This window comes from Parus major, chromosome 8, assembly GCF_001522545.3.
Source record: "Parus major isolate Abel chromosome 8, Parus_major1.1, whole genome shotgun sequence".
Classification (NCBI taxonomy): Eukaryota; Metazoa; Chordata; class Aves; order Passeriformes; family Paridae; genus Parus; species Parus major.
In genome coordinates this window covers 8,663,878-8,808,056 of record NC_031777.1, presented here as the reverse complement: position 1 = coordinate 8,808,056, position 144,179 = coordinate 8,663,878, and the positions used below count along the sequence as shown (strand labels likewise).

Sequence of the window (144,179 nt, the reverse complement as noted above, 5' to 3'; positions counted from 1 at the left end):
GAGATATCACTATAGTGTTTACATTTTTAACTGCATATAAATATAATATGATGCATTCTATGTAAACTGTATTTTCAAAATCATTCTGCTTCTAGATAATTATGTTTTCTGTAAACACTTAATTTTCATTTCACATATACTTATTTCTGCATTGTAGAAATCACAGTGATGTGAATGTTTAGAGAAATCTGCTTTCTTCAACGAATGTGTTACTCTAAAAAAAGAGAATTTTTTTTTTACTTTTATGTGTGATCTGAGAAGGGACATGGAAATTCATCTTCTTCGTAAGCAAAAATATTATTCCTCGTGTTGTTTACCTCAGTTGTGTTCACTGACAATTTTTACAACACTTTTCACATCATCTAACCCATATGGAAGAGTGCATCCTGAATCCAGTGCTGATTTTTACAGGATGATGGAGTGGTTTCCTGTTAAACATTTAGGATAGGTGAATTTTTATTTCAGGTATTGTCATGTTTTAAACCCAGCACCACACAGCTGCTCATTCTACTGCAGCGAAAACCAGCCCAGGTATGAGAGATGGGATCAAAATATGCATGACAAATTGCTGTTTTATGGTCAGTCTTTAAAGTTGTGTAGAACTTTTCTCAGTAGATGGAGGTTATGTGATTAGAGCAAATCCACTGAGGTGCAGATGGCAGCTTTGGATGGTCTTCCTTTGCAAGACTGCCCTTGAATGGGACACGTTTAGGAGAGGATTTGGCTATGAAGTGCTGCAGAGCCATCTGCATCTCTAAATAACTTTTCTATACTCAAAATGCATAATTTCTTTTGTTCAGGATTTTCATTGCCTTCTGCCTTCTTTGCCTTGCACTAAGATCTAGCACATAATTTGGGGTTTTGTTTCTGGCTTAATTTGTTAGTTACACAGAGATTTACTTCTTCCCTGCCTCTTTAGGGTGAATTACTCTGCTCTGTAAACAGATTTGAGATTGTGAGCATCCATTATTCAGATAGGTGATGTCAGTATTCAGAGCTCGTTTTCTGACTGCAGTTAGGGGTCAGGAGGCTGCAATAAAACTGCAGTAGAAGTTAGATAAAGCTTGTTTCTTGGCTGTGCTCCGATGGGCTGTAAACTGTGTCTCATCTGGCTCTGCTCAGGAGGGACCGCTCAGCTCTGCTGGCGGTGCTGGGCTGGCTCGCACTGCCTGTGTGCTTTTCAAGTCAGACAAGCTGATAGTGCCAGGCTGTGGACAAATTGCTTAGGGCACATATTCAGTATTTACATAACTGCTGTCTCATTATTGTTATGAAGTGCAGGGCTAACAATATGTGTGCAATTGAAGGTGACGTTTTGTGACGCTAATGGGATAGAACTATGATCTCTTTGCGGACTTGACTCTCGTCAACTTAGCAGGAAGCCCAAGGTTTGAAAAAAACAGGTGAAACCCAGATTTCAGAAAAGTCACAGAAAGTTAGTGTTAGCGCCAAACTGTTAAAAGGACAGGTGAACACAATCTTAGTGTAGACAGTACAATTTAAAAACTACTGAATCAAATTCAAATGAAAAGTGTTTAAGTAATCTCTTTTTAAATTTGCATTTGTTTACATATGCGAGTTTAACTAAACCAGAAGAGAAAATTAAACAGAAAATTGGAGAATAAAACTTAAATTTCATTTTTTTATGACTTTCTTTAAAAAAAAAGTGGTCAAAACTTATTTGTGTGTCTACATCTGAAGATAAATTTGTGAGACATCTTCATTACAGTTTGCACTTTAAAATTTTATTTTCTCTTACATTTTATTCCATAGAAGTATCAGTTCTAAAGAGCTTTATGCAACTTTCAATACAAGAATATATTGATGGATTGGTTAGCACTCAGATTTGTAGAATATGTTAATTAATTTTTAATTACATACATTTACTACAGTAGGTTTTGTTTTTTTTTTCTATTGGTATAATATCACTGTTTCTCAAAGAAGGAAAACTTAAAAAATAAAAACATTTGAAACTCCCTTGTAATGATACTTCATTTTGAGGAATCAGATTTTTGTTTTCAAAGTTTTCAGGAAGTTCAGCTTCAGCTGAGGGTATGAAATGTTGGCATGGCTGTCTGTAGATGAGTTGAATGTTGTACATTCTGTTTTCTTGATTGTAATCCCTGAAGTGTCACTACATAACTCAATGAACATTAAACTTGGTCATTTGCTGTGATTCCTTTTATTATTTCTATAAATTGTTTAAATCAGGTTGTGACAGAGAATGCTCAGCTGTGGAAAGAGTCACTGTTAAAGACACCTCAAGACAAGGTGATACATAAACATTGTTGACAAGAATTGAAGTGACAAAATACCATGTTAAAGAAAGCATTTATGGTTCATGCAATATCCTTAATTCCCCAGAAGTGGTTAAATTTCACCTTATATGTGTTTTGTTCTTCCTTCCCTGACAGTTCAGGGAGCTAGACCAAAGAAGTGAAATATGAGTTCTTTGTGCTTTAGGTTGCTCTTTGCCATTCTTAATAGAGATGGGGTCATAATGATCATGATTGTCTCTCCTCTCTAAGCAAGCACTGCTTTCAGTTGTACCATCATTCCTGAGAGTCTGGCTGTCTCAAAATTGCTTGTAAAAATTAACTGGAATGGGTGAAAGTACCTGATATTAGTCTAAAGAGTTCATGCTTCTTCACCTCATTTTGAAAATTTGGAATACCTTTTCCAATGATCCCGTTAGTTTTCAGAAATGTTCCAGGAGTGTATTTTAGCTTTCATTAGCCAGTGGAATAATTCTAGCCAGGCCTTGGTTATTGGGTTACAATATGGGTTATTGTAACACTTGAGGAGTTTTGCCAGCTCCTGTTAAAAGTCTGTAATGTTATGTCAGTATAGTCCTTCCTGAAGAAACATGGTCAAACTCTGTTTGAAGCTGGAGTATTCTTGTCAAAGTGAATGTCTTGCATGGGGTCAGTAGCAGCTCACTGTACTGGAGGATTCAAGTGACTGATGTACTCTAAAACTTTCTCAGGGATCATGGACCTAATCTTTGTTGTTCAGCTGAAGCACCTTTGGGAAGTAGTATTGACTACTTCATCAAGTAGAATTTAACGTGCTCCTTTGTGGCCAGTTTAGTCCTTGGTGGTCATACAGAAGTCAGTAGCTCTCACTTGCCTTTTTTCTGCACAGGAATATACAGTTGTGACATAACCCTTAGACTTTTCTTTTTCCTTGGTATGGTACCTTCTCGAGTCTATGTCATTGTTGTGTTTGAAAGTTTGCCCGGAGGGATCATCATGCTTGAATGCAATTAATACATTCTTCTTTCCTTTGAATTAGTGTTTTCCTTTTTATACTTTCAAGAAGTGTGTTAACTTATCATCGTTTTAGTTTCTCTTTGTGCCTCAATTGGAATAAAAACTTTATGTGGTGAAAACATAAGGTTTTACAAAGGAAACAGGAAACAAGCAATATGATATTCCTGGGTTTGTTTCTTATCTTCACATTCCTTGTCTCTCTGGAGAATTAATTGAATAAGTAATTCTCTAAGTACATTTCTTATTCCAATAATGAAGAGGGTTGCAACATGCACAATGTTGAATGCATGTTTGATTGTGTTAATTTGAATTTCTCTTTCAGGAAATTCAAGATCTTATCAGCAGTGGATGCACACAGTGAAGGTATAAACTTGGTTAAGTAATTATACTGGCCACCCTGTCCTTTAGGTCTCCATCCTTTTCCTTACCTCTGTGTAATGGTAAAAGTTTGTTCATTTGTGAGAAAGATGTAGGTACATTCTGTAAGAAATAGCAAGTATATGCAAAAATTTTTGAGTTTTTTTCTTGAAGAATTAAAAAAAAATTCCATACAGAAAACAAATGCCAAAATGCATAAGATTTTTATGTCTGTATACTCAAATATTTCACTGCTTTCTGTATCATGTTATATTCCATAACTCTGAATTAGGTGTGATAATTTGATATGAAGATTATAATTTCTGGTAAATAGAAATTTTATTAATATGGATTTATGCAATTTGTCTAGCAGAAAACTCTTGATATAACCTTGTTATTCTTCAGCATTAGTAAAATATATTATTTTAGATAAGGAGAATTCTTGTGTGATTAAATGAGATAGTTCTTCCTGTTAGGTCAAAGTATTTTTTAGTTGCATAATAAATATTATAGGAACACATGAAAAATAGCCTAACTTCTGAATTGATTTTGAAATGGTAACAGTGAATGAAGACTGAAAATCCATCATTCTGTTGGAGTGCCTTGATAAATGTGTCAGCTGCGGAATGACGTACAGTAACCCTTGTGTAGCTGCAGACAGCAGGTTGCAGAGGAAACACAGCTGTGCTTGCTCTTACCCATTTCAAAGGAAGGTTGTTACTTCTTCACAGCACAGTGTTTATTTTCCTTGCTGTTGTCGTAAGGTTTGCCTTGTGTTAAAATGCTACTAAAATACATTTTTTGTGTATTTCAGAAAGGCAGTGCACTGATCAACACAGCAATGACCAAAGCCACTCCGGCTGTGAAAACAGCATATAAATTTGTAAGATCATTTATTTCAAATAAATAATACATAAAAATACTGCAATTTCCGACAACCTCTCATTCTCCCTGAATGCTGAAAAACCTGAGCTTTTTATGAATAAATAGCAAAAAAGTACTTCAGCCTGTAGGAAGTTTTAGGTTTCTTTGTTTTCTCATATAGGACTAGGATTTAGAGTTGATTCAGTCTTCTAGATAGCTTGTACATAAAAATAGACTTTATCAAAGTGCCAATGCTGGTTTTCTTTCAGTCCTAATACACACTGGAAGCTTGTTTGAATACCATTTAGGTATTTGATACACAGCTGTAATTTCATTTCAGCAGTAAGTGCTGCACTATTGAGATTTGGTAAAGCATCAGTAATTTGTGCAGCAAATCATCTGCTCCTTTTTAAAAATGATAGTGGAATACTCATGTTTAACTGGGTTTAATGCTTATACTTTTCATCTTAAAAGATCTTGTTTTTCAAAGACTGCCTACCCCATGAAACATGCGAGATTATACTGTACTATGCTGTATGGTAAAACAGCAGTAGAAAAAAGTGAACTGAGAAGTATTTTAAAGTTGCTTTTATAATATATGGGAAAAGACTTTTGGCTTCTTTTTTGCTTTTTCAAATGTTCACTAGCTGGATACGTTATAAATAGTCCTGAATAAGTCAGTAAATCAGTCTGTGCTAGAGTATTTTAAGTAGTTTTCAAACTGAATTTTTAATTTTACATCACTTGAAAAACACAGCAGGTGTGTAGAGAAACAGGTAAATTAAATATATTTCATATTAATGGATTCATTTATAATTTAAAAATTGGTTCATCTGTAAATTATTCTTCATTAGCACTATCTTAGACCGTGGTTCAGCCTTCAATTTTGACGATTATGCTCTTGATAGTAAAGGTACCTCAAAGTGGACTTTGTGTATGCCAGGAAACTACAGTAAACTTATGATGATGTTTATGTATATGGTATCCATACTTCTCCCCCATTTAATTTCTTATATTGTTGTCCTTTATGGACCCTCCTATAGAGGACTGAAATATGCATTTCTTAATTGCCACATAACTGATTGGAAGCTTTGACTAATGTCATTGTTACCATCCCTCAGAATTAGAACAAAGCACTCCAAAATTCATCCAAAAGCTGTGAGCAGGATCTGGAAAGTTTAAAGAGGCTTTCAGGTTAGCATCTGGTACATGACACCCCACTGTGCTGTTACTGAGCTTATGGATCTATGATTTAAGGATCAAAAAGGCTCTATGACCTCTTGATTCAAGTGATTTTTTTTTTTTTTCTGAATTGACATGTACAAAAAAACCACCAAAAAATAGGTGGTTTTCAGACATTTATGCCCTTGAATGCATTTTAAAATTCCTATTTTCAGGACAACCTTGAAAACTTTTGTAGTTTTTTCCCATATTTGTGTAGGAAAGACAACTTCTCTTCTGTTAGAGTTTTTAGTGTTATACCCTCATCTTTTATTTTGTTTTTTTCTCTCTGCTTCTCTCTCTCATTTTTTTTCTAGCCTAACAACATGGTATTCTGTATTGATAATTCCTTTCTGTATTGAAGAATATTCTTGGCTGTTTTCTATGCAACAGTGATTCTTGTCTGCCTCTTTTAATGCATACAGAATTCTCTCCTAAATGGCAGTACTTTGCTGTTTAGCAACACTGGGCAAAATCTTCATCTGCATATGAAATCACTTAATTTCTCTTAAGGTTGATGTTGCCCTGCAAGTTGCCAGACTGGAACACTGTAGCAGTCATCTTAAAAATCTTAACATATTTTCAACATGCTTTATTGCTAAAATACCCTTGCAAATATAAAAGAACGTTTCAAAATAAAGGAGTGATGTATATTACCATTCTTAGCTTGTCTGTAATAATAATGAAGAATTTTTGAGTATGTATGTTTTCACAGCACTGGCTGCATGTACTGAAAAAAAACCCTTAAATTTGTGAAGAAGAGATGAGTATAAAAAATACAGTGGCAGTGCATGTTTGAAATTTGTGATAAAGGTTATTGCCCTTCTCTCTATCACCATGTGTTTTAAAAAAAGGCAAAATAAGTATGGCATCATAAGGCATGTTCTGTGACTACAGCCAGTGTCTTGCAGAGCAATTTAAGTCTTTTCATTTCTCCAGGCAAAAAACCAGGCGAGGCAAGGAATAAAAGAAGTGAAGAGTAAGTTAAAACACAAGGTATGTAGTACACTTTATTTACTTTCTTACACTGCTTCCTGTATCAGTTTGAAGCTTATACTTTACAAATCACATGAGATTTGTGTTTTTAATGACTTTTGAAATATGCTTAGCCCTTTGTTCAACAATACCTTTTTCATAACAAGCCCTCTGGCAACTATCTGTCATTCTATGCATCCACTGAATAATCTCTTTATTGTTTGCATATTTTATCATAGAACAACAGAGGTCTTCAAAGATACATTAAGAGGATGTATGTTTTCATAAAATTGATTGCTTTGATATCACAATCAAAGCCTGTGCTTCAAGCTGAGAATTTGAGAAGGGAGAGTCTTGCAGTACAGTCTGTTTCAGGAGGTGCAGTTGTCCAGTTTTAGTTCCGTAAAATAAACGAGCAATAGCAGTGTTTCAAGATGAATGAATAGTTTAACTTTGCAAAAGCAACCTCACAAACAATCAGAAAAGATGGTTTAGGAATTTTGGAGTTGCTTTTCCCATTTGGAATTTTGCTTCCATGTAAGATTTTTCTGTACAGAGAAGGAACCATTTTTTGGATACCTATTATGCTATTTTAAGAAAAAATTCAAAAGCATTTGAACAATTCAACTTTTAAATGACCATGTTGATAATCCAGCATTTTAAAAAGCTAAATTTGATTTTCTTACTACAGATGGTATTTTCATGACAGTAATAGATTGTGGCAAGATAATTTTGAATGCATTCTGCATGCATAATATGGAGGGTATGTTTGCAGATAATGATTATAAATAAAAGAATTTAAATCTGTTTTGTTGCATAGGAAAGTGAGGAAGAGTATGGAACTTGTAGTGCTGGTGCAGTACAGACTGTTCCTGTCTACACATCACATTATGACAAAAGAACAAGCTCAGAAAAACGAAGACTGGCACAGGTAAGACACCTGAAACTTCTGTTTGTATTCACATACATATATTTTTTGCTGCTTACAGTAGTGGGTTTGTGAATCTGTTTCTGAGATTATTTTCCTGTCTGTGTTTGGATATGGTGATTAAAAGGCTGTGTTTATAGAAGTACTGCTGCCCTACTTGTATGAAGAAAAAAATGCTACTTGTGTTTCATCCCTGTTGAGAAGGAAAAGAACGAGAACTCTATGTATGGATCTGAAATTTAATTCTTAAGTGCTTAATTCTTAAGAAAGGCTTCTCACAAAAATACATTCTGGTCTATTTATATATCTGTATTAAGCTATCTCTTTTCTTTTAAGGCATATTACCTCTGTGGTAATAATAAATTATTCTAATAAATTATTTTGGCAGTCACATGGCCTTTAACCTTGCTCAGATAGTTACGATTTATTATTTTGTTAATAAGTCAGCTAGTTAATGCAGTGCCAATGCCTTGGCTTTTGTTATCTAATCCTTTCTAGTCTAAAATTGAAGTAACAGGTGTAGTGTCTTAACATTGGCAAGTGTTTTAATGTTTTTTGATTAATTTTGACAGTTTTATTTCAAAAATATCAACAGAGTAGTTTTTCTAATGCTTTTTTTCCCCTGCAAATATTTACCTGCATATTTCTAATATGTGGGTATTTATTTTTACATTATATTGTTATTGCATGGTTTTAATATATGTGGATTTTTAATTCCTGTGTCTTTCTAATATGAGAATTAAGTATATAAATTCAGTCCAACTGATCTAACAGCGTTTAGTTTTTGCTCTAGATACTGCAATAATGAAATTCTGGTTTGTGTATTTAATCAGTTTGATCTTGAATTAATTTTATCAGTAGTGAATACAAGGTTTCTGAAATACAACATAGAACTGATGCAGATGATTGCTAAATGATGGTGAAATTGTACATTAGTATTAAGTCATAATTTTTAGTAGGGTTATAAATAATACAAAGACTTTCTGATCACTGATACGGTGGTGCTGCCTATTGTTATGTACAGGACTAGAGCAATACAAAGGAATATAATTCACCTTGGTATAATTAAAGATTTCTTTTGAAGGCATATGTTCAAATAGAACAGTTGAACTTTTCTATGATTTTGTGTTTGTGCAGCTGTACAGTGCTAAATCCTGTAATCATTGCTGTTTCTACCAGTTGTCCTTTTGCTTTGCAAACAAGGCAGAAGTGCAGATGTGTGCCTGGCTTTGTTTCCATGCATCCACACATGTGTGTTAATGGATGTGTATGTGTATGGACATACATACACTTAATTATCTGGAGTGTATTTACCAACAAAGCTGGGAACTGAGAGCCTCACAGTTTTGCCCTGCTTCAGACCAAAGGCATCTTCTCCCCAGCTCTTATCCCAAATGTCACGTGAATCCAGTGGGTAGGAAGAAGGAGTACATGGGGATTGCCCTCCAAGAACTCCTTCACCCCTCACTCATGCTGTTCTCATTTTCCTTCTCCTCAAAAGCAAACAAACCAAAGGACTTGTGAAAAATAAGTCTGCTGTTGCTACTCTTGTTTTTATTTTTGGTCTTGGTGTTTGAATAAGATAACATAAATTCTTTATTAATAAGTGGTGATTTTAAAGTTTACATCCAAATAAAAATATATATTTGTATTCACACTGCATGTGTGTATGAGAGAGACCGTGTTTGATCTAGTACTGAATCTGCTATTTAAAATAAATTAAATTCAGAGTGCTGTTATTGTCAGGTTTAATCCTTTTTCTGGTAGTCTTTATCCTGCAAATGAGACTCTGCACCCTGATTTCTAAAATTGCCTTCACCAGTGGCTGTATCAGTATAAGGTTAGTGCTAATGTGGAACTGGGGCAATTTGATACATAGTTCAATTAATGACAAGATACTGATTAAATTGTTACATTGGTGTACTGAAATTCCCACCCCAAACCTAGATAAACTATACGAAGAGAGAGTGATTGCTTTTAATGGTCATCTGGCTTCCAAAATAGAGGCACCTCTGCACTTTATTACTATCTCTTCCATACTGAAACATTTGGAAAATTGCAAATATAAAGAATTTGGTGTCATATTTTATGTTATATTAGAAGTATGCATTGAGCTTTTCCTTCTCCACTTCTTGGAAACAGTTAAATACTAAGTGTTAGCTGAGATGCTGTAAAACATACTTTGAAAAGTTATGTAAGATATGAAAGTTTGCTTTTCTGAGAAAGATAATTTTAATAATTCGTTCATAACAGGATTTGGGGGTCTGAGAGGACATTTCCTTTACAATAGGAAGTGAATCTACTTTTACCCCGACAAACAGGAGTTTGTATATGGGTCTGCTAATTAGTATGGTTATTTCCTGTTTTGTTGATGAGGCTTTAATAAATGTCAAGGGTATAGCCATGAAGATCTCCCAATTAGGCTTTGCGTTTGTAAAACCCAACCCCTTTGCTTTTGTGTGAGGATGACAGTTCCAACTGCAGCCTCAGCCTAACAGGGCTCAAGGGAAAGGATACTTCTCTGGTTTTATTGAAAACACAGCCAGTTTGCCCAGGGAGAATACCAGCACTGGTCACAGTGCAGAGCCATTTTTAACAATGAATATTTACTAAGCATTATCACTGCTGTCATAGTAGCTTTATTGTATTTTTTCTTTTCCAGATTTGCAATAGAATTAAGATAAATCAGCAGTAAATAAAAAAAATAAAAGTATATAGCATCTAAAATAGCTGTCAAAACCTAACCAGAGGATAAATAATTAAATGTGCTATTGCAAACTGAAGTGCTTGGCTTGCCCTCCTATAATTTGCATTTTGAAAGTGTTTCCTAAAAGGAGCTGAGGGGAGTGTACTGGTACATGCCTGTGTGAGCGCGCGTGTGCGCACGATTAATCTGTGGCCAAGACGAGCCGTTCCCTCTCTGCAGTATTCATCTCAGCTTGCTCCTGCTCAGGTTTGCTGTTCTAGGCTCTTCAGACGTGTGCAAGCTTAGCTATATTGCAAGTCAACATTAACAGATGGATTGCCCTAAGCAAGGGAAAGCCACAACAACAAAATCTAGTGAAAGTGGAGGATTGAAGCTTTTTATTGTTAAGCCTTATTAAAATCTTGGCATGTGCACTGCTGTTAACTGTTTCATGCCTAGAGCTAATAATATGTCTTGGGTATGTTTCATCTCTTACATTAATTAGGAATGTAGAAGATACAAGAAATCACCAGCTGCAATTTGTGAAGTAAAAATTAATGCAAGCATGAGATTGTTTAGGCTCTGTTTGCAGTATCTTGTGAATGTTACAGCTGAGTTCCTTTAACTATTTATGAACAACATACAGCAGTGCATGCTTTAGACTATGGAGGATTCAGTTTTTGCATAATCTGTTTTAATTCTGTGCTATTTTATGCTCCCAGGTAATGCAGATTTCTGGGTACACAGGGACCTAAATGCAGTAGAAGCTCTGTAGAATTGTTACAAATTAATATATAATTAAAAAGAGAGCATGTTTGTGATGATCCTGGTTAGAATGCCAGGAAGATCTATTTGATTTCAAGAATATGATCTTTGTAATTTTACTGTTATGTCAGGTGTTGGGGTAGTTTATTGAAAATGGACCATGTCAGGATATCAACAGTCATAATGTATTTAATGGCAAATAAAACACTCTGGAAGATTAGCAGAATACCAAATAAGAACTACCAGTTCCCTTTGCAGTTAGTAATTTAGCAATGCCCCCTTGTCTCTCAGTAAATGTATGTTCTACCTGTACCTTTAGGCACCTACTACTTTCCATCTGTAATGGAAATAGGAATGTGGATTCTAAGGGAGGATTTACCAATCCCTGTGTCGCAGCACTGTTTTAAATGTTCCTGTATTGAAGATACCAAGTGAACTACTCACCATGACTTTGCAGAATCCAAATACAGTGTCTAAGAAAACTTTCAAAACACTTTTAATAAAAACCAAATTAGACTAAACTTTTTTCTTGATGTTCTCAAGCAGAAGAGATTTTTGCGGTTTTTTTTTTTCTTCCTTTTTTCTTAAAAACATACTGCAAATGGAGATTCTTCACTTTTATTGAAGTATGTCCTAGAGACTATACAGTATGTAATTCAGCTTGCAGTAGGTGTGCTTGGCATCTGTTCAACAAAGACAGCAGTGTCAGGCAGGAAGATGTATTCAGAATAACCTTACCTTCAGGAGTGCCCCATTTATCAATATCCCTACAATGGCCAGTAAAATAAATGACATAATCATTAGCTAAAAAGGACTTCTAGTCACTGATTACCCTCCTAACCTGAAAAAGCTGGTGAGAGTGGAATATTCTGAAGACTTTTTTTTTTCCCAGGAAAATAAGAGAGGACCCTGTGCTAACAGTGCTGAATAAACATATTCTGTAGATGACTGATGATAAGATGACTGAATATCTTTTAGGAAATATATCCACAGTCAGCCCCGCAATGATTTCAGAAACATAAATCTGATTGAGCTCATTTACCTGTGTTTATATTAAGACAATATGCTTGAGATCACATTTATGCCTACCAACCACATATAACAGTGGTTCTGTTGCTGGAGGTTTCCTCTACCCTCATTGACTGAAATATTATAAATTGAAAGATGTCATAAATAGTACGAGGTAGTTTTTAATGTAAATCACATTTTGCTTCTGTAAAATACAGTTTTGAAATAAGCATTTGTTGATCAATAAATTCTGTTTCTTTAGCTAATGTGGTGTAATGTGAAAATATTGTAGATATCATTAACTTCCTTTAATTTGGAGAAAAATCTTTTGTCTTGTTGTGTCAAGTAAGATCTCTTCATTCTGCAAAACAGTCACATTTCCTTTTAATTAAAGATGAAAAAGCTAGGCAGCCAAAATTCAAATTGCAGATTACGAGAGTGCCCTCTTGTGGCCCCGCTTCCTTTCCAAAGTGGCAGAGCACACAGGGATCTGGTACAACGAAGACCTCTTGCACATCAAGGGGTCCTTCCTTCATTTGTGTTAAGTGAAATTGTCCCTGGATTTTGTGAAAATTAGGCATTTAGATTATTTCATGTATCATGCATGATACTATTTTCAGGAATAGGGAATGGAAGCTCCCAAGTAGAGCTATAATTACAAAATTGCTGAAACCCATCCCTGCTTCCCACTAAACAGTGACAGTGACTGTCCTCAGCAGGGTTGTGTTGTTTGTTCTGCACCCATAAACCAGTGTCAGCCTTGTGGCTGCTTGTTTTTGAGTTTTGCTGTAAAAATCACCTGAGAAATTTCTTCACTAATTACCATGATTCCAATTTAATTTTTTAAAAAAATAAAAATAGATGGCTTGAAAGTTGCTCTGGAATTTTTTGTTACCCTGTGGAATGCTTTGTTTTTCTGGGCAAAGTCATTAGCATATCTACCTCTGATTTATCTTACTGAAAGGAAAATTTATACAATCAAAAAGTTTACAGATGCTTTTCTGACTATTGTAGCCCACCTCTTTAAGTTTTTTAATAAATAGAAATGCAGCCTTCCAGAGGGTCTTTCGTCTGCAAAAAAAGTGAACCATACTGGTATGTCTAGCATTGTTTCCTTTTTCTGAAGGATCTCAGAGAACAATGCTGTCTTGCAAAGTATCTTCATACTGGGTGAACCTTTCCTGTCCTCAGTATTTAATTGAAATAACCAGATTAATTTTTTCATCAGGAGAATTTATTGACATCTTAATGTAGCAGTGGTATCTTTTACTTTGTTTTGCTGTGTAACTTCTGTCTTCCACTAGTCATAGTTTTGCTCCACTAAATCAGAGAGCCATCAGACAACAGAACCCGTGTCCCAGCTTCCATGCTGCTTTTGCCTTTTGGCTTGAAGGTTTGAAGAGCATCTAAAACTTCAGCTCTGATACTCTGTGTTCCCTAACGTTTTCTTCCTCTCTATATTCCTGTACCTAAGAAGGAACAACAACAACAACAAAAATTTAAAAAAAAATAAAGAAATAAAATTAAAGAAAAAAGTTTGTCTGATGGCAAAAGGAGGGAGAAGTAGAAGAAACAGGAAAATTTTTTCCTGCAGGGATCTCAGCATCTCTGAATACAAGAGTCCAGATTCAGTCTGTCTAATTTTAGATACTTCTGAAATGCTGAAGTTAGCAGCAGTGCTGCCTTAGGCTCTTTCTGCAGTAAGTAGAGAGAGGGGCATGACTGAAGGGCAGCTCAGCCCACCTAGAATCTTGATTACATCCTGATGATGCCTCTGTCTTGCCTGCTAATTTTCTAATTTGGGCCCTAAAATAGCCAAAATTAGTAACATCCAATTCCAAGTGCCAGCCAAATTCCACAGCACCTTGCAGAGAAAGACCTTACTTGTTGAGTGGAAGACTCCTACTGGTGTCAAACAGGAGGAGGGACTCCTCCTTGGTAATTCTTCTATTTGGAATCCCTAGACAGTGTAGAAATCTACTTGGAGTCAGTATTTCTAAGGCACAGTCTTTTTTTCCTTGCAAATGTGGTTAGTCTGTTTTCAAGCTTCATACGGAGCTTCATTCAAATAGGGCCTTCCACAGTCTGTTGGTCTGATGGACAGGGTTCGGTGCTGCTGAAGTCTGGAGGTGTAGGATGTTTGTGTTTACAATCACATCCACGTTGTACATTTTAACTTAAGTATTTTTGATAAGTTTTCCTCTGAGAAAGTCACACATGATCAGGAAATGGTTCTCTCAGCAGTGATTGTACCATGAGATAGTTCTGCTGATGTAAGGGTATGATACACATTTTACCCAAAAGATCAATTTTACCAGTAGTCTCTCTTTTATCTGCTTAGGAATTGTATCAAATAGATAGCATATTCCAGCCAAATTAACTGGATTTACAGCTGTCCTGGTTCAGTAAAGTCCCACACTGTGCACCTGAGTTACTTTCAGGTCTCTTGACTTTCTTGTTACCTCAAATCCATGTTCCCTTTTCTGGTTTTATTAATATCAACATTCATGTGGCTTTGGACACTTGAGTTTTTCTTTTCTAACACATTCACTCTTCCTGCTCTTCTGTCCACTGTGGCTCACTCAGCCCTCCATTCTATCATTTTCCTTCCATCTAATCATTGAGTGTACATTAGGACATTAATAACCATCAGAAAAGGGAAAATAAGTGATACATTTCTCCATTTTTGTAACTGCAAGTTTTGACTGGTGAATCTGATTCTTAAAATCATGCACCAAAAAAATGAGCTGCTGGCTTTAGTTGTTGCAAATGGCAGTGCAAATCTCCATGTCCTATTTTAAAAGATTAACACTTGTGCTTGTTGCCAATTAAAGTGGAGCCAGGCTGCCTTCGGATGGTGCACTCCTTGCAGCTAGAATGGTGTGTGGCACTGTGCCATGGTGCATCATCAGCTGAAAACGGGAGAGTTTGCTAAGAATAGCCTCAGTGCCATTGAGAAAAGCAGGATCTGGCTGTTGGGAGGTGGTCCCTCACTCTGGGCAGTGTGGGGTCTTCACACTGATTTAGGGGGCTTGGGCTTCCTGGGGAAAAAAGGATCAGCGATTCCTCAGGGAAAGTGGAAGGTTGCTTGTTGTTTTGGAGCAAAACATAGCTATTTTTGAAAAAATATTTTCAGAAGCATGATTAATTGTTAAAAAGGAAAAGCAGCATTACACGATTCTCAAATGATACCTGTGTTCAGGAGTGTGGCATGCATAAATGGTAGGGAGCTGAGAGCTTGTTCATTTTTCACCACAGTAATTCAGAACAAAAGTAATTACATTTGCTGTCCCTGACTAAGTATCTCAACAAATTTATCATCTGTACTTAAAATAAATCCTACCTCAGCATAGGTATTAGGGTTTCCTATAACTTTACAATAGTCACTGCAGATCTCTGTAGCATTAAAGTGTACTTGGAATTTCAAAGCACTGCTCCATACACATATTGCTGGTTGTGTCTATTTAATTTATATCCAGGACAGTTTTCTGATATCAGAGCACACTTGGTTAGAATGTGTACTTCTTTTCTGTCTCTGCTTTCCTTCTTCTTTCATCAGTCTCAGCTCTCAGGGAGTGTAATGAGGAGTACCTTCCTCTGAGTCATGGTTTCAGGTCACAGTGCTTAACCAGAAAGGAAGGCAACAAGTTGTGCTTTACTGGAAAGTCTGATTGAGAGATCTTTTGCTTCTCTACTGGATGGAGCCATAATTATGCCTGTGATTTGGTTGTAAAGGAGGATGGGTAAAATAAAATACTGAATCATAAATAACAGTGGGCTTGTATTTACTTTGCTTTCTGATCCTGAATTAATAATGTCTAAAATTTTAAGAAACAGGAAACAGTCCTTCATAGATTTAAACCATGGTATATATATATTATTTTTTTTGATACTTTATTTGTGTTGATGTATTGAGTAGCAGAGTAAATGTGAAATTGTATTGATGCTGTCATTTATCAAAAGATTATTTGTTTTTCACTTTGAGTGTAATTAATAGCAGCACACTTGTTAAACTTCCTGCCTTAGTATCAATCAATAAGCACTCATTACCAAAAGCTGAATGTCTGAAAGGTGTAGCATTATATAAAAAGCTGACATTTCAAAGATTGACTTTCATGCCCAATCAAGAATACAACCATCTTATATTTAAATCCTTTAGCATTCATGTATTTTGGCTTTTTTATTCCAAAGTAGTACATTTTGTGGGGCTACCAGCAAGCAGAAGAGAACAGTTTAAGGACTGATTCTCCCTTTATTTGGTTCTACAGTATTTATACTGTCAGCTCCTTTTCCTTTCTTCAGTGATTGGCATTGATTCAGGTCTGTATAGACCACTTGCAGAAGGAGATTTTGAAGCAGGGCAGCAACCAGAGACGATGGATAAGGTGAACACAAAAAGGATATATAACCTCACACCAGCTTGTGGAGACCATGAGCTTAAGTGTGCTCAGCTTTTACATTCCAAGCAAAATGAGAGATAAGAGATGCCATGTGCAGGAAGATGAGATAAATTTGAAACAGCAAAAGTTGAATCCCTGTTCCTGTTAAGATATAAAGTAAATAAATTAAGTAATAAATTTAATATATAAGCAGAACTGTTTGGAAGAAGCAAAACAACCAGGTACTTTAAAGAAGTTTATTCCTTTATTTTATAGAAAAAAATATGACAGCAGTCTATTAAGACTTTATAAAGTTCTAGTGCAGCAAGAAAAGACTGTTGCCATATCATTTCTTGTGGTAATAAATTTAAATGGTCTGTTTGTTATTAGAATGCTAATCAGGAAGGAAGCAGAAGTCTGTCCTTTTTTTTATAAAGGGGTATAAAAAAGGTTACACACTTCAAAATGCAGAAAAGACAGAAATTAAAAGCTTAAATAACTGCAAACAGCAGGGTACGTCAATAATGTAAGGACTGCTTAAATGACTCTGACAGCTTTTGCAGGTGCACATACTCTGTCACTTTGCCTAGTGGAGCATTGAAAAAGTTTTATGGCTCTTTTTGAAATTTATTAAGGTTTCTTTCTTTCTTTTTCTTTCTTTGCAAAATAGTCTGGACATACCCCTCCCTTGCAGTTGTTTTTATTACAGCTTCTAAAGGAAAGTCACCTATTCAAAAACATATGTTGCTGGTTGTCTCCGTGGTTAGCTCACAGAGTTGTAAATGCTGGAGAAGGTCGTTACTTACAGCCAGATATTTTCCTTTCCTTCCCTTCCCCCATATCTTTTTTTTTTTTTGTACATAAGTCCCATTTTATTTGGTTTAGTTGTTGAAAGCCTCCCTGTATAATTTTATAATATACTCCTAATCATTTAAATTGGTAAAAAAAATGTTTTTTCAAAAAATTTGGCCATCAGGAGCTAAGAGTTCTTGTTTTGGAAGGAGGTTTTAAGTTTATGAACTTGTCTGTTACATTCCTTTTTATGATTATTCGTGCTTTCCCTGACACACTTCCATATTACTGTTCATAGATGTTCTGAGGGGCCATTGCAATGCCTATGGTGTTTGCTGATTCTATTTCATTTTATTCAGCTCCTATTTCTCAAAGACACAACTTTTTTTACTTTTTTCCTCTATTTTTTTTCTTGAGGCTTGGTATCTGTCCTCTTTGAAATATTATTTATTTCAACAAATAAATTTCAGCAAGTGTTATCTTGTAGAATTTTATTCCATTGACAGAATTAATTCCTGTGCAGATGAACAAGTGTCAGTTTACATTTTGTTTTCTGCAACTTCTCAACATTTTGAAGAACCCTTTTCCCTACAAAATCTCATATTTACATTAGTAGGAGTAAATGTGATGGCAACATCTAATTTTGATGCAAATTTGAAGAAAATGAGAGAGGCAGACAGGATTTTGCCCTCTATGAGCCAATTCCAGGTTAGAGCTTGAATTACAATGAATGTCATGTCAGAATTTTTTTTTTTTTTTGGGAAGATGTTAATTTCCAGTGTTATCTAAACAAAATATTTTTATTTTCCCAGTGAAGATAAGTACTTAAAGCTGCAACTTTAAAACCAAAACCAGTGACTGTAGTTGTGACAGGGATCAGTAAGATAAGCAATCACCAGTATCAGTTAACAGAGTAATTCATTTTCTTTTAGTTACCAGCAGGAGAATTACTGCAACAGTGCATGGCAATGACACAAAGAACTCACAAAAATATGAAAAAGTTAGAAATAGTTTGTTTCTCTATAGTCCATCCTATACCTTTTACTCAAAATGAATCTTAATTAGGGTTGTTTGATGGGTTGTAATACTCTAATAATTATCTCACTTTCCATCAACTATTACTCGGTTTAACACATTAAGAACCATATGTTTCCTCTTTGAGGGCAAAGAACTGTGGAAAGTGTTATCAAAACTCACTGCTTTAATTAAATTCTCTCTTGTTGAACAAGAAGAAATGTCTCAGTCTCTAAAGAATGACTGCTGAGATGTTCCTCTAAATAATGGGGGGTGGGGAGTTGCAGAGAGCATCCTGATATTTGTAGAACATTGACAACATCTGTAATAGGTAACATACTGAAATCCTCACAGTACGAGATTTTCAAGCTCCTTGTAGTCTGAAATTAAGGCCATATTTCTTCCCATCAGGGGCTTGTTGCAGGTTTAAGCATTTGGTGAACTGCATGATGAGACGTAGGCAGTAGCACTTCTTACTTTTGAATGGTTTTCCTAAAAGTTAGCTAACACTGTTTTCCCTCTTTACAAATTGCATCCGTATGTCTTAATTATTAGTGGCTATCCAGGATTCATATTCTCTTCAGTGTATTGATCACCAGTATGGTTAAACTTCTTATATAAAAAGTTCTTAATACAAGTATAAGAGATGTATAGTCCTGATGACAGTAGTTTGTGAAGTACAAGGGACTAAAATTCCTGATTTAAATGTTCTGGTCAGGATAGAGACTTTTTTCTAATTATTGTGGAATTCTTTAGCCTATTTTTGTTAGCTAAATAATAATGTCATGTAATAGATAAGTCTTCTGTATAAAAATGTGTGAATTTACAGCTCACCAGCTTGTCCATGCAAAGTCCTCTTGGGGTGCTCTGAAGATGCACTGGGTTGGAATTTATTGTAATCCACTGTAAATTATCCTGCACAAAGACATAATTAGTCCAGAGTTTCTGATCTGGATATTATTTACTCTCTGCAATCCTGTACAGTACCATAACATAAACACAGATGTGTAAAGAGAATCCAAACTTCCTTTGTATTTGCTACTTCAAAAATCAGTTTTTTCTTCATGCTCAGTAGACCACATGAACCAAATCTTGGCAAGTATTTCTACCAGAAAGTACTAAACCACAGTGCTTTTTGTAATGTGCTTTTAAGAAAGGGTACCTTTCTTACCTACTTGAGTGATGCTTTTCCTCCAGTATTCAGTCTTCTGCTAGTCAATGCTTTGCATAAATAAGGCACTCCAGGCTTTGCATAAATAAGGAGGCCCTCCATAGGCCATGAAGAGAATGCTTGAGGACTTGGAACAACCTTTATAAGACTTGATCAATATGTGGTTTACCTCATCAAGTGCTCAGAAGCCCTAATGAGTAATTCAGCAGCTGGTCTCCTAATAAGTAATGCTGAAATAGAAAAAATAAACAAAATTATAATATTAATTGTCCTTCCTCTAGACTCGTTTCAACCAGCGCCTTAGTAACCAGGATTTTGCCTTGGATGAAGATGACGATGAAATTGAGAGAACAAGCAAGTAAGAAGCCTGTTTGGATGTGTTATATATGTATAGGAGAGGGGGTAACAAGTGTTATTCAGCAAAGTGGAATTCAAGTGACACAATTTTCTCCTGTCTAGCTCAATTCTTGATCTAGATGATGTCAAGTAGTTTAGGATTTAAATCTGCTTTAAAAAGAGGGACAAGCTATTATATCTTTTCATTATTTATAGTGTCCAGAAGAGCTTGACATAATCCTCAGTCTTCACAGTCTCCAGATAAAAAGACTAGCTATACAAAGAAAACAGCAAAATATTCCTCAACATGGTGGGCAGTGACTTCAGCTAATCTATTCCTTAAGGCTTGTGTTGTGGCCATGACAATGGGAGATTTTTTGAAGGGTCTGAAAGACAAATAATGCCTTGGAAGTTTTATATCAAGGTCTTTCTATATGAGAACTAAAGGAAAAGTTTAAGCTGAGAATTCAACTTCATTGAGGCATTTTCTGAATTGAGGAGTCGATTTTTGATAATGAACATCTGGATATAAACCAGAAAGGACACTGATCAAAATCAAGCAGTTTAAGCTGTGATATAGTAGGGTAGAGGGAGCTAATGAAGTGTTAAAAGGATATAATGAAAACAGTGAGCCATGGAAAACAGCCTTTGTAGCAGTACTGATAGACAGAGGTTGAAAAAGACCGTGGTAGAATGGGCGTGTGGGGTAAGGATATTGCAATGAGCAAGCAAGGAAATAAGAGATAAAAGCACCAGTTCTCCTTGCAGATAGACAGTACTTCAGTAGATCTGCCCATGTGAGGGGCATGCTCTGATAGAGAACCTATTGCAGTAGGAGAGTCTAGCTGCTAGAACAAAGTGTTTGGCTAGGCCAGGAGGCAGCTAATAGTAACTGCATCTCCATCAACACCATCTATCTGTGTTCAGGAAAATTCTTGAGTAGAAAGATATTCCAGGTTTATGTTCCCATTCAAAGGTCTTGAAATGCATTCTCCTATGTCCTTTCAGTGGTGACCTTAATAAAATGATTTATGTTCCTGTCTGATGGAAAAGTTTTGTTTTCAGGTTATCATCAGAAGACAGTGAAGAAGCTTCTGCTTACTTTTACGATAGTGATGGTTCTGGTGAAACTGGGATAACTCAGCATCAAGGAGAAATGGACTTGCTTGGAGAGATTCTGGACACACTAAGCACACACAGTTCAGATCAAGGAAAACTCTCAGGAGCAAAGAGCCTGGATTTCTTTAGATCAATGGATGACATTGACTACAAGACTGCGGTTAGTCTTCTGCTTTCATTTGAAAACCAATCCAAGTCCATTTACAGTGGAATCCTGCACTTGTGGAATAAACAGCACGCAGCTCAGACACTGTAGCACAGTCCTTAGAATTGCTGATGTGTCTTCCTAGAGCTATATAACAGCACACTCATGCTGGCCACTGCATGATGGTTTTTCACCTGCCAGGAAATTGTCCAGATTACTAAATCATCTTGGAACAGTATTTTTCCCTTAAACCACATAGAGAGCTGTGCACAGTGTAATAATTTACTTAATCAATAGTTTAATATTACATTTATATCATTTTTTTTCTGTTTAATCTGATATGCCTTGAGCTGGTTTAGGATTTTTTAATCTAGTTTAGAAGGCATTTTTAATTTTCACCTTGTAGACTTAGACTAATTAGTGATACAATGATGTTTCCTTCTTGATTTAAGTCATGAGATCCAGGTGGTAATTGCACCCAAAACACTGCTAGAATAGCACTCCAGAGTTTTCTAAGAGGGCTCCTTGTTCCTAGATTAGATAGAGTTGCACTAGTCCATTAGTGTAAACAGACTGCTTGCCTACAGTTTTAAAATCCTCACCAAGTGACTGCTGTGGTATCAGCCAAAAAACCTTAGTCTTTTTGAGTTCCTACAAATATCAGCTGTCCAACACTTACTTTTTGCTGAAAGGGATCCTATTGTAGAAGACTTGTTACTGGAGCAGCAAATACTGATGCAAATATTTATAAAGCTTGTAAAATCTGATATTAAGAGTGTCACACAGGGGTTAGATTAATAAAATGACCAATTTTGTTTGACAAAAAAACTTTAATATTGAAAGTTGGTATAATTAATTACTGATGCAAAGAGGAAATGCCATCTGGTTTTCGTTTTAGTTTTAGTCCTCCTCCCTCTCATATTATGGGTACAAACAAGAAAAGTGTGTCTTTGTTCACTGTCAAAACTGCTTGTACCAAGGCTGAATGGAGAGAGGAGACAAAAATCTCTTTGTGGTACCAGAGGCAGTCCTTAGGTTAAGAGACGATGTTCTGTGAAGAAATGTAAAAACACTTGGCCTTGCATTTCATCTGGGATGTTGTTTTGTAACACTGAGTCCCAAGGAGAATCTTGACTTAGGAACATGTGAAATGCCTTCCACAGTGCTTGTGTTTCAAAAATACCAGTGTAGAGATGTTTCTTGTGACACTAACTATGAACACGTTTCTTTCTTTCAGAACAAGTCAAATGCACCTAGTGAGGGCAACCTTACCCTGCTCTGCAGCAGTGCTAATGACCAGGCAGAGTGGAACCTTGGCCAGGATGATAGTGTCCTCCATGGGAAGCAGCTCCCCCCATCACCAAGGAAGCAAGTTTCTTCTGATGGCCAGAGAGAATCTCTTTCAAGGATAGAAGAAGAGAAGAGTAGAAAAACCTTTACTATTGACAAGATGGACACCACTAGTTTGACATCCCTATCTCCAGTACAACCAAGTGCCCAGTTTACTTCCCTGGAAAGTTTCAAAGCAGGCTTTTCTTCCTGTCAGTATGCAAAGTCTAATGAAACACTAAGCAATACCTCAGAAGATCAGCTCCCAGCAGGTCTTGCTCAACAGCCATCCATTCTGATCCCTTGGGAAAAAGGTGAAAAGGAAGGAGATGAAATTCCAGAAGAAGGCGGACTTCTTCAGGAAGTGGTGTCATTATGTAAACTGAATTCTGCTTTTCACTATGGTTTAAATATTTCAAAGGATAGCTTATCCAGTGGTAGCAGTGGAAATAAAACGTAAGAAAATTATGAGAAGAGAAACTTGACTCCCATCAGATGTTAAAGGGAGACTACTCAGGACTCTATGTAACTCCATATAACATGATAACCAAAAAGAATGGAAAGGAATAAGAGATCTTCTGTTATAAAAATAATTATCTTCAGTTGAATATGCATTTTCTGCCATTAGACATCCGCTTCTGTGTTTACTCAGTTCATTTGTTGGCTGTAGTTAGGTCCACAAAATGGAACTAAATATATGAATGCACTCTTAAATCAGGTACTAGTTAGTCTCTGTGTTAAAAATACAGCAAGTGTATGATGCTTCCTAGTGTTTCCTTCCTCTAAGCAGCAAGGGTGTTGCCTAAAGGTAGCCAGGTTTCGAAGGTACTATGTTAATTCCATTAGCATGAAATGAACCAAGCAATCTGATTTGTCTGAAATGTACAAATGTTAATATTTTTAATGAATAATAATTGCCTTAATCTTTTGACAAGGGGTTCTACTGTCTTAGAAGATGAATGCAAATCTACAAAACAGCAATAATGATTTTCCATGGCAGGAATTTGCTTCAGCAAAGGTCGGGGAGGGAAGGAGACCTTTTGCATTAAGGAATTTCTTGTGACTATAACTTGGAACTTACTCCAAACTAAAACTGTGGCTCTGTCTTCCAGACTTCAAAAAGGTAGCACGTGGTTTTCTCTCTTCTATAAAGTACATGAATTACTGAATTACAATGTGACATTTATTGACTTCTGTTTACAACTAAGACACTTTAAAGACACGTCATCCAGTTTCCCTAGGTAGACTAATTCACCTAAAAATTCTCAGAAAGGAAAGTGTAAGTGGAATTGATAATTTCTATTATTTTTTATTTTTTGCAGCTTAATAGTTGGAAAACTAATATGTGCCTAATTTGTAACACTAGAAAGCTAAATTTACAGATTCAGATTGAGACTGCATATATCCAACTCTCTTTTTAGCCAAGCTGGACAACCAAAAACTTCTTTCTAAATTCAGTGAAGGAGAATAAATGGTCCTGATGTATAACGTATTTAGAACAAGCATTTGTCCTCTTTCTGGCAGTGTTCCTTACAAATATTTGGATATTTAAAATTGACCATTTTTAATGCTCTATGGAGCAGCTCTTTCATTTTAAAAATGGTCTTCGTCTTTTCTTTTTCCACCTCACCATTGCATACCTTGTCTCCACAACAGTCAGGATAGAAAAGACAATTAATCCATTTCAGCAGATAGGAATCATCAACTTTGAGGGATATTTGTGGTAAAGTTGGTAGAAAAAGCACATAGGTATAGAATGAATCCTACCTGAGAAGAATGTTCTGCTGCTCTTCTAAGTCATGAAACCTTTTTCTTTCCCTCTTTGGCATGAATGATTTCTGATAATCTCAGCCTAGGCCTGAGTGGGAGCATTCCTGGGGTTGGTATTTGGATCATATTGTGCTTTAGTACCTTAATACTAGTTTGTAGCAGAGTTTCATATCAGTTGCCTCACTGAGATTTATTAATTTGTTTTCCTTCTAGCTGACACAGGGGTTTTTTTGGCTGTGTTCTTACAAGGCAGCTGACCTAAGGGAATTGTTCCATGGCATGGCAGAGGCACTGTTTGGAAGCTCACCAGAGAGGCTTGGTAGAGTGAGACCTGGGGTTTGTTACTGCAGTTTCATTTTGTTCCAGAATGAGAAGGGCTGGGCCAGTACTTGCCACTGAGAATGAGCCTCCAGAATTATTTTTTTTTAATCAATGCAACAAAGCTAAAAGGTTGTAAAAGTGCAAATCTTACAGAAATATCTGGGTCTGATCAAGCATGAACATTTTGGAGTGTATCTGCATTTCTGGAGAAGCTCAGTGTTCCAGAGTTAGCAGTTGTACATCCAGAGGTCTGGACTCCAGACTATTTGTTTATCCTTTGGTTTCCTCTTATGCATCAACATGGTATGTTCTGAATTTTTTAATAGCAAAAAAAATGTTACTTGGCAAAAAAATTGCACTATTAGAAATCAAAAGTATCATACAAATTATGAAAATATTCACTCTCAGCTTTCCAAATAGGTCAGGCCAGGTGGCTCATGTGCTGTTCAGATGACAAAGCTCCAAAGCAACATGATGGTTCCTTGTTTAAAGCTGGCATTAATGACTTGAGGGTATTCTTCTCCCTTGCTGGTACTAAACATTGCCCAAGCATAGTGCTGCAATTGTGTCTAAGAGAAGACAGGCAATACCCAGTTTTTTGTTCTTGTAGTACTTCTCACTCCTTCTCATTCATCTCCTTGCATTTTGTGATGAGAATTTAAAAGTTCTCCTTTTCTTTTCCTCTACAACTCACATGATGTTTCTATCCATGGTTCAGTCTAAGTTGCTTTGTTTTCTTCATTTATTAAAGGCAGGAAACAGTATCATGTTTCAAGGAGGAAAATAGGAAAAAAAAAAAACCGAAAAAAACCCCAAAAACCAGAAATTATGGCCATCATTACTTTCAAAACCATCAAACACCTAAGTCCAGGAATACTGCCAGAAAATGGTTTTCAAAAATGACTGTCTAGTACTGGCATCAATCTTACTGGCTTTACATGAGAGTTAGAAAAATAATCACATAGGTTGTCCCATCCTGAGTTTTGTGAAATAAATATAGAAGCCATGTGAGACTGACAGTATTCTGAAGTTTTTATAAGGATCAATAAAACTGAAAGTTTGAAGTGGATCAGCTGGAAGTTTGATCTTTCAAAACTGAGGCATTGTGGTAATAATTCAGTGCTTCATGGAGTGAAAATGGAGGCTGAAAAGAAGTAAACAGATTAAATAAAATATGGTAATATTCAACCTAGAATTATTTTCATTTCAGTCAAAATGTTTCTGTGCTTATGCTGCATTGTCTCCTTACTATTCACAAAGCCCATAGTTTGTTTAAAATTATTAAATAGTATTTTTTTTTGTTTTGAGCCTTGTATGGGTTCAGAAATAGCTTAGTCTTATAGATATGTTGATTTTAACTGTAGGTGCATTTTTAAATCTGGAATATACAGCATCTTTTCCACTTACTATCAGTGATCTTTTAAAAAGGCTAATATTTGTGCCTTATTTGAATAGCATTGCCACTTACCAAATACATAAGAGTCCAAATTGATATTTCTGGTTCAGTACTCTTGTTCTCTGTCCTTGTGATAATATAAAATTGTTTATTGGCTACATATGCAGTATTTTTAGTACCTCATTAGGTTCTATATTAAGATACATTTTCCAGGTCCAGTACTTTGCAAGTTTTATACTTGTATGCTTTTTATGTGGAAATCCTTCTAGTGTCTTTGAAAATCATCAACATTGATCACCAGCTACTGGTGAGAACTGAATTCTGCTCAGTCAGAGCTCCTGTGGTCTTCTTTAGAGGCATCTCTTCTTCAGGATCTCAAAAATCTTCCCATTTCTCCCGTTTAAGGGAGATACCAGGTTATTTGATTAAGCTTTGTGGTCTGTTACTTACACATAGGAACAAACTTCCAATGTAGAAAGTCAAATCAGGACTTGAAATTAATATTTTTAAGTTAATTTTGCATAGTTGTCTGCCTAAAATGAGCTGTATCACTCACCTGGTTTGGGAGAAAAAAGTAAGGGCAGTGGAAGGACAAAGGGATTCCTGCGTTTTTCCAGTGCAGTGTGGTGAAGCAGATCCACAGGAAGAAGTCCACAGGAGAGAGAATAACTTTGAAGAAATACAGATTTCAGTTCTATCTCAGCTACAGTGGTTCCAGCTCAGTCATGCAGGCAAAAGTAATATTGCCTGTGGAGTTAACTCCCTGTGGGATTTGCAGAATGGCTAATACATTGTCCCAGTCAGAGCCTTCCCATTCACAGGTATAGTGATGTAATGAGGAAAACTGCAGATATCAGGGAAGTACTGTGGATGCAGAGGTGATCCCTACCCACCCTCTATGCATGCAGAGGGCTGTCTGTGTAGGCAGTGGTTTGCTCTTCCGTCTCACATATTTGGGTGTTGTGTAGTTCTGAAAAAATAGACTAGTTCTGAAGAAAAAATGTAGTTGTAGAAGTTGTCATAGAAGTTGTCAACTGAACCCTTCCTTGTCATTTAGCATTTCAGTGGTGCTGGTGGTGTTGGGGTGGGATCATCAGAAACTCTCAACCTTGGCTGAAGTCCCCTCTCAGGCATTGTAACACAGACTTCAGGCAGAGTTTTAGACAAGTGCTGGGTGCTTCTGAAAATCCCACCCAATCTATTAGAAGAGTGTTTTAGACCTTAAAATTCTGTTTTAGATGTCTTTTCAGGTTTTAGGATGAGCTAGTTTACCACCTCGTGTTCTTGTAACCAATGTAAAGTCTAGGCAAAAGAACAGTAAAACCAGGTGTTTATAACAGCTTCTCTTTATCCACCTACAGTCAATGATATTCATTTCTACAGAACAACTTTTCGTTGGTGCAGCTGTTTAATAGAATTGCTAGGACATCTAAAATACGTTCTGTATGCATGTAAGTAATCAAAGAAACATTTCATGCAATAATCAAGTGCCAGCATGAGGCCCCTTTGCAAGTGTCCGCTGTGTAATCCTGACCATACTGTGTCCTGTAGGAGGAACCCCTAACCATAGCCCTCCCTGACTCCTCAGGGAGAGCTCAAGAGGAGCTTTATTTCCAAGGAGTTAGCATCTTCTCCCTTGGCACCAGCCTCTAGTCCAGGTGCTGTGAGACTCTAGCCAGTGTGTTCCCAACAGCCTGAAATTTCAGGCTAGACAAATGTGGCCAATAAGTAGCTTCCTTATTGAAAAGCTCAGGATGGTGAGGGCTGTCTGTTCCCAAGGTATTGCAGTAAATCTCTGAAGAATGAATGTAGAAATAATTGCACCAGCAAAACCAGTATGAATGGTGATGTGATTTGTCTTCAGTAACTTCTTTGCTGCTATTAGGTGTGTCTGTCTCTGCCGGGTGTTGTTTACTTGTTAGCAGAATCTGAGCTAACCAGACCGTGTCCTCATCTTCACCCCAGGAGCATGGACCACAGGTGGCCTAGAATTCCTTGGGGTGTTGAAAATATAAAGGAATGGAAAGGGATGATACAGCTTGTTTGTACAAAACCTTCCTTGATCTGTTCTGCAATATCTCTTCCACAGTTTCAGTCAGTGGCCAGTTGAAAGTACATGACAGGTCTTTTGGAAATCTGCTTCACCTATTCTTGCAGAGTTTCCTGTTGAGTCCACAGCCACCTCAGTCTAGAGGCCCATCCACAACCCATGTAGTTGGCAGGGCCATTGCCATCCTCTCCTGGGTTGGAGTATGAAGCAGGTAACACAGTTGGATGTTACTCCAAGGTGTACTGTAGAAAAGGGTACTCAATTAAATTGTACTATTACTTAGGTCAATACTAACGACACTTGTATTTAGAATCCAGTAACAGTATTAGCATTTGGAAAATAGGTTGAGTTCAAGTACATTGACATCTATTATGATTCTGTGTGAATTAACATTCTCTTAAAAATAAGGGAGCAATTTGGTTGGGAGGGGGGAAATGTGTTGACTTTCAAATCTTCAGTGAATTTTGTGCAATATTTCTCCTTGTTTCAAAGTAATTTAGTAGTGCACATCTGCTTTCAAGCAGATCCATGAAATTGTATTTTTCAGAAATGTATAAAATTAGATGTAGCTTTGAAATATGGTTGTATGATAAAACATGAAGAAATATATTCTAATGAGGAAAATGTAGTGACTGGGAGTGATTATGGATGTCACATTCTGTAGAAATAATAAGGCCGAAGCCACTGTTCACATACCAGTAGTTCCAGGTAGCTCTAAAAGTAAAACCTGGTTAAATTGAAGTCAAGTTAACTATTAGAATTGATGATGTTTAGTTTCTGCTTTGATCACTTGTTTATAATGGGTAAAATGTTGAGGTGTTAAGCACTGCTTTTCAGAACCAGCAATGAGGTGAGAGTTCATAGCAATGACCAGAAGAATTTAGTTTGTGACATCCCTAATTATTTTAAGTCATTACTTAAAACATCTAGTAATGTTGCCAGTATCTTTTTAAGTTTTTGTAAATTAATTTCTTTGTATATTGATGTACATTTTCTTTTATCCTTTTATTTTTCCTTGAGACCTTCTTTAAATTAATATACTTGAATGAGGCAATAAAGCACTGTGGAAGAAGTAATCTTGGTGCAGCTTGCACACAAGCACATCACGTCTCTTACTTAATGATTTTTGAGGAGGAAGAGCAATTTAAAATGCTTAGATTCTTGGCAAACTGTCAGTTTGTGTTTGTGAATTTTAAATATGTGTCAGATATGATGAGAAATGTCTCGACACAGAACAAAGAAACATCATGTATCTTGATGCTTCTAATTTTATTTTTTTTTTTTAGTTTTTTTTACAACTTTTTTTTGGTGACCCTTGAAAACCATTCCCAATAATGCTCCTTATTGTGAGCCTTTAATATGTAAAAGAGAGGCATAAAGTACAGGACACATTGAGATGTTATTGATAGTTTTGAGATAAAAAAAACTCACAGACCAAACAACCAGCATTGTCCTTACAGTTTTAAAAATGTAGTTAGTTACTGACATTTTAACCAAACTAGAGCCAAATTTACTTCATGCTTTTGCACCTTCTGGACTACTGTTCAAAGTCATCTTGAGAACTGTAATTCTGACCTTAGACTACTGTTAGTAGTGCACTGTCTAGATGTATTGAGCTGTGATGTGTGGTGTGGTTTGTTTTTTCTGTTTCCTTCCAAAATTTGTGGCATCAGTAGAAGTTTTCAGTGAATTCCACATTACCATAAAGTGCCCAACACTGTACTATAAAATAAAATTTAACAATATCAAAATTCCTTGGGTGATGCAGGTTCTTGGGTGATGGGTTGGTCTGAGCAGCATTTTCAGGCTTATCAGGCATAAAGATTAAAATTATTCTGTATTATTTTAGAAGATTTTCTCCATCGAGTGAACATTTCATTTTCTCAAATGTAGAGAAAGCAGAATGTGTTTTCTTGAATGCAATAATGAATTGATTAGTGAAAATGTTAAATGTTGATGTCCTTTGAAATTCCAGTGGTATTTTGGATCTTTTAAAAACCTTAGCTAATCATTCCTTTTTTGTTAAACAGCTTTTCTTGGGCTCTAGATCTTCAAATTACTGCCAAAAGTAGTTATATTATCTTTTTTCATAGATTAAGAAATCAACATAGTAAGGAGAAACAAGTAAGAGGAAGGTACAGTAATAATTGATGGGTGCTGTGGTTTGAACCTTTCATATTAGATGTTAAAATAATAATAATTGTAATCTCACCAAGTACTTTTGTCCTGTTCAGCCAAGTATTATCAGAGAGCTCTTGGGGATCCTGTTGGTGAGGGAGGAGGGGTGCCTGACCTCCTGGGATCTGATGAGGGGTCAGACTGTGCCGCTGAGAGGTGCTGGGACCTCCCCCTTTTGCAAACCTGGACAGCTCCTGCTCTTCCTGCTCTGCTGCCCTTGGGCCTGAGTGCCGCCCCCTCCGCATCCGATGGCACTGCTGGCCTGTGTGACCCACTTGTACATCTGGTGACCTGCCTTCGTCCCCCTCCTTGAGGCTGCTGGGGGGAGGCTGCTGCAGAAAGCACCTCTTGGCTTCAGGGGAGATGGGGAGTAAAATGAAGGTAGGTTTTATCTGTAACTTAGGTGGGATAATGGATGTGTAAGGGGTGAGGTGACCCTGGCTGGTCTCTGTTTCTCCATCCTTCTCAGGGGGAGGGCTCCTGACTCTTCCCCAGCTCCAGCACGGAGGAGCTCCTCCATGGCCTGTGGGTGGATCTCTGCCCCCATAGACCTCCCTGGGCTGCAGGGGCACAACTACCTCACCATGGGCTGCACCTTGGGCTGCAAGGGGAATCTGCTCTGGCACCTGGAGCACCTCCTGGAGCAGCTCATGCCCCTCCCTCCTCACTGACCTTGGTGTCTGCAGAGCTGCTGCTTTCTCATACTCTCCTCTCTCTCAGCTGCTATTGCTCAGTGCATATTCCCCTTTGACTGTGTTATCCCAGAGGTGCTGCCACTGTGGCTGATCAGCTCAGCCTTGACCAGCCATGGATCTGTCCCGGAGCTGCCTGGTATTGACTCTACCAGACATGGGGGAAGCTTCTCGCAGAAGCATTTAAATGTAGTTGCAGGTGTATGACTATCATTCAGCTAGAATCTTCCATTGAACGGCTATGCAGTATAATCTGATCTGTTATTCACTCTTCTGTATTAAAAGCATTTTGATACCTTATGCAGACAAACCATAGAGACTAGGTTTCAATATTTATATAGTCAATCCAGAAACTGATGAGAAAACTACAAATTATCTTGATAAAAAACAATGAGGGTGTGATTTTAACAGTTGCTGTTAGACTGGTGCTAGCTTACTGCAGCCAGCAGGCTGATAACAGCTGTGAAGTGTGGTAGCAAAGGAATCCTCACTGCTAGATTAAGCATAGCACATCTTGTAGTCCTTTGATTTTCCGGTAGATATGCCCACATTTTTATACCTGTTAAAATGATAGCTGTGAAAATTAACTTCTTTTCTTAGGTCCAGGTTATGAGTCAACTGAGGACATTATGAAAGCTGTCTTTGCAGAAGGAGCAGGAAGGTATGAAGTCTTTCAGGTAAAGATTATCTGCTTTCCTTAGTATTTTATCTCAGGGCACTGAGAGTGTGGTTGCAACTTGGCTTCTGAGGATGTTTGAGTTAAGTTCTTTCAAACCTGAGAATGAGAAAGGACTGAAAAAGAGGAGATAATAAGAAAAGGCAGTCTAAGTTAAGTTGGCAGATTTTACACAGATGGTACAGCAGGACTCTTCCTGTCAATACAATGCTAAGTGTCTGTGAAAAACTCAGAGGGGTTTGATATAACAGCCATGTGGTACCACTCTGGGTACGAGAGCTGGCTTGTGTATTAGGAATTGTGTCATTTGAGGGAAGAATGCAGCTTAAAGCACCAATTTACTGGAGACTATTTAGAAGGAGAAATCAGAAACTCTCCTATTCATTAGTAACTGCTTGGTTGTGCTTCAAAAGCAGATGAGAATTGCTTTTGCAACTCACTTTTGCTTTCACACAATGTAGCTGCAGCCGTTCCTGAATGATGGACAAAGCATTTCATTTTCATTCCAGAACTCATTTTGTGTTAACCTCATGTTCACAAAATGAAAAATAACTTTATCAAATTCAGGGATTTAGATTTTTATTTGATGTGACAAGCAATAGCAACAACAACAACAAAAACCTAAGCAATGCCTGGGGTGTTGTGGGTTTGCTGGTATTCAGATAAAGCAGAGTAGAGTCTGTCTGCAGATTTTCAGAAAAAAAAAAGCTAACAGCTTCTTGCATTTCAAAAGCCCAAAGGCAGTCAATCTTGTTGGAAATTCTGTATGAAACATAAACAAGTATTAGTTCTAAATGCAAAGTTTGGGAAGCATATTTGGAATATGTTATGGGCTGTATATTGTTACCTTTGTGTGACTGCCCATTCCACATTCCTCCTGAAAGTCGGAAGGGCTGGGCTCCTGATGGTGTGCTGCTCCACTGATTTTTTATTTTTGGGTCCACTTCTTCTCTCAATTGTTACTGAAAGACTGGGAACAAAGCAGCAACAAACCCCACCACACAACTCTGAAGAAGAAAGGTACAGCATGGCCTACAAAGATTCTACTAAACTTGGCTGCAAGGCTTCTCCTATTAGGTCTGTTACCTGGTTTTAATTGTTAAGTTCTAAACTACTCAGTTTCATGGATGAGACACAGTAGAGATGTACTCTGCCATGTACCACTTACACAATACTCATTTGCCAAGTTTGTTTTCCAGCTGTGTATAATTCTGTGAATAACTCAACTAAATTGTGGTACTCTGCCTTGAAATGTGCTTTAGGAGTTGTAGTTACAGCAGAAAGTTCTGTCCTGCCTACAGACCTCAGCTTAGCTCCATCCTTGCATTGACTCCACATTCAGTAATACATGGCTATATGGAGACAGCAGTGTTCTGTTCACTGCTGTTCTTGAGAAAATAACCTCTTAATATTGTACCACCTGTTTAGCAATGAGGAGGATTATGTACTTAAAATGTTCAGCTGAATAATACATACAAACATCTGACATTTGGCCCACTCTGAGAATAGGTGGCATGCTTATTTAACGATTTCAAAAATGTTAAAACGGTGAGGTAGAAATTAAAATGTTTTTTTAAAATATTTGTATCTAACTTACTGATTAACTCCTTTTCTACATTTCCCCTTGGCATATTCATACTGGGCGTCACAGTAGCTGTACTTGAACAATATACTGAACATTGTTGACATTTCAGCCTAATTAGTTGCATCCTATTTTGTGATTTGTCTTTGGTGCTTTGGGTTGCTGGCCCAGGATTTTTTTTAACTTTTTTTTTATGCTCATCATTGTCTCATTCTAAATGTCAAGAGACCAGTATTTGTGTAATTGTTTTTTCCCCTTACTTCTTTTCTTCCTAATGTCAGAAAATTTGACAAGTGATTTTTGCATCTTAGGCAGGCTACACAAGAAAAATACATCCCAGGACTGCATGACAAACGAAAACTAATCCGGTCTGTGCAGGTCTTGATTGCAGTCATATATTTTTCCGGCCAGTGGTCACTGTAACACATCATTCTGAACCAGAATGATCTTCTCTGGGACTGGTCTCATCATTTGTGCCAGCATTGGGCCACCACAAAAGGCAGATTTGCATCTTCTCTGTTGGGCTAATTTCTCAAGCAAAAACCTGCTGGAGCTTCCTTCTCTCTGGGGTCAGGTTTATCACAGTTGTCTGTGATCCTGTCATGGATCCCACTGGAAGAAAATGCTTGGCACTAGGCATGTTCAACTGGGCACTGAGGTTTTATACATTCCAGATGGAAAGTCTCAAACTGTTGGTTTGCTTTAAATGACCCTCACTTGTGCCCACGGGACTGTTTAAATGTCTGGAAGAGCTGCAGTCACTGACACAGGAGTATGCACTGCCAGAACCTGAGGGACAGGAGCAGTGCAACTGTTGCTTTTCTGGTTTGCTTTTTTTCCTTCTTTGTCACTGGGATCTAGGTCAAGGTTGCTCCGTTTGTGGGTGTTTCTAGGTTGTTCTAGCCAAGGTGTGAAGAACTGTTCCCACAGTGGTGCTGCAGGCAGCCAGGAAGGAGAGCCTGATGCTTTCTCCTCCAAAATAAGCCTGCACTCCTGGCTGGTCCTGAAGTGGCTGTGGTACAGGCAGGGTGCCCTGTTTCACTGGATGCCCACAGCTTGTTATATGGGCATCCTCTCCCTGCTTTCTGAGGAGGGATCAGAAGCAGTTAAGGCTGCATTTATTTGTTTAAACTGTTCTGTCCTTGGAGCAAAAATACTTGGAAATGCTCCTCACATCTTTCCTGAAGATTTACACTTCCCTAATTTGCTTAACAACTGTGCACTTACCTAGGGATAACACTGCAACTCCTGTGTGCCAGCTGTGTGGGAGACGCTCAGTTGTTTATTTGAGGGGCAGAAAGTTCTGTAGCCTGAGGCTGCCCCATGGCCTGGCTGCCTGGACACTGCAAACGTGCAGCAGTGCAGGGGCTGCTGGCACAGGTGACAATGGCCACAGCCAGCATGGTCACATTGTCTTAGGATGGCCCTGCACAACCCTTCCCTCCCATTCCTCCCCTGCTGCTGCTCCTGCTGAATCTCTGCTGCCAAGAAGGGTTAGCACAGGTGCCAAGTGAAACTGAGTGGGTTTAAATTGGAAACACACATTTTTGTCAGCACTGGTTATTACAGTACATGCCAGTGGAAATCACACTTTTGCTGGAACTACAGGTGGAACCTGAAAGGTCACACACAATATTGAGCTGGGGAGAATGGCATACTTCAAATGGTGCCATGAGGAGCATGGAACCAGATGAAGGCCTGTGTGGCTTTTCTCTGATCAGAAAAGACGATTTAAAGCCATGATTTGGACATGCCCGCCTCTGTGGTGCTTGACAATGTTAGATGGATTGTTGGGGAAGGAATTGCTTTGTGAAATGTCTCTGGAGAAGGAAAAGCCATGGCCTGATAAAATCAGAAATTAAAAGCAACATTTGTGAAACCAAGTCAAAAAACAGCAAAGTTGCTCAAATTGGTTGCAATATAAAATCTCCCAATACATTTTTACCCAATGAACATATACATACATATAATTTGAAAGAATGTAAACTCAGAAAAAGCATGACCTAATTGAGACCTCTGCCTGGCCTTCAGTACCTCACCTATGCCTTAATTTATAATTTATGCTCTGGCTTTTTGCTGTGCAAGAGATCTTCACACCTCATGGCATGCATTATAGATGGAGGAGTTTAGGTTAAAACATGCTTTTACTGTGAGGATTGGGATACTGCCCACTCTCCACATCAAATTCATGTGTGCAATTTAAACAAGACCTCACTCTGCTCCCAATAAATACACACCAGATGTATCTTTTAAAATGTTAGGTTTTGCAGCATCTTGACACATGCCAGTAGTTTGAAGGCTGTGCATGCTTCAGTGGGGCATGAAAGCCCCATCCATTCATTCAACTGTGACATCTTGCAATAGGCAAAATTCTAGTGATGTCAGCTATTCACTGCTCAACTTCATTGAGTTACAATGCCTAATCTGATGCTCTTTTTTTGAATTGTTTTCAGAGGTGTCAGTTTTCTTTAGCTGAGAGGTGATTGAATAGCACAGGAAAAAGGAACTTGGCCAAAATCCTCTGATCTATGATTCCTAATGTTATGTGACATTACACATGTAAAGGTTTGTCCTGAAGTGAGACTTAGGGCTTATGTTAAATAAAACATAGTACAGACATTTGGGGCTGGGAAAAAGACTTTGCTGTCTCTTATCTGGAGACAAGATTTCTACTGTGGGACTGTATTTATTATGGATGATTTAAAAGTGTGTCAACTACTTATTTAATACTGTAAATAAGATTAATTTTATTATTAATTAGCATCTGTGGGAACAATAATCACTAGCCAGATGTAGACAATGACAGAAATAATCACTGGCCAGAAACCTGGATGGGCAGCAAAGGATGGTGCAGATTGCAGTGCTGAGGCTGGCAGCCCTCACTGTTCATCTCATTCCCAAGCATGGAAAATGTTTCTTGATCACTTGCTTTCTAATTGCAAACTTGACTTCTTAAACTGTAAATATACTTCTGATCTAGGGATAATTTCCTTTGTAATTGCATGATGAAAGAATCCCATAAAGTAAAAACAATATAGGATTCGATATAATCCTTATTTATTGGTCATTTTGATCCTGTACAGAGCAAAACAGTAATATGAATACAGCATCTAAACTATGAACATATGTACATATAGAGAAGGAACAGTTAATGTTACATAAAACAGAGAAGGCACATAATGCAAGGTAATGCTCACTGTTTCACAGGTTGGATGCCACCTTTTCCAAGGAAAAGGGAATGGACCATGAAAGGGGGTAAGTTGCTTCATCCTTCCCCTGCCTCTGAGTACCTTTGGAGGGATTTGGTGCAGAGCAGACTGTATGTTCTAACTTAGCACCCTCTCTTTGTTTGTAGAAGGCTATTCGACATGAAGAGAAGGTTAAATATGTAAGGCTTGGGAGTATATTGAGCTTTTTTTTTCCTTTAATGGATAGGTTGCAAGTGATGATGAATAATATATACATGAAAAATATTATACTTCAAACTTTTTAGTCAAATAGTGAGAGAGATTAAACAAATGGAATTCTGAAATATTTTAAGACTTTCCTGTGGAGATCCTGCCAGAGTAGTAGAGGTTGCCAGTGCTTTTTTGGGAACCAGAAGCCAAGTTCAATATTTTTTCTTATAGCAGCACACCTGCTCTCCACAACTCCTAGATGTTATTGCTCCTCCCTGGATGTCTGTGCTTCTATACATTCTATTAAACCCCTGGGCTGAGAAGCAGAAAATACCTTGGTATCTTCTATCTCAGTCTTAATCTGTGGGTTAAATTTCATCAGGGATTTTATTAGAGACTCTTTAAAATGTATTCTGTTTTAGCTGTTGTTCCCTGGCTGAGACATGGGCCAGAAGGGTCAGTCTTCCTAACCATGCATATTATGGTGGCTATAGCATGTTCATGAAGTGAAAGCTTTGGGACTTTTTGTGCCTCTCCAGGCTGCCAATTGAGCATTTCCAGATGCAGCATCTACCTCCCTGCTGCCTTTGGATGTTGCTTCATTAATGCAGATTTTCAGGAAGTGTGTTTGGAAATGACACTTGTTGCCTTCTGGGCCTTTTTTTCTTTTTTTTTTTTTTTTTGGTTGCTTATAAGATCATAGAGTTTTGAATATTTCACATTTTAATCCCTATTTGAAGTAAAACATGCTCCCTGCGAGTTACCCTACAAAGATCTGCTTCAATAGGTAATTCTAATTCCTGACTCACCATCATCCTCCCACTGTTTCTTTTGGCCTCACTGCAGTGAAAGTCCAGCTTCCACCTTGCTGCGATCCAGCTTTTGCCTCCACCTCCCTCAAGTGCCATTTACTTTCATTTCCTTTTCTTCTCTCATTTTTCTGTGAATTTCCACCACTCTTACTTTTATCACTTCCTCTCCACCAAGGCTGACAGCAATCTCAACTTACTCTAATCTTAGTTTAAAGGTTTTTTCCCCTGCCTTCTGTCTCCTTGACTTACTTTCTACAAACCACACTTGTATTTCACTGTGAGATTTTTCTCTTTGTTGTGCTTTTATGGATGTCTTTTTAATTCTCTAGGAGCATATTCCTCCTGAACTCTCTTTGGTCTGTATGAAAAGTCTTCAGGCTTTCATCTTCTCTGCCTCTTCTTTCCTCTGCACACGCTCCTGGGTATCTTGCTCAGCCCTAAAGATTCTCTCTGTGGCAACACTTTCTGGAATATTTTATTACATCTCTACAGATTGTTTTTCAACTGTCTCCCAAATTTCATCCAGAAAGTCAAACCATAGAGAAGAGCAGATTTACTTTTCAGCTACTTCCTTATTCTTACTCTTTCCTTGTGCTTTCCTTCAAGTTAGTTCTTGCAAACTGACTCCATCTTCAGCTGCTTTCTCCCTTTTGTCCTTTTTCCTTGGATAAGGTAATAATTAAGCCTGGAAGGGATCTGCTGATGTCATCTAGTTAAACCTCCTGCTCAAATAAAGGCAGACTTCAAAGTTAGATCTTTATTATAACCATTCTACTGCTATTTCTGATATCAGCTGATTTCTCTTTTTCTTTCTCCATCTATGCTATTCCCTGAGATCTCTATCAGTTCTCTCAGTTGAGCTCATTGACCACGAAATCGAGAGCATAAGGTGTGTGGAAGCATATTCTTTGCATCCACTTTGTTAGTCCAGTGCTGCTTCTGCTGCTTGAGCCTAATTCATTCTTCCAGATTTGTCCTGGTGTTCAGAGCTTGCTGTCCCCAAGATTTTCCCAGCCTTCTCTTCCTCACTCACTTACTGCTTGTTCCCTTGTTATCACAGTCTCCCATGTGGAGATTGGCCACTTTCTTGACATGGTTTGTCTTTCTTGTGAGTGAGGCAAAAAGGAAAAAAAAGCCATGATTTGAAAAGATCCGGAGAAAAGAATTTCTGCTCTCTCTCATCATAATTTTAGTAACTTGTTTTTCCACTATTTCCTCAGTTTTCTTTTGAACTCTCTGAATTTAGACTGCAGCTGTACAACAGCAGTTGCATTCAAAATAATAAGCTTCAGTAAAGCTGTAAATTTGGCCGGAATAAAATCTGCCATGCATTTTTGCTGTGACTACATTCTTCCAACTCAGCTTGAATCCAACCATCCACTCACATTTTCTGTAGTACCTTGTTTTGAAAGATATTGGTGAGGACTGCAAAAAGTCCTGAATGTGCTTACTATCATAGTTACTGCTAATCATCTAATATAAAAATAAATGTGAGTGGCATTGATCTTCAGTAATCCCTTAAGGGGTCATCCAGAATTAATTATCATTTATTCAATTAAGGATCATTAATTGAAAAGATGAGTTAAACTCTTAGATACTGAGTGTGCGTACCCTGTTATGCAACTCCTGGAATAATCTGGGGGTTGATGTTGGGATGTTTCACTGCTGTGGGCACATGCAAGCTGAAGTGCAGAAAGAAATGCCTTCATGGCCTTTCCACTCTGATGCCTCCTTATTGTGGATTCAGTTTGTGTGGGAGCAATGTTTGTGATTTAATTACTTGACTACATTTGAAAATTGACTGCATGAGTTACAGTTAAATTTTGCCTCTACATTCCAAAAACCCCTTTGACATTGAATAAATTTTTGGCACAAAGAATCATACAATCATTAAGGCTGGAAAATACCTTTAAGATCATTGAATCCAACTGTTAACTTACATTTTCAAATGTCTATTTCATTACAACATTTCTTTGTATCAAATATTTGTTTCATTGCATTGCATGTCAATGTGATTTTTATTACATCTATGTAATTGTCTGTTTCATTATAAGATTTCTTCCAAGCTTCTTCATTACATTTCATGCATTTGTTTCTTTTTTGACACAGCAACCCTTTTGCTGCTGAGGTTTATGAGGTAGTTAAATAGGATTATCCCTATTTTAAAAGAAGAAACTTGAGGCATAACAATTTATTTGCCCATGATCTTATGAGAAGTCTGAGTTCCAGGAGAAGCACCAAGTTTGGCCTAATTATTTTCAAGCCAATGTTCTACCTGTAGGCCACTTCTTCCTCTTTCCTGGTATTTTCCATGAGCTTTAGGAAACATTTATTTTGGCATCTTTCATTTTGGCAGCCAATGTACGTTTGCAATGCGAGAAGCAATAATTTTCTAAAAGGGATGATTGGGTAATATTGTAATAGGAAAAAGGCAGTAGTGTGGATGCACACAACTTATTTAGGATATTTAGATTTCATATCTCCTAACAGGTCAGGTTGTGCCCATCGGGTATTTTATGCCACAGTCTTTTATCCTAAGAGAAATACGTTCCTTTGGAAACTGAAACTCATTTCACTTTCATTTTAGTAGAAGGTGGAGGAACAGCAAGTGAAACAAAAGAACTAGAAGGAAGAAAAACAAACTTGAAGCATCTAGTTCTAGTACTAAAACCTTTGATAAAAGAATTACAATGTCTTTATTGTACAGACTTAGCTGATTTGTCTGCATCATCTTCTGCAGCAGTGATTGCTAGGCAGCCAAAGGAGAGTGCAAAAGGAGAAGCTGTTATCCGTGTGGTGACCAGGACAGGCAGTTACATTTATTCCAGGAGCCATTACTGTCCATAATGCCTACTGCTGATTATCAGGGCTGGAGTTTCCAGTGCAAATAAAAATTGTCCTTGGATGGGCTGGTCATCAGCAATGATAAATGTCATTTGTTCACTACTGAACTTAAAAGGAAAGCAATGAAAGAATTGTTGTAATATTTATCAGAAGGAAAATGAATATATCTTACATATGTTCAGTGTCCCCTTTCAGCCAGGTCTGAGGATGGAGGAGTGGCTTTGCTTTCTTCTAGATCAGTCTTTCCACAGGTGGTGGCTGCACCATGTTCCACATCTCTACACGGGACCCTTCCTTCTCCTGGCGGCTGGGGCTGTAGGTGCCCTGTGTCGCCCGTTTGCTGGCAGTGACAGCGGAGACCACCATGGCCAAGGACAGCACCACCAGCAGGGCCAGCGTCACCAAGCCAATGGCTGTGAATATGCTCGAGATCAAGTCAGCTGCCAGCTGCAGGGACGGAAATAATTGCAGTGTCATTGCCACCAAGAGAAGACTGAGACACACTTGGGCTACCCCGGAGGGAAAACAGAAAGCATTCTATGAATCAGGCTTTATAAAGGTGAGTTACTGCTGAAGCACCATTTATTGTAGGGAACTACATTAACCCCTCCATTTTGATCTTTGAACTCTTCAGAATATGACTGGATGGTTAGTGTTCAAGGCAGATGAATTTCTTGTAAGGACACATTTCTTTTGACAGCTTCCTTACCTTGAAAATAACCTGCAAGTTAATATGTCTGTGGGCTGCAGTAGTAATTCAGCAGTTATTTAATCCTTCAATAAAAAATTCATTATTCCTAGTTTGCTTGTGAGCACATTATTGCTGGTCTTTGCTACTGCAAGTTAAACATGAGCTAGTTTGAACATATATTGAGCTATATTTCTGTTTATCTTGCTGGAGGAATGAAATTTATATGAACATTTATATATATATACACTTACATATATAGAAATATTGCTTACAATAAATATTGTAAAATGTAGTATTTCTACAGACATTCCTACCAGTAAACTTTTCTACCAGTGTTTGCATTAAATAAACGTATAGAGGCTGCACAAGAGTGCATAATCAGTATATTTTCACAGGTAAATTTTAAAATATTAATGCAGATCTTCCGTATATAGACTTCATAGGTTCATCTACAGAAACATAAGCAGTTCAGTACAGGATGAAATAAAGATGCTCTGATTTTTTTGGGGTTTTTTTCAGTTTTCATGTGGCAGTGGGAAATGTAATAATGTCAGAAGGCAGTGTGCACATAAACCAATCTGTCAGCTGGAAAAACTTCAGACCAGAGAAATTTTATAGATGGTAGATGAATGTTTTGTACACATCTATGTATGCACTTTCATGTTTAAAAATGCTTATGGTGAGGAGAGCAATGAAGTGATGTAGTTAGTGTGGAAAAGTGGTCACTATGGACAAAATGACCCTAGCAGGAATTGAACTTCTGGGCAGATTCTGCCATCCATCATCTTTTGATTTGTATTACAAGTGACAGCTGAACTGCCTGAGATGAATGCGTGCTTGAGGCTGAACTTTCAAATCCCCAAATATTTAGAAACAGAAAACAGTAGGTCAGAGCTTGTTTCCCAGTTAGATGCTCCATGTTGCAGGATATTTTAGTGACCTGCTTACTCGTCATGTCTAAGGAAGGGCAGTCACAGTCCAGAGCATGAGGATGATTTTGCACTCAGTGATGGATGCACTGGAAGTGGATGCTCTGTGTGTGCATCCCCTGGACTCACGCCTTTGCTGGAGAGCAACAATGCCAGAGGGAAAACGTTAAAACAATCCTGTCTCTCTTTTTTCCTCTCTCCAATTCCACACTGATGTAAAAGGTCCTGCTATAATAGTAAAAGCAATTTTGGCTCAGGGGTTCTCTCCAGGGGATAAATGATTGACTAGGATATTTTCCTCTGTCCTTGATGGCTAAATATATGGTCCCTGTGATTTTAAATACATTTTTCCCAAAAGAAATAATATAATGCAGGTGTCAGACCAAATGACTACTACTCTAAAACAAGGTGGCATGAAGCATGTTGGTCTATTAAATTGTATTGGATTGGAAAGGTTATTTCATCTTTGGATAGTATTACAGACATATTTGAGATCCTAGTTTTGCTCTGTACTCTGTTGGATTGTATGACCCTTGTTCCTCTTGTCTCAGAGAGGCAGCAAATTTTTAACGGAATTTTTGTTCTCAGAAGCTCTCTTTTGTTTTCATTGCCTGCTCTGGGAAAATAAGGACTAAGATAGTCCAGGTTAACTCTGATCCTAGGGTTGAACAAGCCATTTGCAAGAGAAATTCACTACCACAGACAAATGGATGGCATGGCCTCTCCTCTGGTATGTGAAATTTCTGAATTCAGTCTCCAGTTTTCCAGTCCATACTCTTTCCATTCCTGTTCCAAGCATGTCTCTCTGTACAGTTCCATTCATGATAACCTTCAAATTAATTTGATACCTTAAAGAAGAACTTTTTGCAAAAAATTGGGGTGAAGAAAAACCTTGTAACTTGCTAAAATGGAGTCACACATCTAAATGTCACTTTCAAATTAAGATAATCATAACAGGGATTTGGTTTTTTTTTTGCAATAGTTACTTATTAGAGAAACCTTACCCATTCTGAGCCAGTATGTAAAAGAAGTTACCCCACTGCTTAATACCTGCAGAGCTGGGGGTTTACCATGATCAGATACATTAGCTAACTTTATTTCTATGTCTATATTGCTTTTAATTTCTACACGTGAAAAAAGGCCTTAACTTCATTTGTTTAGGTGGATTCTATTGATCAAAACCCCCTGATGTTCCAGTGGTGTCCCCTGGTCTATCAGCCCACAACTCCTGCCAAAGTTTCCAGTATAAGGTAGCCCTTTAGCAGTTGCACTGAACTGGCAACAAGAGTTGCCAGAAGGCTGTACAGTCTGGTCCCATCAAAATCAACTGCTTATTTAGTAATTAATGGCTGAATAGTTAAATTAATTTGGAAAATCATCTGGCTGATCTGGGAAAAAGTATCTGAAAAGCTCTGTCCCCTGTCATCTCAGAGTCTGTTCAGTGCATGTCTGCTGATGATGATAGACTGAAATAATTGTAGCTAGTGATTCCAAAAATAAAAGGATTGAGTAGCATTTTTAGTAACATCAGTGCTGCTGAAATAGTGGAAAAGTGGCTTTCTGTCATTGACCATAATGTGTACTTTGCATAATGTAAGGGAGTGGTCACTGAAAATGCAGTTTGAAATTAAAAGTCCCATATCAGTGCTTCAGGCTTTTCTGACAAGTCCTTGCTGGTGCTTTCACAATAGATGGGTCTGTCTGTGAACCTCTGGGATGTTTCAAAGTGCCCTGGGGCTGCTCACGTGTGTAGCCGCTCATCTCAGTGCTCCATCTGTGTCACAGATGCCCTGGCTGTGGGTCTGGGGCATCCTAAGGGACTAGACCACCACACTCTAATATCACTTGTCAGCTTCACACCACACTTCCCTTCCCCACGTTAACTGGTTAACACCTGGCTGCTGAGCTGAGTGCTTGGGAGATAGCAATACACTGGTTTTTGGTGTGTTTGTCACAAGGTTGTTGCAGAATGCCAAGCAAGAGATGCTCTTTGGCCTAGAGCTTCAAAAGCAGAAGAGGAAAGCTCTGGAAAGGAATGGACAGAGCAAGAAAAACTTCATTTTGTCTTGGCACAAAAGAAGTGCCACAGGACACCTGGAAGCTTGTGAAGACAAACAAGTTCCTAATTTTTTGCTGAAAACCTTTGTTATGCAACACTCTCTGCCCCCATACATTGTAATTGTCTCTCAAAAATAATTCCTGCCAATAAATAACACATGGTGATCACAGCTGTTTCTGAATGTAACTTCAGCACTGCTTATGGAAAGTTAAATATATGCAAGGTAGATGAAGGAGGGTTAATTAACTGGCTGGGCAATACCTTAGAGATTCTCATTACAGTTTGAGGCTGGACTGAAAGGCCTCCTGAGGACTCTAACAACCTGAATTATCTTATAAGCCTGTTTAGAAGGTAACTGGTGACAGAATAGTTTTAAGAGCCCCTAATATAGAGGAGCTGCCAGTAAAAGCTGCATCCTTGGTGGTAATGGATGCTGATGGCAAGATGATAACAAAAAAATGAGGTTTGCTACCATGGGAATGCCTATCTGCTTCTCACTAAGTTGGGTTTTTTTGGATGTTCTATTTAAATACCGTTGGATGTCAGCCAGAGCAAGATAGGTTTATTTTGGCAAAAAATTTAAAAAAGGAAAGAAAAAACATGGTTGAATTTAGTTTTCAGATGGGCTTCATCTGCAAAGACAGGAGAAAATGCAGGCAAAAAATCTTTGTCTTTTTCCAAAATCAAGTCTTATGGCTTTTCACTGGTGGCTTCACATGAAAATTTCTTATTTTTTTTAGAGTTATTTCAATTATAAAATTTAAATTACTTAGAATATTTAGATTGCATAATATAAATCACTGAATAGAGTGACATTTCATTGTAGCTCTGGGTTTTGCTTTCCATTTGGTTATGGAAATAGATCGATTGCTCTGCTTTGGTTCCTTGTTCCACTTTCTGAATGTGAGGGGCCCAGTTCAGAAGTTAGAGCTCAGAGGCATTTATCAACCCAGTGTATGTTTGCTTATCTTTAAGAAAGCCATCTCCCACGTGGTTATTTTACAAGAGGGAACATTAGGGATTTGCTGTAATGAACACTTCCACGTGTGCCAAGTGTCAAAGGCAAGTGGAAGAGCACGAGTGAGTGGCACTGGGGAGGTGTTCCTGGAGATGCTTCTGGAGGTGTTCCTGGAAGTGTTCCTGGAGATGCTTCTGGAGGTGTTCCTGAAGGTGTTCCTGGAAGTGTTTGGGAGGTGTTCCTGGGAGGTGTTCCTGAAGGTGTTCCTGGAGGTGTTTGGGAGGTGTTCCTGGGAGGTGTTCCTGGAGGTGCTCCTGGAGGTGTTTGGGAGGTGCTCCTGGATGTGTGCCTGGAGGTGTGCCTGGAAGTGTTCCTGGATGTGCTCCTGGAGGTGTTTGGGAGGTGTTCCTGGAAGTGTTCCTGGAGGTGTCCCTGGAGGTGTTTGGGAGGTGTCCCTGGAGGTGTTTGGGAGGTGTCCCTGGAGGTGTTTGGGAGGTGTTCCTGGAGGTGTTCCTGGAGGTGCTTCTGGAGCTGTTCCTGGAGGTGCTCCTGGAGGTGTTCGGGAGGTGTTCCTGGAGGTGCTCCTGGAGGTGCTTCTGGAGGTGCTCTTGGAGGTGTTCCTGGAGGTGCCTGTGGGCTGGGTGACCTGTGACAGGCTCTGGAGGAAGGAGCTGCTCACCTCTGTGCCTGGGCAGAAAGGATGAACCCGCCTTCATTTCAGCACTCACTCAGAATATGCCTGGTTCTGAATGTGTTTCCAGACAGAGACAACAACGCAGGCTTTAAAACACCAGGGTTGACAAACCCAGGAGATTTCCCTTCCCTGCCACTTGTGGGGCTTTCTGGGAATTCTGCAGCTGCTCGTGGGCACTGCAGCTTTTGCCGCAAAGTCTCTGGATCCTGACACCACTCACAGGGTTATCAATTCATTCCCGGTAAGATTTACTGCCTCCAAATTAAAAACATTTGCTGTGGAAACAATTGGCTTTAGTTGTCCTAATTCATGTCAGAATTACTTTGAAAGGTTTGGGGGCGTATAGGGACAACAGTGAGCAGCCAGAGAAAAGCCATTTACTTGATTAAAAGGTCCATAGATATGTTGAGTTTATTTCACAGAGGATTTACAGCCATCTTATTGGAACTTCTGCAGGCTGAATTCAAATAAGAATCTGAGTAGTTCAAGGAGGCATCCAGTCAGGCACACACAAATTGTTATTATGAGATGGATTGATAACCCCAGGCTGTGAGGCTACAGTTTATTCTCAACAGCAATAAAGTAGCCATAAATCTACAGATTGGCTGTATAAAAGTACATTAAATAAAAGTACATTAAATGAGTGGCATGTGAAGTCCCTTTTTCTGTGATTTTTCACCTTAGCAAACTGTGACCTATTGCTCTCCCTCACATCACCTGCAAAATGTACCTGCTCTGTTTGTGCTACACACCAGCCACCATGTCCCAAGAGCTGTTGGGCTGTTGAGTAGTAGTAGTGGTAGTGGTAGTAGTAGTGATAGTAGTAGTAGTAGTAGTAGTAGTATGAATAATCTGGTTGGGGCTCATTTAAGGAGCACAGACTTATGTCAAGCCAACCACTTCATAGGTCAATGGAAAAGGCAAACTGCTTTTAAGATTCTGTAAACACTACCTATTTTCTTTAACTGCTTTATCCTTTAGTGGTTTATCCTGGTTTCCTGCTTCATGCTGTTGTCCATGTGGCCACTGATTTTTGAGTGTGTCTATACACAGTTATTCTTCAGGTCCTTGAATAGTTTACTCCTTGCTGCTTTGCTATCTGTGGCAACAAAGGAAGCAGCACTTAGTGCACTTTAGCTGATTTTCCACTGTTTATCATCAGTGAGACCACCAAATCCTTTTCCTTCTGCACACCTCAGAACTCATCAGTTCATCTTGTGGGCTTCAAAAATGGCAGTTGCATTGTGTAGATGTTCCTCTTGTCCCCTGAAGTGATTTCTGAAACGTGCAGTATTTGCTGTACTGTAAACCTGATGCCTAACAAGTTTCAGGTTTAAGTGTTGATTGAGAAGCAGAAAGTAAGAGATTAAAACAGACATAGGAAGACTGCTGCAGGGCTTTTATCTAGTTTTGCTCCTTTTATGAGTAAGAAAAAGGACAGTTCGTAGGACTGGATTCAGCTGTGGAGTCTTGAAGGTGTGAAGAAGGTCTCAGTGGCCTGAAGGTGCCACAAATTGGCTCTGGTGCCTTCTGTATTCAAGGCAACACCCCAAGGTAGCATCACTGCTTTTTTTCTTCACATTTTAGGAACTTCTCCCACTGACCCCATGTTCACTAGGAGGAGGCTATCCTGTTGTCCCTCATGTCCCTCTGTAGCCCTCTGAAAATATCTCTGAATTATATCAAGAGCTGTAGATCCTCTTGAACTTCCAGCATTCTATTGCTTTTTCTGCCATCAGCCTCTGAGTTATTTTCCTGATAGCTGCAGGGAAATACAACCCCACTTCCTAGAGCGACTGAATGAGACTCTCGGTCCTGTACCTGCCCCTGTGGACATTGCTGAAGAAAAGCTTAGGTGACTAATTCTGATGTGTGCAGAATATCCAGGTATTTAGGCAGTTCATCTTGAAGAAGAAAGATTTTAAGTAATCTTTTAGATTTCTTTTTTTGTTTTCTTGTGGGTGTTATCTGAATATTTTCTTGAAATGTCTCTGAAGAAATTATGTTCACTACAATCTCTTTATAATATATGCTTTTTATGTAATGTAGTTTGAATAATTTGTCTTAGTTGACACCTGACAGTTTTAATTGATTCCTTCCTTAAAAATGCCAACTTTTAGTTTTCTGACAGTTCTTAAAATTAAGGAAAAAGCATAAAGAGAATTCATGTTAGCTGCTATAATGATAAATTGGTCATCTGGCTTGACCAGTTATAGATCAGAAAAGTGCAATCTTTAATATGAAGGAAGAATTATGTCTGTGGCAGTCTGTGAGAAAAATGGAGAAGATGGAGATGATTGAAGTCTAGGATTTAGCTGGGCTTGCAAAGAAAGCACCTCATTAAGAAATTCTGACAGCCTCCCTCCTGGCACGTGAAGTTGCACTGTTGTGACACTACAGAAGTTAATGAGGAAGTTTGTTCTAATTATAGCGGAGCAAGAAATTGGAGATTGGAGACGGAGCTCTCTGAAGCGTTGCAACTAAATTGTAAAGCAGGCTTCAGTGAAACAAAGGTGTTGTTCACATTAGTCTTGATCTCCCAGTCAGATAGCTTACCCAGACCTCCCCCTCCCCACACTGGGCTGCAGGACCATTCCCTGTTTAAAGGAATGCTTTAAACATTGCTGTTTAAACAATGCTGTGTTTAAATAAAGAACAATTTGCCCTCTCCTCAGTGCTGGTACATGCAGCAATGTGTGGCTCAGGTGGCCTTCTATTGGCAGTATTAGCTTTTTGGCCAAGAAGCTTTTTCGGAAGGCTCGGAAATTAACCTCCAAAGGAATTAACCTTTAAAGAACAGGCTACCTACAATAACTATAATTTGTTTAACTACTTGCAGTATTGATACCTGGTTTATATTTAATGCAAGCAGTCCAGATATGAAAACAGAGTTTAGTATGTCTGGGATGGTCTGTCTTAGGCAGAAGGAGCAATAGTCCTGGTTTTGGCCACCGTACTGTGCATGAGCTCAGCCATAGACCCAAAAGAGCCAGAAGTACATAAGCAGCCCCTTAAAATCTGCATCAGATGTTTTGCTGGACCCGTATCTCACAGATTTTTGAATGCCTTTTAGGCAGCAGAGTGTTGGTTGCACAAAGAGAAGTGATTTGGGTGGCAGTTTGGGAGGGCAGCTCTCATTAAGCTGTGGGCTTTGAGAAGGCTCCTTGATAGCGCTTCTGCAGCAACTGCCAGTGCTAATTCTGTAAGTGCTCCAGCTCTTTTTAAGATCATCCGAGTGGTGCAGCACAGATTAAATGTGCAGCTCCAATGTGTTGTCATGAGATGCCTTTTAAAATTCTATCGACAGCCTCTGGTGTAGGAACTTCACCATCTGCTGCAATCTGAAAGGATAAGAGGGAAAAAACTATAGCTGGTGCAAATCCAGGCAAACCATGCTGAGGAGGAGTTTGTCCCATAGCTGCTATATCACAGACTAGACAAATGTTTTAGTAAAGGTGTCAGTCTCTGGGGTGCAACATCCTTTTCCAGTTTGGGAAATGCTTTGGGGCATAATACAGAATTATTTTTGTGCATGGCTGCCAGCACAGTGTATCAGGTGGTGTTTCTTCACAGGGGATAACTGCTTTGCAGCTTTGAGACAACAGATTCCGTATGAGGATATCTTGATGGTGGATAAAAGCCTCATGAGACAAGCATTTTGTAGGAAGAAATGGGAGAGATTTAAACTCAAGACTATCACTGAAAACACACTGACTTTCTGTTTTTCCCTGCATGTGGCCAGGTTGAGTTTACTGTATCCCTGTAGCTGCCACAGTAGAAATGGCACCTGGAGAGGCATTTGGAAGAACACGCAGGCTTTTTGAGGAAGTCTGCTGTCATGGGAGAGTGAGGTGGGTGTGAAGGGGTTAGGTTAAACCCCCAAACAGGAGAAGAGTAAGAAAAGATGCTGCAGTGCTGAAGATGAGGGCAGGACAGCTTCCAAGGAAAAGAGATGGAGAGAGGTCCAGTAGACAGAGTGAAACAGTTAAAATTATGAGAAAAGAAGAATGGATTTCAAAACTGCTTTCTTCATTGATTGCACAGGTGTTGGTCAGACCAGCATATGCAGGATGATGTTGTGACACTCAGGATGGGTCTGATGGTAATGACAGCATTTGGAGAAGACAATAGGGAAGGAAAGGGTAATGTAGGCTGTCGGCAGCTAAGTCAAGGAAGCAACTAAACCATTCCTACTGCAAACCTCTGCTTTTCTGATTTTTTTCCATGTATTTTTTTATCTGTCATTCTAGATTCCAATCACTTCTGTACAAGGAAAAAAGAACAAAATGAGAGATTTTGCTGAGTTATTTGCAATGTGGAAGTACTGTCTGAGTGAATACCTGCTTTTTGTTTCTCCTCACCAACGTGTTTCCTTGCACATTGTTTTCACCAGACATGATTCGCCTGTGTTAGGAACTATCAGCCTCAATTAACCTTAATGGAGTTGCACAATCAGACTTGTGCACAATGTGGAGTTGCTCAAAACTCCACTTTTCAGTTCATGATAGTTGGGGTTAAAGATCTCTTAATCAGTGATGTTAGTGGTAGGTGTTATTTTATTTCTGTAATTACTAGGTCTTTGAGAACAGCTCCAAGGACCTATCAAAGTCCAGCATCACAAAGGATGCAGCCACCTCCTGTGGGCTGTGGTCCCTGCCTGTGACCATAGGTAGCAGGCTCTGGTCCTCTTGCCCCAAGGTCCTGGTTGTCTTGCACAGGTGCAATCTGTGCTGAAACTCAGTGTTGAAATTCAGTCCTGCCTCTCCCTGCTTTCTGTGGGAATGAGAAACTGCTCTGTCCAGTGATGCATAAAAAACAGGTGGGTCAGCTGTTTATGGCATAGCACAGACTGTTACAGTTCTTGTCCAATTTTGTAATTGCCAGGCACTTTCCATCCCTTCTTCTCTGCTAATAAGCAAAGCAAATGATCTCAAAACTGTTCCATGAAATTCTTCTCCGTACTTGGTGCTGAGTGCCTGCAAACCAGCCATGTGCTGATACCTAGCATAACAGGATGCTGTCAAGTGGTGATGAAGTAAGGAGCACTGTGACTGTTTCACACTGTCAGACAGCAAGGTATCAAGTCAGCAGCGAGCCTTTGCTGGGAGCAGCACTTCAATTGCAGCCATCTCCTGCTTCCAACTGTAAATATTAATAGTATAAGATAGACCTTTATTGGCTACATAATACTTGCCTTAGCACGCTATGTGACACTGTCACGTTACTTCACTAATTATATTCCTCAATAAAAAACTTTTAGTGTGTTTTTCTCCTACTGGTTGCTTTTTTTTTCTAGTAGAAAGTTGATTTGTGACAACAAAAATCATTATGGTTTAGCTTCGGGACAGATTTTGGAAGAGGTGCATGTAGGTAAAGTGTAAACAAAAAAAATCTAAAAACAACTATATTAATAATTATTCAGACTTGATTTAGACTTTTCATTTGTTAGCAGTTATTTTTTATCTTTTTTTTTTTTTTTTTTTTAAAGTGTGCTTTTGGCTTGTACATAGAACTGTGTGAGTGTGTGTCTACCTCTGAATCTTATCACTGTCCTCAGGGATTCTTGGATCAAGTACTGCATACCTAATATAGGGTCTATCATTGTACCATTAATATCATTGTATTAATATCGCTGGCATTCAGCAGGTTTGCATCTGAATGTGAGCTGGATGAAGCCAACTCTGATAATTGCTTTTTGGGTATTGCTGAAGATGGAAATGATTTATAAAGTCTCTTTCTGTGTTATAGCCAACACAGCACATGAGAGAAAGATCTCTGAAAATGCAGTAGAAATTTCTTTTAACTTTTTACTCCATGCTTTTACCTTACTGCCACCTAAAGATAACTAACAGAAAATACGTTTTACTTCAGATTAGAATGTTTTACCCTGATATGCTGGAGAGGAATGGCAACCCTATCAATGTCTGTCTTTTAAGAAGTATTCCTACACTTTCAGGTTTTCTTGAAGATCAAAGTTCTTGGAAATAGGAAAGAAATCTGCCAACTCAGCTCACTGAATTTACCTCTGGTCCTCCAAGGCAAGGCATACTGAGTCTGAGGCCAACTCACCCTTTTTCTGGCCAGGTCTGTTTAACTCAGGTGATTAACTCAGATCTCCTCAACATAGGCTGAAAGTAGCATTTTCTACAGTGGTTGGGTCACCTTTATCTGCAGGTGTAAGGTATTTCTGATCCAGCCCCTCTTTGATTCCACCTTTCTCAGATATGAGAGTGTCTGCTGGTGAGCAGGCAGCCTGAGTGGTTCCTCCTTCTCAGCACCATCCTTGATGCCTTATTTCTTATGCAGTGGTTTTCAGTCGGAGAATGCCTTTAGAGCAGCTTTTGGTCAAAGAGGGGAACTGAGGCATGAAATAGAAACACAATTAGCCCACGACCAGTTAGGCAACCCATGGTGGAAATGGTGATTGAATTTAATCTCTTCCTTCTGCCTGTCAGTCACACCAGGGCAACACAGCCCTGCCCAGCTCTAATACTGCCCCTGACAGTGGCACTGGCGAGGTCTGGCTCAGGGGGTGCCCTCCAGGTTTTGCCTTGCTGGGTGTTTGTACAGTTGCTACTGCAGTGATGCAGGAAGCACCGAGCAAGAGAACTTGGTCTGACAGGTGGTCTTTCATGGACCTGTTGCCATCAGACATTTTTATTGTATGACATATTTTTTTGGAGTGAAGTATGGCATTCTCTGTTGTTCAAACTGCACTATTGCATTTACACTGGTGATAAATCCCTCATATGTACCTACTACAGGTTTACAGTCTGCACTTAGACTAAACTCACATTTCTGCATCAACTGACCTGTTGTTATTTATTGGCTGAGCACCAGGACAAATGCTCTTTCCCAGGATGGACAGGCAGTGACTCCTCTCAGGCAAATACCCTTGAGTGCAGTCCTCACTGCTCTGTTCCTGAGGCTCAGCTCCCTGCCCTGTGGGACTATTACAGACTCAAGCCTGCTTTGGTTTTATATATTTTCAGATATTGGAAGGATCTGGCTCTGCCAGCCTCATTTTTGGTAACTCTGAAGTCTCACAGACATGACATTTTGCTTGCTGTCTGTCTGTATTTTCATACCACAAATAAGCCATTTCATTCAAATAAAAATGTGATTTCCAAAATACTTTTTTTTTGTATGGCTCTGAGTAATTCTTCTGATTGATACTTGCATCCTTCCTTAAAATATTCCCAAACTCATATGTGTTAGCAAAGTAATCAGAAAATCAGATAAGTTATATATATATTTTGGCAGAAGTTTCATACATTAGTGTTTTCTCCTGGAAGAATACTTCGGCTTCCTCCTTCATGAGTAGTGTTGGGAGAGGACGGAAAGAAATGATCAGAAGCTACAAATCTTTGACTCTAAACTTTCTGGAAATGAAATAAGTTGTTTCAGGTTTCTGGGTCCAGGCCAGTTGCAGTCTGAGCAGCCTGTGTTTTCCTCCAAGGCAGAGTGGGTAGCTGATACTGAATGGAAATTTAGCTTTCCTGCCCACTCGATCTAGAGAACTTCACTGTTTTAGAGATTATTGCTTAGCAGCAGGTTCTACCAATAATGCCTTAGTAGTTTTAAACTACTGTTTAAAGCATCCCAGGGTAGACTGTTGTCTCTCTCTCTGTCCAGTTCCTAGTGAAGAACTAGATAATAACACTTGGGCACCCTACAGAGGTGCCCCAAGCATTCACTTGAATAATGAAGTAATTTTTCCTGTGTTCAGATATGGCCTAAGTGACTGTTTGTCTTTTACAAATACATTATTTACTTATGTGTTTCCTTATTTGTGTAATTTCATTTCCCTCAGTATCACTTTGTGCCTCCAGAATCTCCTTCAGAACCACATCTTTGTTCCAGAAATGGCAACGCTGGCAGCACTGAGGGAGTTTTCAGAATCATCATTCCCCAGACAGATCCACAGCTACCACCGGGGTTCCATTGACAGTATCATCTACTGAAAGGACAGGGGAAAATTTGGGTGGGATAATAACTTCCAAACCTGTGGAAAGTAACTGAAGACACTGCTTTCACTACCTTTACTATTGGCATTAGGTCTGCGTTGAAGGATGTTACATTTTCATATGTACAGAAACCAAGCATTTTCTTTTAGCCTGAATGATGTTTGTATTTGATTAAAGGAAACAATAAAATAAGAAAGGATCAAGTACAATTTTCCATGAGACACAGCATGATTCTCGTGTGCAATATTCTGATTAGTTCACAAAATGGTAACATTTGGGATAAAAAAAGGCAACAGTGACATCCCTGTATAAACTGTGCCTATGCTGCCATTTCACTGAGGGATTAGAGTGAGCCTAGATAAAACTAGATATATGCATTAGCATTGGTGAATACAAAGTGAAATTAGCCTTGCAGAAGAGGTGGTGTTGCCAGACCCCCTCAGAGCTTAGTCTCTAGTTAGTCATTGATTTTAATTGGGAGCAGGTTTGGGTTTTCCTTTGGAGTTTATTTTGGCTTGGGTTAGGGGGTTTTTTGGGTGTTCAGTTTTTTGTGTGTGTATACTTTTGTTTTATGTTGTTGAGGGGGTTTTGGTTGGTTGGTTGTGGTTTCTTGTGTTTTTTTGTTGGTGGTGTTCCAAGATTATCAGCTCTCAGGTGTCAGGCAGGCTGTGTTCACACTATGCATCCTGTTCCTACATAACTGATACAAATTCAACAGGGGAGAAAATGTTGTGTTACAGGGTGATTAGGGAAGCAACTGCACCTTTAATTCACTCACAAATGGTTACTGCTTGGAGAAGAGGGAACAGAGGGTCCTGTCCCTTTGGAGATAAGAGGACAGCTTGTGATGCTTCCCCAGACAGAAAGAGAAGTATTTTCATTTATTTCTGTAATGGATAAATTAGACCCCAAAGTATTAATGTGTTTGAGAATCCCCAGAATCCTTACCCTACCATTTCACAGGGACTACCAACAATCAAAGCTGTCTCTACAGGTGCAAAATCTGTTCCCTCTAAATAGAATGTACAAAGATAGGTAAAGCTGCTGATTTCTTTGTCCTTTGAATTACAGCAGTATCACATTTTTTACTTTAGTGCTTGTATTTTTTTGGAAAACATATAATTTGTTCTACCAAATCTGATTTGAATACATTTAAGGATTGTTGTGTTTGCTGCACATTTAGATTGGTAGAATGTTCTGATACTTGTGTAACAAGCTCTGCCTCTCATTTAAATAGTTCTCTCTATCAAAATAGATAAACATTCTTGATCATTTGAAACCAAAATATTTTTTAGATTCTCAGGAACGGGAATTATTTTTATTCCTTTTCAGTGTGGTAATATTCCATAAGCCTAGTAAAGTGTGTAATTTTTTTCAGATGTTATTAGGAATGGAGTTTCATATCAAGAAATGAAAAATAGAAGAGAACATTAGGTCTCATGAAGCATAAAAGAAAAAAAAAAGGCATAAAATCTAGTATCTGAACAGTGCAGGCACAGAGTGCATGAATGTGTTATAAAGTGAACAATGACTGAAGTAAATACCCAGGTGATGTGGATGTGGGTCCACAGGGAAAACATCAGAAGGTGAGAATAGGGAAGACAATGCCATTGGAACAGAAAGGATGGTGTACAGACAAAACGTGTTAGTCTGAATACTAAAGTGTTACGTGAACGCCGTGCTTGAGCTGATTCCTGTACTGCAGAGTGTTATGCTGTCATGTGTCATCTGGGCTCCCTTTTCTGCTTATATTTACCATGCACATTAAATATTCAACTGCTTTTCAATGATGCGTGCAGTAATCCTGGCCTTGTGAAGAGCTTTCTTGTCTTTCCCAACTAGGACACATTTGATAACCTTATTGTCTTTGCATCGTAATGTTTTTGTACCTTATGTTGTGACACACATTAAATGTGTTTCCTGCAATATCCTTTCAGAATTTTTAGTTAAATCCTGTGTTTTGAATGCAAACTAATACAAAATAGCAAATGGTATTAAGGCATTGTTCTGCTCTGAAAAACAACTGAAAAAATGGCATTGTGACATTTCCAATGACCTCCAAAGCAGAACTGCTCATTTTATAAATCTAAAGATGTTTCTTCTTACCCCACATTCGACCTGGCACTGGAATAAAGCTGAGCCCTCTCTAGCTCCTACCATCAATGGTAACGATTCTGCCATGGTGGGTGATCTGCAATCACACAAATGATGTGAAAACAACTAAACTCCAGCTTTTCCCCAGCTTAGTTATGCTGATTCTCCCAGGCTAATAAAAGTAAAAATTTACTTCAGTCATTGAAATAATTTTATTTCAATAGCCTACCATCAGACTGTAACAAGTTTACAGTTTATTGTGCTGTACAAACAGTTGCCCTGATGACGGTTTTCTCAAGCCTAGTAAGGTACTACAGAGAGTAAATCAGAAGTACCAGGAAATGCCCTTTATGCTTCCAGTAGCAGCCTTGCAGGATATAAGTTACATAGCCCAGAGTATTTCCTTTCCACAGTCTGCTCTCTTTCTAGGTCTTGGGAGCCTCAGGAAAGCTGACCAGGTGAGAGTTGGCTTCTGCTCACTGATAGTTCTGTCGACCCAGGGCTTGTTCCATGCTTGAGCAAGAGTGCCAGCAGGAATGTTGTGGCACTCTGGGTGCTGCAAGCTGAGGGCATCAGTTTTGAACAGGGATTCAGCCATCCTCTCTCCACTGGTCCTCAAGAACTTGGGTTCAGTGTGATGTTTGAACATACTAGTGAGTGTTTTTTTTAAACCCCTCTGATTTCCTGGGGTTGTATCTTTTGAGGCACCTCATCTGCAGTGGAAAAAGGACAGGGCACTTCAGAGAATGGTGTCATTTTGAAAATGTTGCGCTGTCCATACCAGTCTTTTTCAACAGGCTGCTAGAGCTCTGGAGAAGACAAAAGTCACAGCAGGTACAAATGTGCTCCTCATTAAGACACCATCCTGATGTTCCCCAGGAGCTTGGCCTGACCTTGCTGCCTGGAGCCCTGGGCTGTTCTGTGACAGCATCTGAGGAGAGCCTGGAGCTGACCCCCATGCTGGGGGAGACCCTCTGCTCCTGCCCTGCAGGTTGTGACAGCTGGAATAAGCTTTTCATTGACCTTGGGCACCCACAGCTCCTCAGCTCATGCTGTGGACAAGCAGCAGGTGAGTGGCCTGTCTGAAACTCAGGCTGTCAGGACTTTTCTGTTGACTTACCCAGCTTTACTTGTTCATTTTACCACACTCCTGAGGCTGGCAGCTGAAAATCACTGTTTTAGTGTTGTCAACTTTGGGCATTCAGTCTTAGGCTAAGAATAAAAATTACCATATTGCCTTAAAATATATTTTAATAAGAACTTTAATTATTTTTTTTGTTATTTTGTGGGGTGTTTTTTGTTCCACTATTGCTCTCAATGTCTTCTCTTGGGAGGGCTAGCAATGTATCTGCTTATATGGAGGTTGAAATATGTGTATAGGAGCAGAAATACCAGATATCTAAGGACAGAATTTTTCGGTTTGAAGGTGCTTCCAGTATAGCTACCCTAATTGTCCAATCTTCCTATTTTTTCCAATATTTCTACCCTAATCTCACAAATTAAAAAATTTCTGAAGTATGAAAGTGTCCTAACCATCTGCAGTAGGAAAGAGCATAAATTCAAGACAAGAACAAATCTATACTGATGGCAAAGAGAACAAAGTGCTTTCAAAGTTTTGCAGTCTCAAGACAAGTTGATGAGACTACTGGCTTAGAACTGGTGCAGAGTGGAAACCTAACCTGCATGGGCTGTAATTGCCATTAGATCACTCTATAGGCCTGAAAAACAAAATACTGTTGATATTTCTGTGCACAAGGTGCAAGGTAGAAGTGTCCAAGAGCAAGGCATGCAGGTAAAGCCACAGTGAGATTGAGGGAAAACAGTCTAGTTGTTACATTCCTGATGTCCATGTCTTTTAGTCAAATGATAATTATCCATTAATAGCCTCATAAGTATGAATATGTAAATAGCTATGGAATGCATTATTCATGAATCACCAGGCATTAATTATTGTAATTAAGTATCATTTGCTACATTCATATTACTAACCCTTCCAGTTAATGAATACATTAGCTAATCACTGTAGAGCAGATTCAATCAAAATTCCCTATGTCTGTGCTATGGAAGCCTGAGAGAGTTATATTGAATTTAGATTCAATATTGAACATACCCAACATGCTTATCAGTGTATTTTTAATGACATTAAGTGTGAATCATAACCTCCAGTGCATGATGCTTGTCCTTGTGCCCAGGAGAATGGAATGGTACCAGCTGGAAGAGAACACAGAAGCAGCAGTGGTGCAGCATACAGCAGCAGCTCTGTGAACTAAGGAGTGCTTTAATTCTGGGACATGAAATCCACCTCTTCTTTCAAGTCTCGTTGTCACATGTACTTTCAAGTCACATGTACAATAGGAGAGGGGGTGTCTTTTGTGAGGGTCTGCTGTCCCAAAGGTGCTGCTGTTCAAGGAACAGTTTCAAAGCTCAGCTGGAGCTGTTTGCTAGGCAGTGCCTTTTGCCAGCAGCAGCAGGACACAGCCCTGGCAGGATGTGCTGCCAGTCTAATGGGGCTCAGGACACTCCTGAAACATGAAGTAAAACAACCCAACCCCAGCTTTTGTCTTTACTCCCTGGTGATCCATTTCAACTAATAGTAATCTCAGTAACACGGGAAGAAGATTTGTTGCAGCTTTTATTTCATTGCCTTTTTAGGGTTATAGTTCTTAGAACCCAGGCCTTGTGGGTTTTGAAGTAGAAATTTTGAATAATTTATTGCAAACAATAGTTTCATTGTTTTTAGGGAGAATCACTAACTCAAGATATAAATATGTAAGTTCAAGTGCTGAAAGTTAATAGTGACAAGTAAAATAAACTCTTGGCTGAACTTTTGGCTGTCAGGATAGAAAAAATATTTGCAAAGAAAGAATGAAATCTTATTTCATCACTGTTAGTTTGAAGCAGATTTTCTCCTATTTTGGAGTTCACCAATATACTGTAGTCATGTGCAGTGAGTAAATGACTATTGGATATAGTTTCCTCAGTAATCTGGTAGGAAGAGAATCTAAATAAGCATACAGAAGGATATTTTCAAATTCACAAACACATGGGCTCTTTGTAGTTAAAATTGTCATAAGGTACTTCTGCAAAGAGGCCTTAGTCAGAGCCTGTTTTTTATAAGGGCCAGAAGTAAGAACAGTGGTCAGGAAATCTGTCATTCCCTGTAGACACTTACTCAGTGAAATATCCCTTGTGCATTTTCCAAACACAGGGAAGAGTATGTTTTCATTCATCCCACAGCTGATGCAAATCCCTTTGCTCTCCCTTCCAGTGTATCCATCACTGCTGTCTTCTCTCTCTTTTCAGAAATCTTAATTCTGCCTAAAGCCCAAACACTGTTACTTCTCATTACCCAGCTTTCTGAATGACAGTCACTGACATCTGAAAAAGAGTTTGAGTCTCAGCATCATAGGTATTACCAACATGCAGCATCACAAGCCATACCTCCAAAAGCCTTGCTTTTTGGCTTTCTTTCATTTGCATATATTGTATCCCTCCTTTAATTCTGAGTATATTGAGGTGATGATTTCCCAACCCCTTCTCAATGCCCAAATTAGTAGGAGTGTGTTTTGATTTTATTTTTCTTATAAATGCTGATTTTCCACAAAAGCATGAACTTGGCAGGGAGTTTGTGTTCTTAATAATAAAAAAAAATCAACTATCAAAATATTTGAAGTACAATTGCAACACTGGAGATGTATGAAGATCTTGCTATTGTATCTTAATATTAAACATGAATAACAGCCTTTTCAGCCTCTTGAATTCTAAAAAATCTTAGCAATTGGATGTTTTTATGAAAAGATTACTACCCAGTGTCATTATTCATCCAGCTGTTTTTTCATACTTGCTTCTATACCTGTTTCCTTTTATTTGTCTAACACCTGCATCTCTTAAAAAAATACAGAACATTATTTAAATTAATCTGGCATTTGTTTACTTATTGTTTTTACTTTTAAAACTAGAAATATCATGTCTGCAAGACTACAGCTGGGACAGTTGGATTGCTGAAGAGCTTCAGTGGGAAGCACCTGCCTGACCCTGCCCTTCCAGAACTACTGGAAAACCCCAGGATGAAGCAACCTTCGTTGGTGTGTGGTGTTCCTGTGTTCAGAAAGTGTTCAGAAAACATAGCACACTGAAAGCAAATGAACAGAGCCATTAGCAGGAAATGAGAAGCAGACATAGAGACAAAGGCAGAAGGTTTATTTTGTGTATAAAGGTAGGAAATTTATGTACAGGTGCACAATGCAGTTGAGGATACAGAGGTACAAAGAGGAAGAGAGCAGCATTTCTGAGGCCAGGGAATGTTTCATGATGACAAGGCATTAGAGGAAGGAAAGAATTCAATTAAGGGGCGTTTTTTCAGTAAGAGTGAACTGATGCCCTGCTAATAGTAGAATAATAACTTGCATATTGCTGTAAATTCATTTAAAACCTGTGTTTAATATTGCATAAACACTCATAGCAAGTGTCTTTTATTCAATATAAAGAGTATTATAATCTCTGTATAAATGGATTCATTTTGTTTTCACATTTTTGATTTAGGTCTAATGTCAGACATACTGTTACTACATTTATTGCTTTCTACCTTTCTTCAACATTAAGACTGTAATGATATTTTTGCTTAATGTAGTATGTCCTGTAGTGCATATTCTATAAAGTACATAATGGTTCAATCTAGTTATGTGGAAACTGAACTTAAACTAGGGAGAAAATAAAACCAAACCAAACTTCATTATTTTCTTAATTATAGTTATTTAAGAGAAAATAAAAATTGAACAGCTTTAGTTAGGAGCAGCACGGCTTTTTTTCATTTGAATTTTTAAAATTTCTTCTTTGTCTTTAGTTGGCATTCTGAAATAGGATAGCTTTCATTTCAAGCTATTTGTGATTAATTTTTAGTTTTTCAATAATACTGAACTGAGTAGTATTTTTATCTACAATTAAATGAAAGCTATGGTTTGGAATGAAGCTCCTAACATAGGATATTATTTTAAATTTCCCCACATGAAAGCAATTTTCTAAAACTGTATTTTCATTGGAATTAAAAAATCCAAAATGCAGTCTGGTTTTGGTTTTTTCTCTTTGCCTGTGTTCTGTAAATCCTGGTACTACATGATTGCCAGTAAGATAATTAAACCTATATCTGATAGTATATACAGCTTTGTTTCTGACACGGATACATTAACTTCATCTCCAGTGCATTCTTATCTAGTGTTTATTGATTGCTTATGAAGAAGAAAGGGTTTTTTGTTTGCTAAATTTATATATATCTATATATAAATTATTTATAATTATTTTTAATAAGAGTTTAACAGAAAAAAGTTCCCTAATCACTTTTTAGGTATAATAAAGCCAGCAAAGAAATTATCCTTGTGTACAATTCTCATAGGTAAATACACTGAGCTTAATTTTCATACTAAGTCTGATGCTAAGAACAGGAATATGTGAAAGGGATGAATCATAATTTTTTTCCCCAAATGTGCACAAGTTTCTTTAGATTTTTTCCTCTCCCATAAAACAGGAGTTTTTAACAGCAGGAATATTGCTGCATTTGTGCTCCACAGACTTGGGGGCACTTATGAAAGGTGGAAAATAAGTCTTAATAGTCCTGATCCACTGTCTGATCCATATCCTGCTGTGGCAGAACAGAAACCTTAGCATTTCCTTAGACACATTTCAGGGTGTCCTAATGTCACTGGAGATTTAAAGGGGGAATTTGCTTTCCCTGAATGCACCAGGTCCAACCTGCAGCGAGTTAGGGAGGACTGATGAAGGAACAGGGTCAGGTTTGAAGTGGGGGAAACTGATATCAATGATTTGAAGGACTTCTCCAAAAGATAAATTGTTCCCTCTGGAGTCACAAAACCTCACAGTCTGGTGTCAGTCTTCCCTACTGCTACCTGCCATATAGCTGAATAACAAAACATCACCCTATATACACTTACTGTTTCAAATCCTTTCTCAAGGATATTATTCAAATGACGAAAAGGGATAGAGAATCTTTGCAAATATAATAATGAATGTCCAAATAAATTATTTCGCCATTCATAAATGGGGTTTTTGACTTAAAGAATGATTAAAAAAACCCCAAAACTTCTCATTTTTTACAAATTTTTAGTATTTAACAATGTATTTCAGTTGTGTCTGCACTCTCAAAGGCAACTACAAAGATATTTTACTATAATATTTTTCCTAAATCTCCTGGTGCTCAAAATTTTCAGGTCTCTTTTTGTCATTCTTTTAAGAATCTATGGACAGCTAACCCAATTACCTTGCTTGCTTCTTAAGAAGGAAAAATCCCATCTTTTTTTATCTGATGACACCGATCTACTAAAAAATAAAAGAGATTTACTTTAAGTTATAGAAATCTTTAAACAAACAACAAATCTATGATTTTCAACTACGAGATACTTACTGGGCCTTTCTTTAAATGGGAAATGTTGGTAAAGATTAAGATTTTTTTTATCTCAATATAGTACTTTGGAGGTGTAGAGGCTACTGGAGCAGAGGATTGGGATTAATGATATCAGTGCAGGATTGACACTAATTCAAATGTGTGTAAGAGCCTCCTCAGCATGTTTTCAATTGCTAATCCAAACCATTACCTAATTATCCAAAAATATCCTGCATGATTTCACAGGTATGAGGTCTAACTGTCAAAGGAACAGCAATAAACATAGTGTGTGATGTAAAGAGAGTGACCACCTGTAAGATTTAATTTAAGATTAGAGTTACTGAAGGCAGTGAATCTTTACCTCTCTGCAGTAGGGTCTGAATGCCACCTTCAGTAAATGCTACAGTTGTGTTGCCTGTTAGTTGTCCCACTGTCACCCACTGGCAGTGTCCATGTGGTGAAATGCTCTGGTGAAGGTGGGGTGTACTCTTTAATATGTTAGCATTTGTTCTAAACCTGAATTGTTTAACTAAACCAGATCTGAAGTGATTCATAGAAAAAACATTCAAAGAAATATAAAAAAAAAAAATTAAAACTCTGATATTCGTACTGCTTTGCTAAGCTGGTTAGTCAAGGCATCTTCTGCTGCAGTAAAACACAAAAGTTTTAAGACTGCTCAATAGTCTTCCTGATCACCCCACTCGACTGCTGGCTCATCATCCATTCGTAGAATGAGATAGGAAAGAAGCTGAAAGAGATTCTGCCACAAGAGCAAAGAGACAAAAAAGGAGAGGTCGCTTACATCAATCTCACAGCGGTCTCCAGCAAAGTTCACATCACACAGGCAGTGGAACTTGTTGAGGAGGTTCTGGCAGAGGCCCCCGTTCAGACATGGGTCAGAGCTGCACTCATCAATGTCCTTCTCACACCTGGAGGAAAGACTGCAAACAGTCAGCCTCTGAAACCAGGCATCAAATGCATCAAATAGGCACATTTTTAATTCAGAAACTTTGTGGGGTCAGGGAGAGGAAGACGGTTAATGGTGCCTAGCAAAATGTAATGCAAGATTTCAGAGCCAGCTCTGGTGCAAGTCCTGCTGACAGCTTGCTTGTCCTTTTCATTGTTCCAGCAAGCTAAGGACACAATTTCCTTCTCAGTAATCTGGATATAAGTCAGACAAATGTGTGTTTTTCCCAGCTGAGTGTTCCTTTCTTTGGGGGGGTGGGGGGTGGGGGGGTGGTTAACCTTTTTATTTCTTCCCTCTATTTGGGAAGAAATCCCAAATATCCCAAATTATCCCAGCACAATTCCTATCCAGTCTCTCTAAAATGGGCCCCAAAAAAGGTAAAAATGGTGCAGGAGAGACTAAAGAAGTCTTCTAACTTAAGAGTTCATAAGACTTAATATATATCATTAAACGTTTTTGAGCTAATTCTGGTGATACAGGAAATTTGAGTTATAATTTCTCAAGGCAGCCAATGGAAGGATGATGAGGGATGTGTAAGATTTTCTGAAAACTGCTGATTTGGTGATTTTCTGCTCTGACAATGTTCCCTTTTAATTCCCTGCTCCCTTTTTAAAATTAATGCTAACAGTTAATCCTATTTTTCCAGGTAAAAATGCAGGTTTATACTTGGACAAGAATGTGAGAAATTCTCTCTCAGTTACAAGGAATTGCTTTTTTCAATCATATTCATAACCAAGCAATAAGATTTTAATCTTATATCAGAGAAGAGAATTTTTTATATTAAACACTTTTACTCTATTAATCTAAACTTCTTTCAATGGCTTCCTTAAATTATATACATATATTTCAAAGATCTAAGTTATTTATCCAATGTATAAATTATCCAATGTATAAGAATTATATAGCTATGAAATTACCTATGCAAATTTAAATAAAAGCCAACAACCTCTCAAATCTTCCAGGGAATCAGGTATCTGAATCCGAGTTTTAGGAACACTTAAAAACCTGATTGACAAATTTGTTTTTGAGAGAGAGCTCTATCTTCTTTTATGGAGATTATTCTTTACACATTTCCCTTTCCACTTGCTATTGAGATCATGGGGCTTTTTATTTATGTGATCCCAAGTGAATTGATTGGCATAGAATTTCTCTATACTGTGCTTTCTGAGGGCTGAATTATTGTCTTAAAGAAAGATGCCTGCTTCATTAGTCTAATTCATAAATATAAAAAAGGGTTTGGTTTTAATTTTCTTATTAACAGATATATTTGAATTTGTTCTGAAAAAAGAAAAAAAGAAAAATAAAAGAAGGGATGAAATGTTCTCATTTGATCTAGTGAGACCTCCGAGCTTGGAGGTGCTGCTGGTTTATAGTTTGGCAGCCTGGAACAGAGGCCAAATGGTCCATTTCAGAGCCTGGAGAGGAGTGCCTGGCTGCCACAGCCAGTCACGGTGCAGCTCCCTGGGCACAGGGCTGCTGCTCAATGTGAGAACCTTGGGAACTGTAAAAGAGAGATTGCCAACCAGCAGGATGGATGGAAGGAAGGAAGGAAGACTCATTCCCAAAGCTGCAGTTAGCAAGTAGGCTGGCAGGGGAAGGGAGAAGGAAAATGTGCTTTCCTGACACCCCAAAATCCCAAGTGCAGAAGTGGCTATGAATACGCTTTAACTTCTTAAAATTTTATTGTATCCTTTCCCCCTTGTTGAATGTTGTGAGGTGGTGCACAGGCAACCTGGCTGTTAACAGTGGAATTCAAGTGTGTCTGCCAACTACACTGTGCATTGAGTGGGTGGAAATCTTCATTTCATGTCTTTTATAGCCTACTCTACTCCTTCCACAAAATCAGTGGCCTCGTAAGTTTTTTGAGAGAATGAAAACCTTTTGATGGAAACTTCTCTGTTACAGCTTAGTCCTGTTGAACTTTTGGATATTATACCCTGACATAATGCTAGTTTCACCAGGAGTATGTACAGTTTTTCTTGTCTCTCTATCCAAAATGCCCTTACCTGTTCAGGCTATGACTGAGACAATGCCTTCTTAGGTTTCTGCAGCACCTGATGCCCTGAGGCTCTTGGCCCTCCCTGCTCCAGAGCTCTTTAAAGGCCAGCATTAAGTGTGAATTGTGCTACAAGATACAGATTTCACTGTGAAGAAGGTCCCTCTGTTCCAGGCTAAACAATAACATGTGCTAAATATTCTTTAATCTCTTCTAAAAGTAATCATTCTGTTTTCACACTTCAGCATTCAGTAAGAAAGCCTGGTATACCAAGCCACCAGGTAAGCCACCTCTTACCATTCCTGTGATGGAATAGATTGTATATTCACAGTACAGACATGTGAAAATTAAATAGCTTTGCATATTCATGTGCCAGAGCATATAGCTGGTTTATGTATATGAGCAGGATACGCGTGTTTGTGTCGCCACCTATGGAAAGGCAACATTTTAACTTGTCATGAAAATTCTGCACAGAAGCCAAAAAAAGGCACAGAGAAGCACGTGTACAGCGCTGTTTAAGAAATAATATCTTGGGCTGGATTACTGGTGCTGCATTGGACTAAACTGCATTGCTGCATTAATTTCTGACTTTTTTCTAAAACCACAATACTTGAGACCCTCAGAGTCACTCTAGCAAGGAACTGCTGCACTTAAACAGCTCCTTTGTCTGTATTTCTGCCAGAGAGCTGGCTGTTACCCTCTGGACTCTTTTGGAACAGCTTTTGGAAGAGGTGCTCCCAAAGATGTGCAGGACAAAGCCTCTCACCGTTCTCCCACAAACCCCGGCAGGCACATGCAGGTCAGCTCACTGCCAAGATCAGTGCAGTTGCCGTAGTTGAAACACGTGAGGTTCCTCTCTTCATTCCCACAAACTGTGTAAGGTAATCTTCGATATCTGGGCAAACAAGAAGGCAGCAGCAGTTATTGGCACTGTCCTTGTTTCTGGATGTCATGTGCTCTCACAGCTGGAGCAGGGGAGCAGAGTATTGCTCAAAGGAATGACCGCTGAAACTCAGATTTAAGACTCCCAGAACATGTTTTGCCTAACTTTTTTAAATTTGCTAAATATATATTTTTCTTTTCCAAATATTTACTGGAAAATTAATGATTCATTTCTCATTAGAAAAAAAAAAAAATAAAATGGACATCACGTACTTTTATTATTAATGTGGTTCTGTGTGATATGTGGACAGCCTAGTATAAGAGTTCAAAAGAGACAGACTTAACAAACAAAATAAAAAATATTGGGCAACAATAAGGCATCTTCAAATCTGAGGAAGTCCTCACTACTCATAAAAAGTCAACAAAACATGTCAATTTTAGTAATTATATCCTAACAGACTGTAGTTGGGTAGCATGAAGATTATTGTCTGTCTGCATCCTTTGGGCTGCAACATACTGGTTTTGTTGGAGTCCTCTGAAGGAAGGAGAAGGATTTTGCCTTCTTGGAGAGGAATTGCACATGCTTAGAGGCAAGAATTTTATGGGTGTGCAGAAAAGGGCTATTAAAGGGAAAAGCCTGCTGCCTTTCTAGAGAAGACTATGTGAAGAATAGGAAACAGCATGTGAGCAGTGTCAGAAGCAATGGCAAAAGTGGGCTGTGCGATGTTTGCAGCCATGAGGACTGAGAGTAAGCTGGGAGGAAAAGACCAACCCAAAAAAATTGTTGTGAATGGAAAGAAAAACAACTTCTTTTCCAATTGTTATTTTCTCCTACCAACTCTGAATTCCTGTATTTATAACTCTAGAGCTATATTACTCTAATAAAATATTGTTTTAGAGATTTAAAAACCTTAAGTTGTTGTTTTTTTTCTGAGAAGAAGATGTAGCACATGTATTTTCAGGCTCTAGAAGACTTATAATCTTGTCATCAGAGAGCTCACAGGACCAATGTTGGCAGCAGAGCAGAGCAGCAGAGCTTGTTCAATCCTTGCCTCATCAGTCTCTACCTGAGCTGGCAGCTCTCCACTGTCTCAGTCCACATCTAATTGATCTGTACAACTTTCTGTACTCTTCATACATCCACTCTGCAGCCATGATTAATATAGAGACAGATGCAAAACATCTGTGTTTAAAACAAAAACATCAGTGGTATAAAAAGCCCTTCAGAAGAGACTTGACAAAATCATGCAAATCAGCCTTATTTACAGTACCTGCAAAACCTCCCCGTGAAGTTAGCAGCACACAGGCAGGAGTATCCATTAATCCCATCCACACAAGTGGCCCCATTCATGCACTGGTGGCCACGGCAGTCATCTATATCCTCCTCACAGTTCTCCCCGGTGTAACCAGGCTCACAGCTGCACTCATAGGAGGCAGTCCCGTCTGTGCAGTTCCCATAGATGCAGGGGTTTGAAGAGCACTCATCGATGTTGACTTCACAGTAGGTGCCAGTCCATCCATTGGGACAAACACAGTGGTAGGAAGTGTACAAGTCTTCACATATGCCCCCATGCATACAGGGATCAGAGCTGCAGAAATCTACCTGCAAACAGCCAGTATGAGCAGGGTTTGCAGATATTTTGAGAAATTGTTCCTCTTGAGGTTTTTTAGTAGGTATGTCAGCATTTTCGAAGTATGAGAGATAAATGCCACTGATTTCTATGGTGCTCATGCACCCTCGCAGGCCATCCAGGCTGTCGAAAGCCTTGTCAGCCACATAGATGTCTGTCTCTTCTCTTAAAAAGTTGAGGCTTCCTGCAGCAGCTGTGCTGGTTGCCATGTCTTTCTTGTCTATATCCAAGTGCCATCTGGAGGACTGGGACAGGGGCTCCACCATAGAGACCATCACTTGGTGCCATTTGCCATCACTCACAGGCACTGAACTCACAAGGGTCAGCCTGTAGAAGCTGTTGCCACTTTGTAATTGAAACAGGAGTTTGGAGTTGTGTATACTGATGATGACAAACTCAGGCTCCCTCTCTGCATACAGCAGGATCACATCAGTGTCCCTGGTTCGAAAGCCAAAGACGATATTAGTGAGGTCTCTGCTGATTTTCCCATTGCTTCTGTAAAATATCGCACTGCTCCGGCCACTGAACACTGCGTTAGCAAGACCTGTGCAAAGACAGCAATTGAGAAACTGAACCAGTTTTACACCAATATACGTGGAACAATGTCTCCCCAGTGCACATGCCATATAAATGCTTTTGGTTTGCTGAAAGACAGTCAAATTCCACCAATGTTTCAGTTATCCTGGTCTGCCCCTCATGGCTGTGGAAATTACAGGGCAGTGCCAGCATCAGCTATAATGACATCCAAAGTGTACTCTTTTCATCATCTCAGGTTAGCACTCTCATATACAATTCTACATTACTGTTATCTATTTCAGTAAAAGACATACATTTGTTACTTTATGATTGTTTCCTAAATACAGGCAGCTAGCTACTCCCTGTGACAGATCTGGATGAGGTGAACACTTCTTCCCAATTCCTGTTTTCTTAGGTGTGTCTTAAGGTGTTTTATGAAGTATATGATTGGATCCCAATTTCATCTCACTGATACAAGAGGATGAATTTAATGGAAGTCAGTTGATGGAAAGCCCCTTGGAAATCCCTGTAAGGAGTTGTGCCTGTCATGTTCAAAGCCAGCTTCTCTTGGTGGGCAGGCACTGCCACAGCCCTGTGCTGGTGGAACTTGGAGGGCAGCAGTACTCAGCTCACACTGCTGTGAGTGAAAATTGATGGGCAACGTTCTGTCAGCTTCATGGACAGCTTTACAAAGGTATTTGACACATTTTGTTAGCATGGTTTCTACTAAAATACATTTACTCACTGGGCTGTAAATTTAAATGTTCTGAGGCTTCTGAGGATTACAGACAGGGAGGAGGGACAGGAAGGAATGTCCTCTGATGTGCTTCAGAAAAAAATAGCTTTGAAAGATCTGATATAAGATGGGTTTCTGAACTATCTCTGGGCTTAGTAAATCTTAGTAAGAGGAAAAGAACCCTGGGAGTCCCAGTATGAATTTCTTGACTTCAAATCCTGATGCCAAGGCAGCAGAGGTGCAACTGCATTTCCTGGTGCATCAAATGTGCTGTCTTTCTCATAGAAAAAGTTTCCTGAGAGGAAATCATACTAAATTAAGTAATGAATCTTACTAATACTAAAAGGAAAGTCAGAATTTTCCAAGATTATTCCTGTTCTTTTCAAATATCTCACAAACCTGAATTTTTTTCACAGAAGACTCAAGGCAGAGAACTCACTGCCCAGGATATCTTCTATTTTGTTATCCTGTGTTGAACAAGAGGAAGTTTATCCTGTAGCTAAGAATACAACTAGTTAAAGATGCAGTTCTATAGTGCAGGAATTTTTGAATATCTATTAGGGAAACTCCCTACTGTTGCCACATAAACCAGCACAGAAATTTAAAGGGGATGACCTTGAGTCATTGAAAGTGAACTTGAGTTTATCAGAGGAAGACAGTTCAGGTACTTTTCACTTTACTGTCTCTGGGTGTTTCTGTTCTACCTTAATAAGCAAAGTAAATTTTATGAGAGAATGTATATTGATGATATCTTCTGTGAGAGAAGGAGCAATTATTTTAATTTCAGTTACAATTTTAAGCCATCCTGCAATGCCGATCCTAACAATCTGCATAAAAATAGCATCATATTGTCTGTCTGTGATAGAGATCTTTTGCTGAACAGCCTTCCAATTCCTAAGAGTCAGCCATTCTGACAGCTTCCATCAGACTGAGTGGGTATTTACCTTCTCTCACAGCTTTTTGTTAGGGCTTTCTTTGGTAGCAAAACGAAAAATATTTCTTAAAAATCCTTACTTGCTCATTTCAATTCCACTCCAGGGCTGGAAGGAGAAGGGAAGTGGAGAAGGAAAGAGATGTGTAGGGTGGCTAATGATTCTAAGACAACTAATGGTCATCAGTGTTCCAATGGACTGCTTGGCATGCAGGTGCTTCTTATGAAGGTGCTGCTTGAACAACTGTACTGTAGGTATTGAGGTGACTTTCTCCAAAGATGTTCAAGATTTAAGAAAATCAAGTGATGCAATGTAAGTTATGTAGCTTGTCTTTTCAGGAGGATGGAGAATATTCTAAGGTTAATCCAACACTGAATTAACTCTTATCTCTTTGCAGTGGCAGTGTGGGGGCAATGTACTGATCTATTGAACAACCTTGACTAGCTGGTCCAAGTAAGTCAAAATCAAAGTTTCTGTAAACATCAGTGTCTGAGTCAGGGGGTCTGGGGGAGAACACCTGGGTTTGGTAAGGCAGACTCTTCCCATTAACTTTACTTAAAACTGACATAACTATTACTTTAATACAGAAATAACATTTGAATGAACTTTTAGGGCAACAAAAACTTAATTTCAAGCAAATGCTGCTGAAAATGTCTATTGTTGCTGATCTCCAAAGATGATTGGAACAGCTGAAATGTACCTACATTCAAATCCTTGGTGCACCAGCTGGCATTGTGCTTCATGAGGACAGGGCCCAAGCTCACACCACTTAACTTCCTCACATGCCTTCCCCTCTGTGTTAGGGGGGCACGTGCAAGTGAAGTCATCCCAGATTGAATAGCACACACCACCGTTGTGACAAGGGTTGGACTATGGGGAGAGAGAAGAGAGAACCTCAGTATGAATCAACTGTTGGGCACTCAACTCTAGGCATGGGGGACTGTTTGGCAAAAAGAAATTTTCCTTTTATTTCAGGTGGAAAATGATAAAGACCAGTGTTATGACAGTACAGCACGTTTCATAATTAGTGAAAAACAGAATTTCAATCTCAAAATAGTTTCATTCTCCCCTATGCAAATACATTTTGCTTCAGATATTAATTATATATAACATAGCTTAACAAAACCTGCTCTTTCTAGCATTTTTTTCATGTTAATATAACGTCATTATAATCAAATAATGAGTGGGAACATACTAAAAACATAAACTAAATTCCCCATTATAAGCATGTGAAAATGCTCTGAAAAATGCCATTCTTACCTTGCAGAGGTTGTCACCAGTGCAGCCTTGGGTGACATTGATCAGAGTTCGGTTGGTAGAACTCAGTGGATTGGTGATGGGGAAGAATTCCAGCGGCTGGTTATTCACTCTTACGTCTTGGATACAGCCTTTGAAATACTTGCCATTTCTATCAGTTTCTGTGTTATCTGGTAGGCCTCCAATGTAAAGAATATCCTTACTTTGGATGGTTAGTGCTGGAGTAGAAATAAAGCCTAGGTAGTGAGAGGACTGGAACAACTCCATCTTATTTGGTTCTATTTTTAATGTTATTAAGTAAAAGTTTCCATCATTCACGGAGTGTTTCCCTAATAACTTCATGGAATTTAGAGCTAGCATGGTGAGTTTTCCACCTTCCAAATAGACTCTCATGTAGAGGTAAGTACTGTTTCTCAGAGCCAGTAACAAGCCAGAAGATTTGCGTGTTCGGACAAACATTGATATGATGAAGTTCTCATTCTGAATGGAATCAACAGGAAAAGCAGCATAGCCTGAGGAGTCCTCGAATCCAAACCGGCCTGGAATGTACTCTTGAGGTTAGAGATATGGGAAATGAAGAAAAGAAAAAAAAAAAGAGAGAGAGAGAGAGAGAGAGAGAGAGAGAGAGAGAAGGGAGAAAAATAAGATAGTTAGGGCTAAATGACAAGGGATCCAATGCAATGATTAAATAACTACTTCTGGTGATGTTTCTGTATGGTAGTAAGATGTGCTTTTTTTTATGGATGAATAGAGACTTGATCCAACTGTAAATAGCTTCTGTTTCAAAATTCCTGTTGGCTTTCATGGTTGTAGCATTATGACCCAGTGCAGGACCAGATGTTATATAATTGGGCACATTTTTCCTCTTTATACCCTCTTTTATCCTCTATGTAATGCTGTGTTTCCAGGTAGTTAAACAAGGACAGATTTCTACAGTTTCCTGCACAGAAAGATCATTTTGGAAAGAATCTACCTGCTTTGATCCTCTGATGACCATGGAAGCTAATGCAGTTCTGGGATTTTGTAGTATTTTTTGCACAGATTCCAATTGCAGAAAGCTGCTGGGCAAAGCCCTCTTGTGTGAATAGGTGACGTGTGTGGTGCTGCATGGACTCCCCAGTTCTCTGACAGACTTTTCCTTGCTGGGGCTCAACATATGCTCACCTACATCAACTTGTATCCAGTCATGAACCCTACTCAGTCCCTGAATGCCCACAGTGCTCTGGGAGAAACATGATCCAGGATCAAGTAAGTTTTTTTTCCTTGTGCTTATCAATTAAAATGATTAAACCAAAACCATCTGTCTGTCCTTTATCCATTATTTTTGGTAATGATTTTCAGTCTTTAAAGGATACAAAATATGTAGCCAAAACTTATTCTGATGAATCATCTCTTTAAAGAACAACAAAATGTTTCTATTTTTACACTATAAGTTTTGTGATCTTGTCCTCAATATTACAGACTTCCTGCCTAAACAGTTTCAGGAGCTATTTTTCGTATATCAAATTCCTAGAAAGAATAAACCAAGTTTTTTTTAAATGCTCACATAGCTAAAGACTGAATCATCTGTTATGCAGTAAAACTCCTGGAGCAGGATGTCATAGGCCAACTTCCTGCCTGCAGAACTACCTTTTTTTATGACTGCATTTAAAATCGATGAAAATAAGGGACTGACCATGAAGCCCCCAGAGACCCTTAATAACCATAGTCACTGCTATGTGGTATGGTCGTATTATTTAGCAACAGGAATAAATCCCATACTTGTTCCTAAACAGACAATTTCTTAATTTAATTTGAAATAGTTTATTTCCATGAATAAGATTTCCTATATGTCTACATCTACTTGTTAAGCAGACTTAATGCCTCAAAACACCAATTTCAACAATTGTTTCTGCATTCAAGAGTTTTAAATTATATCTTCTCTTAAGGTGGTAATGGAGACTGAGACACTTTTTTCATGAGAGTAAAAAGAAAAATTCTGCTGAACTGAGGATTCCACAACTGCAGTATTAGAAAGAAGCCTTGATCTCCAGAAAGGCATTTCATGTTTACAATTGCCTTGTCACATTTCTCTCTACTTATAAATACACACATATATCATCAGCCTGATCTGTTTGATGAGATGACTAGCATCACCTTAGTCAATATTAACCTCTTGGATCACATCTGGATGTTGATCAAAATGAGGCAACATCTGTTTGTTATTTTGTATATGTAGAGAAAGTATTGCCTCTTGTCAATTAAATACTTGGCAGCAACTTTTCTTCAGAAAGACACCAGCATTTCTTACGTTATCCCTTACCACAAGTCTCCTCCACTCTGCCTCTTTAGAAACCTGGCACAGTCTTTTACATGTGACATGTCTAGAACCTATGTACCAAAATGGCATGGTGCCATGGTTAGCAAGGAATATTGTGGTCAGCAGGAAAAAAAAAAGCATGCCTTCTAATCATTCTCAACAGTTCTAATGCCAGTAAAAGCTGCTCCTGGCCCTGAATGGTTTTAATTTTGCCTCATGTAAGGAGGCAAACATATTTCCCAGATGTTGTCCTATGTTCAAAAGTTGTCTTCCAAATCTTTGGATAAATTACAGCTACACTTCAAAGAAGTCTGTTACAATTACTTCTCAGACTTTGTCATTTTGCAACCAAACCAAAAGGAAAAACTATTGAAAGGTATTGATAAGTATTAGGTAGAGCATACAAAATGAATTTGTATTCAAACATTTGAAATGTATTTGAAGGCCCAGCTTTCTGCAGCAATACATTCAATAATCCCTGAGGCCAGTTTTTCAGCTGATGTGAATCAATGCAGCTTCACTGGCAGCAGTACAGCCATGCCAGTTTACACCAGTTTAGGATCTGTCAATTCCAATGTGACCATGGCTCTGTTGTTCTGTTTAATTTTTTCCAGTCCACCTGGCAAATATATCTACATAAATATATTTATGTATGTATGTATGTATGTATTTCTTGCTCCCTAAACATTGCTCTGCTGACCACATGTGAATGAGGGAGAGGCAAGGGCATAGCATGAAGACTTAGTCCTGTGCAATTTTTCTTAAACAAAACTGCTTCTTTGAAATCCCTAAAACTTTGCCTGGGGAAGGATTGCAGAGCTCACCCTAAAGCATTCCTGAGGGCTGCTGTATTTACAGCTCTAGGGGGCTTCACCTAGCAGATGCAGCAGGGTGCTGGACAGGGACCTCCTGTTGCCCCACTTTGCCCCAGCCTGTACTGCAAAGATCACTTGTAGCAGGGAAAGTGCTGCAGGCATCTGCAGCTTTTGTGTTCCTGCTCAGCACTGCCATGGAAGCTGCTTGCTGAGATGAGCTCTTCTGCTCGCCCTGAAAGGGACACATTTCCCTCTGGTCCCCATGCAGCTCTTTGGGAGCAGCAGCCTGCACTGGGGATTGTCCAGCCCTGCCTTGGGACCAGTTGAGGGATGAATGGACCCTATTTCCAGCTGCTGAAGCCCTGCCCGCTGCTTGGGCTAATCAGATTAAGCTAAGAGTATGATCTCTTTCATTCTTTTTAAAACTGAAATCTATCTTTTTTTAACTTGCAGTACTTTTGCTTGAATCTCTTTAAAAAAGCCTAGAATGCTTGAGGATAAAATTTTCAAAGAATGCTTTGAAAATAAGTCCTAAACTCCAAATGACTTGCTTGCTTTCTAAATTTTTACTCAGCATGGATAACCTACAGTTTTTCAAAGTTTCAAAGTGCTAAAAGCACTGAGATTTTTAAAACAAGAGGAGTGGAATCCACTAGTTTAGCACAACTTATTTTTGTCAGGCTGAAAAGAAGCCTTCCTGGGAAACTAACTAGAAAATAAGAAAGATGTGCCACTACTAACCTCTTGTACTGGCTTACCACTTGACATTAAGCTCCAGAGATCCTAAGGGTCACATTGTTTCACAGCCAGGTAAACAGGATTGTTTATGGTCATGTTTTCAGCAGGCACATAAACCACAAGTGACAGCAGCATTCCCTTACCTGTTGCACAGTCTGGCCCTGTGTAGGGCCGGTAGCAGTCACAGTGGTAGCTCAGCCACAGGTTGATGCAGCGTCCCCTGTTCTGGCACGGGTGGGGAACACACCAGTCCTTTTTAGCACATCCTGTCCTGACATTTAAAGATGACCCAGATGATACATTCTCTGGAGTAATAACATTCAAGTCTATCTCAATATCCTGAAGACAGCCTACAAATGAAGGTGCAGAATGTGTATTAAAGGTGTTCTGTAGAGAGTTGCTGTTCCCCACTGGTAAGCCGCCCAAAAATGTGCTCTGAAATGCAAACATCACCAGCTCGTTATCTATCTTAGCAGATGTTTTATTGAGACAGGATTCGACACAAGAGCTGTCAAGCAAATTAAGAATAACAGCTCTTGCCAAGGTTACCTCCACTGAATGCCATTCTCCATCACTGACATTATGTGGAATATGCAAAAGAGCATGTGGCTGATTATTGACTTGCACGGATAACTGTAAGTAGCCATTCAGTACTTCCAACTTTGCAAAGGTGTTTTTCTCCCCTCGTTGAAACAGAAAAGCTGTGGGTTGCACAGTTTGAAACCTCAGGTTTATATTATAGAAAAAATCCTTTTTATGGGTCTGGGGATTCTTCAACAAAAGGAAACTGTTTCCTTGAAAAGAAAATGTGGTTACAGTTTCACAGTGTATTCCAGTATACCCCGGTGAACATATGCAGCTGAATCCGTGTTGGCCATTTTTTAAATGTGGGATACATATTCCATTGTTTTGGCATTGATGATCAATACAGCCATGCAGAACTTCTGTACAGTTCCAGCCACCATAAAAAATCCCTTCTTTGTCTGCAGGTGGGCAATGGCAAGTGTAATTTCCAGGAAAGTTCTCACAGATCCCACCATTTTGGCAAGGGTTTGTGTAACATTCGTTGACATCTTCATCACAGTGAGTACCTGAAGAATAAACAAAGAATTAGGCATTCTGGTTTGAATAACTGGAGCCCAAAAGAACACTTTTAATAATGTATTTTATTAAATTATCTTTTATTAAAGGGGAATGCCTTAATAAATAGGTGATGAACAAGCAAAAAAAAAATACTTTAAATATAGAAAGGCCATTCAATTGTTGTGGTTTCCTTGTGCAAGGTATTATGTAAACACCTAAGTGACAACCACATTTTGGAGAAAAGAGCCAAACAAATGGACAGTTTTGATATGGATAATGTGATGAAATTAAGACAAACGTCATCAGATGGGATCAAGAAATTTTTTCTCACATATCCTGTGGTAGGAATTTAGAATGCTTTGTAAGGAACTGAATTGTTTATCACATACAAAAACCCCAAGAGTTGTTGCTTAATTCCTATCCATAATATAGTACAGGAACAAGCTGGAGTATGATCTGCTGGTCATTCCTTTTTTTTGTGTTCATTCAAAGAGTGTAAGAACTACAGACTATTATTCCTGGTCCCATATGAAACATCATGGAGCAACACTCTTCAAGTGAGAGCCACAACACTTGCAAGTGATACCTGACATGGTGGGTCAGACTGACAAGTGGGTGAACATGCCTGCAAAATGTATGTACTACAGGAGAACTTTTTTACCTCTCCTCAATACAAAATATAAAGCAAGAAAAGATGAAAGGAATATTCTCTCAAACATTTCAGAGGTTGTTTGGTGATGAGAGCACTTCTACAGGAGATTATCAATATAGTCTCATATTTCCTCTTCTTTCATATAATGCTTGGCTTCTCATATGTCTGGTAAAAGGAGAACTCCTCATCTCAACTCCACTGTAATTGGATAGATGTGGTCTAAGTGGGTCTGCTGGATCACACTTCACAAAGAAAAACAAATCTGTTCCTCTTGTAAAACTAATCTGTTTATCCCTCTGCACTGTTGTTCATCTATAAAGTGGTAATTACAATAACTTCTCCCTTGAGCAATCAAGTGACTGATATGCATGCAGTGGGTCAGGGCAAATCTGTTTCTCATCTCCCTTGGAAGCAGTCAAAATATCCAAATACTATTCTGATAACTCATGCTAAGTGCAACTGTTAACATTTCTACTTCCTTTCATAGTTGTCTTTAGAGAAAAATGAGAAACACTTAGAAGTTAGTTTTCAAACTAACTTCACCAGCACAAATTAAATAGATTTCATCCATCCCCACAGCAAAACTGCTGCCTGTAAATCAGGTAATGAGATGTTCTGAGGCTCATGGAGTGGCATCTGGGTGTACCAGGTACCACACCTAGCTTTATGTGCAAATTCACATCAGTCTTCATGTCTTTTCTTCTTTTTATGTGTTTTAACAAAGCACAGCCATTCCTCATGGAAAATTATAGAGCAGCATTCAGCCACAACGAATTGCTTCAAATAGAAGTAGATAAGTGTAGTTACTCAGGCTAATTCCTTGCCTGCCCATTTTATTCAATCACAGTTGTAACTGGACCCATCTGAGAGAGTGGTGAGTACAGGAGAGCCAGGAGGGAAGATTAGCACAAACACAAATATAAGTCACACCAAAAGATAAATAATAAGTCACTTTTTTCATATCAAGAATAAATAAATCAGCTGTTCTTGCAAGTGGTGTTGATACTGCTTGTAATCTGCTGATTGCCAGGCAAGCAAAGACCACTGTCAGTCAAGATAAAAGCACTCTAGATAAAAGGATTAGTCAATATTTATAGAACTGTATAAGCAGTTCAAATAGCTCAGGTTGGAGATGTTAGCATGTAAAAACAATATTCTTAAAAGATGTAAGACATACCTAAACAAGTGCAAAGGCAACTATTTTTTTCCATTAGTTACATGCATTATCTCAGCTAAGCATACTTGTGTTTTTAAGGGAAAAAGGAAAGTAGAATTACACAGCATTTTCTCTTCTAAATATATTACACACTGACATAAAATTTCATGTGAATGTGAATATTTTTAAAGATGATTACTTTTCCCACCTGTGAAGCTTTTTTTTCCAAACAGAGATTAAACAGTTCCTTTGAGTTAGTTTGATAGCACCACTCATCTGTCTCCTTTTTTCATTTATACCTTATTACTATATGGTGGCTATTTTCTGTTTACCCTTAATTAAACTCTCTTTCAAATTTAGCAGCAAAGGTTTCCTGCAGAAGCAGGATGACAAAAGCAATTATTCAATCATAATTCTACTGAACACCACTGATTTTCATTTTGACTAAACAATTATAAAAGTATTATCTAAATGACACTTTTGATAAACATCTTAGGTTAGAAATGCGCTTACAGCTTTTTACCTTTCCAGTCCCCTGACACTAAATAAATATCAAGAAATTAGAAACAAGCAATCTGGATAGGTGCTACACATTCAATACAGTCTAAGTGCACATTCAAATTCACAAAAAGAAAATATTTACCTGTAAACATTGTCATTAAAATGATGTAAACTTGTATCCTAATTGCAACCATCTTTTTCCACAGGAAAATTTCCAAAGAAAAAAATTGTTTAGCACTTAAGCAGTCGACAGAGTAAATTCCTGTAAAATTCACAACAGTTCTTAGTATAAAGGTTTCCTTTCCAGGATTAGCTTGCTCCACTTCTGTACCTGCTGATGTAGTCTGATGGTGTATTTTGCCCAAGCCAGATCAACAAGGCTTAAAGTAAGACCCATTAAACTGCTTACACAATAGATATGTATCCTATTTAAATTCTTTTTTCTCCAAATTCATGCTCACACTGAACATTGTTTATGTAATACATATTATTAGGATCCATTCAAAACTGATTGGTCACTTTTTTTTTTGCTTGTTTTGAAAGGTGGTGTTTTTTAAGACTTTTTTCCTTTCAAGAGGTTTGTTAATCCAGATCAACTCTGTCATGGTCACTGTCATTCACAGAAACTGTACATCTCAAAGGGCAGATAGAAAGGATCTAAAATTTGATCCTATTTCTTTATTTATAAAGTATTTTTGTTCCACTTGCTCTCTCTACTTAATGAAAATCTGTGTCTCTAGATTTTTGAGTGTGATAAAGACACGTAAAAAATTATTTACTAAAACATTTTTTTCCCTCAGCTCTTGAGCAACACATTTTGATTTAGACCAAATTTAATGAAGGGAAAATAGCATTTAGGAGATTTAACTACTTATTTCTGTTATAATTGTAGCAGCAGACATTATTTTTGGCACTTACATTAATCAATTTTTTCTTCTACCTCAACTCATTTTTTCACAAATTAGGAAATTCCTGACCTTTTGTCACATTTCATTTTAGGTTCACCAAAAGACTCATACACAGAACACAATTTTGAATTAATTTAATCTACAGTTCACAATTGCTTTTGTGGAGATGCTCAGTAAGCTGCTGCTTCTTCCAGTCTCTAACACAGGCATCAAGTGAGTTTTCCTATAATACATTTAAATATTAAAGGGTAAAAATTTCACCCAGACTCTTGGAAAGGTGAGTAAGGCAGCTTTAAACAAAACAAAGTTCATTTTGATAAGTTAGTGTGAATGCACTTAATTAGTAGTGCTTATCAGACATCTCGTGCTACAGTTTGATGTTGAATGTGCACTTTATTTTGAATATTGCAAGAAGCTGGAGGTTCTCAGTAACTGTTACTCCTTTAGTAGTGTCACTGTGACAATAGGACTCTGAGGCAAGTTTATGAGCTGACACAGAGTCAACAACTGGGGACAGACCTCTGCTCTTACAGGTCAGTGACAACATGGGGCTGCACACTGAGACAGGGGAACTTCTGAGCAGTGTACTCAGCAAACAACCCAAAACTGTGCCAGAACCACTGGTGCGAGTTTGAACAAATTTGCCAGGTGCAGACACTAATTATAGTCAGATATTGCATTTAATAACATTTTCATATACAAACCAAGGAGAATACTCCATGTGAAACCACCGCAACGCAGGCAGAAAACTTGTGTAATCCTACCCAGAAAGTAATTGTCAGAGGTTCCCTGTCAAACTGGGATTTGATTATGGTTTGGGATTGTCCTGGCTTTGCTCTGGTTGGTGTTTTCATAAAATATGTGGATGTTGGCTCAGAAAACTTGCCTCGTAAGTTGTCTGATAAAGCAGGGTTAAGTGAAACCTTTGATTTTTTTTTTTTTACAGATAAAATGACTTTTATAGGTGAATGTAAGAAATTGGAGAAATGGTCTGAAAAAGATTGTATTCAATTCTGGAAAAGCTCACTCAGTTTCTGTAGTCTCAGGCGGAATAACCAGCAATCAGGTGGAACAATAGTTTCAGTCTACAATGCTTCAGTTTCACTCAGTCCACTTTTAGTTCTGCACTGCAAGGAAGATTTGGATCAATTAGGAAGAATTCAAGGAAAGCAATGAGAATGACCACAGGTGGAGGAAAAAATGGCTTATGAGAAAATGTTAAAAAACTAGGGCAATTCAGTCAAAACACAAGCAGAGGAAATGGGATGGGTAAGAGTTTTTCAGCCCTGAGACCACAGTAAACTGGTGAAAAAGTCACAGGTTTGGCCTGCACAAGGAACATCCAGGTCACACTCTAAGAAAATATTTCTAGTGATAATAAGATGACAAAGCCTTTGCATATTATATCTACTGGGAGCCATAAACTCCATTGTGGATCCTTAAATATTGGTTTTTTATTCTTGTAGTTTTGTTAATAAACTTTCTTTAAACCTTTTAAGTTTTAAGCCTGTTTTGCTGTTCTCCTAATCCATATCTCACAGCAAGAAATCAGTAAGTTTTCTAGTGATTTTTTTAGCTAATGCTTTAAAACCATGACATTATTTAGTGCATTGGCTGGGAAAGACAGAATAGTGTTTTCTGCCTAGTGTTTGAACTGAAGCTGTGAGATAAGGATTAATTAAGAGAAATAAGAGAAAAGCATGATTAAGTCCTAAGTTTATATAGCAGTAATGGTAAAAATCTAGGGGTGGAGGGTACTGAATTTTTTGTTTCTTCCTTTCTGTCAGTTTAGTAGTTTTATTGTTTTAGGTAAAGTTGTATGTTGAATATAACTCTGATAATTTTTAAAGTAAGTGTTCATAGGTTGAAGGAGTGGATATTGTGATAGATTGGCATTTAAGAAAAAGGTACGAAACTTCTAAGGAAGTCAAGGCTGCTGGAGGCTGATGGGAGTTTTTTCTCCTGGCCAATAACTAGCCATTTCTGAGAACTGACAGTAGTTTTGACCATTGAAAGGTGAAATCAACCTGTGAACACCACCCTTTAAAACCTAAACCCAGGAATTTCTCTCTCTCTCTCTCTTTCTCTGGTTTCCAGTTTTAAAAGGTAACAGAGCCCCAGCTGGCTCCCGTCCCCTGCCCACACCGTGCGGCCTGGGCCGGGGCTGGGCTGGGCCTGCTGCGGTTCCCGGGCAGGAGATGGAGCCTGTGGGGATTTCCTCGGGCCCAGGCTAGGCCGGGCTCTGCTGCAGCCTCCCAGGAAACCTCCGGGGTGGCTGAAGCTTTTCCCGGGGTCATCCCCGGCTCTAAGCGCCACTGAGCTGAAACCTGGCACCATGAACACCTGCTGTGGCTTGAGCCAGATTTAACCCTTTCACTACCCAGATGAGACCTGCAGATTTCATCCTTTTTCCAGAGAGAGGGGAAGAGAGAATGATCAACATGTAAAGAGACAACATAAACTATCACAGCCAGTGAGGAAAGGAATTAAGCCTCAGATGGGAAGAGAATAAGAAGATGCACTAATAAGCTGAAATACTCTTTTGTTAAAGCTATGGAGATGGGCAATAATGTTCTGAAAAAAACTCCTTTAATTCATGAAAGATTCTTTTGGGGGGAATAGAGTATTTCAAAGTGTAGATCTAAGCAAATGGTGAAGTAGTTGTGATCCTATGAGATGCTGGAACAGAAAAGGAGAAGTGAGTTGAAGATATGTGGCCCTTAAGAGAAAAAGAGAAAACCTCTGTTCCCAGAGATGATCACAGATGAGACAGATTAAGAGAACTTCTGCCTTTGAATAACTCATCCTTAAAATGACACCTCTTGAATCATGGCCCATGAACACACCTCAGAGTGGTGTGAAATGGGAGGAAAGGACTGATGGCAGAGTTTTCCAGGCAGCTGGCATCAGAGAAATAGAAAGCCATGAGAAAATGGTTTTCTTGTGGAAAACTCTCCATAGATTGACAAAATAGAAGTTCTTTTTCTCTACAAAGACTAATGAAAAGACTATAGCAAAGTTGGGACTGTTTTGACCACCAGGTTTTGTCTCTGTGTCGTCAGTCAAACAAGGGAATGGTTAGGTGGTGGGAGAAAAGGGTTTCTGGAGGTTTTATTCTGGTTTCTTATAGTTTTGTTAATAAACTTTCTTTATTCCTTTTAAATTTAAGCCTGTTTTTCCCTTCTTCTAGTCCTTATCTCACAGCAAGAAATGAGTAAGTTTTCTAGTAATTTTTTAGCTAATGCTTTAAATCCACGACAGAGACAAAAATGCAGTGAGACACGAGCCAGCAGATGCTACCTTAGACCCATAGACAGTCCAAACAATACCTGCATGTCTGTCCCTTCCAAGTCTATTTTTCCATGGTTTTGTGCCTCCCTTGAATGAAATAATTCCCAGCAACTGAGCTGTAGGTGTGTCAAACTATACCTGCACATACTGGTATCTCTACACATACAGGTATCAAATGCAAGCAGGAGTAAACCTTGGAGAAACTCAGATTGTAGTATCCCATTTAGAACAGACATTATGGAAAGCAAAGAGTTTGCAATAGCACTTCCTCTACCTGTATTTTAGAGTTTTGGAAATATCTGTTATAAAATCCTACCCCAGGTGCAAACAAGTCTCTCTTCAAGGAACTCATTAATCCTGAGCCAACAGAAAGATCTGGCAGAGCACATATTCTTCAGGGCCCCAGGTTTTAGCAGACAATCATGAAAACTCTAGCTTTGCCACATCTGTGTAGATAATTGCAAAGAGATAATTACTTTTTGCTGGAAGGAGGAAATGCACATTCATGAGTAAGTGCAAGGAAATAAATTTACCATCTCTGTGTCATCATAATTATACCCCATACTTGTGTGTATAAATCAGTCACCATGCAGGTCAGGAAGTTTTACTCTTATGTACATCAGTGTGGAGCAAGTGAAGGATATTTAAATGGATTTTTTTTTCACCTATTTTTTTGTCAGTAAAGAACCAGTTTACATTTGATACTGAACTTAATGTGACCACTGCTCTGCTCTTGAATGGAAATTTCTGTTGCTCTCCTGGCAGGAAAAGCTTGTGCAAAATGAAGGACAGAACACAGAGCAGAGCTGGAGCACATGGAAACAGGATTCTTTAAAATAGTAGGATAACAAGCATTTGTTAACATTGGGCTAATTTGCACATGATACCTTTCACACAGAACTCTATTTTTGTAGTCATTAGACCTTGCAAGTTATTCCTTGATTGTAGACAAATTCATTATTCTGCTATTTTTCCTCTTGCCATTTGAAATGTATGTATGAAGTTAATACTGGCTAGGAAAAGAATTAAAATAGAAAAAGAGGTGAGTGGCTTGACTTAATCATTAAATATGTCACTCTAGCTAAGGGATATGGAATTCATAATGTGCTACATTCAGAATGGCATGCTGTAATTCAGTCTTTTTAAATGTTGCTGGCCCAAAGCTTCATAGACCAGTTTGAATTTTCAGTAAAAATGGGTTTTTTAAAAGTAATAAAAACCCCCAATCCCTTAATCTCTTCAATCAATAAAGGTTTTCTGAGAGCAAAAGTACTTGGAAATGTTTTTCCACTTGTTTCACATGTTTTTTCACACCTAAAATAGTTTTCATTTGAAAAGAAAAAAAAATAGAGAAGAAGAAAATCGGGTACATGCTGTAGGTGATTAGTTCTTTAGTGAGATCTGGTGTATTTTATTTTAGAAATACTGGAGCCAGCCGTCTGTGCTGAGCTTGGCTGCAGCTGCGAGGTGGATGAGGCAGTTCTGAGGGCCCTGAGCGCAGCCACGCGCACGGCCAGGGCTCAGGGGACACTGCCTGGCAAGGACCAGGGCCCTGTCCTGCACGGGCAGCACAGCAATGCTGCTGCTTGTAGCCTGCACCTCCAGCCTCTATTTCAGTTTGCACAGCCAGCCATGTGGATCCAATTGTGGGATTAGGGTCTGAATTTGGAGTAAAGAAAAACTCATTGAAGAAATATGTCCCTGTGTGGCACTCATTTTGACTGATGGAGGCAAGGAAGAAAAGCAAATGGTGGCAGCCCAGTTTTCACAGACAGCATCCTTCTGGAGTGGGTTTTCTGGCTGCACAAACATGTTGTAGCTGTGGCTATGCTGATGGTATGAGATAGGAAGGGGAGAAGAGAGGAGGCAGAGCACAACTACAGGGTGTGACAGGTTAAAGTAGAGAAAGGTGATGGAAAAAAGAGTAGGTAAGATTTTGGAGACTAAAGAGATGAAAAAGTAGTGAAAGATATGACTGGAGAAAAGGAAATAAAAACATGGGAATCAATAGTACCCCTGAAGATACTTGTTTTGGCATTTGAGACAGAATTCTTGTGGACATGTGGGCATTTGGGAGTAGTAAGAGAACAGAGTATATGTGTATGGCCATCAATCTATACAGGATGTGTGAGGGATGCTAAGAAAGACTGCAGATCATAGATAAGGTCTACACAGAGATCTGGGCTAAAACTGAGAGAGGGAAAAGGAGACCATGGGAGCAATACCAGAGACAAAAAATTTAGAAGAAACCAGCCATAGGTATTTTTTTTGTAATCAAACAGCTATGTGTCCTGGAGCAGAGAAGTCCATTCACAAAACAGAGAATTAGGACAGAATCATAGAAAAATTTGCACTGAAAGGGACCTTCAAAGGTCCAGTGGCTCAAAGGGTCAGGACATCATCCAGAGAAGAAATTGTAATAGCAGGTTTCAGAGAATTTGTTATTTATACCTGATTCTGCACCAGATATTTAGAAGGCAAAGTAAGATATTTGGTGTTCTGCTTTCCAGTATGGGGTTGGTTTTTTTTTGTGTGTGCTCTGTAAGTAGGAAAAAAGAGTATGTGTAATTCAGGAATTTTTCATGTACTACCTTTCAGAAAATGGTGGCAGGACTGTCAAAGTCAAAGCATTAATGATTTGATTTGCACTTTCTGTAGATTTATGAGTTTGTACATTTAGATGATGTGTGTGCATTTGAACTGAAGTATATCCAGAAGGCTCTTAAAACAACCAATACCTTTGAGCTGTTTAATTAGATCATACGAGGTCACATTTCATTGACTTAAAAATCTGTTTGGAGCATATGACTCACTTTGGAATTAGAAAACAAATTCATTTTCCATCCTACAAACACTTGAGAGCTTTAAAAGAGTGCTTGCTGTTGATGAACACACCCATTGTGAAATGTACAGTGTCTTGTCTCCCCTGAACGGGGTTTTCTACCTTGTCTCTTGTTGGCTGTTTCCTGTTTGTCTTAACTGAGTTAGGTAAGTACAGCCACTGTGCTGTCTAGTGTGAAATGGCTTCTGTTCTGGAAAATTTCAGTCATTTGCAGAATTTTCTCATTTTGTTATAGCTGGTGTGAATCTCCACAACATGCAAAAGTGACTGTGTTCACATAACTTCATTGTCAGTCCTTATTGAAACAAACTGAAATAGCCAGAAGGCCCTAAAATCATAATTTTAATAGGGCCTATAGAGTTTAATTGATAATGGAGATGTGAGAATAGAAAAATGTAAAATATGAATGGGTGAGTACACATAACAAGTTTATGCTGTGTGTATTTTGAGCTGGGCACAGAATAACTGTATAAAGAGCATAGCTATGCTGTATATAATCACATTTCTGTGTTCCTAGAGTATATATATTTATATTATTTATTATCTCCTTGTATATAGAAAAAAAATTCCAAGCTTTTTATGCTGAGTTATCCACTTTTTATTATTTTGTATGTGTGTTTTCTTTCCTGGGTAAGCTGTGACTTGCTCTAGAGCAGATATAAATGCAGAAGACCTGAGATTTTAGGCTGTGATCTTTCAGTCCAGCTCTGTGTCAGTGGGAAGGGCAGAGGATCATATCTCTTTTCACTTCAGCAGCAGTGTACATTCCTCACATTCCCTGCAGTGTTAGTCCCTTTTTTAGTGTGAAAACTCATCTAAAAGGTGGCTTCATTCATCTAAGGTTTCATATGCTTAAGTCCTCCCAAGGCTGGGAAGACAGAGACACAAACTAGCTTCATTTTTGCTCGGTCACATAGCAATCCCAATGGCAATGGGACAGCTTGGACCTCAGCTAGGACTTTGTGTGCTTGCCATGGAATCCTGGCTGCCTGATGGGGAATTTCCTGGAGCATATTAGAGGTATGAGATCCACCTAGATAAGATCTAGTTTCTCTATGTCTTTATGTGTTACAGTTAACTTCTGTAGCTGTGCAGACTTTTTCACAGTACAGCATTTAAATAGTTTCCTTTATTTGGTACTACAGGCAATATTTTACCATGATGTTCTGGCCTCACAAACAGGTCTAATAACAGATTCTGAACCTTCTTTGTTAAAAAAAAATAGCGCCCACAGGACAGAAACTACAGCCATAATTGTATTGACCATTATAATTCTCTACATTAGTGTCATGTTGTTAGCACAGCCAGACTCGAAGAATTACAGCAGTGGGAGAGCAATCTGAATCAGATACACCAATTCTACTTCTAGCAGTCAATTATCAGCATAAATTAGGTGTCTATGCCAGGTTTATTTTTCTTCTCTCCAAGGCTGTTTATTGAAAGTGCAAAGTTCATTGTCAGCCAGGGAAAGAAAGTGTTTTCTTTTATCTTGTTCTCCTTACATAATCAACAGAAGTCCTTTTCTAAGTTAATTCAAATATTTTTAAAGGGATCAGCATTGAGGTCATCAGTAAAAGACTAGCTTAACTTCTTTGAAATTCTCCTTGTACTGGAAAAAAATTAGTTCAGGCACCTGCACAGAAGCAGGTTGTGCCTTACTAGAGTCACCTCTGAGTTTACTTCAAACAGTGCCAATGAACAGACATAAAACTACTGGGCTTTATCACTTGTTCCTCTTATTAGCAAACACTGTATAATTAAGAGCTAGATGCTACAGGGAACAATTAAAGTAAGAGCTTTTGTATCATATATCACATAAAATTAGTTTTGGTGCCCATTTTATCAGCTTATTTTTATTATTCAAAATCCCAACATATTCTTTATGCCCTTGAGAAGACCTTAGACCTAGACCTAGGACTCATCAGTGCTAGTTAATTGCCAGCAAACTGCAAAACTCCTGAGTCCAATCCAACAAAAGCATTAAAGTGATTTTTTTATTTATTAACAAGTAAAATGGGAATTATATATATATATATATGTGTGTGTGTATGTATGTATGTATGTATGTATGTATATGTGTATATATATACACTCACGTACATATATACATATATGTATATAGATACATGCACATATATGTATGAATAGAATTAATAGATGTATGTATACATACATATGTGTATACATAATAAGAAAGAGTTCTTTATGCACCTGAGAGCTTGTGCTGCCATTCAGAGGGACCTCAGCAGGCTGGGAAAATAGGTAATCTTCAGGAAGCCCATGAAATTCTGCAAAGGGATTCTCCTCCAAGTCCTGTGCCTGGGGACAAAAAAGCCCATCCAGCAGAAGAAGCTGGGGCCAGCTGGCTGGAAAGCAGCTCTGCGCTGCTCTGATCAAGCTGGGCTTGAGGCAGACATGGGCCCTGGCAGCAGAGAGGACCTACAGACTCATGGGCTTTGCTCAGAATTGTGTTGCCATTGGGTCAGGGGAGGTGACTCTTCAGCTCTGCTCACCACCAGGGAGAACATACCAAGCCGGGCTCTGCTCTACCCCAGGTACAAAAAAGGAGCAGCGATACTGGAGCAGGTCCAGCCAAGGGCCCTGAAGGGGTTTAGGAATTGAAAAATCCTAATGATCCTAATGAGGAGAGACTGAGAGAGCTGGGGCTGCTCAGAAGTTGAAATTAAAGCCAGTTTTAAAGGCAGGAGATAGCCTTCAATTAAAATATAATATTATAATATTATATATTAAAATATAATATATAAATGTCACCCCAATTAACTTGTTCCTTCCTTTTGAAGAACTGTGTATTGCCTGACTGTGAATGTGGTTGCTCTCATGGATGGAATTCTTCTCAAGACATAGTCACACAAGTGTGACTCTCAGCTGTCCTGCTTTCAATTTCAAAATGCTGTATCTTGTAAAATGACTCTTTTTAACAGCCACAGGTGGGAAATCTGGCACATAATTGTATTGTAGAAGCTAAGAATTATTTGCGTTCCTTACTCTATTCTCCTTGTACACAGTGTTAAGCCAAGGAAGGTTTAGAAGATTATGTGTATATGACAGCCCTGAGGATTTCTGTCATCGTAATTTCACTTCCAACTCTTTTTCTGAAGAGCATAATAACCTATGACAACTAAGCTTTATTCTCTGAGGAGCCTGAGATTGCTTCTGTTTAATGGATGAGACAGTTTGTGATACATCAGTTCTAGACTCCCCCATCTCAACCTGGGGTACCTCTTCAATATTTCCCATCTGTGCTGACCTGTGTGATCAAAAGGTCATGTCCTGAAGTCATACCAGAATCCAAACACTCAGTCCTACCACGGGCCAGACTATTAATGCAACCCATTTAATTTACATCAACTTGGAACTTGACATTCAATTTCTCAGTCAAGAAGCAATTATTTTTAAAGGAACATGCCAACAATATTGCTTGGCTTAGAATGGTGAAAGTTCAAAAGGGTAAAAAACATTTCACACCATAAATAAAGAATTGATTATACTTGAAAACAAAGTTTGTAATTACTACTGACATTTCTGAGCCTAGATGAGGTGCCTTTTATGCTTTAAAAACTGATGTCATTCCTGTCACTGGCATTATGGGAACCTTATGTAAGGGTCTGAAATAGTCCTTTGCTGATATTTTAAGTACAAAGAGGAAAACATGAATATTTTGCACAATTCCTGGGTCAAACACTTATTTTTTCGTCAAGAAGGGGTGCAAAATTCTTTGTGGGTGCCTCCCTTCAGCCCAATAGCCTGTCAGCAGGACCACTAGCATAATTAGTAAAATTCTTAATTTGTTGTTCTTCTTGGCATGAAAGCCAAGCCTACAATGTGCTATGAAATTTCAACTAGGAATAGCCCTGTCTGGGTCATCACATTACTCTTTTCTGCTCAAAACCATGGTGCTTGTTTTGTCCATAGCTTTTACAGCCCTGGGGAGATTCTGCATGACTGGCTGCAGACCAATATCACTGAGTTTCACATGGAAGATCCTGCTAACCAAACTGCTAACCAAACTGCTAACCAAAAGCTGAAAACTGCCACTAAGAAGTTGGACTGCCAAACTGTTCTTCAGAAAGTCTTTGAGAAGCAGCATCTCCCAGATCAGGCTGCAATGACACGGCAGCTCTAGCCAGAACTCACTGTCTCACAGATGCTGGACATGGACAGCATTTCACACTCCCTATGCTGGCTCACAGGTACAGAGATCTGGTTCTCAGAGCTCTGCTGGTACCAAAATGCTGATTCCAATCCAAACAAATTCCATGTTTTCACAGCGCTGATACTTTTTTAGCAAGGTAATACAAATTTATGCTATGTAAAAACTTTAACTTTTAAACAAAGTGATAAATGTCATTATACCATTATTATATATTTGATGCCATAGCAATTTAACAGCAGCCTGCATACTTTAGTTTTTTATCTCAGTGTAGGTCAATATTGTCTTCATAACAAACATATGCAGATTTGGCATGCAAAGATCATGCATTTCCCACTGTCAGAAGCCAGGCATGTAAAATAATTATTTAGTAGTGAAGATCAACAGAAACTCTCCTTATTAGCCAGCATCCTGCAAATTTTGCAGAAAGGAATGAAGACAAATCCTTGATTCTCAACTTAAAACAATCCAGCCAGAAAACCGTGGCATTCAAAATAGCAAAAAATTAAACTTGGGGATCTTTTTAACTAGAAAGGCTTTCTATAAGCAGAGCAATAAAGTCCTCTGAATTAGCTGTTATGTATGTGTTTACACGTGTGTATTTCTTTGTGTATTAGCACATTATGTGCAAGAACACAAATTTATTCCACAGGCAAATGGTTCAGAATTACCAGCTCGTGTGATTTTTCTGATTGAACTCCACCAGCTTCTCCCATGCCAATCATATGTTCCTCTGTTATGTAGAGAAAGAGAAGTAATGCCTCTAAAATGTTTGGCTCTATCATTTAGTGTATTTCCAATAAACTGGATTTTAATGGGGTTCACAATTGTGACATTATTAGGGCTGGTTTTGAAATAATCTGTTGAACAAAACACTAAACTATTAAATCAGGTCATTTTGTTTATCACTTGAAATTTGACCTTAAATATGCCATAAATTAAAAAGCATTGAGAAAGTAAAACATATTAGTCCCATAGCATAGGTCTTTTCCTTACTGTCTACATGCCAAGCACTTTCTCCAAAGCTGGATGTGTAGATTTAAAGAAAGTTCCTTTCTGTTTGGACAGAAGTTATGCATCTGCTAAACTTTGCAATTTGACTGTAACTGAACCAGAACAATGCAGTCTTACACAAAGCAGTGCTAAAAAGCGAATTCTGAGATGGACAATCCAATTCTGAAGGAGATGAGCCAAGTTCTGCTGTCAGTTTAGTGTGTGCAGTACCTTTGGTTTCACCTGGGTTTGTGCATTGTTATCATTTAGACCACACTTTAAGCTCAACTCTCATTAGTGGTAGCCTGTGCTATCAGATGTGTAACACTGCTGGGCTGGGGAAAAAAAGAAAGAAATGAAAGGGCCAGAGATTCTTCAATAGAGAAAGACAGAACTGAGCAGGTTCATAAGCTCAGTCAAGAGATGGCAAAATTGGATTGTAGAGAGGCTATAAATATATGAATTATGCCAATTAAAAAGGCTAGGAAAGGTTTATCCAGAGATTTAAGAAAGACATCAAAAAAATAAGTAGGCAGTACTTGAAGAAGGCCCCAGGAGGAAAACTCTTACTGGATAGACTTGATTTAACAAGTAGGCAATCCTATGATGGAATGAGCCACCAAGAATGAGTGTCAGGAAAATAGCAGGTGCTTAAAAAACATTACTCCTGATGCCAAACAATATCCAACTGCCTTTTTTTTTCAGGGTTTTTTTTGTTTGTTTGTTTGTTTTTTGGTTTTTTTTTTATTTAAGAATTTTCTGCCAGGTACTGGACATACTAATTCATTAAATCATAGGACATTATCTGTCTGTGTGTTGCAAGACCTGGGAGCTTATGGATTAAAAGTCATCCATCCCCTCTTCCTTCCCTTCAAGGAAAAAGCTTTTCATGCTAAAAAGTGTTTATGTGCAACACTGTTTAACACAGAGAGATGTGCCAGATTCAAAATATCCACTGCTTCCAGGCTCTGTCAATCACACTGGACTAAATTATACAACTTAACATATCGATGCAACTAGAGAGATCATAGTAATGATGAGTCAGCTGTCAAATTTTAAAGCATAAAACTCTATACATGTTCTGAAAATAATAATGCTAGATGCTTCCTAATGTTTGAGTATCATATATCTCTAAGTAAAGAAAAAAAAAACAACCCCAAAACATCTGACCTCTGTGCACTCCTTCGCTGCTGGATAGTGCAGAAGTGATGACTGACATATCTTTGCATTCCTAGCTGCAACTTGCAACAAGGAAAGAGATTGTAATATATATTTTTCAAAAAAAAATATACATAGCTATATCAGGGCTCTAAATATCAGTCTCAGTGCTATAAACCAGGTTTGGAAGCTAATTCTGTAAAGAGTTGTCATGTAAAGCTCAAGAGCTCATTTCCTAATGATTGTGGTCCAGCTTTTACAAAATTTTAACATAAAGTGGCATTGCCAGTAAAAATACTTTTCTGTCAAAAACTTCCCTTGAACAATAGGAATAACAGGGACACGCTGGAATTTTCAATAAAGCCAAATTTTATTTCACTAGAAGGAGTCCTCTGCATAGTCAGTACCCATGGTAGGTGCATATTTTGTTTCTAGGATCTGAAACTATTTCAGTCTCTACTTGGAGCACATTAATTGTGGTAAGTGGATCTGATAATGATGTACAAATACATCCTTCATGGGCTGTGAGATCCCACTGTTCATCGAAGTAATGTCATTCATTATTATCCTACTGGACCTTATTCTATTTTTTGGAGGTGGGGATAACACACAAATATTCAGATTCTAGTGAGGTGAAACCCAAGCTGCAGAATATTGTAATCACAGAAATGTTTTCAGCGTTTCTTAATAACACTTAGGGACACATGCTACTCTTTTCTGAAGTGTCTTCCACTAAATCAGGATTCTTTAACCAGTGGTAAACACTAGTAACCATTACAAGTAGAGTCAATGCCTTCAAGCAATCGCTCTCACAGTCTGCTGCCATGCAGGGGGCAAGTTAAGTCATAAGAAGATTAATTTTTGCCAAAAAAAAAAGCTATTAGGCTTTCATAAAGTGTCTCAAGATATGGGCTGTTAAGGAAAGAGCTGTCATGAAAAACACAAGTCAGTCTTAGTTGCTGTGGTGATTTATATGGTGAAAGAATGTAAAAATTACACTTTCTTTAACTAAATGGTATTTCTTTAAATTGTTCAAGAGGAACACTCCCTGCAGTAGAAATGAAATTGAAATGTCCCACTTGTTCTGTAATGGTAACTGATAAAGGAATGGCAGATTCATAAATTCTTCCAGCTACAGCCCAATTTCAGTGCTGCCCACAATGTTCTGAGGTATTGCTGCCCTTGCATGGCCATTACTGTAGAGAGTGTGTGGTGTGAATTGTGAGCTCATCCTTGACTTTCCTTCTGGGGGACTATCCAGAAAGAGTAATCACACTGACCTAATAGTGTGCTTGGTCTGGGAGCTAAGCATGTGACAAATCATTAGTGCTTGTTGCAGAGAAAGCAGTTTGATTGTGAATAAAGGGACAAGCAAGAAACCAGGGAGCATGCCTCATTCTTGGGGCCTGAAAGCATTTGCTTTCAGAAATAGACCACAGACCAGTGATAAGGAATACACTTTGTCTTTCTAAGAGAATATTCTGATCATTTCCAAAAATTAAGAAAAAAGGAGAGAAGGAAAAACTGTGTGGCAGAAACAGAGGAGGAACCAACTGAGAAGGAATCAATTCTGATGACAATGTGAACATCTCCCTACCAGGATGCTACTGATTGAAGAAATGTTAAATAGTATTAGTGGGTAGAATCATTAAAAGATTATCCAAATGATCTTTCAAGATCAGAGACTTTAGTAGAGTTTGAAAAGTACCTTAAAGTGCTAATTGTCTGTTTGGTGTAGGGTTTTTACAATCAGTAGGTACCAGCCAGGCCTTGGGGGCATCCTGTGTTGGTCCAGCCCATGCCTAAGCTGGCCATGGAATGCTGGAGCTGCTGGAGACTGGCTGGGAGCAGGGACAGGAGCTTCTCCTCCTCCTTGCCCCTGTGCTTTTGAACACAGGGACGTGTGGAGATCACAGGGGCTGGGACAGAGATAGGGCAGTGCTGTAGAAATCTCTCTAGGAAAGCTGTAACTTTGCCATGCTCAGAAAACAGACAGATTTTTCATGTTGTGCTGCACATCTGCCCAACACCACCAAATTGGTTTTATAAGGGTTTCACAGCAGTCCAGCAGTGAAAAAGGGATCCCATATTGACTGTGAATGGAGTTTGAGCAGTGAAGAAGTGTGTTTGCATGATAATTACAGCCTCTCTGTGGTTCCAGAGTGGTAAGAAGTCCAGAGAGAGAGCTCTCGAGCCCTGATTCTATTTTTTCAGTAATTCATGTGTGTAGTACACACAAATGTACTTGGAATTTTTCCTTAAACCAGCTAATTGGGATGGATATTTCATGCTATCAACATTTTCTTTCTTGAAACTTTGTTTGTATGGGAATAATAATTAGCCAACAGTACCTCTGGACCTGTTAATTTTGAGTGCCTGTCTTACCTGTGGGAGAAGCTTGCATCCCACTGGAAAAAGGAGTGGTGCTCTTGAAAACTTCTTAACTTGAAAATTGCTTTTTCTCTCTGTTTTTTCTCCTTTTTTCTCCTCACTCTTTCCTTGATCAACTTTGTCTTATTCTAAAGTCTCAGAATCAAGAGAAAATAAGCTTTTAAACTGTGATGACAGGCCATGAAATAAAGTGAATTAACCTGGTATAATGAGGAATGATTGACTACCATGGTGTGAAGAGCTGAAGGACAGATGAGGAAATTAAGGAAAAATTGTATTTTGGAGATGAGAAATTTATTATTCATCTGCTTGATTTAATTTTTGTAAGTCAGATTGCTTTACATAGCTGAGGATGGCAGCTGTGTGATCATTGCTCTGATGGTTAAGGTTTAAAAAATAAAGAAGATGCATAATTATTTTTATAGTTTTAAAAATATATGTATGTATTCTAAGTTTCCCAAGTTAGTGCTAATGTGCCCATGGTCCTACCCCCTACCCATAAATAGTATTTATGTCTGTCCCATGCTGTCAGAGGCCAGCAGAGAGGAGGATGGATGGTTCAGCCTGCCCTGCTGTCTGCTGGGTGCTCTGCCCACAGCAGCACCTACAGACATGCAGGGAGATGGAAGCTCTGTGTGCTCTGTGCTTCTGTCACCCTGCCTTAAGTGCAGAATGAGAGCCCAAATAATTCAGTTTCTGCGTACTGGTCCCATGACGTTCCCAGTTCAGTGTCTGGCTTGAGGTTTTCTTTACTTAGCTGAGTGTTCTGCACTCTCCCATACTGGCCATTTATCTGCCTCATCTTCTGGCTCTGGGAGACAGTTTCTTTCCCCCATGCATATGGCAGCAATTCAGTATGCATACGACACCAGTCTGATCATATCATTTTCTCTTGCAGTAGTCCAACAGGCTGGGAAAGGGGCCAAGGAAATTTAAAAGGGAAAAACAGAAAACAAGGCAAACAAAAAGGCCAAAAACCATTTAGGAATTCCTGATGCCAAAGCAAGTAACAGTGCTGGTGGCACAGCTGGCACACATCAGATAACAAGACACCAGCAGTGGCTCTCAGCAGCCGGCACTGGTGTGAGACAGGCACCCTGCCTGCAGCCAGGGGAGTGGGCACTGCTGTTCCCATCCTCACCATTCTGAAGGAAAATGCATGGGCTTCATCCCTTCTCCCAGCATTGTCACCCCCCTGCCCGGGGACCATGGGCAGCATGGATTTTTGGGCACAGGGAGCAGGACCTGCCTGCCTGGCACACTCATGCTCCTTGGGCTTCGCTCCATTCTGGAGTCTGTCACTTGGTAGACCTTGCAAGTTCAGAAGCTCCCTAATTTTGACATGGTGTGAAGTTTATTACAATCTGGTGAAATGAGTCACTACCAAATCCATAGTTCTGCCTTTCTCTTTTCTCACAGGTTTTCATGAGTGAAGTGAAAAGTTTAACCTTTCGAGTAACAGCCTTTTTAACAAACGTGCAGTGCTAGAGCAATACAATATATCTATAGTATGAAAGGACAGAGTTCTAGGTTAACTATTGCCTTTACCTCACAGCAACAAATCACAAGACCTTTAAATGAAAGCCCAATTTATTAAAAATACTGTTATGCTAGGGGGCCAGCATGCCAAGGTAATATAAAAAAAGCTAGGGCTTGCTACTGCAGAAGTATTGAGACCTCTTGAAATCTGAGTATCTGCAAACACTGATTTAAATGGGAGTGGGAGAAGTTTAACCCTTTGTAGAACCTGTGCAGAAATTTTCTATCTTAGGTCTGGATAAGGAATATCTAGTGTCCTCAAAGAGTTTCTAGCTGGGATAAAGTCTCCAGACTGGGATTTAGATGTTTATTTTTAAAAATCAAATTGTCTAAATAATTCTGGTTGCAGATTTGATCGTTTTAAGGCTTTCAGTAGGACTATTTTTCAAGTCACCTGAAAAATCACTATCTGTAACAAGATACTGCCAGGTAATATTTATTCCTTTTTGCCAGCTTGTGAGGGAAATATTTTATCCTGACACAGGCAAGTGTTTAAGTTTCATTATCTCCTGCCCTTTAAAACTGTAGTCCAAAAGGTGTATATTCTCAGTTTTTCAGTTCAGTTACACTCATTTGTTTGCAATCTAACCCAGTAAATTCAAAGATGCTTGTTACATATTGACAGCCATCCTTAATTTGATTAGATCAGATCTTTCCACTGATTTCAATGGCTTTTGGATCAGGCCCTTGCAATGCAGGATATATGGACTATTATTTCTGCCTATAAACCACTTTAGTGAAGTATACTTATAATGTTATATGAGTGCTTTACTGAGGATAAAGGCATAATAAAATGAATTTATTTTATTTAATGGATTATTAAATAAAATATCTGTCCTGTTGCAATAGGAATCTGGGGGGTTATATCTAAAACACATACAACAATTCAGGTGCTAAGGCTGGAAAAACTCCTGAGTTACAGCTGCAGAAATGTAGGATTTGGGGAAATACGCTGATATCCAGATGAAAGGATCTGACCTTTTTTCCAGGTGGCTGTTAGTTCATCTCCATTATATAAACACCATATAGTATGTGGTTCTGATCAAGGACTCACCTGCTACCTTAAACCACACTACTATTATCATCTCTAATCTTAAATCTTCTTTAATTCTAATTCTAATTTAAAACTAGGGGCTTATTTATCATTTGGCTATAATTGGAGAAATTGCTTGTCCAGATCAGAAGTCAGCACTTCTAGTCCTGCCTATTTGTTCTGAAGCTTCTGACGTCCAAGGAGGCTGAGGCTCATTTTGAGCACTTTTTATTTTCAGGTTACCTGGGAGAAAGAGAAAGGCCAGAGAGAAATGTGCGGTGCTACTGCTACAAAGTATCCTGTTAAAGATTATGGTCTTCCTACCAAGGTGTGGGCAAACTGTTTATTAAGAATAACTATTTTGAGGTTTTTTTATCTCATGAAAGCTATATAGATAGCATCCAACAGATATATATGTAAGTAAACTTAGTTACGGATTTTTAAAATGTAATTTAATTTGCATAAAATTTCAGGATCTCCAATACTTTCTACCCCTGATGCTTTGAAAGGTCTTGCATTGTGAATGGTGAGATTATGGATTGAAAAATTGAATCAAGATTGATATATGTATATACATTCTGACACTTTTTTTCAGATCAGTTAAGAGTTTCAGACCAGGGGAATAAGTACTCCATATGAACAAAACCCATAGAACCATGACCCAAATTGTGCAAACAAGCCAGGTGAAGGCAATTAATAAGAAAATAAGAGGACAAAGGATGGTTAATCAACAGAATGCACCTTTCTGTTTGTCTCACAGAGCTTATAAATTTTCAAACTAGGACAAAACAGAAGGAAAAGAAACTGGAAGTCTGGACATCACTGAAAGGAGGTGAAGAGAAAGCAGTGGTATGTGAAGAGGTAAGGGTGCTTGGGACAGCCTGGGAGACGCTGAAAGCCTGGCTAGAAGCTTCATATTACGGTCCCTAGACAGAACAAAAGAACAACAGCAACACTTAGTGACAGGCTAGGGAAGGACAATTAAGGGGAAGGGCTGGAACAAATCAAGTCTCGATGCCCCTTTGAAGAAAAATACGTAGAGGATTTAGACTGAAAGCTGTGGTCTCCGTAAGCTTTTGTAAGTTGTTATGCTGGAGACATCAGACATGCATTTCACACGACATGAAGTTTATAAGGAGCTCGGGAGATGAATGGAATGGAAAATTGAAGGTTGGTTAAATTAATATAGCTATTAATTATTTGTTTCCTTCAGAAGGAACAAGCAGGTGGAGTTGACAGAACAATACTGTGGCCCCAGAAGTACACAATCCAAACACCGAGCGGTTTGCGGCCCTGCTAAATAGTGCTGGCTGCGGTAGAATAAAGGGAGGTCCGGATGCATCTCTTTCAGGATGATGGTTATCTGTGAATTGGACACTTTTCCCGCTGTGAGCCGTGCACACAAGCCGAGGCTGTTTTTCCGCGGGCGGTAGAGCGGTGCCGCAGGGACCGAGCGCTCCGCGGGCTGGGGCTCAGCCCCGCTCGGCGGGACCCCCTCCCCTGACCCGTCCTTACCGGCGAAGCCCGGCGGGCAGCGGCAGATGTAGCCCTCGGCCCGATCGTAGCGGAAGGCGGACGGCAGCCCCGGGACGAGCCCGTAGTGGCCGGCCCAGGAGCGCTCCACGCAGATTCCGCCGGCGAGGCAGGGGCTGCTGCGGCACTCGCCGATGTCCTGCTCGCAGCGGGAGCCCGCGTACCCTGCGGAGACACCGCCACGAGGACAGGGCTGTGACACTGAGGCTAAAACCCTCCGCGGGTAGGGACACCTCCATTAGGGCAGGGTGTTATGAGCTCCATCCAGCCTGGCCGTAAACACTGCCAGGGATGGGGCAGCCACAGCTTCTCTGGGCAGCCTGTGCCAGTGCCTCACCACCCTCACAGTAAAGAATTTTTTCCTAATATCTAATTTAAACCTACGCTCAGTCTGAAGCCATTTCCCCTCGTCGTGTCACCACATTCCCTCTCCATATTTCTTGTAGTCTCCTTTTAGAAACAGGAAGGCTAGATGGTCTTTAAGGTCCTTGCAACCCAAACCATTCTAAAATTCTATCATTCTGTGTGCTATTCTTCCCTTCCATACCCCAAAATATACACTGTGAATAGTAGCTGCATGCGGCTTCAGGCTTCGTCATGTGCTAAAAGTTTTCCTCAGCTCCTTGAAGGTGTGACTGTTCCCTTGCAGCTCCCTGCCAGGGCTTGGCAGCAGGATATTGATGTTGGTACTCTACGTTAGTGAGCTGAGCTGTGCCACAAAGGATTTGTTTGGGTCTTTTTAGGCAGTAACGTGGATATTTGTGTGGGTAACAAGGCACTGCATTGTGGTTTAATACACTCTCAGGTTCTGAGAAGGTAGAGGAGAGCAGGGAGTATAAATAATTTGGTGTTTGCAAAGTGTTTCATCTGGAGGTTGAAGTGTTACAACGATCCCTGGAATCCTAAAAAATGTGAAGGGTTCTGCCTATTTTTTCCTTATCTGTTGCACCAAGACTTGTGTAGTGTAACAACACTGAGGTATTTAGGCCTTAGAGTGCTGTCTGTACTCCTGCATCCTCTGTAAAGCTCACAGACATAAACTGCTTAGAGAGACTTCATGTAGTTTGTGTGCTAATAGAGTTGAGTGGTCTCTCAAGCGCAGCACAGCACCGGCTCTGTGCCCCCACTGGGGTGTGGGCCTGTTTGCGAACAGCTGGTAGAGAATATAACCTGAGGGTTTCACTGCCCGACAAGATTTTAGACTGGTTTAAAGGTTGTGTTAATGAACACTAAAACCTGGGTCAGCTGCAGCAGTGATGCATGTGTCACATGGTTTGAAGGATTAAGTAACTGGGAGATAGCTTCCAGCTTTGACTTATCTCCTGTCTTGGCACCATAATGCCAGTGCCTTTTGTTTTGCCCACTTCTGCTGTACAGGAGAATAAATTCTTAGCTGGAAAAGCAAGTGACTTATTCAAAGAGCTCTGCCTTATGATGAGTGAAGCCCATGTAAACATAAGGCCATAGAGGACTTTTGAGGTTATGGAGCTTAAATCTTTTATTGTATCAGGAGAAAAAAAAAAAAAAAAAAAAAAATCTCTACTACTACCACTCAAGGAATATTCATAGAAGAACTTGGAGCTTACCTGGCCAACAGTGGCATGTGTAATTGTCAGCAAGGTCCTCACAAGTGGCATTGTTGTAGCATGGTTGTGACCAACATAAGGGAGCGAGGGTCTCGCAGTGCGAGCCCATAAATCCAGTCCCGGTGCAGTTGCAGCTGTATCTGCAACACAGAATGCAATGTTCACTCAGGCTGGAAGACAACAGATCTGGGCTTTGTTCCCAAACATGCACAGACTTCTTGTGTAGCCTTGGCTCACAGCTTACAGAGTCGAGTCCAGCTCAAGACCACCATCTGGTGCTTTAGGAGAAACCACAGAAATTGGGAACCTATAATGAGCTTTTCCCTAAGTATCTGGTTTTGTCTGGGGAAAAAGAACTGCTTGTGAATAGGTTTTGATGCAACTGTAAGAATTATTGATCCTTCTTTTTTCTTCTTCTTCTTTTTTTAATTTTTGGGAGAAAAAATGTTTGTGGTATTTCCAATGCTTTCTTTTTTTTTGTTGTTTTTTTTTTTAAGGATTAACATTATTCACAAAATGAAAAGGGGGAAGCAGTAAGTGTGTTAGTATCCCTTCCTCTTGGACTGTTAGAAATTGAATTGGCAGAAAACTAAGGAATATTTTTTTTCTTCAACTGAATTATTTTTTTCCCCTGAAAACCAGCCTTTTATAGTTAGGTTAGAACAAAAATGTCAGTTGTTTTCTTAGTCCCAATAACAACAGTAATACAGCTCCCTTTCGATAGCAATGCTACTGCAACATAAGTAAACAAACAAGTGCACATACAGAAATTATCAACGTGCAGATATTAGTAATATCTGGGAGGTTTTGTCTGCATATTTTTTCAGGAGAACTGAATGCTATAAAAAGCATCATTTCTGTTCTTTGGTCATCAAATATAAAGTTAACACGTGCACATCATATGAAAAGATAGGCTTTTGCAAGATACAAGTTAACTGTGCAGGCTTGCATGCTCTTGGCCTAAAAATGATTACAGGAAACAAAAATTTGTTCTAGTTTCATTCACATTAAAGTGATACTTGCTAAACAAGATATAAGTATACTTATTTGATAATTTCTGTGCATAATATCCAAGTTTTTGACTCGGAATAAATATATGAAGAGAAAGTGAAATTGTTGAACATAAAGCAACATCAGAGAACAACTGGCTCCTGCAGTCTAATGGACCAAAAAGTGTAAACTTTTTACTGCACTGTTTAAGTGTGTGCATAAGTAGAAACTTCTGGCAGGCCAGTTTATTACTGGTGTATGGATTATTCTTAAATCAAAATCAGAGATGACTTATACCAGGTGGTATTTGAATTTCAGATATAAAAAGTAATGAGGAAGATGTGAACCAGAGAAGTAATTGTCATTCTGAGGTATGTTCTCAAACCTGAACTCTCCTTCTTCTGCTGACTTTTTCACACATTTCTCCCATGCACATTCAGTTTGATGCTGTTAAACTTTGTGGTAAAAGCTTTTTTTCATGCCTGTGCCCAAGCTATTTTTCCCTTTAGTTTAGCATTGTGAAGCAGAGAAGGAATATCCAGAACTCACTGCTTAATGTGCAGCCCCACCCATGTGCCTTTTTCTTGGGTATCTTTTAGCATTTTACATTACTGTTGAGCTTCAGGGATGCTGGATGGTGCCCTCCTTGTGAGCAGGCTGCAACTTAGCAGGCAGATGGCTTTTTATAGTAAGAGTGATAATTTAGATACTGTACCTAGCATATTTTTTTGATTTCTTGACTGATGTTTTCACAGTCTGCAGAAAGCTATACATCTAGGCATTCTTTCCTATGGAATCTCCTATAGACATTAGAGCTCCTGGGGCTATTTCCTATGGAAAAAAGACATGTAGCATGCAGAGGTATCCTCTGTGCCTAGGTACAGTATGTTTTGTAGTCCAGCTAAGTCTGTAAACTGTTGAGTTTAAATAAGAATGTTTACTTAGGTAAAAGTGTTTTTTAATGAGATCAGCTCATACTTCATTGCATTCATGAAACATCACTGGAAGGTCAGTCTGAAATTTGTGAGAGAATTTGGTTTGATGTTTGTATTTCCAGCTTTTTGTGCTAAATCCATTGCCTTATACACATTTCTGTGAGAGCTGATGGCAGACACCAAAGCCTCAGCTGCTCTGTACATTAGTCAGAAAACTCCCACCTAAATACCACAACTCTTCATTTATCCCCAAAAATACACAAAAGAAAGGAAATTGCTCGACACCCTTCTGTTTCGAATTGCTTTGTTGTCCATTCCTTTCCATCACATAAAAAATACAGAAAGACCTCCAGTTGTTCTCCAGATACCCTGCAGTATTACAAGCCAATTAAAATTGGTCTTGCATGTACCTCTGATTTAAAACCCAGGAGAAAAATGAGCAGGATTAAGTTTGGCCTGAATGAGCATCCCAGTTGCTCACCTCACATATGTATCCTGAAAAGGCTTCCAGGTTACTACACAGGTCTGTGAGTGAGTCAGGTCCAAAGTGACCCCCTCTCACTGCTGTCATGCTTTAGCTACACTGGGAAATAATAAATTGCTTTGTCCTGCTCAGAGCCATTCAGCACTGCTGAAAAGAAGCTCTACAAGGCTGGTGCTGTGTCACGACACTGCACAAAAAACTCATTGCCAGAACATGATCTCTTGCCCCCTTACTCAAGGCAAGCATGCCTTTTGCTGACATGCCTTCTGGACTGATTTTTGGGGCACCAAAGTCTCCAAAACTGGTTTGTGAAAACTGGAAAATATGCAATAAACTACAAATCCTGTACTGGTAAGAGGAGCACCTGCATGAATACACTGGGGAACTTTCAGACTGAGTTTATTTATATATGTGTGTTCAGTTTGGGAAGCTTGTGCTGAGCCATAAAATCCAGTATTGGTGAGTGAATGTTGGGCCAGTAACTGTAGGTGAAGAATCTTACTTTTCCATTGCCTTGTATTTTTTGTATTTTTTTTTTTAATTACTATTGTTATTTTTTGCCCATGGACTGTAGGTTGTTTTGAGCAAGTAGCTGTTGTACTCTATACCTGTAAAGTTTCTGACACATTTCCTAATGTTATCTATTACTATGGTTACAGTTATTACAGTTTTTCTCTGCCTCTCTCTAATCCTTCAGTCTGTCAGTGTGGGCAGCTGCTGTTAGCAAATTCACTTTTATACAGTTTCACATATTTCTTGGAAACTAAAGTTTGGTAAGCATTAGAAACAGAATTCATATCTAAATGACAGTACTAACAGCCAGGAAAACAGCATGTTGTAAATATTTAAAGTACAAATATGAAAAATGCGCTTCTCATTCACTCTTTGCCATAAATATTTTTTGTCCTATTGGCTCTGACACCAGACTGGCATTCTTTAGTCATTGTCAAATTGAAACTGAAGTTAGTTGTCTTGGGTTGCAATGCAAGATGTAACCAAAAGTATGTATTCTATTACCAGCTGTTAAAACTTGGCGGCAGTATTCTTTATCTCTTCCAGACCCAGCCTCCGCCCAGGGGGGTATCTTCTGTTAATGGGCAACTGAGTCTCACTGCATGACTGATAAAATTACATCATCCCATTGGGAGATGCTCCACCCAGCAGGAGGAGCCAAGCATTCCTACCTGGGTATAATCAGAGACTCAGAACACCCCAGGCAGCCTTTCTCCACTGGATTCCCAGAGGAAGACAGGACCCATCTACACCACCACTGGACCTTCAGAGGAAAACTACACCCTTCTACAGGATCACTGCTTCAGCAGAACCACATCTCCAGGATGGAGTCACTCCAGGAGGACTGCAGCCAGCACCCAGACCAACAGGGTGTCAGACTGCATTCTGACTCTGTGTTTTTATTTTGAACTACTGCATTTTTATTTTAATTTTCCTAGTAAAGAACTGTTATTCCGATTCCAATATCTTTGCCTGAGAGTCCCTTGATTTCAAAATTACAACAGTTTGGAGGGAAGGGGTTTACATTTTCCATTTTAAGTGAGGCTCCTGCCTTCCTTAGCAGACACCTGTCTTTCAAACCAATACATTAGTGCAGGAGCAAGGAGTGAAATCTAGAATTTGGAAGGAAATGAGCTACCAGGCCAGGCAGGCGCGAGGAGCACCTGTCTCAGCCCTGCCCAGGGCTGGCAGACCTACCCGTTGGCCCCATCCATGCAGTGTCCCCCATGGAGGCAGGGCTGGCTGGAGCACTCGTCAATGTCGCTGTCGCAGAGGTCCCCGAGGAAGCCCCGCATGCACAAGCAGGAAAAACTCCCCAGGGAATTGTGGCAGGTCCCCCCGTTCAGGCATGGCTGGGACAAGCACTCATCGATTTCCACCTCACAGTTCGTACCTTCAAAAGCAGAGAAAATAAACCCCAGGCTTAAGATACAGCTTTGGGTATCTCAGCAAGAACTGCCTGAAGTACAATAGTCACATAATCCTTTTTTTTCTTTATGCAGTTCCCTGGTTTTTAAAGACATTTCCTCCTCAATGTGCTTTGCACATTGTTTTCAAGGCTTGGCAGAATTTACAAAAGAACAAGCCAGTTGTTTTCACAAGAATAGGTAAAAAAACTTTTTCTTTTACCTTGAACACGGAGACAGGACAAACTAATTTTCAGTTTATTTAAACAATGCTAATATCCTATTTACATAGTACAAAAGAGAGAGACCAGCAGTTTATTGATCTCATAAGAGTCCATTTAAAGTTGGCCTTTAAATGGACCATTGAATGTTGACTGAATTCATTGGGTAGTGTCTTGTTTAGCAGTGGATTACTGATTAATTCTTTTTAAGGCATATCAATGTGCAAGTAAATGGGTGCTCTTCAGAGATAACTGCTGGAAAAAGATCAGTTCTTATATGACTTTACAGTTACTTGTGATAGTTGGCAGGTTAAATATATGCTCCTTTTTCTTTTCTATAGCACAGTCCAGGAGACACTAAGAAAATTTAATAACTAATGCCTTGTAGTTCTGATTATTTCAGGGTTTTGTATCCTTATGCACTTATTTGGTGTTTTGAGCAATACAGTAATATTTTCAAATAATTTTCAACTGTCAAGTCAGTTTGTTTTAGCAGCTACAATATCAACCACAAGACAGATGCAAAGTGGCAAATTATAATGAAGAAGCTGCTTTGAAGTGAATTTCCTTTTTCTTATTTCAGCCTTATTTACTGCTCTCGAAGTAGCAGCAGTATTGAAAAGTTTACAGGGGACTTCCCTACTTGAAAGAAAAAATACAGCCTTGAGAATTGGTTAATTTTATTTTCCTTTTTTTGTAAAAGTGAAGTTTTCAGTACAAGATGGTAGGGTAGACTTTCAAAAGAGGGAACAGGCGTGTTTGATGATGGGTATCACTCTTGCAAGTTATTTAGGAGCCCACCTCTAATTCCTTGTTTATGCTCCTTTTGTCAGCTCTGTATTTCTGTGAAATTTGTACATTGTAACTCTGAATATCTTTCTTAAAACACAGAGATTGATAATATTTAGCATTATTACTTCATGAATAATTTATTTTGATGCTTGTGAGCATCTTTGCTTTGAAAGAGTAAATCTGGATAAGTACCAGGAAATATCTTAAAATGCCAAACCCAAAATTGCAGATGTTGACTCAACTATTTTTCATTGTCTTTAAACATTAAAGTGCAAGTTCCTATTTTCAGCAGTTGAGAAATAGCTCCTTGAGACCGCATAGTGGATGGGGAAGCTGCCAGTGGCGTGCCCCTAGTTCAAGGTTCATTGCTCAGCTAACCACTACTTTCAGCAGAAGCCTGCCACAAGAGTCCGGCGCAGGAACAGTCTCTTACGGCTTTATGGTAATGTACATTACAGCCAGATATAGTAAGCAGTCCCTCTGTGGTCATTGCCCTGTGAATTCACTGTAATTATAAACAATGTGTTTGCAGAAGTGTGCCTAGTGACCGTAAATCTGCCAGAGCTTGTTAACAGCTTACTGTGAACACTAAAAATCATGTGACAAAACAAGCCCTGTTCAACTGATCCTCAGCTCAGCCAAATTTAAAACTACAGGCCTGAGAACAGCCTGACAATTAACATGAGAACATAGCGTTGTTGTTTTGGTTCATGTCTTTAATCTATCAAGCCCAGTAACCTGCCTTCGGCAATGTTGCCTCAGAAGAAAACTTCTCCCTGTTTAATGCATCCAGCCAATGCAATCTGCCATGCAGACAGGGGTAATCCCTTCCTAGCCTCCTCTGAGTCTGCTGTCAGGCTTTCTTAGATGTGTAGAAGAGAGATTAAAAGATTAGATCTGCATTTTCACCTCAGTCTAACATTCTGTCATAAATATGCTGTATGCCAAATATCATATGCCAGGCAGGAAGGAGAGCACCACGGAGCCCTTGCCGCAGTTATTGCACAGGGATGCACCACCACAAGCTGAGGCACCCCGAGGTATCTTGGAGCAGGCTGAGCATCCCAGCACATACATCCCACACAAATGATTTGAACTGGAAAGCTGGAAAGGTGGAGAGAAGTCACATTCGTAACTTTTGCAGTTTCTTTGAAGAACCAGGGTTATTTCTTACACTGCTTGCTTCTCCAATGAGTTCTATTGTGCACTTCTTTCTACAGTCAGAAACAAGAAAATGCAAGTGAGGATGAAGGACACACAGCTAATGTTTTCAAGCCTGCATGCCTACAGATAGTGTAAAATCATTTTCTGGTCAAAGGTGCTAGGGATTTGCAGGCTCAGTGTCCTTCCGTGGGGACCTGCACATTCTTAGTACGGCTGGAAATTTGTAACTAGGTCACCCTTTCTGCTCTCCTGCACTAAAATGCTGTACTCGGGCTCAGCAGGTCCAGAGGGCTGTCCCCAAATTCCTCATTCTGTATAAAGTATTCTTTTGTGCCATTATTTGGATGGAGAGTATCACATGGCTATTTTATAGGCACCAGGATTGAAGCAACAGGAAGAGATTTATATCAAAAATTAGACAGAGGGAGAAGTTGTGTTTCTTTGATCAAGGCTTGACCCTTTTGAGTTTGGGCATCTCAGCAGAGCTGAATACCTGAGCTGGCTAGGACACAATGTGGGGAGTGCTGAGGAAGGAAGCAGACTTTGCACTGCTGGTAATTGCTATTAGATAGGCCATGATGTTTGCTATTACATCCACAATGACGTGGACATGTAGGGAGCTCATTGGGAAGTGATATCTCTACTTGGGCTTTTTCATCCCATGGTAGAGCTGCTGTGCCTCTGCTTTGTCTTGAAGTGCCTAAGACTTATTTATGATGCATCTAGTCTTAATATCTGCATAGCACATATATTATTGATGAGAATACTGAATGAAAACTTGGAGATCTATCAGGAGTAATTTCCTCAAATTCTACAGACATCATCACAGCGTAGTTACCTCATAGTAAAAGGTATCGCACAAAGAACAAATCCAACTCATTGCACCTATTTTTCCTGCCACTGAAATGCTTTCTCCTGCTGTCTTAGACTGGGACTGGGTTTTGGAACTGCCATGCACTCCTAAGAATTCACACTGTTCACTGGCAATGGAAGACTGGCTTCAGCAAGGTAATTAATGCACATAGCTGTGGGTAATAACAGGCTCTTACGCCATGCTCTGTTGGGGTGAATTAAAAGCAAGTGCAATTAGTCCAATGGAGAAAATGCAGTTGATTAGGGTAGCCAGAGAAACTTCAATAAACCAATTGAACTTTGTTATTTGATGGCTGTGTGAAACATGTCTTGTAAATAATTTCACACATGCAGAACATTATCATAGAAACTGCAGATTTCATGCTAAATTTTCCAGTCTTGGTGCATTCAAATCTCTTCCATTTGTGTAAGAATGATGTGTGACATTTCTCAGCTATTTTAAGAAGTGCTGCAGCATACCAATTGCAGAAAACAGCAGTCACAGTCCATGAAACAAGTCGCAACAGCAGCCAGTAACTCATGCATTTGGTTAGCTATAGATTTACTATACCTTCTTTACCTCCATATCAAGAGATATAACCCATCTTTACATCTTAGGGAAATGAGAGGAGGCTGGATGACTTCCCACAGTAATTCATGGTGTCAGGCCAGGATAATAATGGTTGGCAAAATCCCCTGACAGGGTAAATGAGGGGTTTTATTACCACTGGGGACACCTCAAGGCTTTCATCCAGTAATCCTTCTGGCTTGTGCATTTAGCACAACTCACAGCAAGGTGCAAAAAAAACAGCAAAAAAGAATGCTTCTGATAAATCATTTTGTTAAGTAGCTTTTTTCAGCTGATGTTTTACTGCTGGAGGAATGGTCTGCTACTCCTCTATAGAATTCCTATGATTAGTCTCTTTGCTGCTGGAAGTAGTGTCAGAGCTGTATGTCAAAACACTGTAGCCCCTTTTGCTGTGTATTTTAGATCTCTTCTCCTTCCTTGGTCCTCTTCTTATTTCTTAACTTTGCTTGTGCAAAGTGTGGAGCTTTAGTGACTTTTTTTGGTGAGAGAAAAGAGCATGAGCTTGGGAAACAGCAGAATTTCATGATGAAAGTAGAGCAACACCAGCAGGGTGAGTTTCCATCCTCAGTTTGTGTTGACCTAAATTTTTATTTATTTTTGTTTGGGCTTTACTATTTCATTATGTTTTCTCTCCCTTTGTCTCTAAGGTATATATTCTGACTCTCTCAAACCAAGTTTCTGGGCTGTGGATCCAGGCCCGGACCCCACTAACAACGCCAGTTAAACGAATACAGTTTCCTGAATACAACAGGAGGTCTGGGCTGAGTCTGATCATTGCAGAGTAACCATGCTGGTTGTTAATAGGTTTTTCCTTCCTTCTTCTCGTCGGCTTTCCCCCAGTTGTGTAGTTTTCTCCTCAGCTGGCCTGGGCTCCGACACCTCCTGGCAGCAGCGGGGTGGCAGGAAGGTAACAAGCTTCCTTCAAATAACATTCTCTGTGCTCATAAGGGATATTAACCACGGGCTGCCTTCCAACAAGGGCTGTGTTAGACACAGGAAAGCTGCTTTTTACCTCTGACTTCCCCTCCTGCATGGGGATTTGGGGATGGAGCTGTAAACCACATCTCTTATTTCTTATTCATTTGAATCACTTGAAGAAATAGATGTTTTTTCTCCCCATTTTGCTGTATGACTATTTGTTTTCCTTTGCTTACCTGATTGGAAATCTATCAGTAAAGTATTTCTTCCCTTTTCTTCTTTTAATGATTCAGGGTGCTACCTCTCACAGTCCTGCCCCTAAACACAGCTTTGAAATTTGAAGGGAGCTGTCTTCCAACAAGAATTATATGCTTTCCAGCAGAGGAAGTAGGGAAGAAAAGTCACACCTGTACCTTAATGAAGCTATACAAAATGGGATTATCAAAAAGCGGGCAGTTTTGGAACATAACACTTTTCTATATAACTTACATAATGTTCTAGTTGCAAATGAGTCCTTTGTTTCTGGGAAGGGCAGATAAGAGAAATTTAACGTGAAATGTCTAAGTTTAAGGGTAGAATTTGTCTACTTGGATCTAATTTTTAAATCTGTCAAACATAGGTTTTGATCTTCAGAAAAAAACTACATACAGCACTCCAAAGAGAGCATTTTGAGACTATTTATTTTAAAAGCAAAGGCCACTTAGCCCTGTGGCATAGCTTGGTGTTCACAAAACTGCTGTGTATATTTTGGTAAATGTGAGATTTCTTTAAACCTTCTCTTTCTGGTATCAGTAGTTCACAGTGATGTGGTTATCTGTAGTCTATCAACAGCCACTGGTGCCGAAGGTGAAGGCAAGGTGGTAATACAGATATGGCTAAACACACATGTGGGAAAGGGAGTTGAACCTGGAATGTGAGTTACCATGGTTCTACATGACCTAAAGGAAAAGTTGCTTTAATAGGGCTTACCTGTGTAGCCAAGGGGACAGATGCAGTCATAGTGCCCTATCTGGTTGAGGCACGTTGCCCCGTTCAGGCACGGGTCTGAGGCACATTCATTCACTTCCAGGTCACAGTGCTTGCCCTGGTAGCCTGGGACACAGTAGCAGAAATACTCATCCACGCCATCCCTGCAGAGCGCTCCGTTGCGGCACGGCTCAGAGACGCACTCATCCAAATCTCTCTCACACAGCCTCCCGGTGTAGCCGGCACTGCAGAGGCAGGTGGGCCCTGCCAGGCCACTTTGGCAGGTGCCTCCATGCTCACATGGATTGGTGTCACAGTCACTGTCAGCTCTTTCACAGGTAGGTCCATTATACCCAGCAGGGCACTGGCAGGTGAAGCTGAGGTTTCCAGCAGAGCTTAGGCAGGTAGCGTTTCGGAGACAAGGCTTTGAGGAACAAGGGTTGGAGGTTTTGTTGCAGAGCTCCTCCACGCTGTCCACTGATGCATCTGCACAAAGGCAAGGGTCATCTTTATGACCAGCAACACATGTAGAGTTCTTTTGGCAAGAGTTTGACAGGCACCTGGAATCATTCCTCATGCAAAGTGATTCTAGGAAAGAAACACAAAAAATCCTGAGTACTTCCACAGCACTGGGAGTAACCAACAGTGAAAGAAGTGTAGTTCTTAACACAACTGTGCTTCAAAACCAACAGCTCCAATTGCTAGCTATTGAGAAGAAAACAGGACTGCCAACTGTGTGATGCATTAGTGAACTAATGAATGTAAAATGAAAACAATTATGAAAACTTGAGTAGGTTGTAATTTCCTGTTCTCATCTCTTTCAACAGCCATGGTCTAGAGTGTCAGGATAGTTTAACACTATATTAAGAGTATAGTTGAGACAATATTGGTTGTTGTCAATTGATGTCCAACTATATGGAAGAATTTAGGTATCTTTGGTTTTGTTTCTTTTTTTTTTGTTGTTACTAGAGAAAGGAGATGAACCACTTTTTAGTTCAATACCACCTTTGTGGTGGTACCATTATATTGTGGTGGGTGTTTTTTTTGTTTCACAAGCTAAATTACTCAGATGCAGTTACAGCTCAAATAAACAGTTCAAACCATCAGGCATCCTAATTTTGATTTGCTGATTATAAATACTAATTTCACAGGTGTACAGCATCTCCACCACAAAGAATCTACTGAACACCTGAGATGCAAAACAGCCCTGTGAGAGCCCTTCGGCCTCCATGGCTGGAAGGACACAGTGAATATGGTGTAAAGATGTTCCTTACTTCTTTACCCTCTGGAAACTGAGCTTCTGTCAGTAATTAAAGGCCACTTGGAGTTTCCTTGCAGCTGTAAATAATAACAATAGCAAGAGCTACTTCTCACTTCACAGACAAGGAGGGTGAGCTGTTACCATCCCTGTTCAGAATCCACCTCTGGGGTACATTGAAGCAGCTGTATCTGGGCCAAGACTCTGTGAAATGAAGCTGAATGTTCCTTTAGGAGAGAAGGCAATTTGTAGGAGAAGGACTTGTGAGCTGGAGCACAAAAGTTGCAATGAATTATCTGTATGTAAGTCCTGTAAATATATTTTTTATTATTTTTTATACTTTTAATCAGGAGTTTTGTTTGGCTATATGAAGGGTATTTGTCTTTTACAGCAGCAGAATAATGTGTTGTAGATGAGCTGAATTTCTCAAAGGAATTCAGATCCATCTACCAGCAGTCTCTGATTTCTTCCCAGTGCTTGAACTGAAATTCGGGAGAGCAGACACAGTGGAGATGGAGATGGGGCACTCGAAGAGAAGAGGTGAGCAGAGATGGAGACTCCAATAACTGGAGTTAGACCATTGCTGATAAAGGCCTGGGACAGATCCCTGGAAAAGGGAGAGGGTAGGGTTGGTCACCTGAGGATAACAACCAACCAAGCACGGGGGAATGTGGAGGATACAAACTGACTAATCGTGGTATGTTTCCATTGTGTGCATTTTAATACATAATACAATTTAATCTGTTTTTCTCCTAGGAGGGGGTAGTGGAGGAAGAAAGTATCAGAAAGCTTAACCAGCTTAGGAAAGACTGCTTGTGTAGATTTGACACTAAGATAATAAATGGAAAGTTGAAAAATTGTCTGTGCATGACTGTTATGCTTTCTGACTTGAGGTGTACACCGGAGCAGTAGTAGCTCTGAGAATTAGAAACACCAGTCTGAATGAACTTGATGTTCGTGAACAGGTACATTTACTGAGCCAAATAACTAATTAATACTTGTTTGAACAAGAGGAATAGAGATTTATGTAGTAACATTGGTAGCAACAGTGACACCAAGATTTAAAACCAACAGTGGTGTTAAGGATTACATAGAAAGCAAGCTAAACATTGATTAGCAGGAGAAGAACTGAGTGTTACCTCATGTTCTCTGAAGGAAAACAGGACAAAAATAGTACTTTTGGATTAGCCTGCCTTTAAAATTACCATCCCCAAACCTGTTAACAATCAGTTTTGGGAGCAGGTATTTCATCCTGATGCAGTGTTGGTTACACTTGCCCCAGCTCAGAGCTCTCACAGAATGCAAAAATTCAACACATTGGTCACATGTGCTGACCTGCACCACTTGTAGTAATTCAGACCCTTCTCTTCCTCAGCACACTCTCATGGATGTTCTGATGTCCTGGTTTACATAATTTTGTGCTTTACCCATGAATTTAGTTTTTTTATTTAGCCTGGATGATGCAGAGCTTACTGCTATCTATTAATTACAGTTAAAATGAACAAAACTGTGTTCCTTGGGAATTTCTGTGTTCTGCATTTTCCTTGCACAACTTTAGGGAGCTTTCCTTTCAGTCTGTGTACCTACTTAAAATTAATTAAAGTGCATGTTTGGGGAAACATTGCAAATTTGAAGAAATTAATAATGATCAATTTATAATGTTGTCTAACTGTGGTACTGTGTAAGCTACAGGAGGTGAGGTCAATCATTTGCGTGCTTGCTTACACAGGACCACGGTGACATCAGAAGCAATTTAGTTAATTATTACTGCTTTTTCAGAGATAATTTGCATGCAACAGGCTCAGTTTGTTATAATGACTGTGTGAGGACATGACTCATTTGCCAGTCTGCAGTTTTGATAGCAAGTGCAGCTGTGAGCACTGGTTAAAAACCTTCATAGCTCTCTGAGGCAGTAAGAGTGGAGGGAAAATGAAGGAAGGGGAAAGACAGCCCTAAAATCATTGTCTGTATGTAGTGAAGCCAACCAATTTTTCTCCAGGGTGGCATCACTACGGGAAAAACATGAAACAGCAAACCTCTTCTTTTTTTTTTTAAGCACTATTTTAATTTCAACTTTTGTAGCTTTTATAAAATTACTTTCTTATGCAGAAATTGCCAACAGAGAATTCAATAAATCCAGGACTCCCCAGAGATTACTGTTTTCTGATCTGTACTACAAGTTTATAATGAAAGAGCAACATTTTTGGCATTCTGTCTTTATTCTAATGCACTGTGCCATGGTTTTTATTATTTGAATAGTTTTTGAGCAACACAAGAGTTCTGAAGGTCTTAGCAGAGATGTAATCATGCTGAGTTTTAACTTAGTTGTGATTTAGAGGCTGGGACAAGGGTTTAAGGGTACTCCATAGCAGTTTGTCTCAGCACTAAAACTGCATCTCAAAAAGTTGATCATCGAAGGTATGCAGTTATCACAGCATGGTTATTGAATGGTATGAAGTTCACCTGGACATTTCCATGATTTATTTTTTTAATGATGTTCCTGAATGATGTGAGTGTCTCAGCTAATCCTTGATTCTGGACTGCTAGTTCAAACACCAATTTCCACCTCTTTCTGGTGAGTTATTTGCACTACCTCCCTCGCTGCCCTGTGGAAACTGTGTTTCCTTGCTGCTGTGGAGTGATGTGGAAGGATAGATTTGGGAACCTCCTGAGCTGAGAGCTGCATGGAAGGAGAGTGAAGAGTATGGCAGGTGGAAGCTCCTGCATGCCCTGTGATGCATGTGATGATGCAAAGAATGTCTCAGTTTAAGCAGATGCCTAAAGAATATTCTCTTCTGCATTTACAGACAGAACTGCAAAGGGACAAAAATGTTTTAGTGGAGCTTGGTTTTTGGCCAGGTTGTGGAAGGATAACCAGGAAAAGCCTCATGCTCTACCTCAGATGTGCAGAAGAGTCGTTTTTCATTCCTAAGGAATTAAGGTCACTTCAGCAGTGACTTGTTCTGACAGAGTCTTAAAACTTGTACATAACATTAGGAAAAATGGAAACAAAATGCTGATTGCTTTGGATTTACACTGACTGACACTTGAGGTAATTATCAGTCTCTTTATAAATAGTGGTACATTAATCTAATTATGAGAGGATTTAGTGCCAAGTGTTTTGCCCCATGGTTAAATCCTTGAGATGCAGAAGAGATGGTTTGCATTGAAATTCTTTGCAGTAAAGCTTGCCATCTACTGGCACATCATCCATACTACCAGAAACATGGCCATACCTGCAGCTATTGCAGGAACTGGCACAAATAACTTAATGTAAGAAATGCCAAGAAAAAGACAGTTTTCCCTTTGGTTTTTTGCTCTTGGATAAGATTATTTAAAGATTATTTAAATTCATTGAAGTGATCTTGTTAGTGTATGAATAATTGAGCTTATACAGTCAATGAGCACTAAAAATGCATTCTTTTGGCTGGTAAAGGCTTCTGAATCAACAGAAATTACTGTAGTGATACAAAACAATTTTTATGATGTTAGAAATGCATGGCAATGAGGATAGAAGGCTAAAATTGAATTAAGGAAAAGTTATTATAAACAGGGCAGGAATTTTGAAATGGCCAAGGCATTTTGATTATCTGATGGTTAAACTCAGTTTGTTCCTCAGTAAAGCAGCTAATTTTGAAAAGCTTACCTACATAAGTTTCCTGACAATTTCAAGAAATTTTTTTCTCTGATCCTGTTTGAATCAGAGATTTACTGAATTCATGTCCATTTTTCAAAATATTCTTCTAAGTTAAATTGATAAGATTAAAAGTAAAGTGAATTGATGAACCCAGATTCTGATCATTAGCAATCTCAGCCACTCAAAGCCCCCAGATAAATCCTTTGCAATCTGTGTTGGGTTCTTTGTGTCAGAAATGTCTTTCAGCAAAGACTTGTTCTTTCAGGACATGACTCTTCCTAAGTGTTGGTGAAATGTCATAATCAGTGACAGCATTTAAAATTAAATTTCAATCACGGCTAATCACAGAGTTATGAACCAGAGTCCATTTGGCTGTGGCCATGCCTGCACTCTGCTAATCATCTCATTCTGTCTGAAGGCTGCTTGTGATTTGCAGTGCTGTTCTTCAAACGTGCCTTCTGCCCTTGAAGAAGGACTATGAGTTTCACAGAAGCTCTCAACACTAACAACTTTGGAATCTTTTACATATGCTGCAAGATTTTCTTAAGAGAGTCTTCTTAACAGAGCCAGTCTATTTTCTAGGTGGAGGGAAATCTAGGATAAGATAGAGAACGTCTTGATACACACATAATCATCATCACTGATGATTTTACTATGCTTTGAGGACTTTTCTCCTTTCCTTTTTTTAAACAAATAGTTATTAATTTACACATTTGAATTAAAACTGGGGAGCTACACAAGCCAGTGTAGATAAAGCAGGTCACAACAAAACCTGACTTATTAAAAAGTCATACATTTTGGGGAAAAAATGGATAGCAAAAACCCCCTGGTCTATGAGTTGAGACATCCAATTTTAAAAATACTCTTAAGGCAAGAAGGATTGAGTTGCAATAGCAAGATGTTTGGGTGTATAAAACAAACCCAACTCCACCATCAGAAAATGTGTTACCTGCGAGTTTGTTTTTTTTTTTGTTTTTTGGGGTTTTTTGTTTGTTTTTTGTTTGTTTTTTTGTTTTTTTTTTAATTTGTTGGAATGGCATATATAATTAACATATTTCTGGTGGTCAGTCACTAGAAAGCAGACCAGATCGAAGCATCCACTTCTTCTCTTAGTGCTGTTACTTCAGTCTGGATTCTGTTGAATTAAAACCAGCATATAGCATTTGTTCACAGCTAAAGGCTTACATTGTGATCAAATCAGCTCACCAAAAATGCCATGATGGTAGCGAGTTTAGATAGCCCAGTGGCTTCAGAAACATGAACCTTCAATGCTCATGCTCATTACTTGTTTGAAACCTGTCCTTGAGAGTTTAGAACAAGTGTGTGAATCTGTGTCACTGACATATCAAGCTCTGTTACTATACTGAGATCTTGGACTAATTATCATTTAACTGGAAATTTTAAAGTATTGCCCAAGGCATTTACTGCTGCATTGAGGAGCTGTGGCTTTGGTGTAACTCATCCTCTCTCCATTTATCTGCAGTGCACTGTGACACAAAAAATACAGTTCATCACTATGACAATAGCTTCACTCCACAGACAGCCTTAGAAAGTTGTGGATGTGCAGATAGGTGTTCAATCTTGAGATATCAAGAGGAACTAAGGAAGAGATAAGCACAGCTGCATAATCAGCAGGGACAGAGATTGGGATCAGGTACCTTTACAATGGACTGAAAGGCAGAGATGTCACTCCTGCATCAGCATTTGGCAAATGGGGAAGGAAAGGATAGGAAACTATGTTCTGGATAAAACAGAGGTAGGTAAGGGGCTTAGCCCTCAAAATAGCTTTCTCATGTAAAAAAATAATTTCAATTTTTCCACACAGTCTCAAACTATCTAAGTGTTGCACTAATACAATTTTACCCCTTCCCATCTCCCATACATTTGTATTATGGTCTTAATTAATCACTATAATGAGCAGCTTGTAGTTACTATGGTGCCATTTGTCCTTTGCAAACTTCACATGTGAGTAAATCACCATCCTTCAGACCCCACCTGCTCTATCCACAGCTGGAATCATTATCACTCAATTTGCTTGATGGAAAATCCTACTTTGGGAAGGGTGATCAAACTTTTGCCAAACAAGCAGACACTTGTGTCTGCAAGTACTGTGGTCATAGAGAGTTAATCCTTAATCTTTAACTTCAATTGTGTGTCCAAAATTTAAATTTAAATTTAAATCTTGAGTCATGTTTATTACCCTAGTAACCAGCACCACACACAGGCAGGAAAGAAAAAGGGTGGTAACACAAATATTCCATTGCTATCAAAAAAGCCAGATTTGGTTTTGGGTACATTTGTATCAGTAAAGTCAAGGAAAGTAAATTAACTTATTTTCTGCAGAAAAAGTAGGGTGTGTTAGTGTAAGAGTAAAAATGGAATAAAAACAATTTAAAAACAATGTTGTTCAGGCAACACTACACGATTAAAGTTATTTGTGATTGAAATTAGAGAACTGGTTATTAAACCAGTGTCTCCATTTCACTCTTCCCTAAACTTTTCTATTCACACTGACTTGCTGCTGGTCCCTGAGAATAAAGGCAGATACTGCTGGCTGTTGTTGTCCTTCACTATCTTTTGACATTTGTGCCACCCCAGACTCCCTTACCCTTGAGCACTGCAGCAGCAGCAGCCCTTAACAGCTGCACCCTCTGGCTGCACTGAGCACCACAGCAAAGGCAACAAATGAACAAATTAAAACGAGGTAAATGCCTGTCTACTTCTAAATGTAAATAATTTTTGGCTTTCACTTTATTTGGCATCATACCCTAGTATTTGTGCTGGGAACAGGAAGAGAATCAGGCCCAGGAGCTCAACAGGGCTCTTTTGCATTGAATTTGGAGGATTTTTTGTTCAATTGGACAACAAGGCACAATGCAAATAGACTGGTTTCTAATGAGAATGAAAGATTTTATGCTCTGCTTCTTTACCTTTATGTTTACTACTACTTTATGTTTACTACAACAGTGCAGTTTAAGGTAGTAGTGTACAATGATCATTCTGCTTTTACTGTACACAGATATTTTTGTCTAAGATATAGAGCAGTCTGATCAGGCCAGGAGGCAGCTGATATCCATTGCAATAAATGATGTGGACACAGATGTAGAAACTGAACTGATTTCTGCTATGCAATCCTTGCTACTGCACATACTCTCTCTGAATGTAGCTCTCCCCTTTAAGAGTTTTATTATATCTGTCCTCATTTTTATCTTCTAAGTTCACAGAAGAGAAGCGACATGAGCATAATGAGATATTCCTTGTCCCTCTAGAAATGCTGAATTTTTTTTTCAGTTGAGGTCACAAAGCAGAATTTATTCTTAATAGTACAGAACAGGATGACTCCATCCAGGGACGTAGGAGATAGATAGATGAGCAGCAACTGCATTACATGGCAGTGGGAACCTGTAGGCCAGCCTCAAACTTGCCTTTTTATCAGCTCTTCAGAGGTAAAGAACATAGAAAATTTTTTTTTGCTCAAAATCTGAAGCAATTTTATTTAGGTAATAAGCTTGATTGCTTACAGGAAAGACAGTAATTTTGTGGGTTGAATGTCTTTGTCCCAAGGATTCAATCAACACCTTTCCTGCCTGAACTGCTCTTAAGGCTTCATTAAAGCTGGGGACATCCTCAGCATGTAACTCAGGATAGAGAGCCATGTGTGTAAAGATGTCTCCTGAGAGTGAAAGGTTTTGCCAGAAATAGAGAGAAAAGCTTAGTGGTTTAGTTAGGGGTGTGAATTATGTCTTACACTTTAAAATGTTATCCTGAATTTGCTTTAAGTGAGGTTTCTTAGCGTACCTAAATGAACTTGTTTGGATGGGTGGATTTTTGGTGCCTTTGTGAGAGGTGCTGCTCCTGCCTTGCTCCCTAAAGCCACAAGCATCTACATCAAGTCTTGTAAAATTAATGGAAGCACAACCTGCTGTTTATAAACCCGATATCAGAACCTGATATTGAGGGGTGCAAGTGGTGCTTGGTAAGAGGAAAGATGAAAGTAGTGCTTGCAGTTGGGAAGATACCAGCTGTATTTGCAGCTGTTCTAGGAAGGAAGGAAGGCTAAAATGCACACCTGGAAAGTGGATGTCTGGCAGAATAACAAGGAAAATGGTGCCAGGGCTAGAAAGGGCTGCAGAAAGACCAAAGCATGGTCTCTTTCTCTGCATCAGGGGGGGATTTTGAGGAACAGAGAGGGGGTAACACAGCATAAAATTCAGTTTGTGAGTTTGGGTGAAATCCAGTTGCTCCTGCTTCTGTTTAAATTCCAAATAGTTGAAAATAGGGAGCAAAGGAACCGTTTGTCTCTTGAAGAGGCCAATCTCACCTTGAGAGACACAGGATCTCACAGCTTCTCTGGAGTCTGGAAGGAGTTTAAGGCATTTTTGTAAGACAGAGGCCTCCAGCTGCCACTGAACAGGAGGAGCTCCTGACTCCTCCTGAATTTATCCTCAGGAAGGAGCTGAGGGCTTGGCTGAGCTCAGGATGCTGCCCCTCAAGCAGACCAACTACTGCTGACTTGCAGCACTGAGTTTGGTTTAGGTGAGAATATGCAAGCAGCTGAGCTCCCACTGTGCTCAGCCACTAACACAGGAGAGAAAAAGCACTCAGAAATGCTGCCAAATGCTGCTAAGAATCCTTCCAGTAGAGGGGCTAAAAACTGAGTACAAAATTGATTTCAGGTCCAAATTCTGTGTTCATGTGTTGTTTGAATTTGAAAGGCATTATAAGACATCTTCCGCCTCCTTCAGCTGTGGTTCTGCCATTCATTACTTCATTCCCTTTCTTAATATGAAAGGGCATGAAGCAGTGATTCTAATAACACAGTGGCACATAAACATGCTGTGATTTTAAAATGTAGCCTCAAATGTCTAACACTGACCCAGGTACAATTTCTTTCTGTGAGTCATAACTGGATAAGCTTAAAGCCCTGATTGATAGAAATGCATCATAGCAGCCTATAACACAGGGCAACCCTTTTAAAAAAGTCTCTGGGTGCAAAGCCATGTTCTGATGTGTGCATATGTTGATATTCCCTGCAGTAGCTTCTCAGTAACACAAGTGAGGACTAGGATGTTCCTGAACACATCAAACTACAGCATATCAAAGTCATCATGCTGCTTCTCCTGTCTCCCCAGACTTAAAAAAAGTAATCAGTCCTGTGACAGATCAGCATTATATGGCTGAAAATGCAGTGCACTCTGCTTTAAATGCCACAGGACTCAGAAGAAAGCTTTGGTGTGGCTACAATGGGCAATAAGTAAAGAGAAAGCAAGGCCATGCTTTTCCAGCATGAACTTTGTAGAAGAGTTCACATTCCAGCCCTTTCTGTTATGTGCTAAATTATTTTCAATAGAAATCACCTACAATTAGCTCTGCATGAACTAATTACCAACTGGGATTTCAAGACTGCTTGGGGAAAGTTGCAGCTCCTGTGTTTTGCGACAGGCTGGAGTGTCATGGGGAGCTGGTACAACCCAAATTTCCTCAGCTGTCCTGCTGAGCCCCTGTGCTGAGGGCAGCTTCCCCTCAGAGCCAGGGCATAACTCTTATTGTGGTGTGATCGTGAGCTGCACAAGTTGCCCTCACCAACTTCATACAGACAGAAATCAGTCCCAGGCCCAGCATTCTTTATCATTATCATTATTTAGCGTTATTATCATGTCAACTTCAGTAGAGGGCTGGCCTTCTGAACACTAGTTCCAGTGACCCATGAAAGTGAACACAGTCATGGCTCTGACACAAAATCTGTGGCAGCTTTCCTGACATGCAGACTGTATTGTAGCATCCTAAAAACTCTACTGACTTGTAACAGAGCAAGAATGAATTTGTTTCATGGTTTTACCTCTTTTTATTTCCAGAGCAGGCTTGGAAGCACTGAGGAGGAGCAACTGACCCAGAAGAAAAGTAGGTATTGAAAACCCACTATATAATTAGGGATACCTTTCTCTTACACCGTTTTGAGATGCTTCAGTGTAGAAGTAAAACAAAACTAGAATATTCATCAGCATCAGGGTATGCTCAGGAGCCTTCCCTGGGGAATATGCTAAGAAATAAGCCTTCCATATTAGAAAAATATCAGTAAAAGTCAAATTGTTAAAGCTTAATGTGATGGTGTGCTTTAGAATAAAAACACCAGCCACTAGGGCATTAAATATCTGCTACAAGTGAAGAGGTATCCAGCAAGCCTTTATCAAGATTAGATCAGTACCCCTTTTGCTAGTAAAATGATGAAAAATTTAAAACCATTAATAAATGAATGAATATTTATTCATCAGTAGGAATCAGTACAGTAATTTCTTGAAGGCTTTTTAAATTTCTATTTCCCCATTAATAATCTCCTTTATTTTTTCTGTCTATTTAATGTATGGAGGAGGTAGATCTAACTCCTTAGCTCTCCTTCCTTTTCTAGTTGTCCCTTCCCTGCCTTAGATTTTTTTCCATGCGTTCTCCTTTTCTTCCTCTGAGGCCTAATCCAAAGCAGCCTTGGGTTTCATGGGCAGGGATGGGATATTACAGTAAGTTTGTGTGGCTGGTGAGTGAGCCCACAGGAATTGTAGCCCCAGGACACAGTGTCAGTGGTGGCACCAGCTCCATGGGGTAACACAGATGCCTCTGTGCTCTGCTGAAGTGCTCACACTCCGCAGGATGATCCAGAAGACAATGAAGCTGCTCTGGCCTGCTATTCCCCTGTATATAAGATTTAGCCATCCTGTTGCAGTGACAGGGGTGTTTTGGTTCTCACACTCTCTAAAGACACAGGGAGACCTCTGGGTGTTGGTGGTGTGCTGGCTGGGGAGTGGAAAAAAAGATCAGCAAGCAGGAGCAGGGAACTAAAGCCTCCACAATTTGACATCCAGGTGCTTACTCTTATCTCAAAAAAACTTTGGTGCCATACAATGATGAAAAAACAAAAGGAATACCCTATTTGGGGGCAAGGGGCCTTCCTCACAATACCAGTCCAGACCTGTCAGTACAGAATATATTACAGGGCAGCATCCTGCCCTGCTTTATATTAAGTTATGGTAAATAAATAAAGGAGATCTATGTGACAGGTCTGGCCAGGGTCTGGCCAGGAAAAAAATTAAGAAAGATTTCATGGCAATAATGAATAAGTATGAATAATGAATCTAGTGACTATCTTGCTGGGAGCATTTTTTTCAGAGACATCTATGATGGGGCTTGTTTTATAATCCCAAAGGGCATCACACGTCATAGTGTGCTGAGAGGCTGCAGAACAGATTGAGAAGTAGCTCTCAGTACTTAATACCTAGGGATCTTCCAAAGCCATTTCCTCTTAGGATCACATTTCATTTGATCATTGGAGTTATTAGTTACAGATACCTTGAACAGAACAAGGCACTGTTACTGTACCCCTCAAACAGTGTCTCATTTAAAATGAACAAAATATTGTATTTAATTAGGTGTTCAACTCTGGTTTCTTTTCAAGGGACTTTGGTATTGATTTTACCATGATAGCCTGCTCTAGCAAATATTATGTCATTAATAATAAAGGGAGCTTGTAGACATAAGTTTAGGAAGGAAGAACCAAAATTTTTGTCATTCAGTTTCCCAGAGCAGTTGGAGTATAACCATCTAATACAGCATTTATTCTAAATGCTATATTCTATGGTTCAGAAGTGTCTGCACTTATATGGAGACCTTTCCTTTGTGCCATTCTCTTAATTGTATCAAAACTATGCTTCATCAAGTGAATTCAGGCAGAAGCATTTGAAGCTTAATTTTCTCTCTGGATAAATAGAAACATATTTTTTTCTGCCTTGACTCTTTAGGCTAATTTTGCCTCTGTTCTGTTTTTGTCTTACCTTGCTTTGGTCATCATGAGTAAACATATGAAATTAGCCATAAAATTAACCAGGTGAGTATCAGTCTGCATATGTGAATGTTCACTTTACTCTTAGCATGTGTTGATGCATCCTTGTCAGCAAAAAATTGCATTAATTGACTGACAGGGTTTTATTTCTCTAAGTTCTGGTCTCATAAGAAGCTTTCACTAACATTTTCTTCATACTGCAATCTTATAGATGTGTGGCAGAGATCTATTCAGGATTTACTGAATTGCATTCATGGGTTATCTCTCAGAAAGCAGAGGGTTTCACTCCCCAGCCATGTGGGTCTCATTCCTGTTGGGGTGGATATGCAGAGGTCTGGGGCAGGTCTGGGGCCCTGCTCCTCCTGGCTCAGGGACCTGGAGGGGGATTGGGAAAAGGTGTCATGGAGCCCTGCAGCCAAGCCTGTGCCACCTCATGTGGCTGTTGGATGCCAGGATAGCCCTGAAGTTTGGGAGGTGCTGGAGAAGAGCCTCTCTCTTTGAGGAGGGGGGCAGTGCCTGACCACCAGCCCTGCTGTCCTCAGGGGCTCTGAGGCAAAGGGAACAAGCTTCAGATGGCTTCCCTCTCTAATTTATTTAGGGAGAAGACAGAAATCTGCAGTAATAGTGGGGGAGAGGGGAAAAGATGTTCCTCGTGGAGAAGTAGTGCTTGTGTGACCTGCAGGGAACACCACAGATTCCCTTGATGAGCTTCTGCTTTGCAAGGGATGAGCTTTAACTGCACTTTTCAGGTAAGATATGGATTGTATGCATGCCAAGATAGTAAAAAGTATTTTTTAGGTAAGTTTTTAATTGCTTAGGTGTTCCTGTAACTACTAAGAATTTGAACTAATATCAAATATATATGCAGGGATTTCTTGTCTAAAACAATCAAGTGAACAAGCCACAAAATAAAACCCATCAATCCTCCCCACACGGTTCCTGATGATCAGAATTCTTACTCAAATCAACAGCAATTTTGTCAAATTGTTGAATCACAAAGTTCAACTTGTCAAGTTCAGCACTTTATTATGTCCATACTATACCCAGTTAAGGAGTTGCTCCAAAGTTTAATTCAAGCAGAGAGATACTAAACTTACCCCATTTGTACTGGGATTTTCACCTGTTGCCACAATATTTGGCACTTGTCAGACCGATTGCAAGGCTTTCTTTCTAGGCTTCTCTCTTCTAATTTGTGAGCCAACAAAACAAAATTCTGTTTTATTATTAGCAAAGGGAACTAAAGCTCTAGCTAACCTGATTTCTTTCTTCTGTGGCTGCCTTTCTTTTCTGGCTGCCCCCAAAATGGATCCCAGTTTGAATGACATACTTGGGAGAAATCATAGCTGGAGGGTTCCAAGGCAGCATTTCAGCATCCCTTCTCCCCAGGAGATGGGTTGAAGTATCTCCCATAATGTACCTGAGCTCATGGCAGTAAGAGGGATTGTTATCTAGGAATATCTGAATTTCAGGTACAGAAACCGTAACTGCCAATTGTCTTTGAGATGACTTTTGCCAGCCTTGTCTGAAGACTTGTTTAAATCAGCTTTTTATTAAAAACTCACTAGGAATGTGGTTTATAAAAAGCAAAATCTTGTTTTCACTAGCCTGTAAATCTTCACAGTTCCTCAACAATTTTCATAACACTTTTCCTTTTTCTTCTCCGCATTGTCATGGCTGTTTGCTGCAGTGATTGAGTTTTCTTAACTGTCAGAACAATGTCAAGACAATGTGAAGACAGTGTCAAGGCAAATATAGAAGGGTGACAGTGTGAAGGAGGGAAAGAGAAAAGAGCTGTCAGTACTCAGAGTGCTCTCTAGAGAAAATATTTCCATGATAAAACCATTGTCACCATGCGCTGAGCAAGAGAGAATAAAGTGGGGTTACTACACTAGGAACATGTCTAGATGACAACTAGGAGTTAAAGAAGAATTTAGAAAAGCAGTTTGTGAGGATGTCTTTTGTCCATTACTCTTGTCCCATGTCATCTCCTAGATGATGCTCCCTAATACTTTTTTTCTCTTTCTAAGCTGTATACCTCAGGGAGGGAAGTTATTGCATTGCCCACTGAGTGGAAGGTGAAGGGTTTTCCCACTGGATGTGATTGCCAAACACTTTATTAGGTGTCATGAGACAAGACCTCTGCTTGTGGATAGTCAGCACTGAAAGGTGCTGAGTGTTCTGCTCCCAAGTCAGTTTGGAGTTAAGGCACAATTTACCTCCACAGTGTATTTTTTTCTTGAAATACCCTTGGAAAGGTGACACATTGTCACAAGGATGAGCAAAGTACAGAAGTGCAGCTCATCTGGGGCTAAATTCTGGTACCAAAACCCTGTGCTACAGTACATCTCTACTGAAGGCTTCTGTAGGGTAAGGTGCTAACCTTTAGGACAGTTTTCAGGTTTTAAAACTAGGCACTGATCTTGCAGAAAATCTGTGAATTTGATCTTTGTGCATATGCTGTTCCTTCCTCCTCAGCCTTAGAGATGGGGAAAATGAAAGGGTTTTCTACTATTTCTGTCCTTTTTCTGTACATTGGGATAATTGGATATGAGAGGGTTTGTCATTATATTGCAGCTCCAGAAAAACAGACATCCTTTTGTCAATGATTTCTAAATAACATTATAAATCCCACTGGAGAGGTTTAAGAAAAATTTAATCATAAATAGTTCCATTACCTCCACCAAATACTTCAGGGGTTAAATTTTCAGATACAAATATATTATATATATAATATATTTTTTATATATACACATATATACATATACACAAATATATATATATTCTTATAAAAATAAGAACTAAGTGTTAACTATTCAAAATTGAAAAGGCCAAGTATTTTCCATATATTGTGTTTACATATTTATTATAATTTATTGTAAGGAGGTAGGTTGAATAGTTAACAGACTTTCTTACTTGTTGCATATGAAATAACTGAACCATAAAAATGCTTGCTTTTTTACCATTATCCTATTTCTGGGTTATGCTTATTTGCAATTCATTAAGTATAAAAGCATCAAGCCTGGGTGACCTGTTTAGATGAACTGCAAATTTTATCCCCAGCTGCAGCAGCAACGCCCAAAGGAAGCTGCACAACCCGATTGTAGCCTGGGTTATGTATCACTGAAGGCTGACTTTTCCCCCTTGCCCAGTTAAGGTTTTTTAATCTGAAAATAGTCTGCCATTTTGGATTGAACATCAGCTGGAGAAGAGTGTGTTTCTTGCCTGGGGCTCAGGTGCCTCCTCCCATTAGTGTTTGCACCTCAGCCATCATGTGCCTCTAGTAATTGCTGGATCTCTCCAATCCTCACAAAGGAAGGGCTGTGGGATGGCAAGTAAGTGACCTGATCCCTTCAAAAGTGGCAGCTAAGAGTGATCAAATGAAAGAAGTGATAAGTAAATTCTTACAGTCAGCAATGGAAATTGCACACACAGAAAGTGCCTCCATTTGGTATAAGAGTGAGCAAACAATAATGCCATTTTTAAAAAAGAAATGCTTGCCATATTACAGATTTCTCAGGCACAAGAAGAATCTGGAAAACAGTATTTGTGTCCTCCTGCTAATACATATCTATATTAATGTGTGTGTATAATTTATAAAGGGAGAAACACAAGATCTAAATTTAGTGATTTGAACAGGGAGATCACTTGGATTATGTTCACAGCTCTCTCAATGCAAGCGAGGTATTCACCTTACCCTTCTCAGCTTAGCATTCTCACCTATAAAACTGTCATGTGTCTCCTTTCAGGCTCTGGGGCCCAATCTGCTTATGTGTTGTAAAAAATGCAAAACACCTCACAAAGAAAAAGCTGAAATTATTTTCATGGGAGAAATTTTCTCTGCACGTTTGCAAGGAAGAGAAAGAATCTGAAAGAAGTCTGTTCCTCCACACTTGTATGACTCTGCTGGGCACAACCACACCTCTAAGGATAACTTTCAAGTCAGCAAATGTCTTTGAGAGAGTCTAAACTGATGTCTAAACTCAAACTCAAGGTACAAGTGTAAGTGCAGGGAGGACAAAAGAGTTTTACGAGGTGAAATGCTGGACTGACCGTGAACATGACAGCAGAGCCCTTGGTATTAACACAGGAAAATGTTAGAATCTAAGACCTCACTTGAGAAGCAGAACTAATTAGAGAAGATTAACAGAAATGAGGCATGTAATAGCTGGAATAGGGCATGACTGCAGTTTGAGAGGCTGAATCACTGGACCTCTCATCGAGGTGAAGATTTTAAAAAGGCCTTTTTTAAAGGCAAGTGACAAATTTTTTTAGATGTCCCTGTGGTAACTGAACATTCATTACAGAATTCAAGCTCTTTTCTGCACATAGGAGTTTCCTCTGTGTTAAGACTGTTTTCATCCTTGATGTCTGGATACATTTCTGAGCATAAGTCATAACTTCATAACTGAGTCTGCACTACAGTGGTAACTCAGTGAAGACTTTTTCTTTGGTGTTTTTTTTTTCAATTAATCTAGTAACTGATTTTTTGTTTGGTTTTTCTTTTTCAAAAGGAGTTTGAAATATACATTGCAAGAATACACATATTTTTGCCACATACTTTCCACTTCACAATTTTTCCTGTCACTGACAAGCTTACAACAAATTCTAAAAACCTTTTATTACTGAAAGGTAAAAATGTGTCAGAATTGGTGAGATAGCACTTCTGATACACTCCCTGAAATGACTGCATTACCAGCTAAAACCCAAGTGGTTCACTTGGAACAGAAAGCATTGGGAGGGACTATTGGTGATCATCTAGTCCAAGCTGTTGCATCAACTAGAGCAGAAAGCTCAGCACCCACTGCCTGTGATGTGACTACTTCTGGGAACTTTCTGTAATGTTTTGTACAAATTTCTTATTTTTGGAAAGCCAGGTTTACTGTAAGCATGTGTAACCACATGCCTGTAGTTAATGAAAGTTTTGGTGCTAGGGATTGCAGAAAAGAAGCAGAAAAGACACAGAATTCTTCAGGCTGATTCAGAGCCTTTGCATAAAAGACATGCAGGTTTAAAAGACCTGAAATCCATCTCTCAGCTCTCTGGGTGTTTGCAGTTACATTAATAAAAGTAAGGAAAGGAGATGTCTGTAGAAATGTTGACACAGTATGTCTGAAACTGAAGCACAATTAAATAGCATTGGCAGTTGTTGTGTGAGTGCCCTCTAGAACATATTTTTATGTTACCTCAAAGAAGAAATTGTGCAATTCAAGATGCAAACACATTTGTGATGCTGTTTATCTCTTGCACAGAAATCTCAGGAAGTATAATAACAGTCTCCACTTGCTTCTAATAGTATTGAAGAATGCAGTTCCCTCAAAGTTTAGTTTAAGAGCTGGAATATAACAAGCAGAGTAATTGTTGCCAGCCAATCAAAGTATCAATCTCAAAACCTCAAATATCTCAAAAGACATAATTCTCTATCGCCTTGAGAAGAAATCACTCTTGATTACAACCCCTCACTTCCTGGTTTTATAAGCAAAGCCATGCTGGTCCTTGCTGGACATAGCACAGCATCTTCACTGGAATGAATGGACTTAGGAAGTTAAACCAGAAAAAATAAATTGAAATCAAATTTGCTCAAGGTTCCTTGTGGAATAGCAGAATTACAGACAACATATGCCTGTGTGACTGCAGCAAAATCATTGCCAACTCAGAGATGTTGGCTGGGGATACAGGAGGGCCACTGTAGGGTATTTTCCATTCTCCCTGGGCAGTGAGAGCACTTACAGATATCTCTGGGAACACAAAGTGCCTGCATGAATCTGTGGGCAATTCCCCAGACAAAATGAAGAATGGAATGTTTATGATTTTAAGGCTATAACAGAAGCACTGTAAAAACAGATCTGATTTTGTAATGATGTGTGCAGAAAACTACATTTCTCCTTTTTTAATTCCTTTCTATCACTTTTCAGATCATTAGGTCAGTGTGTTTGCTGGAAAGACTCATATCCAGATCATTCAAAGGTGTTCAGTGTCAATTTTTCCTTCTCCTGTTTAATTCCATTGAAGTTTTGCTCCAAACACCTCTCAGTCTTATCACTTCACTACTGTGGAAAATGGTGTCAGCTCCAAGTTCCCTACTTGTTTTTTAGGAAACACAATATTCTTTGGAAAAAGCTTTTTGAATGTGAAAATGGCAATTGATTTTAGTAACTTTAATCTTCTTGTACTTTTCTGTGAGCTCCAAAATGGGAAGATGTTAGACTAAATTGAATCAGACATTTAAGACATACTCATGAGAAAATAGAAGATAGTTCTTGTTATATCAAACTGAGGGCATTTTTACAAGGATTGAGGCTTGCAAAATGTTCAATACCATTAGTATTACAACTTGAATTACAAATGTCAGCTGTATTTAATGAGAGAGAAGGGATGGGTTTAGTTAGAAAAACTGAGTTAGTAAGTCCTACAAAATGATGGCTAGACATTTGCTTTTTGCAGTTGCATTGCTGAGGCATCTTCCTCCAGTAGGTGCTTCAAAAGCAGCTGTGATACCACAGCTAGTATGACAAACACCCATGAGTTTGAACACAGTGAGTGTCCACACAGCTGAAAGAAGAGATCAGACTCCATTATCTGCAGTGAAGAGCCTGCAGTATAACTCACCGCCTTCCCAACACCTGGAAAGAGCACCCCTGAGAGCGTGTCTGAACTAATACATATCACCTTGCTGCTCCTTGGGCATCAGCCACCTCTGTTGCAGGAAGGGTGCAGCTGTGCTGGCTGTAAGAAAGGCAAAAAACACTACAGAGGTCTGACATGGTGTAAAATATCCTAACTGTGCCTACTCTTCTCCAACAGCTCCTTAATTTCCTTTGATAAGCTCATAAATAGAGGTTTGATAAGCTCATAAATAGAGGATACAGAGAAAGAAGACACCAATCTTGTGAAATAAGCAAAAAGGCTGCATAACAAAAGAAATGTAAGAAGAAGGGAATAACACTGATGTATCAGAGATTGCATCAGACCTATTAATTGGGATGAAAATATGCAAGGCCCTTGTAAATTCTTTTCTCTGTTTAATCTTAAAAAAATTCTGAAAGTCAGCCTCCACTGATTCTTACCATAAAATGTAGGAAAATATGAAAAATGTGTTTGTGGAATGATACATATTGCCACAAGGCTTAGCTAAACACGTGTATACTGTTTTATACAGATGTCTTTTCAAGGCTACATTATTATGGTGAGAGTTTCGGATTCCCTGCTGTGAGTAATCTGTCAGTGCAGGTTACTAAAATTGCCGTTGCTTGGATCCTTGCAGACTGATGACTGTCTATCATTCTGAGTCCTTGCTTTGGCTTCCTGTCAAATTATGTTGTTTTCAAAGTCCTCTAGCTCACATTCAAAGAAGGAAAGAAATGAGTTACAGTTAAATTCAGAGTTAGGGCCCTCCTTGTGGAAGAAAAGCTAATGAAGCATTCTGCATCATCCTGTTGGAAACCCAAACAAGGGAGACTGGAACCATCAAGGGAAGAGTGTGGCCAGTGTATGCTGCCTCTTATGCTGCCTATAACCTCCCTGGCAGTCTGAATGTGAATTAGAGCATATCTGGCCTTATTTCAGAGGGGAGTCAGACTTTGGTAGCACCACAGTATAGGAACATAGCTGTACCTCTCAGAAACCTCAGCAAAGGAGCTCAGGCTATTGTGTCCATGGCTGAGCTCTAAGGGAGGGGTACAAAGCTGTGTTTGTTTACTCACAGCCTTGATCTCATTCACTGTGATTGAGGGCACTTTGAAGGAACGTGTCCTGTCTGCAAAGCCCCAGACTAATGCAGTGAAAGATGGTTTGTCTATCTCATTATTCTCAATATTCAAGGAAAAGTTTAAGGGACTAGGCTTCCAGTATGCTCAGCCTTGGGGAGGCAAGCAAGAGCAGTAAAAAGAAGCAAGGAGTTTCTCCCTTTGCCTGCCAGCATCCACCCAGGCCACAATTATTCAGGCACAGCATTTCCCAGCATAGAAGGCTGCACCAGGCAAGTGCCCTGATCCTTAGCTGCTGGAGAGGGGACACTGTAATGGGTTAGCAGCCCATGCCCCTTTTCTACCCACAGAAATATTTAGCCCTTGAAATATTCTGATTTCTGTCCCCACTGATAAGATTCCAGGCAGGCAGAAGCTGCCCTGACCCTGAAGTTGCAGCAGCCTTGCTTTGTTGATGCCTGGAGAGGGACGTTTTGCTGGGACTGGAGGAGCCCTGCAGAGCTGCAGTGGCAGCTGTGTGGTGCCTGCCCAGAGGCCTTGTCAGCTGCAGTCTTTGTCAAAAGATGGAAGCAGATTCCTGTTGACCCATTTTATGGGAGAGTAAGATATAATCAATATAAAGTAAACATAAGAACCCCATTGGAAAACCCATTTATGTGTGTTGTTGGGGTTTTTTTGCTGTTTGCTGGTGTGAGAGGGCTTTCATATGATATAGCACTGGTAATGGCTGAGGAAACAGGGAAGTAGAGTGAGAACTGACAAAACATGTCAGTCCCTAAAACCAACAAATTAATCTGTGATATCAATCTGGAAAACAATATGTATCACTTACCTCCTTGCTGCCTACTGTCTGTGACTCCAGATGAGTCAATTAGTTTTAAAGGCTTCCCTTAGAAAACGTAAATATCAGGATCTTTTTTCCATTTTTGGGTCACCACAAAGAGCAAAAGGAATATTCAAGGTTGCCTAGAGATTGAGGCATTGTCTAAAAGATTTTCTTAATGATGGGATCTGAATTATAAAATCAAACTCAAAAATAGAAGTATCTCTGGGAAGTCTTTGACTGCAAACCCCTGTAGGCAGGATCAAAGGCACTTAAGTTGCTATTTCTCTGACTTCTTTATTAGAGAGAATTAAGTCACATGGACTAAGGCATGTTTATTTATTGCTTTGTAGTTGGCTGGATATATGTATTTAAACCTTGATATTTCATAAATAAGGGATTTTTGCTGCCATCAAAATAAAATGTTAAACTTCTCTTAGATGAAGCAGAACACTTAATCCAATGCTAATTTGTTGTACTGTATCCAGAATGACCAGTTAGAACAGTTTCCTAGGAATCTACTGCTATTTGTTTTTGTGTAGTAAGTTCCAGCCTTGTATTGCTTTTTTATATGAAGCGAGAAGCTGGCAGGTTCAGCAGACAAACCATGTTTTTAATTCCTTTTCAGGTTTCTGACCATGAAAATTTTGATATTGATAATCCATTCATTAATTATATATTTTTGCATCATACTGTCAACAGATCTAGTATACTCAAAAAGCAAGTAAAAATATAAGTGATTTCACTTTAAAATAAAAAAGCTGGAAATCAAACTAAATTATCTCTTGCATGGATGTACTTTCTGTCCTCATTGTAATCAGTGCCTTCAGTAGCCAAAGTGCTTATTTTAAGTCTAGGGTACAAAAAAATAAGCATTCTTTATGTCTCAAAGAATGAGAGTAACTATTTTCTCATTGAAATTTAGGCAACAATTCTGTTTTTGCTGCAACCAGGGGGCTGGGTAGAGGCCTGCCTTTGCACAGTACATAATCCCCAGTTATGCAGAAGGGAAGGGAACCATCTGCTTACCCTGCCCCAGAGCTGTGCCTGAGCTGCCCTGGAGCCTTGGTGCCACCACAGCCCTTGGGGCAAGTCCCCACCTGTGCCTCTCTGGGGCTCTGTCCCCTGAGACCTTCACAGATCCCCCCCAGACTGCCCATGGTCTGTGTAACACCAGCTGTGAGATAGCAATCTAGACAATCTCTGGCAGATTTTTATCTAACCCATTCATTAAAAAGTCCTGATATAGTGTCTTATTATCCTTCCGTTGGGAAAGTTCACACAAATCTTCCCTGATGTACATGGAATCTATTATTTTCCAGCGCCTGCCCTTCTAGAGGTCACAGGGAGCAACTGATCTCATCACCATCCTTGATTGCCATTCTCTTTTGTGGAGGCAAGACTGTAATCATGTCTTTCCTCAGGCTTCTCTTCCTGTGACCCTTTCTAAATGTCTTTCTATTTTTTATGTCCCTTTCCAGCATTTTCCTAATTGCCTCTCTCTTGTTCAGAGCAGCACTCAAAACTGGATACAGCCAGTACTGAACAGTGGTTTGATTGCTCTCCTCTCTCTTACATGTCATTTTACTGTCAACATACAACAGCAAAATATTCGCCTTTCCCTGTAACTTTTCAGTGGGGAAGTGCCCAATTTGGCCATCAAAATTTGAGCAGTCTCTAAACAGCACTTGTTTTTTTTCTGAGCTTCCTCTAACAGAGAGGAAAAAGTGTAGAGATTTGCAAAAGGAAAAAATTCCCTAGGTACTTTAGGTTTATCAAAATAACACAGGGAGAACAAAAAACTGTGGATGGATGGATGGTTGGATGGATGGATAGATAGACAGACACACACACATAAACTTTATGTGGGGACACCTTTGAAAGGTTTATGTATATACTGTATATATTAGGTGTGTATTAAAACATTACATTTATGTCCTCTGCTTGTATGAAATGCTTTAAATTTCCAGCATCAGATTCTCCCATACATTATCATGGATACAGGATAACATACATAAGTGTTTCAAGATCTATGTGAGGTCTCTGCTGCTGGTTAAGTATGAATGATAAAACACCTTTTTGTACATCCTGCTTTCTTGTCCATCAGACTTTTTCCTAATATGTTATTAGTCACAAACAACCTGCTTAGAGAGATTGATCCATGTCCTTGCTGCAGAATCCCCTTTTTGTCCCATCACTGTGAATACATCATTCACTGGTTTGTCCTGTATTGCCAAAATCACTGTCATTTGAGGGGTAAATTTTTGAAGAAGCTGATATTTTACACTGTCATTTCTGAATGACAAAATGGGATGTGGGGAAATGTTTAATCTCCAGAGATTCTCAATGGTGACAGTTCCCAAGTTACAGAGCACACAGCAGAGAGGGGGTCTGTACTCTGTTCTTGGAATGGGAGGCACCCTAAGGATGCCTTGTAATAATTTGAACTGAGTGGCTCAAGTATAGTTGTGGTTAGAATGTTCTTAATGTCACTTCTACACATTTATCTTGCAGAAGTTTCTGTCTGTTTTTAAAGTTACAGGTCTACTAATTTTCATTCTTAAGATTTAATTTCATCCCACAGATGGAGATGCTATCCATAATAAAATAAATAAATGAAAAGGAAAAAGAAAAAAACCTAACAACCCAGCAGCATTACAACTAGTCTAGAAGCTGTTGCTTTTAACTTGCTGGAGATAATGGCAGACATACGAAGGATGTTTCATTTTTGCTGTGCTCCAGATGCAATGTGCCAGGAGGGGAGGCAGGGCTGCAGGGCTGCTGGTGCCTGTGCTCAGAGGCTGCTGAGTGCAGCTCTGACAGGCTCAGCTCCACGGAGGGCTAATGAGGAGATGCTGAATGGGATGTGAACTCATCAAACCATGCTAACAAGACTTTGCTGGAAAGGTCCTTACATCATCTGAGTGTGCCTAAGGGATGAGCAGTGTGAGCAAAACCACAAATCTCTTTATAAGCAGAGCTTTATTCCTAACACAGCAATTAAGCAGTAATTAGAAGTTTTGTGAGTAATGGGAATAGTTGTGTGAAATTAAGAGTTCTTGTCCATGGGGAAATATTACATAGTGCCAGCATCTCAGAGGGGTGGAAAAAGTAAAGCTGCAAGTAAAGCTCAGATATTTTGCTCACATTAATAGCAATCCCAAATGAATTTCCACTCTTAATTTATGAACATGTGAACAATTTATGAAGGATTCATTTTGAAGTAAATAATAACTTTTTTCAGCTCTGTTGAAAGGCCACTAAAATGGAGAAAAATAAAATCATAGAATTATTTGGGTTGAAAAGCATCTTAAAGATCATCTAGTTTGAACACCCCTGCTGTGGGCAGGGACAACTTCCACTAGATCAGGCCTTGAACACTTTCAGAGATGGGGCATCCACAGCTTATATGGGCAATAATTTTGACTTTAAAATATTATTTTTCTGTATTTTTCCCAGAAGAAAGACAATTCTGCTGTAGTGGTAGGTAATCCATTGTAAAACTTGAATACTTTAATGTTGAATACAGTACTTGAATGCTGAATTAAAAGATTTTGAACTTGACTTCAGACAGAAACACTTCCATAACTGATGTGCAAATATACCTGTATTTATCAGAATTTCTCTTCCTCTATCTCATAAGCAGCTCTCTGCCCACATTTTCATGCTTGTAATTCCTGTTAGACAATAGTATGGCAGCAATGAGTTATCAGTGCTCTGGATTTGGGACATGCTTACTGTCACCTGTTGTACATACTGATTCATGGTCCCTCCTCATACAGACCTGAGCACCTCTGGATGCCCCCAGATTAATTTTCTGTGAGTAGTTCATTTGGTATGATTTGTAGAAACAAATGATGTTCACAAAATGCCATATAAACCCAACTTGTATTGAATGCATGCACACAGAGTTCATGGCTTCTAAATACTATTTATTTTCCAAACTGTTTAGAATAAATAGTTATACAGAACATTCTGCCTTTAAGCAGGACCTAAGATTAGAATCCTTCGGGGAAAGAGAAATCCAGTAAATTGATTTTAAAAACATAATGACTGATACAACTTCTGTAAATATCATCAATCACCTCTGTTCCATTTTATCCTCAGCTTTTCTGTCTTGGTCTTTCTCAGCTTTAATTTTTAAATAGGGAAGCAGTCAATTTTTAAGCAGTCAATTCTTCTGCTTCTGTTTCTGTCTTACCTGTTCACAGGTATGTTTTTATAAACAGAAACTGTTAGCAGTTTTAAATGGGGTACAAACTTTCTAAAGAGAAAACACCTATCAAGATCATTAAATGCACAGCACTGACAGATAGAGATATGGTTCTGAGCCTGATTCTGGTTCCCGAGGCAGCTGCTCCATCCTGGTATATCAATTTTTATCACACTGCGGCAACAGCCACAGTTCTACCTGAAAAAGTTCTCCAAGACTGAAAAGCCCTTTGCTTGAAACTCGCCATATGATCATAACTCAGAGGAAATCTGTGCCACATCTGAAATGTCATCCCAGTTAAGTGGGCAAAGGAAAAGGCATAAAATTACATAAAATTACTTTCCTCGCCTTTGGCATCCTGCATTGAGCAAAGCTCACCTGAGGTGAAAGCCAAAACTTGTATTTATCTTCTTTCTTTAAACTGATTCCTGAGGGCTTTTTTCATGCTTTCATTCTAGCAATGAATGAATTCTAGTTTTCTTTGTGCATGAGGTTTTTAATGCAACCTTAATTTATAAGAACTCAACTTCTAATTCCTATTCCCAAAGCTTTCATGTTTTGTATTGATTTGCCTGCCTCATAGATAAATTAAATTTTCTTAAGTAACACTACTTCTATTACTTTCCTTAGATAGCAGACTGTCTTAGAGACTTTCTGGTTGCTCATCCTACAGGATGTAGACTTCGAAAATTGCTTTGTGAAAGTTAAAGGTCCAGGTTTTTTTTTTCCTGGTTTTTTTTTTTTTGGGGCGGGGGGAGTATGTTCTGTTGCGAGTTAATTTAGAAAAAGCACTTTGGCTTCCCCGATTCACATCAGTACATCCCCAAAAAGAAAATTACTAGCATAAAATGATGTTTCTATGACATTCTGTATTTTTCTTGAATTTTCAACTGTGGTACTTTTTTTCAGTGCTGGCTGATTCAACTGCATCTGTTTTCTTTTTAGTCTTTAATTTATGTTGGGCTGTAAACTGTCCAAGTAACAATTTCAGTGATGCAGCAACAGAAGGCGACCCAGATTACACAACACTGTACGCTAATGCCAAGTCTTCTTGTTTAATGGCAGCTGCTCAAAGCTTTGTGTTATTCCTATTCACATGCAGCGGACACAAATCAAACAGCCTTCTCAGGCACACATCCCACAGATCCTCATTTTAAACATGTTCAAGAGCTGCTGCTTTTCATACACAAACAGCAGCCCGGCTTGTATTTACTCTCAGCCATCTGACACAATTATCAATGAAACCCATTGTGACTTCCACTATTTTGCACACTTCTGTTTATGTGTAAGTTCGCTGAGAACATTTTTTCTCCATAAAAGTAGTTGGACTTTCATGCATCCATACATATTTTGCAACACCAAATACATCACATTTGTTTAATAACTGCTTTCTCTAGAGGCTGTAGTTTAAAAAGTATATATAATAAAGCAATACTACTGGAAAGAAATAACATGAACAGTTTAAGTAGAAGATAAATTAGTCTAGATTTTAATCAAAAAGGTTTAGATTTACTAAATGAGTGGTATCAAAAAGCAGACTTTAAAATATAGGCACAGTTTTAGCAAAATAATTTATTGCTGTACCTTGAATGTGCAAAGCAACAAAATGCTTTCCTTCCTTATTAAGAAAAAAAAAAAAAAAAAAGAAAAAAGTTGAAGCATGGAGATCAGGAAAGCTATCAAGCAACGAGTTCATACAACTTAGTTTCGTGGACCAAATTTTTTTGGCATCTCCATCAAATTTTTAAAGCCTTCTGACAACACAAGCTTTCTGCTAGAAGTGCATGTCTAACCATCTTCCCAGAGGATATGTCAGAACAATAAGAAAAAGCGCAAATCTTACTTTTTAAATGGATGAGCAGCAAAAAACTGAGGTAGAAGATGTGTAGAGAGTTAATTCTTGAATGAGCCATATTCATCTTGATAGGACATCCTCCACAGAGTTGCCTGTTGTCCAAAGGGCCGGTGCTGATCCTCACTGCTTTCTCCCCGTGTCTGAAGCTAAGGGCACACCCGGGGCAGCCAGCCCCCTACGAGCCATCTCTGCCCGTGCCCCCCAGCCTGCCCATTGTGGAAAACCTGCAGACTTTGATTCAAGAGGCAGTTGCGCTTGTTAGGGTTTTACTTCGGCAGGTCCGAGTGGTTATTCAAACCTGGTGCAGATTTGTGTGGGAGCTGGACTGGAGTCTTTCCCTGGAGTGGGGAATGGTGCGCTCTGCTCCGCTCGGCTGCCCCGCAGCGCAGGCACGGCACAGCGCCCGGAGTGCCCAAACCTCACCACTCATTATCGCCCACCAAACCCGGCTACACCACACTCCTAATCCACAGTGCAAACGCTTGAGCTTTTCTTGCACAGTCAGCTCACAAACACTTCCTGATTTCTGATTTTTTTTCTGTTATATTACACCGTTTGCACATGAAGTGAAAAGATGAAACATCCACCTTCTGAGCCTTTAGTTAGTGAGATGTTAGCCTGCTTTTTTCCTTAGCATGAATTTGTTGTTGTTGTTGTTGGTATTGTTTACACTGGAGTGACTAAAAAGCACACTTCTGGGAGCTGGCACAGGACGTCTGAGCTTCATCAGGCTGTCTTAAAATCTTGAACTGCTCATGGAGGAATCAGTCACAGAACCAGAAGGTGTTCGAGCAGGATCAGTAAGAGAAGCGGGTGGCGGCAGGGCATGGACTCCATTTGGTTTTAGCCAGGGCTGGTATTAAAGAGCTGGTATTAAGTGCCATCAGCCTGCCTGTAAAAGGGGAGTCTTCCCCAGCTGCCCCAGCAGCTCCTCACCCCTGCGGGGCAGGGGCAGTGTGCTGTTTGTGCCCAGCGCTGTCTGTGTGCAGTGCCTCATCCCCGGATCACCATTCCATTCGCAGATAAAATCCTTGTCCTGCTCTAGCAGAAGGGAAAGTGAGGGCAGACAGAAGCAGCCCCAGGAGCTGTATTCATCCCATGATCCAGTACAAACTCTGGCCCTGCGGCACCTCACACACCCAGTCTGTGTGTCCCCTGTGGGGGAGCTGTGCCACAGCAATTAGTGCCACGGCACCATTCCGGTCCTGAGACCAAGACACAAATGAGCTGCCTGTTTGGCAGTGAATGAAGTGGAACCTTTCCACCACCTTCACCTCTACCCATCCTCCTGGTCTTTGGCTCTTGGCATTTACTCTCTATGCCTCAGTGAGAATCCAGGCATTCCCAAGCCCAGGAACAGCCTGAAAAATCTCATTGGTCATTGCTATGCTATGTTACTGTCAAACAGGTATTGTATTTGTCCTCCCCACTTCAGCAGAATGTTAATCCCCCAGTTCAGGAAGCCTTTGCTAATGAGTTGAATTTTACATGTACACAACTGAACAAAGTACAAGCTGAAATTCAAGTATATGCTGAAGGCCTCAGATGAGTAGGAAGCAGACTGTTGATGCCAACAGGAATTCACTGAAGTTGTTTATAATAGGTAGGTACTTTCACATCACTCACTAAGCTCAGTGAACTAATTAATTTAAATTTTTTTTTCATGCAGCAAAGCTCCTTCTTCTTTCCCATCTCACTTATGTGGAGCTTCACTCACCCACTGCTGACCTTGTGGCACACTTTTCCAGACCCTCTCTCCCTTCTCCTGGCACCAGCAGTTCAAGCAGCTCTACCATCTGCTTTCCAGGAAGCCTCCACCCTCCCACTCCCCTGAGCCTTCCTATTCCACTCACCAGCTCTGATCTCTCTGATGACAACCCAGGCTGGATTTCCTGGCCAAATGTCGAGGGCTATGAACATAATGATGAATAGGGGTCCTAGTGGAAAGTACTTAGATTAACTACCAAGTTAAATATAATTAAATGGCTAATTGTAGTTTTCAGCTGTTTCACTTTTTGTAATCCCCTTTTATATTTACATATGTAGTTGTTTGGATGTTTTCTTCTCCTTGCCATCTGTCTACTTTGTTTCTGTTTGAAATTATGCAGTAAGATATATAATCATTACAACATGAACATGAGAATACCACCGTCATCTGGGAATTCTTTTGTCAGGCTAAATGATGCAGTTTAGCTCAGTGCTGATTGCCTGCTTTAAGTGCATTATTATTTAAATTTGTCACTATATAGCTTACTTAGAACAACAATATTTTCTGGATTCATATCCTAGTCAATTTGAAAAAGAAATCCTGTGAGTATTCAGAAAGATAGACCCCTAATTTAAGCGAATATAGTTTTCAGTTCTGAGGAATATATGGTAAGTACTTCAAGAAAACAGTCACATCTATTCAATCTGAATATTTTTTCTGAAAAATACACAATTGTAAAATCTGTACTCTGAGGAAACTTAGCAGTTCTCAGACATGAGGATACACCACCAATCTGAGAACTTAAATGTATTGTGTTCACACATATGTTGACATTGGAATTAAATACTCTGCCATGTAACTCTGTGGTAATCAGAAAACATATAGCAAGCATATGAACACTTCCTAGGTATTCTGAAAGCTACTAAAATGTAATCACTTTCAGAATAACCAAAAAAGCTGCTTTTTTCAACCTGTTTGAAACTTAGCTCTGCGTTTCCCAATGCCTTTTTTCAAATGTTTCTTCTTCGTGAGCTATTTATATCCCAGAAAATAATGGAGAATAAACTAAATTATAAACTTATCACTGCCCTAATTCCTTGAAGTTGCCTACAGGAGGAGGTTTGAATTTCTGTATGCATATCATCTGTACACAGCGAAACATAACATCTAAATGTATTTTCCATGCTTTCTCAGTACAGCTTAGCTTTGATGAGATTCTGCAGTCACAAAAGTCAGAGGCTATGCCATTTTCTCAGGGAAAAGGGATTTGTGTTGTCATTTGCTTTCACTTAAGTGCTGCCTTTTCTGTTCTGATTGCTTCCATGCAGTAATGACAGAGTGGTGTGGTATCAGACTACACTAGTTAGTGTCATTTCTTCTAAGACATTTTATGCAACTCTGTCCAGCTAAATTAATTGTATAACATCTTTTGCTTCCTGATATAAGCAGTGTTTTCAATTTTCAGATGACAGCAGTACTAATTAATTGTGTATCTTCTGCTTCTCACTGGTGGGCATGTTTTCTGATTGTTCGATGTTGCTCCAGTTTAAAGTGTAATTTTTATTGACGCCATCCTGTGCCTTCTAGGTCAGATATATTTACAGGTGATTTTCCCAAGTAATTGACACTTATTTTCCAATGTTTTGTTAGTTTAAATGTAAACTACAAAATAAACAGAAAGTAGAATAGTTAAGTAATTCATGTAAAGTGTAAAATTATCTTGCAAGTGGAAGATGTGAGTTTGCAAAATGCTTGATGCTGACTAACCTGAAGCTTTTAAAAATCCCTTTTTAATTTTAAAAATCCCTTTGCCCACTGGCAAGTAAGACACTGGTAATAGTCAGGAACAGGTAAGTGATTTCATGCTCAAATTAAATGTACTTTGAGCAGGTGGGCACTCCCCACCAAATATTCCTGCAATTCTCTTTATATAGAGATTTCCTATAGCATTAGATTTCCTGCACAAGCTCCAGCCTATATTAGCTCAGTCCTCCGTTCTGCATACTTAATGCAGAAAGCCTCTATTTATAAAATTATCCCTGATTTTCCCTAAGGACTTTCTTACTCATATTCAGTGGTGCTTCTTGTGTACATCTTCTCTTATGTTCTTGCTGAATTTCATCAGGGATTAAACTGGGTTTCTAAATTTCACTGGTCTCCCCAGTTCACCAATGGGAGAGCTTTATTTATTAAAAAAAACTACGGAGCATCCAAGCATGAAGTCACTCTGGTATGACATCCTGGTTTGGGTATTAAATACATTCTGAAGTATTTATTGAAAACTGAGGATGATGGGGTTTCCTAGAACAATGGATCTGACCAAGTCATCCAAATCATCTTCCTGTTTACGGTACTTTATGTACCTCTTCAGTAAACATCTGATAATTTCTTTTCTCTACCTTGTTGCACTTCGGGTAATTATGAGTGGACAAACCAAGGCCATGGACAAATCATTGTGAGCAAGGGATGGCTGAAAGGTCTTGCAGATTGAATTGTATTGTAAGAGGAAGTTGTTCACCTCACTAACAAAACCACTATAGATCTATTTGCATTTTAATTGGGCTCCTTGCAACAAGGGCAACTCTAATTGCAACTCCTGATTTCCTGCAACACTTGCAAAGTTAACCACCCACAAAAGAACTGGGCAAGAGAGAACTGGAATCTCCTTTAACCCATACTTTTCCAGAGACAAATATTTGATTACTGTATTTAAATTCTTAGTCTATAAATGTTACTTCTTTTGAACTTTCTTTTCCTTTTTATTAGGGTGTACAAATTGTACAAATATTTTGGGTTTTGAACTCTTGCTTTGCTCCTTTTATGTCTTTCTCAGCCAGAATAAAGCACTAGAGCACGACCTGTCAGTTCTGCCTATTTTCAGGTTACTAATGTTTTTATGAAACTGAAGGGCTTTATCTGAAAATGTAAAATTATTTTGCAAGACTTGCCAAGCATATTGCTTTCTTAAATGTAATACACTTTTTCAAATTATGACTATTTTTTTGATTCCCATGGTAGCCACTTTCCTACTGAGTAATGAGGGATTTCTACGTGCCAACGTAAAATACAAATTTAACTAAATGTTTGGTTTTTGCTTTGATCTTTGTAACCAAAGATTATGGAATGTCAAGCTGATTTGCTCAGATAGCTCTAATTTTGGATGTGATATAAATAGTGAGAGCAATAAAAGCTGTTTCAGTTTTCATATGAAGTCTCTCCTGGGTATTTTACACATTGGTAGGCAAAACAAAGTGGCTTTGCAAGGTAGGACAGGATTCCCCTGGAACCTGCAGAAGTCAATAAAGTGTGTGATTCACTCATTCTTATCTTTGATGAATTTTTGTAAAACAACTTGTTTTTATCCTATTGTGTGTGGCTGGGAATCTGGGATCAGAAAGCAGGGAAGCAAGAGGCATCACCAGGGAAGCAATTTCAATCAGATGACTGCTAGGTCAGGCCTTGTCAATGCAGATGAAAATTGGCAATTAGTATTCTGTACCTTGCTGCTAATGAGCCATCTAATCAGGAAGTTTCTGTCTGTACCAATAAGCTTTCTATGAGTGCCAAGGTTACAGGAGTGCTTGAGAAAATGAAGCAAATTGTGTTTTTACAAAAGCACTGATACATCAAGTTCTAAATGGGTTTTATATTTATTTTTCCCTCTATGCTTTTCACTTCAGCAAAATAGGTGTGTTAACAGTCTCACATATCCTCTTTTAATTCTCTTTTTTAATTCCCTTCAGGTAACTCATACTACAAACCAAAAAGACCTAAACATGAAAGTATTGGAATTAAATTTAAAAACCCATCTGTTATAGGGAACATAGTTGTATAGTTCAGCCACAGTTTCAAAGGTATTTGGAAAAGATTTACATAGGTTTGTAGCATGATTTCATCTGATCAATACAAAGTGGTTTTAGAAGGAATTCAGGCCTGATAATTCCAGCAGGCAACAGTGTAGAGGGGGAGAAAAAGCAAGACTGAGGAAGGCAGGATTAGTAACCAAATATGCTTTATTTTAACACACAATTTGCATGTAAACATTTTACTTCTGGTAAACACTGCAATTGTCCTAGGGACAGGGCAGGATGATGACTACAGTCATGTGGAGAGGCTGGGAAGGAGGAGATGCTTCTAAAACTGTTGTTTGAATTTTGGTCTTTGCAAATAGAGAAAGATGACAACACACTTGGTTTCACAGCCAAGCACAGGGCTGAGGGACACAAAGCTAGTTCTTTCCCTGGTTTTCTTCACTATACTTGAAGTGATAAATCATTTTGAGGTAGTTAAATTTGCAATGCAAAACAACATAAAAAAGTAATTTTTCTAACAGGAAAATGCAGAAGTTTCTTAATTTTTCATGATCTCCAATATCTCTTATACCTTTTTTTCCCCCTCTTCTGTACCCAGTCATTGTACATTGAGTGTGACAAGGTTTTGACAAGCATCTGACTATTTGGATCTCCTGGATTTGCAGGTCTTCAGTTGAAGGATGTGACTTCCAGAAACCACAAAGCAAAATTTTCCTGTAGGCATCTCTGAAGTGTCTCAGTGTGGATCATGGAAAGCACTAAATTCCTCTTGGAAATCTTGGCCTCTGTGTTAAAGTATTAGATAATATTATGGGAACAATAACATGGGAATAATAGGTGCCCCAAAGGGATTTCAAGTTTCTGCTAAGATTGGGTAAGACAGCATTCATCTTAATGCCAATGCCTTTCTCAAAGGCTGCGGCTTTGTACTGAACTAAATCCTGAAAGTTTGTCAGTTTGAATTACATTGTTCACAAGGTAAAATGAAATATTCTGTCTTCCAAACTTGTGCTAATTTTATCTCACACCTACTTCAATCACTGGTGGTGATGCTGACCTCAGTGATGATGACATATGTGATGTCACCACGTTCCAATGCAATGAAAGGAAAACACCCCCTGGATGGAGGAGGCACAGCCTGACCTCCAAGCACCATGTTGATGTGAAAGAGGGAAGGAGGAGACATTACTACTGTAGTTGACTTATATTCTTTAAGTGTCCACAGAGCCCCACAAATCACCAGGTGGTTTGTTGCCTCTTAATTTTTGTCTGTGATCAAGTTGAGATCTTTGCATATGTTGGACTTCATGCAGTGCTTTTCATTCTCCTGGATATCAAGTATTTTTGTTTGTTTGTTTGTTTTTTAAGGCATTTTGGCAGTAAGTTCTTCCAATACACTGAAAGCCTGGGTGAATATGATTCATTGTGCATGTGCAGGTGCTGAGACCTCTGGTCTTAGCACCCAGATTTGATTTTAGCACCACCATTCACCAAACACAGGTTTGTGGGACTGAAACTTCTAAATCTGAGAGTTTCTGAGTTTCTGGAGTATAAGAATTTCTAAGCCAGCACTTCCAATGTAATTACCATTATCAGAGAAACAAGATTTTGCTATCAAACTGCATATTCAGTGCCTTGACTATAAGCAAGTGTTGCACTATATTAGGAACGGAGAAGTGATGACACTGACTCTCTAGCTTTGGTTGCAAAAGAGGGAACATTTTATTCTTCCAGATCTTCTTTTATAGACAGTTCTGTGAAGGTCCAAAAAGGTAAAACTTTCATCGGCCATCAAACCAACACATCACCATCATTGGACAGTTAGGAACATCACCCCTTGACCATTTCTTACACGTAAACAACAAGATTGTTTTCCTTCTCTAAGGACTGTTTGAATTCTTCCCTATGATTTCTCAAGCCAGAGTGAGAAAGTTGTGTGACTTAGTTTCACACAGGCTCAAGCTAGTGCCTGAAGCCTAAAAAAAAGTATCTCTTATTTGACAATTGTCAGTTCCCACAAGCAAGTTGTTTAAAAAAGAT

The 144,179-nt window shown here is 39.1% G+C and overlaps 2 protein-coding genes across 2 annotated transcripts in view; one reads left to right on the top strand and one right to left on the bottom strand.

The window, feature by feature from the left end:
• The window catches only part of DENND1B (DENN domain containing 1B), a 156,195-nt gene extending 126,546 nt beyond the window's left edge, over nucleotides 1–29,649 (top strand). The window contains exons 19-25 of the mRNA XM_033516452.1: nucleotides 3,595–3,635; nucleotides 4,444–4,512; nucleotides 6,654–6,710; nucleotides 7,510–7,620; nucleotides 19,714–19,790; nucleotides 20,834–21,047; nucleotides 22,270–29,649. Coding sequence (XP_033372343.1) covers nucleotides 3,595–3,635; nucleotides 4,444–4,512; nucleotides 6,654–6,710; nucleotides 7,510–7,620; nucleotides 19,714–19,790; nucleotides 20,834–21,047; nucleotides 22,270–22,821 — 1,121 coding nt within the window. The 3' untranslated portion in view covers nucleotides 22,822–29,649. The remainder of the gene's footprint in view (nucleotides 1–3,594; nucleotides 3,636–4,443; nucleotides 4,513–6,653; nucleotides 6,711–7,509; nucleotides 7,621–19,713; nucleotides 19,791–20,833; nucleotides 21,048–22,269) is intronic.
• A 3,835-nt stretch (nucleotides 29,650–33,484) lies between these two features.
• Nucleotides 33,485–109,884, bottom strand: CRB1 (crumbs cell polarity complex component 1). The gene is given in 11 exon segments (XM_033516284.1): nucleotides 33,485–40,527; nucleotides 62,669–62,795; nucleotides 65,596–65,724; nucleotides 66,983–67,886; nucleotides 70,231–70,445; nucleotides 70,722–71,334; nucleotides 74,779–75,726; nucleotides 97,869–98,051; nucleotides 99,473–99,612; nucleotides 103,592–103,787; nucleotides 109,306–109,884. Coding segments are annotated over 11 exon segments (4,245 nt in total). The 5' UTR covers nucleotides 109,880–109,884; the 3' UTR covers nucleotides 33,485–40,311.
• Between the last annotated feature and the right edge of the window lie 34,295 nt (nucleotides 109,885–144,179).